Source organism: Ovis canadensis, chromosome 15 (assembly GCF_042477335.2).
Source record: "Ovis canadensis isolate MfBH-ARS-UI-01 breed Bighorn chromosome 15, ARS-UI_OviCan_v2, whole genome shotgun sequence".
NCBI classification, from domain to species: Eukaryota; Metazoa; Chordata; class Mammalia; order Artiodactyla; family Bovidae; genus Ovis; species Ovis canadensis.
Genome location: NC_091259.1, coordinates 61471592 through 61596495, shown reverse-complemented (window position 1 = coordinate 61596495; position 124904 = coordinate 61471592). Strand labels below are relative to the sequence as shown.

At 50.1% G+C, this 124904-nt stretch overlaps 2 protein-coding genes and 1 long non-coding RNA gene across 8 annotated transcripts in view; 1 reads left to right on the top strand and 2 right to left on the bottom strand.

Moving 5' to 3' along the window:
* Window positions 1-19499: 19499 nt before the first annotated feature.
* LOC138420054 (uncharacterized) lies at window positions 19500-34100 on the bottom strand. Its single transcript, XR_011249174.1, has 3 exons — window positions 33051-34100; window positions 32137-32359; window positions 19500-19789 (listed from the first exon to the last, which is right to left on the bottom strand). It is a non-coding gene; the product is annotated as an uncharacterized lncRNA (long non-coding RNA).
* A 999-nt stretch (window positions 34101-35099) lies between these two features.
* On the top strand, window positions 35100-112952 carry ARRB1 (arrestin beta 1). 6 transcript variants are annotated; one of them, XM_069553149.1, is made up of 16 exons: window positions 35147-35812; window positions 86028-86058; window positions 87836-87896; window positions 90896-90940; window positions 91676-91872; window positions 93164-93223; window positions 94030-94097; window positions 96935-97070; window positions 98056-98140; window positions 98569-98641; window positions 99596-99733; window positions 101053-101136; window positions 102352-102375; window positions 104522-104592; window positions 105389-105440; window positions 106744-112952. In XM_069553149.1, the coding sequence occupies exons 1-16, from the start codon at window positions 35793-35795 to the stop codon at window positions 106853-106855; spliced, it is 1257 nt and encodes a 418-aa protein (XP_069409250.1). In that variant the 5' UTR covers window positions 35147-35792; the 3' UTR covers window positions 106856-112952. The 6 variants fall into 6 exon arrangements, with proteins under 6 accessions (XP_069409254.1, XP_069409250.1, XP_069409255.1 ...); XM_069553152.1 differs by lacking the exon at window positions 35147-35812 and adding an exon at window positions 72407-72426; XM_069553150.1 differs by lacking the exon at window positions 35147-35812 and adding an exon at window positions 82908-83174.
* Window positions 112953-123020: 10068 nt separating this feature from the next.
* The window catches only part of TPBGL (trophoblast glycoprotein like), a 3256-nt gene continuing 1372 nt past the window's right edge, over window positions 123021-124904 (bottom strand). Inside the window, exon 1 of the mRNA XM_069553138.1 lies at window positions 123021-124904. This exon is cut by the window's right edge and continues 1372 nt beyond it. Coding sequence (XP_069409239.1) covers window positions 124570-124904 — 335 coding nt within the window. The 3' untranslated portion in view covers window positions 123021-124569.

Genomic DNA, 124904 nt, shown 5'->3' with positions numbered 1-124904 from the left:
TTGGGAGCACAGAGTCTTAACCACTAGACCCTCAGGGAAGTCCCACTGGTAAAATTTTAAATGTATAAAAATGGGAGAAAATGGAAGGGCCACATAAAGCTATGGATTTCTGATCACGTGGCCACTTGTGAGACACTGTGATTGCCCAACCTCCAACGCCAAATCCTATAATCCTTTCTTCTGGAAGCTCAGAATAAAGGAAAGTTTATTCTTCTAATCAGACTATAAATCTATATGGTCCCACCTGGCAGTCACTGGCCTCACAGGGCTATTGAGCACTTGAAATGTGGCTGGTCTAAGTGGAAACGTGCCGTAAGTGTAAACTTACTCCAGATTTCAAAATATGTTTTTAAAAGACCATCTTATTAATAATTTTCATATTAGTTACATGGTGAAGCAGTAATTTTTAGATGATGGTGGTGGTTTAGTCGCTAAGTTGTGTCCAACTCTTGTAACCTCATGGACTGTAGCCTGCCAGGCTCCTCTGTTCATGGGATTCCCAGGCAAGAAGACTGGAGTGGGTTGCCATCCCCTTCTCCAGGGGATCTTCCTGACCCAGGGATTGAACCCAGGTCTCCACTGAGTTAAATAAAATATGCTGTTAAAATTAAGCTCATCTGTTTCTTTTGCTTTTTTTTTTTCAAGTGGCTATTAGAAAATTTAGTTACATATGTGGCTTCCACTCATGATTTATATTTCCTTTGGATAGTGCTGCCCTAATCCCTTCAACCCCAGAAATCAATGACGTCTTACTTCTCTCTTTCCATGAGATTAGGCACAGTGGCAGAGTGTAGGCACTTATTTCCCAGATTTACAGCTGAATTATGTGCCAATCTTGTTTTCCTGTTTGCTTGGGATGCTGGGAAATTCAGAACTGTTTCATGCAAATTCCTGAAATCCTACTCTGACCCAGATCAGCTCTGGACAGGAGCTAGGGTGGAGGAGGCCCTTCAGGCAGAATTCAGCTTTGTTCCTGAAGCTAGAGAAGTGAGACTGTCACAGCGCCCTCTCCCATATCCACAGGACCTTTTTCTTCTATAAAATGAGTCCCCTGGTGGTCTAGTGGTTAAGGCTCGGCACTTCCACTGCAGGAAGTGTGGGTTCAGTGCCTGATCAAGAAACTTAGATCCTACATGCCACACAGGGTGGCCAAAATATAAAAATTAAAATTAAATGGGATGGAAATAATCTCTAACCCACCCATAGGATGGTTGTGAGATTAAATTAATCAACACAGGCAAAGTATTTAATACTTAGTACATAGTAAACATAGTAGTAGAACATAATAGTGTTACTGAAAGTTGGGGTTTGGCTGCTTGACACTCAAAAGCCAACAAAGAGGCAAGTCTGGTGGAAATGAAAGTTTGCTTTACTTTGGAGGCTGGCAACCTATGGGGAGGGCAGCCTCCCATCCAAAGACTTCCCACCACTGACAATCAGTGGGCAAGAACTTTTATAGATGAAGGAAGGGAGCTACATTCAGAAACAGCACAGTCAGCTTTAAAAGTCATCTTGAAATTGGTCTTGCAGGGCCCTGATCAGGGTCATCTTCATTGTTTTAAGTACAGTGAGTCTTTAGTTCCAGGATCTGTTTGTTCCCGTTTCTCTGAGCCCAATTCTCGTGGTCATGGCAGTTTATATCTGGGCTACAGCCTGGTCATCACGTAGTTAACTTCTTCCACCTGGTGGGGGTTTCAGTCGCTGTGAGACAGCTCAAAGGCTCAGAATATTATCTATAGCCCTTGAAGAGGAGCTAAAGATCCTTGACTATGCTTAATGACTCAACTATTACTATTTAGTCTTGTTAGACGATTTTCCTTTGTTTCATCATTTCCTCACTTCTCTGATTAAACTTATTTTTTGGCTAAAGTTTTTCCATAGACAAAAGGCAGGGTGAGGACCTGAGGGGCAAAGGTAATAGGGTCCTGCTCCATTTCAGTAAGTGCTGAAACAGCATTAGTTACTACTACTTGGATCCACTGTCCATATCAGATCATGGGGACATTGAATCTGGCACAGCTCCTGCCCTCCAGAAACTCAGAGTTGGGGCTGGGTGCTGGGGATACAGATAAGTAAGTGTGATAAGCATCATAAGTGTCAAGGTAGGGACAACAGGGCACTGAGGAGGGCGGAGTGTTGGAGACGATGTCACAGAGCTCCAACCCTTGAAGTGAGGTTTACAGGACACCCAACACTTAGGCAGACACGTAAGTCAGAATGAATGAGAGCAAAAGAAGGACTCCCCCAGCATTATGAAAATAGCTTCTGATGTAAAAAAATAAAACACATTCATAAAAAATTGAAAAGATAGAGAAGCAAATAAATTCGCCACTCTTTTGGTGAAGCAGCGTAAACATTTCGGGACATGTGTTTCCCGGTCTCTCTCCAGGCAGTAAGATGCTCTGTGATGAATGATGTACACCTGCAGCGTCACACAGACGGGATCACTGCAATGCATGGGCGCCACTGAAGGATGCTGGCGTCCTGTCAGGAGGGTCCCCAGGAGTGGACAGCTTGGTCAGGGGGCAGGAGGGTGCAGAAATGATGAAGCCAGCTCATTCTGTTTCATGTCCCACTGCTACCACTTACAAGCTTTGTGATCTCAGGCAAGTCACTTAACCTTTCTGAGTCTCGGACTCCTTGCTTTGAAAGGGAAGAAATGACCATTAACCTCCTGGATTTCTGTGACTGAATAAATGGTGTCTTTAAAGCACTCTGCATAGTGCCTAGAATGTGGAAAGTGTTCATTAAGTGGGACAGATTATCACTGCTTTTAGTGTAAATAAACAACTTGGCACTTAGGTTGATGCTAATCTTCAATGTTTTTGGTTAGGGTGAGTCAACTTGCTAACACTAACATGCAGGCCCACACCTCTGCTCTTTGTAGAAGGCCATGACACACCAATTCCTTTCACGCACACCAGGCACAAATATATTTGCTATGGGTAGAAAGACCAGACTATAATGTATGGGGCAGAGAAGTCTTCCTTAAAAGAATGATATGGGAAAAATTGGGTCAGAGATCAGGCAGCGGAAGCAGAAAGACATGGCCAAGGGAGAGAAAAAGGCCAAGGAGTTCCTAACTCATCAGGCTTCTTCCCGGTCTGGGGAGGTGGAGCCCGAGGACGGCGGCAACAGGGACCTGCCCCATGGCCAGTAAGGGATAGGAGGGAGAGGGCAGGGGGTAGGCAGGCAGGTTAAAAAGACCTTTCCTGAGGGGATGCTACCAAACTCAGCTCAAGGACGGCGAACACAGCTGGAGTACGCAGAGACAGTAAGTTTGTCTAGTTTGATTTTGGAAAGTGGAAACCATCATTCCTAAATCGGCTCTCCCAAAGTGCTGCATACTTTGCCCTCTGACGGCCACAACTGACAACTACAGGGCCTTGATCACCTTTCCCAATAAAGGAGAGGGGAGGGGAGGGGAGGGGTGGAGTGGGTGGGGGTGGAGCTGCTGCTCCCCGCCTCAGACACTCTCCACCCTTTTGTCTGGGCAACTGGGCATTTTTGGTTAACCTTGTGCAAGGGGCTGAGAATATGGGACAGTACATAACTGGGAGGTGAGCATTCTCCGCGAAAAAAAAAAAAAAGCGGCCAGAGGCTGGCTTCCCAGGATTTGACTAGTGGAGTTCATACGTTAGGGCTGAATTTACCGTGACTCCACTGAGGTGACTGGAGGATAGGACCAAGATGGTAACAAGTCAGTGCTGCCAACTGCCTAGCTTCCTGCCCAGAGCCAGGCCATATGAACGGGTGACTGGTTAGCTCAGAGATAAAGGGAGTGGGCAGGAGCCAAGGCCTGGCATGAAGCCATCACTGGGATACAATGCTGGGCTGGCTGCCTGTCTATAGCAACAAGTGCTTTGGGCTTTTGTAGAGAGAAGTCATTAGAACTCTTTGATCTAGCTCTCCAGACTCTGATTTCACAGGCTCAGAAGCCCCAGAAAGGGTCCAGGCTCTTGTTACCTCTACTGAGCCTTGTGCTTCCCCAGAGAGACAGTGGCCACGTCTGCTTCATGAACGTTGCAGGCCTCCACACAGCCAGTGAGCTGGGGAGAACTGGGAGTAGTGGAACTCATCTCCACTGCTGGTGGGGGGAATGTAAATTTGCACAGCTGCCTTGGAAAGTTTGGTATCCTGAGGAATGTTGGTTGTGGGCCCCCAGATCCCAGCAATCCCACTGCTGAGTTATACAGCCAGAGTGCTGATCTTCATTTTTCTGTGCTCACGTTCTCTCTACAAGAGTTTGAAGGATGCAGTTTTCCTTTCTCCATTCCAAGTTACGCAGAACTTTTCATCCTAAGTATAGGTAGAACTTTTCATCCTAAGTATAAACAAATTCAGAAAGATTATAATTTCCAGTATCATCATAATGTCAACTCTTAAAAATAAAGCAGTTAGTCATTCTTTTAAATATATCCATAGGAATATAAATGCCACAGTGATTCGAACTCACAATTTTCCATTTTAAAGATAGACACGTTTTTCTTGAACAGAGGCATTTACATATTGTTCCACTTTCTCCTCGATCTTATATATATTTCCATTCGGCACAACCCTGGAAAATCCAGAGTTCCCTGTGGAGTGGATCCACAACCTCATCCCCTTCCATTCTTCTTGCCCTGGTTGGCTGACTTAACTCAGCTCTGACTCAGATGAGTGATTTTCCAGGAAGATCCCAAACCAGCCAGGTGTTTTTCTAGTTCAGTGACCTGTTGAAACTTATAGTTCTTTTCCATTACCCCTTGTTTGCTCATCAGGAAGGGTCTGAACCAGGATCTTAGCATGCAGGGGCTCAAGTGCTTCTAACCACAACACTCTTCAAAGATTGCTGCTTATGTAAACAACAAGGAATTTCACACACTAATAATTACATGTATCAAGAGCTTATAATGTACCAGGCACCATGCTAAGTACTTTATAGGCCATTATTGCCCAATAATCCTTAGCATGCAGGTTAACCTATTTACCACACTATTAATTCATTTTACCAACAAACGAAAGTGTCTTCTAATGCTGAAATCGTATCCCTCTAAATAAAATTACTTATTAATATACAGGAATTTAAAGAATTAGGCAATATCACTTTCCAGACATTACTGATAATTTTCCACCATTAAAAAGCCACAACTGGAGAAATTAAGAGAAGTTGGCGATGCCTCCATTTTAGTGACATTGAGACCTGTTGTGTGTGCTGTGCTTAGACAGTCTTTGTGACCCTATGGATTGTAGCCCGCCAGGCTCCTCTGTCCATGGGGATTCTCCAGGCAAGAATATTGGAGTGGATTGCCATGCCCTCCTCCAGGAGATCTTCCCAATTCAGGGATCGAACCCAGGTCTCCCACATTGCAGGCAAATTCTTTACTGTCTGAGCCACCAGGGAAGCCCTAGGCCTATTGAGAAGACAGTAACTAGGGACCAGAATGGGCTTTCCTGGTGGCTCAGTTGGTATCTGCCTGCCAATGCAGGAGATGTGGGTTCCATCCCAGGGTTAGGAAGAGCCCCTGGAGAAGGAAATGGCAACCCACTCCAGTATTCTTGCCTGAGAAATTCCATGGACCCAGGAGCCTGGGGGGCTACAGTCCAAGGGATCACAAAGAATCGGACAAAACTGAGCAACTAAACAACAAGGGATCAGAATAGTTCTTAAATTACTTCTGTGAAAAGACTTTGAATTAATTAAAATAAAAACAGGATGGTAGGTGAGTGAAATAAATGGGACCACGAAGTGTTTCAGAATACCAAACTCCAGCACAGTATTTCGAAGGATGGCGCTGAAGAGCAGAACAGCTGGGAAAGGAGCCGCTAGAGGGCGGCAGAGCACAGTGAGCCCGGCCGGTCATGGGAAACCCAGCGGCTGCCCAGAAGTGGACGCAAAGACGATTAATTCCTCAGTCTTGTCCTCCTATCTGCGGCCCCATGGACCGCAGGCTCCTCTGTCCATGGCATTTTCCAGGCAAGAATCCTGGAGCGAGTTGCCATTTCCTCTTCCGGGGGAATCTTCCGGACGCAGGGATAGAACCCGTGTCTCTTGTGGTCTCCTGCAGAGCAGGCGGATCCTTTACCCTAAGGATTCTTTACATCGGAGAAGCCCAGATGTGGGGAAAATCCAAATGAAAAAGCCTAGTGGGCAGGCCGAGCACATGAACCACCCAGCCGTCCCCACCCTCACCACTGACCCCACAGCTTCTTCTGCAGGGGAAGGGAGGCAGGGGCCTAAAGGAAGGTTATGGACCAGCACTGTCCAATAGAAACACAATATGCGAGTTTTCCAGTAGCCACTTTACACACGAAAAAAAGGAACAAGTGACGTTGATTTTAACATTTTAAAATTTACCCTCATGTATCCAAAATGTTATCATTTCAACATGTGATTAATATAAAAATTATAGATAGCTTACTTTAAAAATGTTTGCTATACAGCAGAAACCAACACAGCACTGTAAAGCAATAATTTACAAAAATTTTTTGGTATTAAATTTTTAAAATTCGATGTGTATTTTCTAGTTATTATAGCACTTCTCCTTTTGGACTAGCCACATTTCAAGGGTTCAACAGCCACTCATGACTATTGATATTTAATTTCTCCCAGGTACGTATCTTATGCAGGATGAGGGCCTTCTAAGGATTCCAGTAGTGTCCCAGGGTGAGAATCAGACCAAGGACCCCTCCTGGTCCAGTCTACAGCCTTGACCTACAGCGCCCTCCTCCTTCCCTGAAAGCACCTCCCATACAGGTTTCTGCCTGGTGCTCTTTCCTCTGTAAAGCCCTTTCCCCTAGCCCAGCCTCACTCCTTAGCCTGTGTTCCCAGAAGTGTTTGGGTCATACTCTAGTCACCTGTCACGTGACATCACAAGTTATGCTGGAATCTAGTTCCTCATACCAGGGCGTCAGCCTCCTGCCTGGTGACGAGGCCCAGGCCCAGGGTAGGGAGCTGGACAAGTCTGATTTCTGGCTCTGCTGCCTCCTTAGTTGGTGCTGTGCTTGTGCTTCGTTACTCAGTTGTGTCCGACTCTTTGCAACCCCATGGACTGTAGCCCACCACGCTCCTCTGCCCATGGGGATTCTCCAGGCAAGAGTATTGGAGTGGATTGCCATGCCCTCGGTACCTTAAACAAAAATCTTGAATTCACTTGCTTCAGAGGTGTCATGAGTGCTTTTATCAAAAAGGGTTCCTGATATATAGTGGATGTTTTCTGAATGTTGGTTTCTTATCATCAAAGACAATGACTGTGCTATATGTTTCTCTGAATTAAAACATACATTAGTTTCCTTACAAGCATAAAATGGCATAACAGTAAATTGATATGGAAGGCAACTTGGTTACAACCTGAAACTCATCAAATACACTGCCCTTTGACCTAGCAATTCCACTTCTAGGGAATTATATACCAGGTTGGTGTGAAAGTAATTGTGGTTTCAGGTAGTGAATTTTAAATCATTACAACTAGGTTCAAGCACATCTCTATTAATCAAAATAAGAACCATTACAATCAATACATTTGTGACAATGAGAAATGTTTGTTTACTACTGTAGGTTAAAAATCCAAGCTTTGGGATTCAACAAACTCTTGGAAAGAATTTTCTGCCTCCTCCTGGTTGTGAAAGCCTTTTCCCTGCAAAAAGTTGTCAAGATCCTGAAGTGCTAGTCAGTTGGAGGTGCTAGTCAGTGCTAGAGGTCAGGTGAATGTGGTGGATGAGGCAAAAACTTTGTAGCCCAATTCATTCAACTTTTGAGGCATTGGTTGTGTAACATGCCATCGGGTGTTGTCCTGGAGAAAAATTGGCCCCTTGCTATTGACCAATGCTGGCTTGAGGCATTGCAGTTTCCAGTGCATCTCATTGATTTGCTGAGCATACATCTCAGATGTAATGGTTTTGCTGGGATTCAGAAAGCTGCAGTGGATCAGACTGGCGGCAGACTACGAAACAGTGACCATGACTTTTTTTGGTGCAAGTTTGGCTTTGGGAAGCACTTTGGAGCTTCTTCTCGGTTCAGCCACTGAGCTGGTTATGGCTGATTGTGGTATAAAATCCAGCTTTTGTCACATGTCACAACTCGATCAAGAAATAGTTTGTTGCTGCTGCAAAGAATAAGATAAGACGCCTTTCAAAATGACGATTTTTTTGATTTGCAGTCAGCTCATGTCTGAGCGACTTCACTTTCACTTTTCACTTTCATGCATTGGAGAAGGAAATGGCAACCCACTCCAGTGTTCTTGCCTGGAGAATCCCAGGGATGGGGGAGCCTGTGTGGGGTCACACAGAATCGGACACGACTGAAGTGACTTAGCAGCAGCAGCAGCAGCAGCAGCAGCATGAGGCACTCTAGGCTTCCTTAGTGGCTCAGTTGGTAAAGAATCCACCTGCAATACGGGAGACCTGTGTTCAATCCCTGGGTCCGGAAGATCCCCTTGAGAAGGGAAAGGCTGCCCACTCCAGTATTCTGGCCTGGAGAATTCCATGGACTGTATAGTCCACGAGGCTGCAAAGAGTCAGACACAACTGAGTGACTTTATTCTTCACGAGGCACTCACTCATCAAGCGTTTTCACCTTTCCAATTTGCTTCAAATGCTGAATGACCATAGAATGGTTGATGTTGAGTTCTCTGGCATCTTCTTGTGTAGTTGTAAGAGAATCAGCTTCGATAATTGCTTTCAACTGGTCATTGTCAATTTCTGATGGCCAGCCACTGCACTTCTCATCTTCAAGGCTCTCCACTTCTTTGCAAAATTTCTTGAACCACCGCTGCACTGTAGGTTTGTTAGCAGTTACTGGGCCAAATGTGTTGCTGATGTTGTGAGTTGTAACTCAAATTAGAAAATAGTTCAAATCTGCTTTTTGTGTAACATCATTTCCATAGTTTAAAATAAATATAAAATAAACAGCAAGTAATAAATATTCAGCAAAAAAACAAAAAGCGAGAAATGTGCATTAAAATGATGTATAACATAACCACATTTATTTAAGAATGTATTCCAATATCAAACAGCAAATTTTAACAATGCAAAAACAGCGATTACATTCGCACCAACCTACAAATTCGGCAAATTAAGTTCTCCCATATGTGAGAAATTATATATGCACAAGAAAGTCATTGAAGGAAAAGGTTGGGAGCTACCTAATTGTCAAATGCGAGCAAGCTGTTTAAACAAATTGTAATATATCCATCAGAGAGGATATAATACAGTCATGAACAAGAATGACATGGCTCTATGTACAGTTGGAGGAACCACTTTCCAAAAAGAGAGAGAAGTGCAGAAGAATGTGGAAAATGTTCAGAGTGCAGAATGCAAAAACTAAAAGGAAATGTTGTATGTGTGAGTGCTTATATGTGAAATGAGTACCTCTGGGAGGAATTCCAGATAATAAGGCTGCAGGGCTGGGCTTCAGACATGGGAAGTAGGCTGGCTTCTCACTGACTACTCCTTTTTGAATGCTATATGATGTGCATGTATATCAATTAAAATTTTCACTAAAAATAGAAGCTAACACCTGAAGAAATTCAGTCTTGGTGTTAATATTTCTCTAAAAATGATATACAAATGGCAAACATATCAATGAAAAGATGTTCAACATCACTAATCATCAGGGAAATGCAAATCAAAACCACAATGAGATATCACCTCACACCTGTCAAAATGGCTATCAACAAAAAGACAATAAATAATGAGTGTTAGAGAGGATGTGGAAAAAGGGAACTTTTGTGCAAAGCTGGTGAGAATGTAAATTGGTACAGTCATTCTGGAAAACAGTATGGAGGTTCCTCAAATGCTTAAAAATAGAACTACCATATGATTCAGCAATCCACTTTTGGGGATAAATCTGAAGGAAATGAAAACACTCTCTCAAAGAAATATCTGTAAGCCCATGTTCACTGCAGCCTTATTAACAATAGCTAAGACAAGGAAATAACCTAAGTGTCTATCGATGGACGAATAAAGAAGATATGCATACATGCATACATATATTTCAGTCATAAAAAGAAGAAAATTCTGCCATTTGTGACAAAATAAATGAATTTTGAGTGCATTATGCTAAGTGAAATAAGCCAAACAGAGAAAGACCGATATTGTGTGATCTCACTTATCTGTGTGTGCATTTAGTTACTCGGTCGTGTTGGACTCTGCAACCCCATAGACTGTAGCCCACCAGGCTCCTCTGTCCATGGGGATTCTCCAGGCAAGAATACTGGAGTGAGTTGCCATGCCCTTCCCCAGACGGATCTTACTTATATGTGAAATCTAAAAAACAAAAAGTCCAAACTCACAGAAAGGTGGTTGTCAGAAGCTAGGGGGAAGGGGGGAATCGAGGAGAGGTTGGTCAGAGGGTACAAACTTCTGGTCGGAAGATGAAAAAGTGCTGGGGATGTGATGTACAGCGTGATAACTATAGTTAACAATTCTGTATCACATACTTGAAAGTTGCTAAGAGAGTAAGTCCTAGAAGTTCGCTCACACACACAAGGTAACTATGTGGCTGATCTCACTATGGTAACCATTTTGCAATATATACAGTTGCCACGTCATCACCTTCCTTACACAGCGTCATATTTCACCTGTATCTCAGTATAGCTGGAAAAAACCCTTAAAAAAGGGAAATGCAAATTAAAACAAGGCAATCATACTTTTCACCCATCTTCAGTTCAGTTCAGTTCAGTTCAGTTCAGTCGCTCAGTTGTGTCTGACTCTTTGCGACCCCATGAATCACAGCACGCCAGGCCTCCCTGTCCATCACCATCTCCTGGAGTTTACCCAAACTCATGTCCATCGAGTTGGTGATGTCATCCAGCCATCTCATCCTCTGTCGTCCCCTTCTCCTCCTGCCCCCAATCCCTCCCAGCATCAGGGTCTTTTACAATGAGTCAAATCTTCGCATCAGGTGGCCAAAGTACTGGAGTTTCAGCTTCAGCATCAGTCCTTCCAATGAACACCCAGGACTGATCTCCTTTAGAATGGACGGGTTGGATCTCCTTGCAGTCCAAGGGACTCTCAAGAGTCTTCTCCAACACCACAGTTCAAAAGCATCGATTCTTCGGCACTCAGCTTTCTTCACAGTCCAACTCTCACATCCATACATGACCACTGGAAAAACCATAGCCTTGACTAGATGGACCTTTGTTGGACCTTTGTTGGCAAAGTAATGTCTCAGCTTTTGAATATGTGATCTAGGTTGGTCATAACTTTCCTTCCAAGGAGTAAGCATCTTTTAATTTTATGGCTGCAATCACCATCTGCAGTGATTTTAGAGCACAAAAAAATAAAGTCTGACACTGTTTCCATTGCTTCCCCTTCTATTTGCCATGAAGTGATGGGACCAGATGCCATGATCTTCGTTTTCTGAATGTTGAGCTTTAAGCCAACTTTTTCACTCTCCTCTTTCACTTTCATCAAGAGGCTTTTTAGTTCCTCTTCACTTTCTGCCAGAAGGGTGGTGTCATCTGCATATCTGAGGTTATTGATATTTCTCCCAGCAATCTTGATGCCAGCTTGTGCTTCTTCCAGCCCAGCGTTTCTCGTGATGTACTCTGCATAGAAGTTACATAAGCAGGGTGACAATATACAGCCTTGACGTGCTCCTTTCCCTATTTGGAGCCAGGCTTATTGGCAAGCATTTTCAAGTCTGGTCTCAAGTGCTGGCTCATACCAGTCCTGTCACACCTTGTTGGTGGCTGAGTAAAATGAAACAGCCAACTTTAAAACAACTTGGCCGTACCTATTATTTGCCCTATGCGGGCACCATCCTATTTTCCAGGGTCAGTTCAAAGCCAAAGGTGGAGCTGTGTCTCTACCAGAGCTCAGCATCAGCCCCGTGCAGCAGTTACCTCTGCAGGGCACTGGGGCCAGACCGCGGGTGAGAGGAGACTGGCCTCGCTGCACTATCTCCAATTTCTTTTCAATCCAAAAAGAATGTATTCATGCCTTACTTGTATAATTACATAAAAGATTTAAAAGTTTAAAATGTTTTGGGAATTTCCTGGTGGTGATTAGGACTCTGTGCTTTTACTGCTGAGGACATGGATTCAGTCCCTGGTTGGGGAATTAAGATTCTGCAAGCTGTGTGACACAGACCAAAAAAAAAAGTTAAAAATATTTTACAAACATGGTTCTCAGGAAATGAGGGGTGAAAGAGAAAAGAAACAGAGGGGAAGAAACAGCTCTGTTGCCTAAGGTAAACCTCCCGAACGTGTTAGACATTTTCCCTCAATTGTGTTTCTTTCTCCATAGTTCACCCCTGATCTATGTTGAGAAGTTACACAATTTTGTATTCCATTTTCCCCATAACCTTGTAACTTGGCATTGGTTGACATCTGTGGCAGGTCCGTGAGTCCCCCTTCACATCACTTAATGGTCTGAGGGAAGGAAGCCATGTGGGCAAGGGGTATGGGTGGGGGTGGGGTGGGGAGTTCTGTGTGCTCTGGGATCCAGAGGCCAGTTTCTCAGCCTCAACACTGTTGACATTTTGATCTGGATAATTTTTGGTTGTCCTGTGCACTATGGAATATTGAGCAACACCCCACAACACCCCCATCCCTCTGCAGTTGTGACACCCACAATGTCTCCTGGACATGGCCAAATGTCACGTGGGGGTAGGGTTGTTAGATTTAGCTAATAAAAATAGAGGACCACCAGTTAAGTTTGAATTTGTCTTTCAGATAAACAAGTATTTTTTTAGTATAAGTGTGTCCTAGAGGACATAATGAATGGGGACACACTTATACTGAAAAATTATCGTCTATCGGAACCCAGATTTACCCGGGCAGCATGTATTTTATCTGGCAACCTAGGTGTGGGGTGAAGGGATGGTTCTCTGTTGAGCCCCTGCCATGGATGTCAGACATGAAGGAGCTTGCTCCATGGGGCTTAAAATCTCATCTCGGATCTCACTGCTGGAGGCAGTGTTCATAGGTACCACTAAGGCATCTTGGGTGCTAGCTGGGCCCTTCAGCTCCTGATTCTGCTTCTCCCTCCTCCTCTGACTCAAACGGTGCCCCCCCAAGGGTCACCACAGCCTATTCACTCTGTCCCCCAAAAAGCAGAAGTCACTGAGACCCAGAAAACAACACTGAACCTCCAGTGGGCAGGTGTCAAGGGCCTCTTGGGGTTCGAAACTGCTGAGGAGGCACAGCTGGGTCTGCAGTCACTTTGCGGGCAGCTTCACAGGGCCTCCTCCACTCTGGGTTTGGATACCCTGGCGGCGGGCCCACTGGGCCTGGCGGGGGTCACTGAGAGAGGGTGCAGATTCAGAACCTGGAAGCAGTGGGTAAGACTGTCCTGTTATTTGATGAAGTTCATTTATTGAGTGTTCACTTGCGCCAGGAGCCACACTAGGTGCTGGGTAAGTGTCAGCCATCAGGCCGAACTGGTCTCTGCCCAGGTGGGACCAGGTGCAGATATGGAGGGGGCAGGCAGGGGGTGTAGTCAGTGCTGTCAGGAGAGGGCACCCAGAGGACCAGCCTGACTGGTCTGGGAGGGTGCAGGGTGATCAGCGAGTGGTGAATCCAGGTCTGGACATAGGCAGAGTCCAAGATGCTGGGGACATTTGGGGTAGAGGTTCAAGAAGCAGAAGTCATGGGTCTGGGCTGGGGTGAGAAAGGCAAGCAGAAGCCCTGGTGGGGTGTGGTGTGGCAAGAGTCGTAAGAGAGAGAGTAGGGTGAGGACAGAGCCTGGGAGCCTCCGTGTTTAGGGGCAGCAAGGAGGCTTAGAAGAAATGGGCAGAGAGGTAGGTAGGAGTTGACATCACCTGGAGGGCCAGGGGAGAAAACAGTTCCCAAGAAGAAGTGTACCAAGCAACACAGTACCAAGGGGGCCGGTGAGCTGGAGACAAAGATGGGGGACATTGAGGGCACTTGCCAGCACAGTTATGGGCATCATAGTTTATGACGAATATTCACCAGCAGACAAGATCCACAGGGTCAGCATGAGAAAGGCGTCTTCCAGCTTGAGGGTCCCCCACAGACACAGTCCCTCAGACTCAGAGCACCTGGGGTGGCAATGCTGGTTCACCCTCTGCCCCTGGACCACTCTGCTCCAACCCAGCTGGGCTCCTTGCTGTTCCTTGAATGCCAGACAGGTTCAACCTCAGGGCCTTTGCATCTGTGGTTGCCTCTGCCTGGAACACTTTCTCAATACATCCTCATCTCCTTTAAGTTGTTACTCCAACGTTATCTTCTCTGTTAAGCCTTCCCTGACAATCAAAATAGCCACAGCCCTTCCAGCTTTATCTAGTTCTTTCCCTACTTAATTTTTCTCCATAACACATCTGTCATCATCTCATAAAGCCTCTATTGAATTTCTAAAATATTTTGGTTGGAATGGATAATATATTCACATGGTTCAAGATTCAGAGTTGTGCCCAATCTCTTGCTATTGCAAAATATCAGTGCGATGAATAAACTTGTGCCTGCATCATTTCATTGTATAGATGAAGCTCTAGGCTAAAGTTTCAAAAGTGGGCTTGCTGGATCAAGGGGTAAATGCGTTTACATCTCACATTTTTTTTTAAATTGCTCTCATGTCTAGAATAAGCTCCATGACAGGGCAGATATTTTTAAACTTTTGTTCACTGCTATATCCTTAGTGCTTGAAACAAAGCTTGACACCTTGTAGGTGCTCAATAAGCACATTTTGAGCAAACGAATGAACCCATTTCTGGAAACCTGAAGATTCGCTCCTGACGGCCATTCTAGAGTAGGCCTCTTTCCCCAACTCAGGGTTGGAGATTCTTGGAGACCTTTGGACACAGCACATTGTCCCTGCCGGTCCCACATCCCCTCCAGAAAGTGAAAGTCTTTCCCTCAGCAAATACAGAGAGATGCTGTCCTAAGGTTGGTTGTTCTCTCCTCTGCTTCCTCTACTTTACCCAGGAAAGCTTTAAAAAGTATATCTACTAAGTAGCATGCATCATTTCACCTCTAAATTCCCTTTCCTGACTACAGTTTTCTTTTTCTTTTTCTCTTTTTTTGGCGCTGCATGGTTTGTGTGGTCTTAGTTCCCTGACCAGGGATCGAACCTGGCAGTGGAAACATGGCATCCTAACCACTGGACCTCCAGGGAATTTCCAGTTTTCTTTTCTAATAATATACACAATTAGTTTCCAATAATATACACAAACACTTGAAGAATTATCAAGTGGCAGACAGAGTCGGCTAAGGTTCAAAAGTGAAGTTCATTCATGGAGTGAGTGTGTATGTTAAAAACTGTTTATCTTTGGTTGCACTGGGGCTCTGGTTCTGCACTCAGGCCTCCTCTAGTTGTGGCAAGTGGGAGCCACTCTCTAGCTGAGGTGCACAGGCTTCTCATTGAGGTGGCTTCTCTTGTTGTGGAGAATGGACTCTAGGTGCACAGGTTTCAGTACCTGCAGCACCCAGGGTTAGTTGCTCCAAGGCATGTGAAATCTTCCTGGACTAGGGATCAAACCCCTGTACCCTGTACCCTACACTGGCAAAGTGAAGTTTCTCAGTCATGTCCAACTCTCTGCGACCCCATGGACTGTAGCCTACCAGGCTCCTCCGTCCATGGGATTTTTCCAGGCAATAGTACTGGAGTGGGGTGCCATTTCCTTCTCTAGAGGATCTTCCCAACCCAGGGATCGAATCTGGGTCTCCCGCATTGTAGACAGGTGCTTTACTGTCTGAGCCCCCAGGGAAGTCCTCCTACATTGGCAGGCGGGTTCCAACTCATGGTACCACCAGGGAAGTCCGTGAGTGTGTCTTTGGTGCCTGGCTCTGTGCCGGCCATGAGAATAGATGATGAGAGCATGGTGAAAATTGTGGCTGCTGGCAGGTCTCATCATTCTTCGGGAGAGAGCACTCAGCAAGTCTCCTTGCAGGCAGGGACTCAGCTTCTGGCATGTTCAAGATAGCCACTTGCCCTGCCCCCATCCCCCCAATTAGCAGTTAATATTTGAGCACCCAGGGCTCTATGGCAACGGTGAAGAGGTTGACCTGAAAAATTCCCCAATTTCCCTCATCTGTTAAAAGGACCACTTTTGTTAGTTGGTTTCACATTTCTAGGTGTGTCTGTTGATATTAGTCTAAGCTAACTGTTTAACTGCAGGAAACTTGGCCATTCTGATTCCCTTTGGGCCTCTTGGGGAAGCCCCTAGTCCCACGAGGACTTTTCCTATTGGCTCCCAGTTTCCATGGGTGTGGGAAGGAAGAAGGGGTTAAAATATGAAGCCAGACTAACCTGGGTTCACACTCTGGCCTGGCAACTTAGAAGCCGTGAGGTCTTGGGCACCTAAGTTCAAAGCGCCTCCATCTCACGTTCCAGCCCTGCCTGTTCTTCCAGCCCCTCCTATGCCCAACCACCCCAATAAAGAGGAGGGAAGGGGTAAATTCCAGAACTCATGGCCCAGGGTTGGGCCAGAGACAGAAGATTCCATAACACGAATCTGTGTGCCCCAGGGCAGGCCCCACCTTCATCTTCATGGTCAAATGGGCTGTTTGCAACAAAATCTGGGATCCGAGACAGCAGCTCCAAATACCTTTTGTCTTTGAACCTGAACTTTCTGGATTTTCTGAGGAGTTCACTTATAAATTAGAGCATTGTTTGAACATCTTTAATCATATCTGGCACTCGAGTATTCACAGCATGTGTAACCAGGGGCGTTCCTAATAAACTTTGGTAAACAGAAAGGTCCAGAAGATTTCTAGGCTAGACACCTGCCGCAGTGTTTATGCTGGAATGGGGGAGCTCAGATTTCTATATGGACGGGACCACCAACCAAAGGTCCTTTATGGTTGAAAGAAATGTGAGATTCTTTTGACTCTAAAGAAACTGATGATTTGAGAGAGCTTGAAGTAGCCTGAACTTGAAGACTACCCAGTGACTATTTCATAAGATAATAGTGATTAAAACAAGAAATTTGACCTTAAAGCGGGAATAAAACAATCCCTGCACATTTGAGACGGTGACTGGATCGTTAGAGAACCAGGTGTCACTTCAAGTCCCTGAACTGTTGTCGTCCTAAGTGGAGGGTCCCCTGGAGCCTGGGGGAGAGTCAGGAGACACAGAAACTAAATTCCGCAAGTAGTCTGGATGCTGATTCAAGCAAGACAATTATAAAAAAGAAAAGTTACCAGACATTAGGGCTTCCCAGGTGGCGCCAGTGGGAAAGAACTCCCCTGCCCAATGCAGGAGCTGCAGGAGACACAGGTTTGATCCCTGAGTTGGGAAGATCCCCTGGAGGAGGACATGGCAACCCACTCCAGTATTCTTTTTTGAAAATCCCATGGACAGAGGAGCCTGGTGGGCCTCAGGGTCCTAAAGAGTTGGATACGACTCAAGTGACTTAGCATGCACTTAGTATGAGACATTTAGGGAAATTCGAAAACTGACTGAATATTTAAGATGAAGCAGATCTTGTTCATTGTTGACACTGAGTGATGGGTAGATGTTCCTTTTTGCTATTTTTTTCCTTGCTTTTGCATATATTAGAATTATTCCATAAAGGTAAAATAAGGCCTCCAAGTAGACTATTTCGTATCTTCAGTTCAAATACTTCCCTTTCCTTATACATCAATTGCTTAAAATCATGTTACACTTTTTTTTCCTTCATATTTGAATCACAATTTTCTGGTATAGTTTTATGTTTTTCCTGGAGTTTCTTGGCACCTTTCCTGTTCCTTTAGGAGAGAAGAGACAAGTGCCTTCTTTATCATGTGACTCAGAGCTTGTAACTTCTTAATAGTACTATCTATTGACAGGAATTCACTTCATTCTTGAAGACCTTTTGAAGACATTTTCCGAACCTTCTGTTTTCCTGTTCTAATTTTAAGCAAGTACTTCTAGGCAAACAGTTATCATCTGGGATTTCTTTTCAATGTGTGTCTGGATTAGTTTTGTTGTCTCTTGGATACTGAGTGTGTTAGGTCAGGCTCCCCAAAAGCAAAGCCTGATACAAGAATTCCGGTGAAATTGAGACCATTCTCTCAGTTAACCACCATCTCCAGCATAGAGGAAGGGAAGAGAGCTAAGCAAGGAAGTATTCTTGGCTGCAGATGCTGGAGTTCATTCTCCCTTGAGACAAGGAGGCCTTTGTGTAGCAACTCACAGCAGAGGCAATGGGTGTACCAGGCCAGTGGAGGGGATTTGAGAGGACTGTCCACCACTCCAGTGGTTCTCAGTCTTGAGCATGGGCCAGAATCCCCCAGAAGGACTTGTTAAACACAGATCACTGGGACCCGCCCCCAGAATTTCTGATTCAATAGATCAGGGGTGGGTCCTGAGAATTTGCATATCTGACATATTGCCAGAAGCTGCTTCTGGAACTATACTTTGAGAATCAAAGCAGTAAATCATATCTTCCTTTTTCATTTTTCTGAACTACAAACTCAAGTAACTTTTTTCAGCATGAATGCATGGGACGTGAAAGTCTATTTTGCCACTATTGCTGACTTTAAAAAATTTGTTAATTTAGTTTGCTTGCACTGGGTCTTCACTGCTGCACGGGCTTTCCTCTCGCTGTAGGGAGCAGGGGCTGCTCTCTAGCTGGTGGTGCTCAGGCTTCTCACTGCGGCAGCTCCTCTTGCTGCAGAGCGCAGGCTCTAGGGCACCTGGGCTTCAGCCGTTGTGTGGGCTCTGGAGCGCAGGCTTAGTTTCTCCTCAGCATATGGGATTTTCCCGGACCAGGGATCAAACTTGTGTCTCCTGCTTTGGCAGGTGGATTCTTTACCACTGGGCCACCAAGGAAGCCCTCTACGACTGTCTCTTAATGAAGTTAGTTCAAACTCATTTCCCTCAGAACTTTACAGGTCATTTCATAGTTGCTAGCTTCAGAGAAGCCCAATGCCAGCTTGATCTCTACTTCCTTACATAAAACCTGCTTGTTTGTTTTTATGTTTCAGAAGGTATTAGGCTGTTTGAAAACATGATCCCAAAGCTGCGTGTGTTTTTTTCCCTTTGATTCTGTTCAGCACTCGGATTTTTTTTTTTTTTTGGCTGCACAGCATGACTTATAGAATCTGAGTTCCCTGACCAGGGATTGAAGACAGGCCCTGTCAGTGAAAGCACCTAACCAGAGTCTTAACCACTGGACTATCAGAGAATTCCCGTCAACAGGCACTTTTAATCTAAAGGTGGTTTGGGATTTTTTGTTTTCGTCGCTCTGAGAATTTCCCTTCTATTATTTTTCTGATTGTTTTCTTGCTTTGGTCTTCTCGTTTCTCTGTTTTTCTCATTAGAAAAATATCAGGCCTCTTGAAATGATCTATGATTCGATTTTCCCCCCTTAGTTAAAAAAAATTCTTTTTTGTGTTTATATTCTTAGAGAACCCTGTGGCTTTTGCTTCTAAGCATTTTTAAAATAAACTTTTTACTTTGGAGTAATTTTAGATTCATACAGAAGTCGCAAAGATAATACAGAGAGTTCCCATTACCCTTCACCCAGCTTCCTCTAAAATTAGCATCTTGCAGCAACTAAGACACAGCACAGTCAAATAAATAAATATTAAAAAAATAAAATCAGCATCTTACATTACCATAGTACATCAAAATAAACATATTAACATTCATTTATTACTATTACCTAAACTTCAGGTTTTTTTAAAGAATATATCAAGATTAACTCATTTTCATTAACTGAAATAAAATGCAATTCCAATTGCAAATCATGTTTCTGACACCATAAATATGTCATTTGATTAATTTACATAGAAAGAAAACTCTCAAATGATGATTAAAAACAAGAACATTCCAAGATTTCCAGGTGGCGGGAAAGCAGCATCTTTTGCCCTTGATACCTTTGATAGTCTAAGATACCATGGGCTTAACAGTGGGAAGAAACCTGAAAAAAATATAAAATAATCCTTAGCAAAAACAAATAGAAATATAAAACCTATGGCCATGATATTATCCTCTGCTTTCAATTTTTTTTCCTTCTGTTTTACTGAAATATAATTGACATGTAGCATTGCATAAGTTGAAGATGTTCAGCATAATGATTTAACTTACATATATCATGAAATGATTGCCACAGTAAGTTTAGTGAACTTCTATCATCTCATACAGAGGCAAGATTAAAGAAGTAGAAAATAATTTTTTCCTTGTGATGAAAACTCCTAGAATTTGCTCTCTTAACAACTTTCATATGAAACATACAGCAGTGTTAACTATATGTATTATGTTTTACATTATATCCCTATTAATTATTTATAACTGGAAGTTTGTACCTTTTGGTAACCTTCATCTAATTCTCCCTCCTCTAACCCTCCACCTCTGGTAACCACAAACCTGATCTCTTTTATTTATTTAATAATCTGTTTATGGCTGTGCTGTGTCTTCTTTGCTATATGCGGGCTTTCTCTAGTTGCGGAGAGCAGGGGCTACTCTCCAGTTGCGGTACACAGACTTAATCTTGTGGCTTCACTTGTTGTAGAGCACGGGCTCCAGGGCGCACAGGCCTCAGTAGTTGCTGCACGTGGGCTCAATAGTTGTGATGCACTGGCTTAACTGCCCAGACCAGACCAGGGATCACACCTGTGTTCCTCGCATTGGCAGGTGGATTCTTAACCACTGCACCACGAGGGAAGTCTTGGTCTCTTTTTATATGAAGTATAACTGACCTACAACACTATGTTAGTTCTTGTTATGCAACATAGCGATTCAGAATTTCTATACGTTTTGAAATGTTCAGCATAATAAGTCTAGCTACTGTCTGTCATCATACAAAGATATTGCATAATTCTTGACTTATTTATTTGGCAAATAGAAGTGTGTGGCCCTAAATCTCCCCTCACCAGTTTCCCTTCTCTTACCACTCTCCTCCCTTCTGGCAACAATCCATTTGTTTTCTGTATCTACAACTCTGCTTCTGTTTAGTTATGTTTGCGCATTTGCTTTGCTTTTTAGATTCCACATATACGTGAAATCATACAGTATTTGCCTTTGGCTGTCTGACTGATTTCACTTAGCATAATACCCTCCAAGTCCATTCATGGCATCCTCGATGGCAAGATTTCATTCATTTTTATGGCTGGGTTTCCATTCTATGTGTGTGACATCTTTTTTATCCATTCATCTATCGATGGACACTTGGATTGCATCCATATCTTGGTTATTATAAATAAAGAGGCATTGAACACAAGGGTGTGTATATTTTTTCAAATTAGTATTTCCATTTTATTTGGATAAACACCCAGGAGTGGAATTGCTGGATCAAATGGTAATTCTATTTTTAATTTGGTGGGGGGAGGGGCGAATCGCCATACTGTTTTGCATAGTGGCTGCACCAATTTACATTCCCACCAACAGTGCACAGAGGAGTCTCCTTTCTCCACATCCTCGAAAAATTTGTTATTTGTTGTCTTTCTGATAACTGCCATTCTGATAGTTGTGAGATGATATTTCATTGTGGTTTTGATTTGCATTTCCATGATTAGCGACAATCACCTTTTCATGTATTTGTTGACCATCTGTATGTCTTCTTTGGAAAAACATCTGTTCCGATCCTCTGCTCATTTTCAATTGGGTTGCTTGTTTTTCTGATGTTGAGTTCTAGGCATTTGTGTTTTTTGGATATTAACACCTTATCGAATATACCATTTGCAAATGTCTTCTCCCATCTGGCAGTCTGTTCTTTTTTTTGTTGATAGTTGCTTTTGCTGTGCAAAAGCCTTTTAGTTCATGTAGTTTCATTTATTTATTTTTGTTCTTGTTTCTCCAAATCTTTGTTAGATCTTATTAGAATTCCAACAGCTTTTCCGCTATCCTTTTTCTGTTCTAGGACTCAATCCAACATACCACTGTACTTAGTTATCCTGTCTCCTGAGTCTCCTCTGGGATACTTTCTCAGTCTTTCCTTGCTTTTCATCTCTGTTAGTTTGTTTTGTTGTTGTGTTACTTTGAAAGTATTAAAGAGTATTTGTCAGATATTTTGTAGAATGTCCCTCAATTTGGATTTTTTTCTCATGATGACTGGGATGAGTTGCCCCTCTCACCACATGCAATCAGCTGGTGATGGTACCCTTGATCACTTGATTAGTTTGTCAGATTTGTCCAGTGTGAACTTACTAATTTTTCCTTTTCCACGCTTTCTTCTTTGGCAGTGAGTCACTAAGTCCAGAGGCAGAGAGCCAATTAAGCTCTGTCTGGAGGGGAGGGTCCACATACATTATTTGGAATTTTTCCGTAAGGAAGATTTGTCCCTTCTCTCCACGTATTTATTTATTCAATCACTTATTTAGACCAGCATGGGCTTTGTGTATTTATGTTTTTTTGTGTGTGTGTGTGTGTGTGTATTTATGTTATACTCTGGATTACACTCTAGTACTCCACTATTTTGTTGCTCAAATTATCCCAGCTCTGGCTATTGAGAGCTCTTTCAGGCTGGTTCCTATGTCCCTTTGACACACCCCATCCTATTTATTTAAGCACTTCCTTACTTTCCGGCACTAGTTTCTAGATTTCTAAATCATATTTTTTATCTTGGCAATCATATATTTCATTTCCCAGAACTCTTTCCTGTTTTCTGATTCTTTTTACTAACAGCCTTTTCTTGTTTAATAGATCCAACATAATGCCAAATTAGAGTTTCTTTCTTTCTTTCTTTTGGCCATGACACAGAGCTTGTGGGATCTTAGTTCCCTGACCAGACTGAACCCAGTCCCTTGGCAGTGAAAGTGCTGAATCTTAACCACTGGACTGCCAGAGAATTCCCTAGAATTTATTTCTAATCATAAGGTTGTAAATGCTGTTTATTGGATTTAAATGATCAGAATTACTCTCTAGGTAAAGCACAGAAGAGTTAATTATGGTTAAGGAGAAGGCAATGGCACCCCACTCCAGTACTCTTGCTTGGTAAATTCCATGGACGGAGGAGCCTGGTAGGCTGCAGTCCGTGGGGTCGCGAAAAGTCGGACACGACTGAGCAACTTCACTTTCACTTTTCACTTTAATGCATTGGATAAGGAAATGGCAACCCACTCCAGTGTTCTTGCCTGGAGAATCCCAGGGACGGGGGAGCCTCGTAGGCTGCCGTCTCTGGGGTCGCACAGAGTCGGACATGACTGAAGCGACTTAGCAGCAGCAGCATGGTAGTTTTAACTCTTGGGAATGTCAAAGTAATAGCTATAGTCAGAATCAGAAGCTGGGGGTTGAAGAGAGGTGGAGCAGAGTACAGGGGCTAATTTCTTCATTTTACATAGTAGAAATCATAGGATATAGCCAAATTAGATGAAAGTGGAAATAAAGATTCATTGAGCTTAAAGCAGTAATGAACAGAATAAACTAGCCCTATAACTAACACAACATGGAAAAAACTGGAAGATAGCAGTAGTGTAAGTGAGCAAATGTCTTCTTTTTTTTTTTCATGACGGAGGGGTCAATGAATATTAATCCAGTTGATAAATCAAGAAATAGAAGTATATGCACATTAATTAGATTTGATGAATTCAGTGATGGTAAAGCCACCACATCTCAAATAAAAAAAATCTTGCTGGTTTCATTTTTATTTTTTAGTTTTATTTTTTGGTCACATGGACATGGCAATGAAAGCAGAGTCCTGACCACTGGACCTGCCAGGGAATTCCCACTGGTTTCCTCTAAAGAGGAGGCCTACAGCTGGGTGGGATGGTGTGGAGTAAGATGGAGACTTTTCTTAGTAACATTCTGTATTAAAGTATTAAAAATATATGTTGCTTTTATAAAACAATGCTTCATAAACATAATATAAATGTATGTAAATGTTGAACACTGGTTCAAAAGCTGGGTCTCTGATGGAATGTGCAGGGTGGGAAGGGAAATGATAGGTCTGGATGAGGCTGGTCCTGTGCAAACTATGGCTACAGAACACAGCCCAGCTTGGGTAGACGTGTTCCCAGAGGCAGGGTCCCTTTCCTCTGCTTTTCTAGTATGTTCGTCCATCCAACAGCTTACCTAGCACTTGCTGAGCTTCAGGCTCTGCTTTGGAGCTGGGGACATGCCTCCATATTTGTTCTTGAAATGTAAATCGATCCTTACAGTAGACTGCTGGCCCTAGAGGGGTATTCCCCACCATGGGAAGGGTATAGTCCATTTGACTTCCCTTTTCAGGATGAGGAAGGTTGAGGCAGGAATCCTGGGAGGTATGGTGACCAACTCTTCTTGTTTGCCCACCAGTGTCCTGGACTACGAAGACCCCAGTCATTAGAAAAGACCCTAATGCTGGGAGAGATTGAAGGCAGGAGAGAAGGGGATGACAGAAAATGAGACGGTTGTATGCATCACTGACTCAATGGACATGAGTTTGAGCAAGCTCCAGGAGATGGTGAAGGACAGGGAAGCCTGGTGTGCTGCAGTCCATGAGATCATAAAGAGTTGGACACCACTGAGTGATTGAATAACAACAAAATCTTGGACTACCAATAAGGCAGAGTGCCAAAGAAGTGATGCTTTTAAACTGTGGTGCTGGAGAAGACTCTTGAGAGTCCCTTGGAAAGCAAACAGATCAAATCAGTCAATCTTAAAGGAAATCAACACTGAACACTCTTTGAAAGGACTGATGCTAAAGCTGAAGCTCCAATACTTTGGCCATCTAATGTGAACAGTTGACTCATTGGAAAAGACTCCAATGCTGGGCAAGATTGAAGGCAGAAGGAGAAGAGGGCAACAGAAGGTAAGACGGTTGGATGGCATCACTGATTCATTGGAGATGAACTCGGGCAAACTCTGGGAGATGGTGAAGGACACAGAAGCCTGGTGTGCTGCAGTCAATGGGGTCACATGAGTTGGACATTCCTTGGCGACTGAACAACACATCCTGGTTTTAATAGTGGTAAAGAACCCACCTGCCAATGCAGGAAACACAAGAGATGTGGGTTCAATCCCTGGGTCAGAAAGATCCCCTGAAGGAGGGCATGGCAACCCATTCCAGGGTTCTTGCCTGGAGAATCCCATGGACAGAGGAGCCTGACAGGCAACAGTCCATGGGGTTGCAAAGAATCGCACACGACTGAAGCAACTTAGCATACACACAAGCACATCCTGGTTTTAAAATGGAAAGTCCTTTGTCTCAGGAAAACTCTCTGTCCTGGGCAAACCTAGACATTTGGTCACCCTTTCTAAGGGGGTGATTTCTAGCTTCACCTGTCACTTCTTCTGAGTCTGTGTTCTACTGGAGGAGACCAAGGAGTCCAGGACTTGTGGGTGTCACCTCTAGAGCTGACAGCATGATCTGCTTCCTGAACTTTGGAGGGTCTGTGGCAGTAGAGTAGGCAGGGTGGAGCTCCAGGAGCTGGTGATTCTGATTTCTGGATGGCTAAGGTGAAGAAATACAATTCCATTCTCCAAGGAATGGAGCTAGGAGAGGTGGTGTGGAGTAGATTAAGGTACAGTAGTTTCTTTGCCTCCAAAACTGCATGTCTGACGGAGAACAGTTTGACCTTGGAAGGAGACCAGATTGCTACTCCCACTTCATTCCCTAAAATGCACTTATTTAATAATTATTTATTGGGCATCTACTATGTACTACAATCTGGCTGTTGTTACATTACAATCATTAACTCTGCCCTATTTAGACTCTGAAGACAAATCAAGGGACCAAACAAATTCAGATACAAATATGAAGTTTACAATCCATAAGGGGATGTCGACAATTGATTTGTGGCCTTATTTCCCTTCCCTTAATTTATTTGTCTGTCCTTGTACCAGGACTGTTACATGTTCATGATTATAGCTTTATATTAGGTTTTGAAGTCATGGGTGTGGGTCTCCAACTTTGTCTCTTTTTTCCCCCAAGATGGATTTAGTTTTTTCCATATAAACTTCTCACATAAAGGCCTATTAAAAAAGAAAAGCTTATTGGGATTTTGATTTGGATTACATGGAATTATAGATTGATTTTTTTGGGGACAATAACAGCCTAGCAATGTCTTCTAAGCCATCAATTTGGTATGTTTCTTCCTTTATTTCAGTTCAGTTCAGTTGCTCAGTCATGTCTGACTGAGAGTAAGTCCTAGAAGTTCACTCACACACACACTCACACACACACACACTCACACACACACACACACACTCACACACACACACGGTAACTATGTGGCTGATCTCACTATGGTAACCATTTTGCAATATATACAGTTGCCACATCATCACCTTCCTTACACAGCGTCATATTTCACCTGTATCTCAGTATAGCTGGAAAAAAAAACCCTTAAAAAAGGGAAATGCAAATTAAAGCAATCATACTTTTCACCCACCTTCAGTTCAGTTCAGCTCAGTCGCTCAGTCATGTCCGACTCTTTGCGACCCCATGAATCACAGCACGCCAGGCCTCCCTGTCCATCACCAACTCCCGGAGTTCACCCAAACTCATGTCCATTGAGTCGGTGATGCCATCCAGCCATCTCATCCTCTGTTGTCCCCTTCTCCTCTTGCCCCTAATCCCTCCCAGCATCAGGATCTTTTCCAATGAGTCAACTCTTCACATCAGGTGGCCAAAGTACTGGAGTTTCAGCTTCAGCATCAGTCCTTCCAATGAACACCCAGGACTGATCTCCTTTAGAATGGACGGGTTGGATCTCCTTGCAGTCCAAGGGACTCTCAAGAGTCTTCTCCAACACCACAGTTCAAAAGCATCGATTCTTCGGCTCAGCTTTCTTCACAGTCCAACTCTCACATCCATACATGACCACTGGAAAAACCATAGCCTTGACTAGACGGACCTTTGTTGGCAAAGCAATGTCTCTGCTTTTCAATATGCGATCTAGGTTGGTCATAATTTTCCTTCCAAGGAGTAAGCGTCTTTTAATTTCATGGCTGCAATCACCATCTGGAGTGATTTTGGAGCACAAAAAAATAAAGTCTGACGCTGTTTTCACTGTTTCCCCATCTATTTCCCATGAAGTGATGGACCAGACGCCATGATCTTAGTTTTCTGAATGTTGAGCTTCAAGCCAACTTTTTCACTCTCCTCTTTCACTTTCATCAAGAGGTTCTTTAGTTCCTCTTCACTTTCTGCCATAAGGGTGGTGTCATCTGCATATCTGAGGTTATTGATATTTCCCCCAGCAATCTTGATGCCAGCTTGTGCTTCTTCCAGCCCAGCGTTTCTCATGATGTACTCTGCATAGAAGTTAGATAAGCAGGGTGATAATATACAGCCTTCATGTGCTCCTTTCCTATTTGGAACCAGTCTGTTGTTCCATGTCCAGTTCTAACTGTTGCTTCCTGACCTGCATACAGATTTCTCAAGAGGCAGGTCAGGTGGTCGGTATTCCCATCTCTTTCAGAATTCTCCACAGTTTATTGTGATCCACACAGTCAAAGGCTTTGGCATAGTCAATAAAACAGAAATAGGTGTTTTTCTAGAACTCTCTTGCTTTTTCCATGATCCAGCAGATGTTGGCAATTTGATCTCTGGTTTCTCTGCCTTTTCTAAAGCCAGCTTGAACATCTGGAAGTTCACAGTGCACGTATTGCTGAAGCCTGGCTTGGAGAATTTTGAGCATTACTTTACTAGCATGTGAGACGAGTGCAATTGTGCAGTAGTTTGAGCATTCTTTGGCATTGCCTTTCTTTGGGATTGGCAGGAAAACTCACCTTTTCCAGTCCTGTGGCCACTGCTGAACTTTCCCAATTTGCTGGCATATTGAGTGCAGCACTTTCACAGTATCATCTTTCAGGATTTGAAATAGCTCAACTGGAATTCCATTACTTCCACTAGCTTTGTTTGTAGTGATGCTTCCTAAGACCCACTTGACTTCACATTCCAGGATGTCTGGCTCTAGATTAGTGATCACACCATCGTGATTAACCAGGTCATGAAAATCTTTTTTGTACAGTTCTTCTGTGTATTCTTGCCACCTCTTCTTAATATCTTCTGCTTCTGTTCGGTCTATACCATTTCTGCCCTTGATCGAGCCCATCTTTGCATGAAATGTTCCCTTGGTATCTCTAATTTTCTTGAAGAGATCTCTAGTCTTTCCCATTCTGTTGTTTTCCTCTATTTCTTTACATTGATCGCTAAGGAAGGCTTTCTTATCTCTCCTTGCTGTTCTTTGGAACTCTGCATTGAGATGCTTATATCTTTCCTTTTCTCCTTTGCTTTTCACTTCTCTTCTTTACACAGCTATTTGTAAGGCCTCCTCAGAAAGCCATTTTGCTTTTTTGCATTTCTTTTTCTTGAGGATGGTCTTGATCCCTGTCTCCTGTACAATGTCATGAACCTCTGTCCATCAGGCACTCTGTCTATCAGATCTAGTCCTTTAAATCTATTTCTCACTTCCACTGTATAATCATAATGGATTTGATTTAGGTCATACCCGAATGGTCTAGAGGTTTTCCCTACTTTCTCCAATTTAAGTCTGAATTTGGCAATAAGGAGTTCATGATCTGAGTCACAGTCAGCTCCCAGTCTTGTTTTTGCTGACTGTATAGAGCTTCTTCATCTTTGGCTGAAAAGAATATAATCAATCTGATTTCGGTGTTGACCATCTGGTGATATCCATGTGTAGACTCTACTCTTGCGTTGTTGGAAGAGGATGTTTGCTATGACCAGTATATTCTCTTTGCAAAATTCTATTAGCCTTTGCCCTGCTTCATTCTGTACTCCAAGGCCAAATTTGCCTGTTACTCCAGGTGTTTCCTGACTTCCTACTTTTGCATTCCAGTCCCCTATAATGAAAAGGACATCTCTTTTGGGTGTTAGTTCTAAAAGGTCTTGTAGATCTTCATAGAACAGTTCAACTTCAGCTTCTTCAGCATTATTGGTCAGGGCATAGACTTGGATTACCATGATATTGAATGGTTTGCCTTGGAAACAAACAGAGATCATTCTGTCGTTTTTGAGATTGCATCTAAGTACTGCATTTCAGCCTCTTTTGTTGATCATGATGGCTACTCCATTTCTTCTAAGGGATTCTTGCCCACAATAGTAGATATAATGGTCATGGTTAAATTCACCCATTCCAGTCCATTTTAGTTCACTGATTCCTACAATATCAATGTTCACTCTTGCCATCTCCTGTTTGACCACTTCTGATTTGCCTTGATTCATGGACCTAACATTCCAGGTTCCTATGCAATATTGCTCTTTATAGCATTGGACCTTGCTTCTATCACCAGTCACATCCACAATTGGGTATTGTTTTTGCTTTGGCCCCATCCCTTCATTCTTTCTGGAGTTATTTCTCCACTGATCTCCAGTAGCATATTGGGCACCTACTGACCTGGGGAGTTCCTCTTTCAGTATCCTATCATTTTGCCTGTTCATATTGTTCATGGGGTTCTCAAGGCAAGAATACTGAAGTGGTTTGCCATTCCCTTCTCCAGTGGACCACATTCTGTCAGACCTCTCCACCATGACCTGTCTGTCTTAGTGGCTCCACACAGCATGGCTTAGTTTCACTGAGTTAGACAAGGCTGTGGTCCATGTGATCAGATTGGCTAGTTTTCTGTGATTATAGTTTCAATGTGTCTGCCCTCTGATGCCCTCTTGCAACACCTACTGTCTTACTTGGGTTTCTCTTACCTTGGTCGTGGGGTATCTCTTCACGGATGCTCCAGCAAAGCACAACCGCTGCTCCTTAACTTGGACGAGGGCTGTTTCCTCACTGCCGCCCCTCCTGACCTTGAATGTGGAGTAGCTCCCCTAGGCCCTCCTGCACCCGCACAGCCACCGCTCTTTGGACGTTCAGGCATGTGGTAGCTCATCACGGCCTCTGCCCCTGATTATTTAGATCTCTTTTAATTTCTCTAGACAATGTTTTATGCTTTTCAGTGAAAGGTAAAGATCTAGAATGTCTTTTGTTATATTTATGCATAAGGATTTTATGTTTTTCAATACTCTTGTAAACAGAATTCTTAATTCCATTTCCAGTTCTTTCCGGCTAGTATATGGAAACACAACTGATTTTTATATATTGACTTCATTTATTAATTCCAGTAGCTGTTTGTACATTCCGTAGTATTTTTATGCTAACAACCATATCATCTGAAAATATAGACAGCTCCACTTACTTCTTCCCAATCTCTGTGCCTTTTATTTCTTTTTATTCCTATTGTGATAGATAGGATCTCTTGTATCGAATTTAATAGAAGTGAGGACTGAAAGCCTTGCCTTATTCCTGATCTTACAGGGAAAGCATTCAGTAAGTATTTCAACTTTAGTGTCATGTTAATTGTAAGCTCTTCAAAGTTTTTCTTTATTAAGTTGAGGAAGTTCCTTCTACTGTATTTCACAGTAAAGCAGATATTTGTATTTTTTTGGCTACTCAGCTTCGAAACTCCTTACTCCTGTTTGGGGAATCCTCCCCTTTTTGGGTACTGGAGTAAGGGAAATCCTGCCTTGCAGTATGGAATCACAAATGCCAACTGCACAGTTTCTCAGTGTCCTTATAGCAAGGGGGGATCACATGACTTAAGGCAAGGGCACATGACTAGGCTCAGCCAATCAGATGCATGGGGGACTTTGACTCAAAGAAGCAGAGCCAGCTAAGAATCCATCTAGAGACAGAGGTGGAAGTAGCCATATTTTGTTTCTAAGGCAGCAAGAGGGCTAGATGTGGCTGTGGCAATAGTGGGGATATAAGTTGTGGAATCCATCATTCAGCAGTGGGCGCTACATGACTGTCTCGCCAATAAGCTCACTGTATAAGTAAGTCAATAAGAATTGGTTTCTATGATCATAAGTAAGAACCTTGAGGACTTCCATGGTGGTCCAGTGGTTGGAAATCTGCCTGCCAGTGAAGGAGACACAGGGCCTATCTCTGTTCCAGGAAGACTCCACATGCCAAGAGGGCAACTATGCTCGTGTACCACAACTACTGAGCCAGCGCCCTGCAGCCCGTGCTCTGAAACAAGAGAAGCCACTGCACTGAAGCCTAGCACCACAAGTAGAGAGCAGCCCCCACTTGCTGCAACTAAAGAAAGCCTGTGCACAGCAATGCAGACCCAGAGCAGCCAAAAATAAAATATCTTTAAATTTTAAAAAAAGGAAGTTTGAATTGTCCTCCATCATAATCTCACCACAAAGCAATCTTGTTGGACAATCTGCAGATCTTGTTAGACAAATGTAACAGCCCCTGCTGTTTTATTGGGGAGCTGACCCATCTGTAAGCCTGCTTCCTCAGGATATGGCCCCCATCCTCCTTTGCAGCTCCTCCTCTCCCTTCTCTGTGTTTTGGCCAGAGATCCATCTGAATCCTTCCAGTGTCATGCCCTTTCCTTCCTCCCTTCTGGCTTTGCAGCTGTTGCGTGTCCTCTCCCTGGAATGCAGTTATCATTCCTCCCTAAATGGCTGACACTGCCTCCTAATTGATCTCCCCCTCCACATCCCTCTGGCCCATGTCCAATCCACATTTCATACAGCACCCAGAGCCATCTCCTCAAAACACATGTCTGAGCATGTCACTGCTCTGTTTAAAATCTTTCAAAGCTTCCTTATTGATCTTTGGATAAAGACCAAATTCCTTAACACAACCCTCGAGGATCAGCATGGTCTTGCTCCTGCCTACATCTCAGGCTTACTGGGAGACACTTAGGAGGCAGAAGTAGAGGACTAGCTTGACATGGATTGAGTGGGGGAAATAGAGGTGTCAAAGATGAGATGCAGATTTCTGCTCGGGGCAGAGGTAGGGAAGCTCCTTAGGTGAAAAGTTTATTCACCTTTAAGACCTCAAAGGTGTGTACCAGTCAGCCTCACATCCTTTGTTGAGGAGGGGGCTGAAAACTCATCCACCCACCGACCCACTCACACTTCATTCAGTCTGACCTTCAGCTACATGACCAGCTAAGCAGAGGTTTTAGGTGTGAGCTGCAGCTATTTTATTTGTTATGTCCTTGGCTTAGACGCTTTTCCTCCCAGAGCATTTGTTTTCTCATCTATAAACCAAGAATAGTTCTTTTCTCTCTTCTCATCCCTTCCCTTCTCTCCCTCCTTCCATCTCTCCCTCCCTCTCTCCTTGATAAAAAAAAAAAATTATTGTGAGTAATAAATTTCAGGGATGTGACTGGCCCAAGTTGGGACATACCTGGAGATGACCACCTCAGTTACCGAATCTATCTACCCTTTAGAAAACTCACTCTGGTTTTCAAGCAGAAGATATATTACAAATAAACTAAAAGAGAAAGGGGGCCTCCAGTCCTCTCAAGCATCAGCGCCCTTGGAGAAATGTGTGGGGAGGTGGGCTGCATGGAGTGTGGAACAAGCAGACCCACCTCAAATCTCAGCGCATTCCTGGACCATCCACTGTCCACAGTCCATCCTGCAGCAGGAGCTGTTGACTTTACCTCCAAACATAGATGAACCCCTTTACTTCTCTTCATTTCTGCTGCGTCACCTTAGGCCAACCAGCAGTTCTCTCTGACCTGGTCCAATAATGGGATGCCCCACCTCTGCTCCTGTCTTGCTCCAAAACATCTCCATGCAACAGCCAGTGACCTTTAAGAATGTAAATCAGACACAGTCATTCATCTCCTAAGTCCTCCACTGGCTCCGCAGACTCCTCAGCCTCGGAGACAAGCCCTGCACAATCCCCACCACTCTTCCCTGTTCACAGAAACCCAGGTACCCTGTCCTTGCTCCTGTGCTTCAGGAAAGCCCAGCTTCTGTACTTGCTGCTCCCTCTGCCTGGGTGGCTCTTCTCCTGGCTCTCCCCGTACGATACACACGGCTGAGTCCTCAGCTACAGATCTCCTTCCAGAGGTCCTCTCCTTGAAGAACCTTTTTCTTAGGACAGTTGCCTTCATCACTCTTTGTTTTATCACTTTTATTTCCTTTATAACACCTATCACTGCCTGAAATCAGACTTTTTATATTTATAGAGGTCTCCTCCACATCACTACTTCTACATTTTTATTAATTTTAATTCTGCTAGGAATAACTATATTATCCAAAGGTCCTGACAAGTAAACTCTTCTCTCAGTAGGAACCCTCACTGAAATGACAGTTTCATTTGTCTTACTGACCATGATTTGTAGATTCCTAGAACCATGCATGGCACATTCAATAAACAGTTACTGAATCAAGAGTGAATCAAGGGCCAGATTCTGACTCTACCAATATTAGTTTCACTTTAGGGAGGGCTAGGAGCAGAGGGTTTCCCAGGTAGTGCTAGTGGTAAAGAACTCACCTGCCAATGCAGGAGACGCGGGTTCAATCCCTGGTTCGGGAAGATCCCCTGGAGCAGGCCACAACAGCCCACTCCAGTATTCTAGCTGGAGAATCCCATGGACAGAGGAGCCTGGTGGCTACAGTCCACAGGGTCACAAAGAGGCGGACATGACTGAAGTGACTGAAGATGCACTCACACAGTGGCGAGGAGGAATCAGAGGCCAAGGTTCAGAGGAGGCAATGGATTTGGCGAAAATACTTAGTTTTTCCAAGTATCAGTTTGCTCATATCATTTTTTTAAAAAAGGAAAAGAATGTCGATCTCATAGAAATGTGAGCATCAAGTAGTCCCAGGTACCCATACACCCGCCTCATGATGTTTATAGGTTAGTGGAGAGGGGGATGTACTTGAAACCCTGTAACGTTCAATGTCCCTAGAACGTTAGAGCCATGTTTTCTATACTGAGCTCGGAAGAGCTATGTGGGAGCTCTTTCAGGAGTTACCTGAAACCATCTGATACATCTTTCTGGACTGTTTTACTTGGAAGTAATTTAGAACATTATCTTTTTAAATGCATATATATATATGTGTTTATTTTTGGCTGTGCTTAGTCTTTACGCTGGGCATGGGCTTTCTCTAGCTGCAGAGAGTAGGGGCTACTCTCTAGTTGGGGCGCACTGGCTTCCCATTGCAATGGCTTCTCTTGCTGTGGAGCGTGGGCTCTCGGTGCACAGGCTTCCGTAGTTGTGGTGCAAGGGCTTAGTTACCCTATGGCAAGTGGGATCGTCCCAGACCGGGCATCACATTGGTGTCCCCTGCATTGCAAGGTGGATTCTTAAACTCTGGACCACCAGCGAAGCCCCATGTAACATTATGATCTTATGCTTCATAGTTAACTAAACACAAAGACTTATTGCGTCAAATGCAGACTTTGGCTGAATTTTAAAATCCAGGTGCCTTAGGCATCATCATGAGGAGAGGCCCTGGAAATCATTTGGTAGGGCTGAACCGATGTTTTCTAGGTGGGGAAATGGATGCAGAGAATGGGTGGACCTGGCCCCTCCAAAGTGGTTAAAGTCCCCTCTGGCTCACTTGATAAGCCTCCTGTCATCATGCTGGACTCTGGCATGCTTCTCTCAAGTCCCCAACCTCAGCAGAAACAGCAGGTGGCTTCCTCTCCTTCCCCTGTGGGAGTGAGGGCGAAGCCCAGAGGCCAAGGCCAGGAGGGAGGTTCTGGGCCTTAATCCAACTCTCCCAATTCCTAACATTGCCCAGATTCTGGACCACGCTGTCTGCCCATCAACGGGGCCCCTCCTCAACCATCTGCCCATCTGAACACAATTATAGTGATTGTACTGGGATATCCTTTCCCAATTATGTATAAACAGCATAGGTAACTGCTTCTGAGCATAATTACAGGAGATGTTTACAGACCCACAATCACATCAGAGTAAATGATAGCTTCCTTTCCTCCCATTAATATACCAATATTAGGGCTCTAACAAGGTCAATTAGCCAAATCCCAGCAGTGAGGGGGTGGGAAGGACCTCACACGCTTCCACCACCTGCAAAGGGGGAATGGATCTCAGACAAAGCAGGGTCCCAGGCAGGATTTTGCAGAACACCAGAGAAGCCTGCAAAGGGACATGCTTACATTCACTGGATGCCTACTGTGCGTCAGGCATTCAGGGTAGGCCAGCGAACTTCTAGGGACGATTCCGCAAGCTGGTGTTAATATCCCATTTCACATGTTTGTAGACTGGCTCTGAGAGGGCTGGGGTCCAGGGTCACCCACAACAGGCCATGAAGCTAGCTAGGTAGGGACTCTTCCCTTATGCAACTCAGCCAGGTCAGCCTCCCAGGCCACAGCCGGCCAGGCCTAGGCCCCCTTCCTTATCTCCTCTTTTCACCATGCTTCCTCTTCGGGCCGTCACCACAGCTACCCCGGCTCGCCTCGGGTCCCCTCCCACCCTCATCAGTTCCCCACCGCAGACACTGCCTGCGCCAGCCCCCTGAGCCCCTTCTTCCTGTCACTGTGGTGTGGTAGGGGTTCTCGCTCCAGAAGGGCGGGGAGGTGGGGTGCGGGTAGGGTGGGGCGTCGGGCGAACGCCACCGCGGCCTCCTGTTTCCCACCGACCCCCCCACCCGACCCGGGGAGCCGCCTGGAGCTCCGCCCTGGGGTTGCAGGCGCACCTTCGGCGTCCACGCCCCCGCACACGCCAAGGCTGCCCCCCAGCCGCCCCGCGGCGTGCGCAGGGGAGCGCGCCTGCACACACGCACGCTGCACAAAGACGAGCACCCCTCTCCAGCCAGGCGAACGCACCCCATTCGGCAGCGCACACAGCGGTGCACACGCACCCGCACCCTCGCGTTCATACACGCGCACGTATACCCATCCAGCGTGCGCCCTCACGTACACACACACACGCGGGGCAGCACCCGTGTGGACCTTGAACGCCGACCTCCGGGCCCTGACGCGCCTGAGCCCTGCCCAGCGGCTGGCTGGGCGGCGCGCACACACGCGCACACCGGCCCCGCGGGCCCTCCCCGCTCGGGTGCTGGGCTCCCCGGCTCCCCGGCTCCCCGCCCCTGCCGCGGCGGGCGCTGTGCGGCGCGGCGGGACCGGGCGGGGGCGGCGGCCCGGAGCGCGGAGGAGGCGGAGCAGGAGCCGGGAACCGGCTGGCCCGCGCCCCTCCTGTCGGCCGGGGATTTTCCAGCCTGGGCGCTGACGCCGCGGACCTCCCCGCGGCCGCCTCGGACCATGGGCGACAAAGGGACGCGGTGAGTGCGGGCGGCGGCCGGTCCGGCGCGCGTGGGGGCGAGCCGGGCGAGGGCGCGGGAGGGGGTCCTAGTCCGTGTCCCGGCTGTGCGTGCGCAGCCACCCCGCCGCCTCTGGCTCCGCGGCTCTCGGCTCTGCTCCACCCGAGGTCTCCCGTGTGGTCGCCGGCAGGGCTGGGGGCGCGGGGACCTGGCCGCGGAGACACACGCGCACGCACTCATTCGCTGACACCCAGCACTGGCTACCCGGCTCAGGCACGCAGGGGGCAGGCTGACACACAATGGCACACGCTCCTGGACACACAGGCACGCTCATCCACGGGCGCTCTGTTTTGGCACGCACTGACATTCACTGCCACATGTCAGCACATCCAGTGACACTGTCAACACACTCACTGGTACACACTCATCAATACATTCTTGCTGACACGTTCTTGTGTGTGGGGGCACACACAGGTCACACTCCAACACATACCAGCGCTAACACACCTTCATGCTCGTGTACACATGTTGACCTACCCTGATACATACACTTAGGCAAATGGTAACAAACACTGTCACTGAGACACCCTGCTGTCTCCCTTACCAACAGGAACACTTATGTTGGCGTGTCTGTCACCAGCAAAGCGTTCAAAAGACCACACTAGAGCGGACCCCCGCAGACACACATCAGACTAATGCCCAGACAGACACCCTGAATCGCATGCCAACAGCCCAGTGGGCCTCTGACACACTCACTCCAGTCCCCACAAGTGGAGAAGTGGAAATGCACACACCACACCTCGTGGGAGGCCCCCTGGAGCCTGGGAAAAATGCTTCTCTTCCCTCTGACCTCCCCAAGGGCTGCAGATCTCCTCTGGCAGGAGGGTGGGGAGAGGGGGCTTGGGTCTCCCTAGGAGCCTGCCCTGGCGCAGAAAGGGAGAGGTCTGCCTCTGAAATGGGAAACTGGGACAGAAAAGGGAGGGGCGCTGGGGCCCAGGACAAGCCCCTGTCAGGCAGGCATCTTTGTCACCCTAGATCCGCCCTTTCGCTCCACCAGCTCCCTTCAGTTCAGATAGACGTTTCTCCCGTATCTCCTCTTACCCCTTCGACATGAACCCTCTTATTCATTCTCTTCTTCCTTTACCCCTTCTGTCTTTGTACCCCACTTCTCCCCAGTCTGTTCTTTGTCTATGCCCTGCCCTACTCTCTCCTTACTTCCAATAACTATTTACAGAGCACCTGACATGTATGAGGCATAAGGTGGGGTACAAAGGTGGGCAAGACCCATTCCTTCCCCACAGAGCTCATAGAGAGAAAGAGCCCCCGTGCCCATCATATTTTGGGACCACTGATAAAGCAGTGTAACACTCACTGCTGTCTGACACTCGCAGAGATTAGCTCCATTTTCTAGAAGAAGAAACCGAGGCTCAGAGATAACTTGTGCTCTGAAGGTTTAAAAACTGCCTCCTGCCCGCTCTGCGAGGAGGTTAACTTTGCTCTTCCTGTTTTCCCGAGAAGGAACCAGAGCTTAGAGAGGTTACCCTGACTTGCTTAAGGTCAAGAGGGGCCAGAAGCTGGAGTCTACTTGATCCATTTCTCTGGAGCTCACGGTTGGGCACTGTCAAGCCCCTTGTGGACCCTGGTTTGAGGTCCGGGTTTGATGGCTGGCTCTGTGGGTGGAGGCCCAGCTGGTGGTGGAGGCTGCAGAAGATGGCGAGGCATCTGCATTCACCTTGATGGCTAGCCCGCTTGCAGTCGGCTGACCCGGGACCCAGGTCTTTGTCCTCAGAGGAGCATGTGTGAATCTCTTCCACAACGTCCAGGTACCCCAGTGACAGTATCTTCCTGATCATGGAGGTGGGACTTCTCTCCCTGCAGGGAGCCAGAAGCCCTTCCCCCTCCCCGTCGTCCCTCTTGTGCTGCTTCGCCATCAGGGTGACTCAGCCCCTCCTGGGCCTTGGTTGGCCTCTCTGTGACTGGGGGGAAGTGTCATTGCTCTCCTGCTGGCATAGGTTGTCAGCAGGGTGGGCACCTGTTGGAGATCCTATCTCTGGAGCTAGGTATTTTCCATGACTTCCCTGCTGTGTCTCTAAGTCACTGGGAGCTTGAGGACCTTAGCTTTCCCACCTGTAAATCGTAGCTATCCATACCTAACATTTTCAGGACCCTCCCTGTGTTTTCTGAATACACCTGGCAGGGGAGGAAGTGCTGCTGGAAGCCTGGTGCTTAGACCTGGCTGTAGTCCATGGGATGGTGGCCCCATTCTCTCTCCCGGGCTCCCCTGTAGTCCCAGGAGGCCTCCCTCTCCCTTCCAGACAGATTTCCTGAGTAATTTGAAAGCGAAAGACACAATCAATAATAGGCCGTGCCTTGCCTTTTTCTGTAAAGCATGGGATTCTACTTTGTCTCTGACTTAGATGAGGAGACGGCAAATGTCTAATACTTGAAGGGTCAGGAGTCGTGCGTCCATTCTGCACATAGATTCGCCACCCCCACGTGAAAGTGACAACGAGAATGAATCAGAAACAGTCACTGGGCCTGAGGAAGTTCCAGGGTCGGGGGGAAAGAGGAGAGGAGAGAATATCTGGATAGGATAGGATACAGGTAGTGTGATGACTCTTCTAACAAGCGCTCACGGAGCGATCAGACAGCCATTCTGCAAACACTGACTGAGTGCTGGGGCTGGTGGTTCAGAGATGAATGGCTCTACTCGGTTTCCAAAAGACTGAGAGCAGAGCGAGTGATTATCTCACAGGGTGACATGTGCTGTGGGAGGCCAAAGGAGGAGCCCCCAACACAGTTTTGGCAGGGGGGCATGGTGAGGGATGCTTTCCTGAGAAGGAGATGGCATTGGAGCAAGAAGGTGGGGCTGGGGACGTCATTCCTGACGTGGGGTGAGGAATGTGACAGGGTTTGGAGACAAGAGGCAACATGTGCCGCCTACGGGTTGGGCTAGGGTGACGGGTGAGAGTGAACACAGGCTGGTTACCAACAGCCTGGGATGTCAAGCTAAGGAGACGTTTTCTCCTGAAGACCCTGGTGATTCAGAGAGGAGTGTGGGGAGGGCAAGGATGGGAGCAGATTTGTGTTGCAGAGGGATGCCGCTGGCAGTGGCAAGGGGCCTTTGGCTACCTGATGTGAAAAACTGACTTATTGGAAAAGACCCTGATTCTTGGAAAGATTGAAGGCAGGAGAAGGGGATGACAGAGGACGAGATGGTTGGATGGCATCACCGACTCGATGGACATGAGTTTGAGCGAGCTCTGGGAGTTGGTGATGGACAGGGAAGCCTGATGTGCTGCAGTCCATGAGGTCGCAAAGAGTCAGACAAGACTGAGCGACTGAACTGAACTGAAAGAGGGGCAGGCCTGGATGCAGGGAGCCCAGTGGGGAGGCTGAGGAGGAGCCTGGGAGAAAGTGAGATTTGAATTAAGGCTGTGGCAAGAATGGAGCTGAGAAAGATGAACAAGGAGATAGAGTCCATTAGCCGTACTCATCTGGTGCCTGATGTGTGCCAGGTTTACATGCGTGATCTCATGGTCCTCCCTCTGATTCTATTAGTGCAAGGACATTTTCTCTACCAGGAAACAGACTAGGAGAGATTAAGTAGTTTGTGCACTGCCATTCATTCAATGAGCTTTTGAACCCAGGCCTATCTGCCTTGCAGCTCTGTGCTTTCACCCAGAAGGAGGGGATTGTCTGGCTCACAGGTGACCTCCCCAACCTCACTGGCAGCCCCATTCTCAAGTCAAGCATCCCTTCTGTTTCTCCCTATTCCTACCAACTCAACTGGCAATGTAAAGGATCAAAGTTAGACAATAAGAAGGACTTCCCGAGAGACAATGGGATGGAGTGACATTTCCTTTTCTACAGATGTTTATGAACTCTTCTTTTTTGGCAAGGAAGGAGGGTGGGTGTGATGGGGACACGTAATCACCAGCTGTCTGTGAAACTTGGCTGTGGTCTCGGTGGTTAAGCTCTGTGTGACCCATCTTGGCTGGAACATGGGGGAAGTCCTGTGGCTTTGGCCAGGGTCACTTATGGGACTGCTGGGAGTGGAAGCATTGAGCCTGACCCATCGTCTGATCCCTGGCTCTAGGCTCGCCTCTGGACTTCAGACCTCTCCACAGCTGTGTTCCTTCTGAGCTTGGGCCTCCTTGCCCAGGGTTGAAGCCTCCCACTGGCATGGGTTCAGGGGTCCTGAGTTGAGGGTGTGCCATACACTGGGGATGCAGCAATGGAAGAATAACAGGCCGGGAGTCAGCACACCCTGAGTGGCCTCTGGCTTCTGCCAGGCCATCCTCTGCAGTGACCATGCTGGCCATCTAATGAGACCTGCAGTAGGTGGCAGCTTGACAGGCAGCCAGGCTGGAAGTTGAAGATATCGGGGGTCTTCTGCATAGATGGGTCCAGATCTCAGGGTAGGGATGGACATGGGAGGCAAGCATTATGAGAGTCTTCAGTTTAGAGATGGTATTTGACTTGGCAGTTGTGGATGACATGGCACAGGGAGAAGGATATAGAGTTTGAAGAGAGGGTGGCTGGGGGCATTTGAGGCTTTGGAGAGCACGTGTGTGTAAGGGTGGAGGGAGGAGAAGGAAAGGAACAGGGGAGGCTGTGTCCTGGGAGCCACGGGGCAGGGAGGGACCAGGAGAGGGTGGAACTGGGAAAGACCCCTGGCATTTAGGCAGAAGGCAGTGGCTGGTACCTTGTTGAGAGGGGTTTTGATGGAGCTATGAGGGCAGAGCTGGGCCACAATGGGCAGAGGAGAGTAGGGAAGGACCTTGTTTTTCTCTGCTTGGAGCTGGTAGGGAGCCTCTTGGAAGAAGGGTGTGAGGCCCTGGGCCGGGGGCACTGGGGGCTCTGGGTGTGGGGACCTGGGGGGTGAGGCTCAGCTGAGGACTGGGAGGGACATTGCAGAGGTGTGAGATGGTCACAGCAGGGAATGTCTGTGCTGGCTCCAGAGAGAGGGGCCATGCTGAACTGGGCAAAGGGCCTTGAGAAAGGCTTCCTGGGAGAAGATGCCCCCTGAACTGGGTCCTGGGGCATGTGGAAGGCTTAGGTATTCTGAACAAAAGGAAGCGCCTAGGTCCACGTGCAGGTGAGGAGGGAGGCAGCAGCCATAGCGAGTGGGGTCTGGGTGCTGAAGTGGGTAGGTTTCAAGGCACTTTCTACTCAGGTTTTCATACCTCACGTGTCTTTGTTCCCCAGTTGGTGAGCTCCTTGTGATTTGGGGCTATTTCTGTTTTCTGTTGGCTCATTCATTGTCCAGCTCTGGATCTGGTACATAGGAGATGCCTGGCGGGGATGTGTTGGTTGGACTGAATTGCTTCCTCCCTTCTTGCCTCTGCTGTCAGCCCAGGGGCTCCCTAGGTCTTTCCCATTAGGGAATGCTGAGGATGGAAGCCATATTTCCTAGATGAGACCTGGTGCTGGGGAATCGCCTCCATCAGATTGAGAAGTCCTGAAGGAGAAGAGTACCACTCCTATCAGAATGGGCTTCCTGCAAGTGAAGCCTGGTTCTCCCCCATTGGACAGGCTTCTGCAGGTGGGAGCCTTGACTCCAACATCAGGCAGGGGACTTCTGGGGGTGGGACATGTCTTCAAGATAAGCCCTGCTGGGATTAGAACAGGGACCCTAATGGGTCCTGAGCATCATCCTTCCCTCCTATGTGCAGGATGGGTCCTACCCTGGGGGTGGCTTGAGTCCTAGTAGGGGGATATAGAACAGAGGGGGTGGGACAAGACAGGGTGGCTGCTTTAGCGAGGGGAACAAAGGACACTGTTGTCCCAGCCCCCTCCCCCCTCCCTCCCAAGGGGCCCTGGCAGGGCCATCTCTCTGGAGACGCACCCCCCACCCCCTTCCTGGACCTGGCCCCGTCTTTAGTCCCACTTGAGAGGAACTGCTTGTTCCTTTCCAAGAGACCCAGTGCCAGATGAGGCCCCTGGGAGGCCCGGCCCCAGGGATCAGACCAGACAGGTCCTGGAGTTCTGTGTGATCGAATCCACCACAGCCCTGGAGTTGCTGTTCCCCTGCCTGGGGCTGGGTCTGGCCTGGCTGAGACCATAGCCAGGGGGTCCTCCTGTAACCCGAGAGGGATCTGGAGCAGGGGTGGGGGTGGGGGTGCTGGGGTCCTGTCTGGGCAGCAGGAGGCAGGACTCCTTACTCAAGGTCTGAGTGGTTTGGTGGTGATGCTGGCTCCAGCCTCTCTCTGCAGGTGCGCTCCGAGGCCCAGAAGGTGAATGAATGTGGCCCCACACAAGGCAGGTGCTCCCTTCATCCTGGCCCTGAGACTCTGGCCCCAAACTGGTCATCCTCATCGTTTTGCAGCCTCGCCCTCTTCCCTCCCAGCCATTATAATCAGTGGGCGTGGATGCTTTTTGGCAGAGGACCACAGAAGGGGTGGGGAGTGGACTGCTAGGCTGTGCCATCCCAGGAGGGTCAGAGATTCGCTCTAATGCTTTCTCAGTGCAGTGTGACCTTGGGCACAACATTCACCCTCTCTGAAACTTGTTGTCCCTATGGAAGTCAGATCAGCCAGAGGGTATGAAGCTCTTCTCCTGGAGTCAGTGTTTCCTGTGTGCTGGTTGTGGGTTTGGGGGTGACCTTCCTTCTGGAGGACAGAAATGGGGGAGTGGGCAGTTCAGGCCTCTGTCACACAGCAGTGGGACTGAGATCACTGGGGAGCTGGGCCTAGATGGCTGTGGGTTGCGTTCTTCCCTGTGGGACCAGGTCGTTGCCTCAGCAGCCTTCCACCCCTCAAAGCACCTGCAGGAACTGGCAGGCAGGCAGGTCCTGGGACATTTCATTTTCTCTGCCCAGGCCATGCCCTCCTCAGGTGCCCACAGCCTCCTCTGTGATCTGATTAGCATATATTAAAGGCTTATTAGCATAGTGGTTAGGCTCTAGGAAGAACCAGATTTCCTGGTTTCAAATGCCAGCTTGCCACTTCCCAGCCTGGCAACCTCTGGTGGCTATTTAACCTCTTCTCTGCTGAAACTCCCTCACTTATAAAATGGGGTAGTAATGATGTTTGCCTTATAGGTTGTCTTAAGGATTAAATGAGTTAAAATAGGTACAGCTAGGAGATATGCCCCTGGCACAAGTGAGGTTGGTTCACAATGCCCTTCCTGTCCTTCAAAGCCTGGATCACTCATGGATCACTCATGACCTCCTCCTTTAGGAAGCCCTCACTGATCTCCAAGTGCCTTGTGACTTTTTTTTTTTAACTGTATATTAATTCTCTCTCTCTTTCTTTTGGCATTCATGCCTCTGTCTCTTTGTAGGTCCTGGTTATTTGCACACTCATGATGTCCTTTGTGTGAGACCAAGGGCACTTGGCCCAAGTCTGTTGTCCCTTTGCACCTGTGTAGACCTGGAGCTCCATAAATATTTGTTCAGTGAAGGAGGCTAATGTAGGTGTTCCACCGAGAAAAGATACACTTGGGGAGGGCAGTGTGGTGGGTGAGGACAGAAGGACACCATTGCTGATTCTGAAATGTCTAACGATGGCCCAGAGTCACAGGCATTCAATTATTCTCTGTAATCCAAAGGACGGAAGGCACAGGATGACGGCTTTACCTTTGCTAGGAGAATGTGTGTTCAGGCAACCTGGCGAAGGGGTCGGTGGCTCATTCCAACCTCTGGGCCCTTTGCTCCTCCTGCTCCCACCATCAAGAATGTTATCCTTTCTTCTCTCTGCTTGTCCAAATTCTACTTCCTCAACACGTGCCCAGCCATCACTTCCTGGCCGGTTGGAGAGGGTGGGCTCTGTTCCCCACACCCATCCTCAGACATTGATGGAGCCTCTCCTGGGTCTGGGTAGTCCATCACCCTTTAGGATGGACATCTGAATCTGGCTACAGTATGTCCAGTGTGGTTTGACCTGACATGAGGAGGGGACCATGCTTCTGATGACCCAGCGGTGGTCAAGGAGCTGTTTATGCACCTGGAGAGCCCTCCCTCGGCCTGCTGGCAGAGCACAGTTCTCCCCCACGGCTTCCCACTGGGCAAGTACTCAGAACCCACCTAATTACTGAGGACAGAGTTCTGGGCACCGGATCCAGCAGGCTGCGGTCATAATCAGCTAATTAAACCACCCGAACACTGCTTCTCGGTCCAGCGGACAGGAGAAAGAGGGGTGGTGAAGAGTCGTGGGAAGCAGAGGGATGCTCCACGCAGGGAGAGTTCAGACACCCGGCCTGCTGAGCTGAGCTGGGAAAAGAAGCAGGCAATGGGGAGAGAGGGTGGGGGGCAGGCAGGGAGAGGGACAGCCAGATGAGAGAGGGTGCTGTCTGGGGGCCTGACTCGAATGAGATGAATCAGAGCAGCCATCTGGTCTGGGAGGCAGGGATCCCACTTGGTCACTGTTGCTGTGACATCATGGACGAACTGCTTTTCCTCTTTGGACCTCAGTTTCTCCGTGTGTCAAGCAGCAAAAGGGTTGGCTTGGAAGGTCCCTGGAACCCTTTGATTCGGTTCAACAGCTTGCAGGGGAGGAGGCGTCAACAGCAGACTGTGTTTCTGCCCAGTAGCTTGGCCTCTTGCAGTCCTGTCTTCTGAAAGCGGCTGCTTGGGACTGACCCAGCCTGAGACTGAGGCTCTGTAGGTTAATCACGAGGGAAGGACGTAGATGGCATTGGGCAAGTCCTCGGCCTCTGTCATGCCCTCGTCCCTGCTCTGTTCTCCCGACTGTCCCGTGGCTCCCAAACTAGTGTCCTCGGCGAGTGACCATTGAAGGTTGTGCAGTGTCTTTTCCAACAGTCTAGAAATGTCCCAAGAAGCACCCTACGAGTGTAGGAATGGGGTTCCCTGAAGGTAAAGCCACAGGTCTGGACTATGGATCTCAGAATCACAGAGACTTGGCTTTGTTTTCTAGCAGTATTGCTCCGTGACCTTTGGTGAGGGTCTTAAACTCTCTGGGTGTCAGTTTTCTCATTTATGAAATAAAGATAATAATATCCTCTATTGCAAGTAGTTGCTATGGGTAGAGAGGGTAGGGATTTGATAAAAGTCATTGTGACTCTTAACACTGGCAGTGGACTCAAGCTTTTCTTTCTGCCTCCTCTCTCCTGCATCCCCTCCCCCTTCCTGTCCTGCCCAGGACTGTGTGCTCTGCTGGGTGTGCGGGGGCGGGGGGGCTGTGCTGGGCAGGAGGAGAAGGTCAGATGATGGCTGGAAAGGGAAGTGAGATTGCCCAAGGGAGGGGAGGGTGGAGCAGTTGGTGCTGGGGCAGATGGGGCCCCCCTCCCTTTTGGCCCCTCATTTATGGTGGGTTCTCTATGGGGAAGTGGGGAGAGCTTGGGGGTCAGGAAGCTGGGGGCAGGAGAGGGCGTCACAGAGGGTCCCAGGCTTCTCTCCTTTATCCCCACCCCCAGGGGCCGGGTATAGAGCCAAGGCCCTGATTTTCTGCCAGGGAAGCCAGCAGACCTCTGTTTCACACACTCAGACAACAGCCCTTCCTGGTTCTCAACCCCTAGCGGGAGGTGCCTGCTTGAAGCCGGGGCACTTGGAAGGCAGTGCCTGCCTTGGAGGTCTGTGAGGTCTGGAGGAGAGGCAGCAAAGGAGGGGACCAAAGCCGCCTCGGCCTCCCCACACCCCTCCCCGCAGTGCTGGGCTGTGACAAGCCAGGGCCTCTGACTCCAAGGAAGCTGGTTACATAACTCAGCCGGACTCCCTGCTTCCTTCTTCCATTCTCCCGAGAGAGGCCTCGGGAGCTGCTGCTTTGCTGCTTTGCTTTGATTCCCCGGGCCCAAGAGGTCATTGAGACCGTGCCCCTGCCGAGGGCAGTGATAGGCGCTGCCCACACCATCTCGGGAGGAGAGCTGCATGCGCTGCCCGCCTGCAGGCTCCGGGTCGGCTCTGCACACTGCTCCCCTTCCCATGCTCCTGGGGGAAGAGCTGCAAAGGGGAGAAGCCTCATTAGAGGAAACAGGCTGTGTCCTGAGATAATTTGCCTGCAAAGTGCCCCGGAGGGAAGCTGACCTCTCTGCAGCTAGAGGAACGGATAATCAGCATTTTCCAGTTTGTTCAACTCAGTTCCACAAACATTTCCCCAGCACTTACTGGGTGCCAGGCCCAGACCTCCACTCAAGGCATGTTCCTGAAGCCGTCTGCCCACCCACTCTGCCCCTGGCCCCGCTGTGGCGTGTCTCTCCCAGTGGGCAGCTGACTTACGAGGCGGCTCTGCTCCTATCTCGCTGCTAAGACCATGCCCTTTCTCACAGACTGGGGCCTGGCTGTCCTGGGTTCTGGGGTGTCAGGGACCTCATGACAGGAAGCATGGGGATTCCTCTGGGCTAAGCTTTTTTACAGTTGGTAAAAAAGGGCTTTATGCCCTTGGTTTATGCCCTTCCTGGTCAGTGCCCCCGCCCCCAACCCTGCCCTCCCAAGCAGGTTCCTGTGGACAGACACCCTGTGAGTACCTGCCACACTGCAGGCCCGCGCTGGGCCCTTGAGGTATGAGGAGGAAACAGACAGGTCTCCACCCTCGTGCTGCTCCTATCACTGGGGAAGAGGGAAGAGATCATACCGGAATGCTGTCAGAAGTGGGGTGATGGGAATTCGATTATACCAGGGGCAGAGCAAGCCCATTCATTTACAGCCAGGGCAGAGCAAGCCCAGTGGATAAGAGTTAAAGGCAGCTCCACAGAAGCAGGGAGGTCAGAGCAGCCAGCTTAGGAGGGTGAGTTTGACTTGAACCAGAAGTGACGCTTGTCTTGGCGGTGCCTGTGACTGATGTTCTCAGTGGGGACTGACTTCCTTCATCAGAACTTGAGCACCCACTATGCGCCAGGCACCTGAGTCAGACACTTACTTCCTCTGCTGTCAGTAAGGGTGTGGTGGTACTGCTGGAGGACACAAAATCTGGGGTGAAAAATGAAAGTTCTGCCACGTGACATCAGAGTGAGTGTTCGGGCCTGAACAGAAGAAATGGGGCAGGTGTAAGAGGAGACACCAGGCTCAGCAAGCCCTCCATGGAAACCAGGAGCTACCTGGGTCTCCTCTGGTGGTGGGCGGGGGTTGGGGGGGCAAAGGCTTCACTCCAGCTGAGAAGACCCTGCAGAGGTCTGATGACTGTTCCCAGAGGAGGATGGACATGAAAGAGCAGAGAAACCATGTCTTATGAGAAACAGCTCTACCCTTGGGGGGTCATAGGGTGGGGATGGGGCACGTGTCTGCAGCTCCAAGGGCCGTATCTGGGAACACGGAGGCCAAGTAGTGGCGTGGTAGAGAGATGAAGCTCTTGGGGTTCTCACCTTCCCTCCATATCAGTAGTTTTGTGTCTGTGTGCTGAGTTTTTCCGCCTCTGGGCATAAAGTTTCCATCCTTTCTGTATCTATGCTAATGAAAGCACCCAGCACATTAGGAGGTTGATTTTATTATGGGTCTCTATAGCTCCAGGGCAGTGGAAGAAACCTGGAAGCATTTTTAAACTCAGTAAGGAGAACATTCTCTTTTTGAAACAGATTTTAATATCCTAAAAATGACAGAGATGATCACAACGGCATAATGGAATGGTTAATATGCACATATTCATTTTTCATATTATTTAGAGTGTTCACTTTGGCAGCAGCGACTCCCTCAGTTCAGTTCAGTTGCTAGGCATACCTGAAACATTTCGGCCATCTCTGATGCTCACAACTTTGCAGGGTCAACTTTGCCAAAAAAATTAATAATAAAGTTTTTTAGTAGAACTTTCGAACGAAGAGCCATGACCCAGTCCTAAACTGAGCCCTGGCACAGATGAGTTTTCATCGGATGGTAGAGGTGGGGTGGTGGTGGGGAAGGTTCCGAACTCCATGGAGAAGAGAAACCCTCTCCTAACCCTGAGGGCACTCAGCCTGATGGTGATGGATAGCTACATGGTTCCATCACCAAAGTGCCCTTCTTCTCCCCATTCCACAGCCACCAGCTCAGTCCAACCCCCACATCTGGCATGGACTATTGCAGTGGTCTTCTGCTTGGTCTAAACCCCTCAAACCCTCCTCTTATTCTGAAATTCGCATCTGACCCGGTCCTTCCCCAGCTTAAAAACCAATCAGAGACTTCCATGGTGGTTCAGCGGTTAAGATTTCCACACTCCCAATGCAGGGGGCGCAGGTTTGATCCTCAGTCAGGGAAGATCCTGCATGCTGCATGGCACGGCCAAAGAAAACACTGATCTGTTTCCTCTGTTTCCTGTGAGAAGGTCGTATTCTTCCAATGGCACTGGAGGCCTTTTCCTCTCAGGCTGCTATCCTGATTCTCCCCACCACACAGCTAGCTTTCTGGCTACACTGACTTTTTTGGATCTTTCCCCACAGCCTTTGTACTTTTTCTACACATACGTGTCTGTTCAAGCCAGTCTCTTATGCATTCCTCTCCTGCCTGGTGAAATCTCCCTTGTATCTTAAGGTTGAACCTGAGCTCAGTGCAGTTCAGCTAAATGCAGTGCAGTTGAGCTGCATTGAGTACCTACTGTGTGCTTGGACACGACACCTTCCCTTCACTCTGTGTTCACTGCCCAGGCAGAGTCAGTGCGCTCCTCCATGCTCCCTTGGAGCCTTATAGGTTTCCAAGACAGAGCATTGTGTTGTAATTGGCTACTGGCATGTCAATTGCCAGTGCTAGAGGGCAGGCATGTGTCTGGTACCTAGTGGACCTCCAGTTCCTGATGTGCGTGAGACCAACCTGGGTAAGGTCTGGGTTTGCAGAAGTGCATTGAAACGGAGTACAAGCAGCACACTCACACACACGCACACACACACACACACACACACAGCTGTTATACTCAAAGAAATGGGGGCCAAAATTGGGTATTGGGTAAGGAGTGAGTCAAGGAAAATTCTCTGGAGGAAGTGAACCCTGGGCTGCTGACCTGAAGGAGAAGCACTCTTTCCTTCTTCTCACTTCCCTCCTGAGCCTGACTGAAAGCAAACAGCTGAAACTGTGGAAAGGGAAATGCATACATTTTCTACTAAGGGTTGAGATCTCCTAGCCTAGAGATGATTAAATAGGTATATACCTCCTTCCTCCCTTCCTTCCATATACATTTTCTGAACCTCGAGGAGATGCCAAACACTAGGGCTACAAAAACTGATGAAATAAAACATGTCTTTGTATTTTTCTGTCTTAATGTTCATGCTGGAGCCTGTCCTTCCCTTTATCTGTCTTGTTGGAGTCCAAGTCTTGGCACGTCACTTATAGCTCCAGGACTTGAGGACTGGTCACATCATTTTTCTAAACCTTAGTTTTCCTATGCATGCGTGCATGTGAAGTTGCCTTAGTTGTGTCTGACTCTTTGCAACCACATGGACTGTAGCCTTCCAGGCTCCTCTGTCCATGGGATTCTCCAGACAAGAATTCTGGAGTGGGTTGCCATGCTGTTCTGCAGGGGGTCTTGCTGACCCAGGGATCAAACCTGTGTCTCCTGGGTCTGCTACCCTGCAGGCATATTCTTTACCACTGAGCCAACAGGGAAGCCCTTCCTATGCACACCATGGAGGTAATAACACACTCCCGGTAAGGTTGCACTTTGTAATGTGTATGAGGAGCTGCACAAGTGCCTTTGACAGTGGTCCATCATGGAGCGAGCACTGCTCTCAGACTGCAGGCTTCCTGAGGGTGGGGAACGTGTCCAGTGTGTCCTCTCTGCCCAGCACAGGACCAGGCACACAGTACATTAGAGTGATCAACTATCCCAGTTTTCTTGCTCTGTCTCAGTCCCACAGCTAGGGAAAACTCTCAGTCCTGGGTGAATGGAGACCGTTAGTTGGTCACCCTATACCATGGTCTTCATAAGGGTTTGTAGAATATGGATATGCTGCTGCTAAGTCGCTTCAGTCGTGTCCGACTCTGTGCGACCCCATAGACGGCAGCCCACTAGGCTCCCCCGTCCCTGGGATTCTCCAGACAAGAACACTGGAGTGGGTTGCCATTTCCTTCTCCAATGCATGAAAGTGAAAAGTGAAAGTGAAGTCGCTCACTCAGGTCCGACTCTTAGGGACCCCATGGACTGCAGCCTACCAGGCTCCTCCCTCCATGGGATTTTCCAGGCAAGAGTACTGGAGTCGGGTGCCATTGCCTTCTCCAAGAATATGGGTATATGGATGAATAAATCATGAGGGACAGAGTCAGGACTTGGAGAGCAAAAGCCTGCATTAAGTGGCTGGCTTGTGGCACGAGAAGTGATCTTGTGAAGGGTCTAGAAGGCCCAGCAGGTAGAAGGTGGGAGGCGGGCACAGGGCCCTCTACTGCTCTGCAGGGAACACAGAAGCCCTGAGTCTGTAGCTGTTGCTCTCAAGTGGGTTTCCGGCTTCCAAGGCCCACGTGCTCTTCGTCAGACTCATCCAGGGAGAAGGCAGTCATTGAAGCCACTTTCACTCGGCGAGTCTGTCATGAGCTCCTAGTTTCTCCATTGCCTTTGAAGCTGGAGGCCGTGGCTCCTCCACCTGCCCTGTTTGACCAGTCTGTCCACTGCCTTCTGAAATGTCCACTCCAGATGAAGTGGAGGCCTGGGCCTGGAGGTGGGAGAGCAGGGCTGCAGCCCCATTCGCCAGCTCAGGCCCAGAGAGAGTGGGGCCTCCACTTCCCCACCTGTTCCTTGGGGAGGCAGCCGCTCCTGCCAGGGCGTTTGAGGGATGTCACTTGTGGAAGTCTCTGTGGTGTGTCTAACACTACTATGCACATGTGCTACGCTGTGCTTAGATGCTTCAGTTGTGTCCGACTCATTGCAACCCTATGGACTGTAGCCTGCCAGGCTCCTCTGTCCATGGAATTCTCCAGGCAAGGATACTGGAGTGGGTTGCCACGCCCTCCTCCACGGAATCTTCCTGACTCAGGGATCAAACTCGTGTCCCTTGTGTCTCCTGCATTGGCAGGTGGGTTCTTAACCTCTAGCGCCACCTGGGAAGCCCAGTATGTGCATAACTGGTGGTGTTGGTTGTCCACGTCTATAAATGGGGACAATAAAACTGGCTCTGTAACTTGCAGGACTGCCGTGTGGGCCCAGTGGGATGTAGGAGGTGGGAACACTTGTCAGCCATGTCATAGCCTTTAAGTATTTGGGGAGGAGGGGGTCTCAGAAGAGCTGCTCCTGCCGGCCCCGGGGTTCCAGCTGCAGGTGGAGGCAGGCCCTGCCCACCCTCTGGGGTGTGCCTTGGCACTGCTGTCCATGTGACCACACAAACCCTGTGCCAGCCCCTGTGCTCGGGTGGCTCTGCTCCTTCTGAACCATGGCAGGAGAGAGATGGCTAGACAGACACGGCAGGGTTTAGTAGCAGCAGGACGCGGGACAAGAAGAAGGAATGTTCCGGAGCCTCGTCTGTCTGTTGGGCTGGAGGCAGGGCCTTTGTGAAGGCGGGTTGTGCTCAGATCGCCTCTGGGCCCTTCCTCCAGCCCAGAGGCGGATTCACCGTGAGGCTGGTGCCGCTTCAACTTCAGGCCTTCACGCTCCAGGGCCGTTTCCAAGGCCCAGCAATGTGTCCACGGGCTCAGAGGGCTTGAGAAATGTGCAAAAGGAAGAAGATATTTTTGTTTTTTATAAGAGAGCTTCCAAACTACATGAGCTTCAGTCTCTTTCAAGCCTGGATCTGCCCCTGCTCTGACCAGGAGTCCTTTGTGCCAGGAGGTTGGTGTCACGTCACTGCACGTCCTCAGGGAGTTCTCATCCCACTGTGGACCTGGTCATCACTTAAAGCCCTCTCTGCTGAGGCAGGACCTGAAAGACGTCTGGGAGAGCCAGTTCTGGGCCAGGCCAAGCTCATAGGAGAAGGAGAAGGGGGCGGCAGAGGATGAGATGGTTAGATAGCATCACTGACTCAATGGACATGAATTTGAGCAAACTCTGGGAGACAGCGGAGGACAGAGGAGCCTGGTGTGCTGCAGTCCATCCAGGCTTTGCGGAGAGTCGGACATGACTTAGTGACTGAACAACAACAACAAGCTCATAGCTCTTGCTTGCTGTCAGTAACAGACTGGAAAGGTCTCTCTGCCCTCAACCTTACTCATCTGTGAAATGGGCATAGCTCTTACCAGAAAGGGCTGCGGAAAGGTTGTCATGGGAGCTCAGTAAATGTTGGCAGAAGCTGGATGGACATGATGCAGGGAGCCCATCCCTTCTGTTGGGATAGCGTTGCTAGCTGTCAGATTCACCTGCACTGTACGATGCCTGGTGCTGGGCTCTGGGGATGCAGGCTGTGGGGGCAGGGGGTGGTGGTTAGATGAGCTAAGAGGGGCTAAAGGGTTTATAAGCTGTGAAGTACAGCTCTCTTTGTCAACTGAGTGGCCCTTTTGTGTGGGAGGGCAGGGTGGAAGTCTGGACTGTCCTTTCCCACAGGTGCAGGGGAGGTGGTGGTGGTGAGGTGCCTAGCTGAGTTTGTGCCTGAGAAAAGCTGCCTGTGTGGGCTGAGCTGACCTTTCCTGCTCAGAAAGGAAGGTAGGCCGGCAGGGTGCATTGCTTCCCCCTGCAGATTTGGGGAAAGGTGGCTGAGTGGTGGTTGCATCCTTTCCCTTCCAACTTCCAACCTCAGTGCCCCTTTCAGGGAGTGGGGGAAGGAGGAGCTCAGGCGGGAGCTATGAGGAAAGAACATGGGTTTTGGTGTCAGGCCAGGCTTCAGATCCCACCCTTACTGCTTGTTATGTCTGTGACCTTGAGACAGTTATGTATAATTTTTATGAACCTCAGTTTTCTCATCTTCAAAATAGGGTTGATAAGGGAATTTCCTCACAGTCCGCTGGTTCGGGCTTGGCACTTTCATTACCAGGGGCCGGGTTTGATCCCTGGTCGGGGAACTAAGATCCTGCAAGAGGCAAGCCATAATGCTTCCCCCACCCTCTGCCCAAATGGAGGTGATAATATCCTCCCCCAACAGCCCGGGGTTGCTGTAAGGCCTAAATGAGATAATGTAGGCTAAGCACAGTGCCTGGCACACAGTAGGTACTCAATAAATGCAGATTGTCCCTCTCTTCTGCCCCGTGAACCTCATCATCCTATCTTGCACTCCATCCTTTACCCTTTTGAGAGTGCCCTCAGTTGGGCTGCGAACTCCCTGGGGGCATCTGTTGTGTTTAGTTCATCCACCTTTATGCTCCAGCCCTGGCACAGCACCTTCAATGCACTTTGAAATGGTTGGCAAGAAGCTGCACTGGCCGCAAGAAAAGAGGGCTAAGTTTTAGCCGGAAACTCAGTGCACATCCACTGTGTGCTCCTGCCGAGGCCTACTGTGTGGAATCTGCTCTGCAGAGCTTGAGTGGCTGCTTGTAACTTGCTGGACTCCTCTGCTCTGGAGGCTTTGTCTTCTTTTCTCCCAAGCACTTAGCACTCATGTAATCAAACCAGTCTTTGGTCAGCCTTTAAGATCCATCTCTCCCCACTGGAATGCAAGGGGCCACGGGAGCTGTGTCCCCAGGTCCTAGTGCCTGGCACAGGGGACACACATACATTTTTGTTGGCTGTCCTTTTCTTTCCCTTCTCTGAGCTCAGGCTTGGTATCCCTCCCAGCCCAACCCCTTTCCAGCTGGGGCAAGTCTTCCTGCTTCTTTCAGCTTCAATTTCCTCATCTCTAACGTGAGCATAATGGTGGTCCCAGATAATCAAGTGATCAGCTGGGCCTGGAGCAAGGGAAGGACTCCATCACATCAGTTCCTGTTTCTAAAATGATCTCCAAGGGTCCTCCCATTTCTGACCTTCAGTGACCTCACTGCCTCTGGCTGGGAGGAGACTGGGGAGAACATTCCATTCCTCACAGACCCTCTGCACTGGTCTCACAATGGATTTGGAGCTCTGTGCAAACTGTTTATATTTCCCCAGTAGAGTTTATTACCCAACTGGGCCTTCTGCAATTAATTACTAGCCAAGCAAATAACTTGTCCCTGGGAGGCTGGGCTTGGCATAAACATTTACATCCAGCCAGGGGCCGGCCCAGGGGCTAGGCTCCTTCTTCCAGCCTCAAGAGCAGAGAATGGTTAGAGGATTAGGGTTGGGAGGGCTGGGATGGGGTGAGGGGTGGGGCTAAAGAGAAACAGCTTTCCTTCAGCAGCTTTTCCTGGGCCCCTACCTTAGCCTTTGAGGTGCTGGGCATCTGCCTTCTCTTTTAATCGTCCTCAGGATCCCACAAGTAGAGTCCCTGTTTGCAGATGAAGAAATATGGAAGAAATTGAGGCTCATGTAAATTAAGGAATTTGACCAAGGACACACAGCGTGCAGGAGGGGCAGGATCTGAGGGTGCCCATAGCAGCTGTGTAGAGCAATAGACTAGAGACGAGAGGACAACAGTGGGAAAGCACTGAGGGAATGAATATTCATTTGATCGATTGGTCATTCATTCATCGTGTTTGTGTCGGCCCCTGTCGCGCGTGAAGGGGCCATGAAGAGGCGGTGGTGACTCTTAGTGACTGGGCTGAGACTGTTGGTCCCCAGTGAATGCTGGAAACTCCCTCAGGATGTCCCATTAACAGACCAGCTTTGGCTGAAGGAGGTTTCTTGGAGGGCTAGGAAGGGGGCGGCCTCTCTGAGTCTCTAGTGGTCATAACCACCTCATCTTATGCCAAGAGATGGCTCCAATGGAAGTAGCCTCTAAGGTCAGCCTCCTTATCCCAACCTGGAATGTGGAATCCCAGAACCTTGGCCCCCTGCCTTTGGGCTGAGAAACCTCAGAAAAGGTTTATCTCCAGGAATAGCAGGGTCCCTTGTTTATGTCTGAGAGGGAAATGGCTGATTGGCAAGGGAAGCCCTCCTTGCTCTCCTGATCCCCCGGCCCTGCCCCATGGAGGGACTGTGAGTTCTATATTTTCTAAAGGCCCCTCTTCCAGCCCAGCAGTTCCTGCTCCCCTCCACAGCCCCACCATGCAGCTCTCTGGAGCCTTCTGCCGGGGGCCATCTTTTGTCTTTGCAGAGAGGAGAGCTGAGACCAGGGAGGAAAGGGTACCTGTTTTGGATATAGCGTGCCTGGATCCTGGAACCCCTTGGCTTCAGGTCACGGTGGAGACTAGGGCCCAGGCTGAGCCATCCATTGCATGTTGCCTGATCCTGGCCCAGAGCCTGATGCGTGGTAACCAATGCCCAGGAAACGTGTGACCTGGGGGAGAAGTGACCAGCTGATGGGACACGTAGGAAGGACACTGTGATCTGGGAGGCAGGGGGCTTCAGCCCATGGCACTATCTCTCCCAGGAATGGACCTTCTGGGAACTGAGGTGAAACAATAGTCCTCACCCTCAGGGCTGTGGTGAGGCTCAAAAGGCAGCGAGTGACTATTCACAGTGGACAAAAAGTGGAAACCAGTGGCCCTAATGTTCATCAGTGTATGCGTGGGTAAACAAATTGAGGTCTGTCTATACCACGGAGCATCATTCAGTCAAAAAAAGGAATGAAGTACTGATGCATGCTGCAACATGAACCTTGGAAACATTGTGCTATGTGAAAGAAGCCAGACACAAAGGTCACATATTGTGTGATTTCATTTATATGAAATGTCCAGAATAGATACATCCATAGACCCAGAAAGCCAACATTGGTGGTTGCTGGGGCCTGGGAGGAGGGGCGGCTGGGAGAAGAAACCACTTGAGAGTGACGGATTTTAGTGTGGAGTGATGGAAGTGTTTTGGATCTGGAGTAGAGGTGGTAGTTCTGCACAGCGTTGTGACTGCAGTAAATACTGCTAATTGTTGACTTCAAGCTGGTAAATTTTGTTATGTGAATTTCACCTCAATAAATTATTGTTTTAATTGCTAATAATAAAAACAGCATTGTGAGGAGGAGGCCCTGGAGATGAGATATGGGTGTTCAGGGGTGAGGCTGCCGGAGAAAGGATGGGTAGAGGGGGGGGCTGTGACGGGAAAGGTGTCCAGTGGGCGGCACTTTGGGAGCCTGATTAGGACCCAAGGTTCCAGAATAAGAATGGTTGGGGGCAAAGATGTGTCCTTGGGCGGGTTATTCAACCCCTCTTTGTTTCAGTCTCCCCTCTGGAAAACGGGAATCATTAAGTTTTTATTATGGCAATCTAAATCTTTTATGATCAGTCCTGAATATTCATTGGAAGGACTGATGCTGAAGCTGAAGCTCCAATACTTTGGCCACTTGATGAGAAGAACTGACTCCTTGGAAAAGACCCTGATGCTGGGAAAGATTGAAGGCAGGAGGAGAAGGGGACGACAGAGGATGAGATAGTTGGATGGCATCACTGACTTGATGGACATGAGTTTGAGCAAGCTCTGGGAGTTGGTGATGGACAGGGAATCCTGGTGTGCTGCAGTCCATGGGGTCGCAAAGAGTCGGACATGACTGAGCCACTGAACTGAACTGAAATCTTTTATGATGGAAAGCTTAGCAGTTTTCTTGAGCATTAAACTAGTTAATATTTGTGAAGCGCTTAGAATAGTGCTTGGCACAAAGTAAGGTCTGCATAAGTGTTAGCTACGTTTATTATGGCTCATTCACATTTTTATTTATTTGTTCATTTACTGAGCACCCCTGCTGAGCCAGGCTCCGGGGCTGCATTCTGGGGACACAGCTGTGAGCGTGACTCAGGGTCGACTCTCAGGAGCTCCCTCCCGTCCGGCCGAGCCTGCAGCTTCAGCTGTTAATGAAAATTGTTCATCACTTCCCACTTCTCCGGAGCTGCCTAAGCAGGCACTGTCTCCCCTGGGATCAGACAGGTCTCCTCCTGAAAACTCCCCCTGGGTTTGGGGGCTCGCGCCTTGGACTTGGAGGGAGGGCTTGCCGGGGCCTCAGTTCCTCTACCTGTCAAAGAGGAGGACAGGCTGGCCGTGCCCTGGGATTGCTCTCAGCCTCTTGTGGCCTCCAAACCTCTGAGTCACATAGTTCACCAGCCTGTCTTTGGGATGGGCCTAAGGTGTCACATCTGCTGAGATTTAATTTATAAAAAATAGACAGCCTTTTTTTGGGCTGCCCTCTGGGGCAGTAGGGGTTGGCAGGGAGTGGGGGGACAGGTGGTCCTTCCTGAGCGTCAACCTTCAAGGACTGGGCTCCTGCCCACTTTTGGGTATGACCAGCCCCCATCAGTATTCCCTACCCCCCAGTAATCACTCAGGCAGAGTCTGACCAGAGCTCTCCTAGACTCAAACCATCTGATTCTCGCTGCCACCCTGTGGGCACCTCTTCTGTTGCCATCCACAGTCTATCACCTCTGCACGGTCATATGCCCTACCCCCTCACTGGGACAACCAACACGCACACACACACACACACACACACAATCACCTGGCCACTTGCACTCCCATTCACCCCCAGCAAAATCTTGCTGAGTGCTTGTTCCCCCTTCTCATCCTCCAACATCTGGATCCCTCCCCACCCCCCCCACCCCCACCCCCCACCCCCACCCCCCCACCCCCTACCGTCCCTGGCTCTCCAGCCACCTGCCCTCTGCCCCCCATCCCAGCCCGGTCTCCACTGTTGTTTTCCCTTCCCAGATGCTTGTCACTGAGGTTGTCTCAGGGCAGAAGGACAGAAAAGTCCTTCCAGGAAGGAGCTTGCTGTCTCAGTTTCCTTTTAAAAACAAAGCTATGTCTTGAGTATCTTGAGTCGGGCCTTCCAGAACTGCCCCCCTGGTGGTGGAAGGAGGTACCAAGCAGGCAGCTGAACTAGGAGAGGAGGGGAGGGGCAGAGCCAGGCCAAGCCAGGCTCTCTGGGTCTTGGAAAGCCCCGATGTATTCGTATTCCCCTTATTTCTCACAGACACAGGCATCTCATTCTCATAGACACGGTTGCCGGCCCTGCAGAGCTCGGCACATTGTGATCAGGGAGGGTTTCTTTGCCAGAAGGTTCGTTTTATTCAGCCCTTCGTTCATTCATCGGTCTTTGCTCTGTGCCAGGCCCTGTGCTGAACCCTGGGGACAGAGTGGGGTGGGACCTGGTTCCTGCCCGAGGGCTGATGAGAGAGGCTGCTTTGTGCTCACAGAGACGCCTTGCCTCTGATATGTGCCATTCATTCACTCCCTCATTCAGCAAATGCTGGCTGAGTGCCTGCCACGTCCCTGGCACTGTTCTAACACTGGGACACCAGCATGACCAAAGCAGGTGACAGTCCTTACCCTCACCAGCCTCACCAGGCTGCCATCCTAGAGACGGGAGTGACCAGAGTTTTGAGGGGTCATTTAAAAGAGCTGACATTTATCGTTCGGGAATTATTTTAAAAACACAAAATGCTTCACATTTGGACAAGAAGATCACAAGCATCCGTAATCTTGTGACTTAGAACTTTACAAAACAATTTGTTTTTGGTCTTTGCGATCCTCGCTATTATGTGTGTATCCTCGTGTGCATGCATGAACCTGTGTTCAGACACAGTTGTGCTTAAGCTATGTATGACATTTGGATTACTGCTTTTTTCCTTCAGCATTTCCCGTGTCATTAACTTATCCTAATATCCGTGTTTGTTAATGACACATAAGAGTTCCTCATGTGACTGCTCAGCAGTTTATTGAACCATCGCCTTATTTGGCATTTACGTTATTTCCGGTTTTTTGCTATGGTAAATAATGTCGGAATGATTAGCTTTAGAGTCATCCGACCGCTTCTGGAGGGCAGAATGCTGGAGGCCTCAGAGGCCCCAGGCTCACGCCACCACCTCTTCCTTCCCTGCCCCTAAGTGCCACCTTCTTCCCTTTGGGGGAAAGGAGTTTCCCTCTAGGTAACTCTCAACAGGAGGTGTTCCTATTATCGTTAGCTACATAACTAATCACCCGATAACTTAGCTCAAGCAACAACATTCATCTCTTTATCTCCCGGTTTCCATGGGTCATGAAGATGGGGAGAGTTCAGCTGGCCAGTTCTAGCTCAGGGCCTCTCCTGTGGTTGCAGCTGGCATGGGGCTGTGGCCACTGAGTGCTTCCAGCGAGACCTGGTGATCTTATCCCTCGCATCTGGCCTTGTCCCACTCTTTCTCTCTCATGGCTGCCTCTCTAATCTAGGCCACCTTCATTTCTCACCTGGATGAATAATATCAACTATCAATTCACCTGGATGAATAATATCAACTATAGATGAATAATACCAACTATAGCACTCTCCATGAGCCAGGTATTGTCCAAAGCTCTTTACACACACGAAATCGCTTGTATCGTCCTTACAACAGGGACTTCCTTGGTGCTCCAGTGGTTAAGAAGCCTCTTTCCAAGGCAAGGAACTCTGGTTCAATCCCTGGTTATGGAACTAAGATCTTATGTACTGCATGGCCAAAAGGTATATTAAAAATACTTAATCCTCACAACAACCCAAGGAAGCAGATGCTGTTGCGATCTCTCTTGTAGCAAATAAATGGCAGATCCGGGACCTGAACCTGGGGCAGCCTCCTTATTAATTCCGCCCCTTTACTAGTCTCCCTGTGTGCGTTATGGCCTCTCTGCCCTCCAGTCTCCAGCCAGTGACCGAAGCAAGCTCATTAAAGTACAGCTGCAGAACATCTGTTCCTCACTGAAACCCTGCCACTGTCTGATCACTACGACAGTGAAATCCACCTCCTGACCGAGGCCACCTGCTGCCCTGCCCCTGCTGGCCTCACCTACCGGTCTCCCTCAGCGCCTTCCTCCCCCAGAGCCTTCCCACTGAAGGTTTTTTTGTTTCATTTTGGTTCAGTGCAGCATCCCACCCTGGCCCCCTTCAGAATTACATCACTGCTTCTTTTTCAGCTCCTAAATCACCTGTCACTTGCTAGGGAAGCCTTGACTTTCTCAGGCTGATGGGCGTGTATCCTACACTGGTGGAAGCCTGCCCCTGACAGCATGGAGCCCGAGAGTCAGTGTGTACTATTGGCCCCTTTGTTTGCTGTCTTTCTTGCGGGCTGTTGTGTTGCACACGTACAGGGGATGCCGTAGGCACCATGGCCTGTGCTGTGCACCCTCCCAGAGTTGGGCAACACAAGGCCCCGCTGCCTTTCCCACCAGAGGGAAACTTCATACAGGTGGGGGCCGTTGCGTGGATCTGCCCTAGTCACTGTGGCCAGTAGCATCTTACACACAACAGGGGGTTTGCTGAATATCTGTAGATTACGAGGATTAATACTGAGAGCTGACATGCACTAGGGTTTCCCTCGTGGCTCAGTGGTAAAGAACTCACCTGTAGTGTAGGAGATGGGGGTGGGTTCGATCACTGGGTGGGGAAGAGCCCCTGGAGAAGGAAATGGCAACCCATTCCAGTATTCTTGTCTGGGAAATCCCAGGGACAGAGGAGCCTGGTGGGCTACAGTCCATGGGATTACAAAAGAGTCAGACACGACTGAGCAACTTAACAACACCAACAAAATATGTATTACTGGGAAGCAGGTGCTAAGCACACTTATTCCTCAGAACAATCCTATGGGATAAGCCCTATTGTCCCCTCTTTTTAGAAGAGGAAATAGGCTGAGGGAGGGGGAGTCGTTTGACTGATGTCCTCTAGTGAGTGAAGGTTTCAGCTGAGGCGGATTAGTTCGCTGTGATAAAAAAGTGAATGAGGGACTGCCCTGGTGGCCCAGTGGTTAAGACTCCTTCTTCCAATGCAGGGGGCTCTGGTTCAGTCACTAGTTGGGGACCTGAAACCCCACATGCTGTTCAGTGTGGCCAAATAAATAAATAAATAAATAAAAGAAACATGAATGAAAGAAAACCCCTGCATTCCAGCAGCTTAGAGTCAGTCAGATGAGGGGAAACCCAGATGCAGATCATCGCATTGCTGGCGAGGGTGTGTGGGGAGGCGGGGCTTTCCTCCAGCAGAGAGAGAGGAAGGAGAGAAGGGCCCCCAGACGGAAGGTGGACCTGCTCTGGGGCCACTCTTCCCCTTGGGCGCCAGGGCACCTCCTCTTCTGTCTGCAGCCTCTGTCTCCCAGGCTCTGTACCACGGGTGGAGGCCTGAGGAAGGAGGGTGCCGGCAGGGATGGGGTGGAGTGGGGTGGGGGTAAGGTTCTCTCCTAAGTGCTGAAGCCATACCAGAGGCCTCAGTTCTCACCCACTTGGAGGTCTATCCTTCCCTGGGAGGAAGGGGTGGGGGACAGGCGCCCCCATGGTACAGGTGAGGGAGTGGAGAGACCTGGAGACATCAGGGGATTGATTTGTCCAAGGCCCAGAGCCCAGGTCCCTGGAAACCCCTCAGCTCTTGGTGCTGAGCGTGTGTGTGTGTGTGTGTGTGTGTGTGTGTGTGCCCGCGCGTGTCATGGGGCTGTGTGTTAGAGATGATGCCTCCCTCTTCCTCCGTCCTGACTCCCATCCCAGCCATGTGTCCTGTTAGAGGAAAAGACCTCCCTTAGGTTCTGTGGACTGGCCCCAGGTGCTTGCCAGGTCCTGGTCGTCTGGGAGTCCAGAGCCGCCCCACGGCCTGGGACTGTTCCCTCCTTTGAATTCCCTGGGTTTCCCACCAGGCTGTGGGCCTTCTAAGGACTGGGCCTGGACTCCCCCATCAGATCAGTTTTGCAGCACAGTACTTTCTGAGTTTGTGTTCTGTCTGGGGTTGGAGCCCAGCCTAGCCCAGGGAGGTGGGGTGGAGCACAGGGGCTTTGGGAAAAGTTGGTACCTGAGTGGTCCTTGAAGGAGCAATAGAAGTGACCAGGTCGAGTCCCCATCCCCTTCCTCCCTGAGCCTTGGCTCCTGCGGCACAGAGCTGGGTGGGCTCTGGTGATGGAGGGGGCTTCCCCCGCCCCTACCCCGTGCTTCACAGGGCTACTGAACTTCCAGAGGCTCCAGCCCCTGGGCGCCTTCCCAGCCACCCGCCCCTCTGAGGCCCCAGCTTCATTTCTTGTCTCCTTCCCCACAGGTCTCAGTCTGCTGGGGATTCTGTTTTGGTTGGAAAGAGGAGGCGGAGGTGTTTGCATGTCTGGCTCTTTCCTCCTTTCTCATTCCTCCTCCCTTCCTCCCTCCTGCCTCTCAAGATGTTTCCTCTGCCAGCCTGGCTCCACTCCAGCCTCTCCCCTCCCTGGGCAGGCCGCAGCCATCCCTCTCCTGCCTGGGGCTTCTGCGGGCTGTGGCTTTCCAGAGTGTGCCCTTAATACCTTCCTCCCCCAGAGGAGGGGTCCACAGGGCAAGGACATCAGAGGGAGGGCACCCTTGCCTCCTCCTCCCTCCACTGTTGAAAGCCCACATCTCCTGGTGGAGGAGGCAGAGGGGCCCAACAGGGCTGCCTCCTGCTTGGGGTTCATCCCTTCTCCCTCTCTTTGATTTCCTGGGGAGCCCACAGCCAGCACAGCCCCTTGGCACAGAGGCTCATAGCATGTCTTACGTTCATTTGGTAGTAGTTTTGTGCTGCTTTGCCAAGGGCATTGGGGAGCTGCTCCCCACAACTTGGCAGGGGCCTGGAGTGTAGAGTTTGTACTACTTCTCATGTCCTCACGTTTCCAAATCTCCGGCTGCGCTGACATCACTCCCTGGAGAACCCTCTCTGCTCACCCAGCCCCTGCCCTGTCTGCCCCCCTGGCAGAGGCTCATGGGGTAAAGCAGACCTGTATCCTGACCTCATGGAGCGTGGTCTGGCCTTTGCCTCCTAGCACCTTGCACTGTGCCTGCAGCAGGGCAGATGCTCAGTAAATATTTGTAGAATGAATGTTTGGCAAGCAGCTAGGGAAGCAGAAGGTGGCAGGATGGTGCTTAGGGAGGACTTCTCAGAGGAGGCAGAGATGACCTGGGGTTTTGAAGGATGGATAGGAGTTGGACACACCGGCAGGCACATTCCAGGAAGAAGGAACACAGCCTGTGCAAATCCTAGGACAGGTGGTGTGTGATCTAGGGCTTAGAGTGTGCGTAAGTGACCAGAGAGGAGACTGGGGAAAAGGGCCTGGATATGGGAGGAACCTTCAGTCTGGGAGTGGGCACCCTGACCTGCTGAAATGCTGTTAGAAGTTGGCCCCTTCGGCTGGGTCCCAGGTCTGTGCTTTATTCCTGGCCTTGAAGGGCACCATGTGTGGAGGGCCCTGGGGGTTGCCAGGGCTTGTCAGAGTTATTCAGCGGTTGGGACTGTATGACTCTAACCAAGGCTACTGGCTCTGCTCCCTTGGGCCAAGTTGGTCGTGAGATTAGAACACATCAGGGCCAGCTGATTGAAGCAGGCTTTGTGACAACTCGTAAGCTAGAACTAGGTTCAGTCGTGGTGTCCATAACTTCCTGGCTATGACCCTGGGCAAATTGTTGATTTCTTTACGCTGCCGTTTCCTCTACAATAAAGATAATAGATGCTACCTCTCAAGATTGTTACAACAATTAACAAAGTAACCTGTGCAAAGCTTTCCTTTTTTCCTCCTTGCTTCTCCCTGTCCTCCCCATCCTCTTCTCCTTCTTAGCAGAGCTGGGCCTTTAGACTGAGGCCTGAGGATGATTTGAAGGATACTGGACACCCTCAGCCCTGATAACTCACCTGAAACCTCTCCTTTCTGGAGGCCCTGGATTCAAAACGCCCCAGTTATGTATGCATTCCTTAGGGTAGTGGTTTTGTGCTCAGGCCACAGCACCAGCTTTGGCAACATCACCTCTAGAAAGGCAGTGGTTAGAAATGCAGATTCCCAGGCCCACCTCTCACCTACTGAATGGGAATCCTGGAGGTGGAGCTCAGCAAGCTGGTTTTCAGCAAGCTTCCCAGGTGATTCTGACGTATATTCAAGTGTAAGAACCACTGTCTGATGCCCAAGGGCCTTTCAGTGGGAGGACCCTGGCTTTGGGCCTGGAGTCAGAGCACATGGGTGCCCGAGGGGCCAGCTTCCGGGGTGTGTAGCCTGTGCCTTCACTCAGGGCCCTGAATTCAGGAGGACCTCTGATTGGTTTCATGCGCTTCTGTCTCTGTCTTGAAATCTGAACAAGGGGCCCTGCGTTTTCACTTTGCACTTTGGACCACAGATTATTAAAGCTGGACCTAGCACGTTCCAGGTTAGCAGGGTGTCCTTGGGGAAGTCACTTCCTTCTTGAGCGTCCTTGTCCTCATCTGTACAGGGGAGTGATAATCTCCACTGCCTAGAGTGATGGTGAGGATTAAGTGTGACTGGCGTGGGGCCTGGCCCAGGCTAGTATGGGGTAACTTCCAGAGGCCACGTGGCCCGCACCTCTGGAGATACCATGATAGCAAACATACACTGTCTTTGGCTCAATGGGGCTTCCGGGCTGGAGCAGGGACCCAGACGCAAGAGATGAACGCTGTGAGAGTGCTCTGGGGGTGCTGGGGGGGATCCGCCCTAGTTGGGGGTCCCCAAAGGCTTTCCATGTGCATGTGTGATAAGTTGCTTCAGCCGTGTCTGACTCTTTGGGCCCCATGCACTGTGGCCTGCCAGGCTCCTCCGTCTGTGGGATTCTCCAGGCAGGAATGCTGGAGTGGGTTGCCATGCCCTCCTCCAGGGGATCTTCCTGATCCAGGGATCAAACCCATGCCTCTTACGTCTCCTGCATTGGCAGGCGGGTTCTTTACCACTAACATCACCTGGGAAGCTGAGGAAGTGCCAGATGAGCAAAAATCTGAGCTGGATTGGATGAGAACTTGGTGTGGGGCTGGACAGTGTTGTGGTATTTTCACAGTTTTTAACCACAGGTCTCTGGGGAGGCTGAGGTGAGGTGAGAGGGCTGCAGGGTGGACATGGGCCGCAGAGGCTGTGGGTGGAGCAGGAGGCTGCTGTGGGGCCGCATCTCCCAGTCTGGGTCTCTTCCCTTCACAGAGGCCCTAGAACCTCAATAATTTGTAGTAGAGATGGACCCTTGCCCAGAGGCCTCCTGGAGCAGAGTGGGAACGTGGCTTTGCCGGCTGGTGCCACAGGCCAGGTTCTTCACCCTTTGGAAACCTCTGCTCCCTCTTCAGTAGACGGGCCTCCTAATCCCCTCTGGGTGGGCAGTGGTGATGGTCTAGTGAGATGAACACACATAAGCCCCACCGCAGCACCACCGGCAGGAAGCACTCAGTACAGAGTTGATTCCTGTTTCCCTCTGCCCGTGTGCAAGTGGGAGCCCTGGTTTTGCTGTTTGTTTTGTTTTTTAATCTTTTGACGGAGCTGCATGGCATGTGGGATGCTTGTTCCTTGACCAGGGATTGAACACGTGCTCCCTGCATTGGCAATGTGGAGTCCCAACTACTGGACCACAGGGAAGCCCAGGTTTTTAATTAGGAGCCCCTCTAGCCTAAGCTAGCTCACCTGGGGGAGCCTTTCTTTAACTGTAAGACAGATGAGGCTGACAAGCCCATTTCTGGAGATGATCAAGGACTGACCAGCATTGGGGGCCCAGAAGCAGTGGCTTTGGAGCCAGCTGAGCGCCCACCTCTCCAGTGCTCTCCCAGGTTAAATCAGACCCACCAGCTGTGTCACAGAGAGGGAGTGAGCTCCCCTATGGGCATCCTGAGTTCAGGTCCTGCTCTGTCAGCAGTGAACACAGCTTTCATTTATCGCCGTCCTCACAGGACCAGGCGCTTCCTGTGCGCTCAGGGAGAAAGGCACTGTCATTCGTGTTTCAGAGGGGAGGACCAGAGCGACTCTCTCCTTGGCCAGGCTCACCCAGCTAGTGAGTGGCAGACCCCAAAGCTTTGCCTCCTACTTCATAGTGACACACTGTGAAACTGGGGTCAAGTCCAGACTTTTCTGTGCCCTGAAGGATGGGACCCGCCATTCTTAGAGGCTCCTTCAGCTGCAGTGGCCTATGGTCTGTGTCTCTGGGAGGGCCTGTCCCCAGGGGAGTTCTGCCACACACTTCCAGGCTGCTGTTTCTTTACTGTGTGGAATAATACCAGCTTACCCATGCCCTCTAAGCTGTAGCCTCCCAGGCCTGTCATCCTGACCCCTGGCCCTGTTCTCTGTCTCTTACCCACAGGGAGGAGTAGGAATGGCCAGGACCCGTGGTTTCTCTACCACAAGTGGCCTGGAGCAGAGGGGGCAGGGGTGCCGAACCCTGTGGGACTGGGAAAAAGTTTGATGGCTCCAGAGGACTGACCGACAGTGTGGTTGCAAGATATGGGGGTGCAAGGGAGTGTGGTGGAGTAAGGGTTGGAGGGCTGAGCAGGGGCCAGATTGTGAAGGGCTTGTGGGGAGCAGTTAAGGGGTTTGAGGCAGAGAAAGGACTTGATCAAGTCTGTGTCTAGCATGACTGAGAAAAATGCCAATGATAGTTAACACAGTGTCAGGCATGCAGCATTCAAAGCCGTTCATCATGGTTTGATGCTTTTTGTTATATGGGACATTATGAACACCCAGATTCTACTCTTAGCCGCTGTGAGAACTTGGGCCAGTCACGAAACCCTAGGACCTCCTTTTTCACACCAGTAATGTAGGAAGAAGGATATGGAACCTTCTCCTAAGGATTTTTTCAAGATCAAAGAGAGATAATGGGGGGATTTCATCTCATCTCTGTTAATCCTGAAGACACTTAGCTCCCCGAGCCCAGCTTTATAGCCAGGGCCCTTCCTCTGTGTCACATGCCTGCCTGCTTCCCAGTTTGGGGCAGGGTAGGACTCGTCCACCGGCCCCAGAAGCCCCCAGTCACAATGCAGCCCCTTTCAGGCAGGGCTTTACCTTCCCCAGATCTCTCCTCTGTCCTTGGTCTTGACGCTACAAGCAACAGACCTCTGCCTCCTCCTCAAACTCTCTCCTAGCCTTGGTGCCCTGGCCAGGGGGCTCCCAGCCTTAAGAGCTCATGAGATGCTCGGTAACCCAGTGTGGTATGGAGGGAAGCATGCAGAACCTGGGAACATTACGTGCCTTCTCTGAGCCTCAGTTTCCTCATCTGCAAAATGGGAATGGGGTTACCTATTTTGTTAGTCTTCTTTTGCTCCTGTAACAAATTACCATAAATTTTACCTAATACAACATACATTTATCCTCTTATAGTTCTGGATGTCAGAGTCCTATCACAGGGCTGCGTTCCTTCTGGAGGCTCCAGGGGAGCATCCATTCTTTTGCCTCTTCTAGCTTCTGGAAGCTGCCTGCATTTCTTGGCTTCTGGCCCCATCTTCCATCTTAAAGCCATTAGCACAGCATCTTCCAGTTTCTCTCACTGCTTCCATCATCCTCACCTTGCCTTTTCTCCCTCTGACCCTCCTGCCTCCTGCTTACAAGGACCTTTGTGATTACACTGGGTCCACCCAGATAAAGCAGGGTTGTCTCCCCATCTCCAGATCCTTAACTAACATCATGTCTGCACAGTTTCTTTTACCATGTAGGGTAACAGCTTCACAGCTCCAGGGATTGAGATGTGAGCATCTCAGGGGGCCATGATCCAGCCTGTCACTTCCTTGCAGGGTAGCTATGAGGATTAAATGAGACGAGAAATGTGAAAGGATCAAACAGTACCTGGGACATGGCAGTCAGTCCCTAGACACATTTTCTTCAGTCCTCTCTCTGGGCCTCTGGCTCCCGAGCTGTAAAAAGAGACCCATTGTAGCTGTTGGATCCCACCTTCTACCGAGCGTGTTTTATGGTCAGGCTGACTGCACCCTTAGCCCAGGATTCATAGGAAGCAGCAGAATTGAGGATGCTCCCCGACAGCCCTCAGAAAAGCCTCCCTTCTCCCCTCCCTCTCGGAGGCAGGCCTCCTTTCAGTTCCTGGCCTGCTGAGCATTTCCCATCATTCCCAGGGATGGCTGATGGGAAAGGCTGAGCTCACTGCTCCCTGGGGAGGGCGATGGGTGGAGGGAGGGGAGGGAGAGGCTGGCGGCAGCTGCTTGGAGAGAAGGGCAGAGATCTACAGAGGGAGAGCTGAGGTTATCAGCGCTCAGGGGGAGTGGGAGAGGGTGAGGCCGGGCCTCCTGGCCGAGCCTTGGAGAACTGCCAGCCCTTCCTCAGCCTCCTCCGCTGAAGCCCCGGCCCGTGCTGCTCCGTGTGTCTACCAGCTGCCCCTTCTGAGAGGCCCTGGGGTCCGGGGGAGTGTGTATGTATGCTGGCGATGGGAGGGGGATGCCACAGGCCAGCAGGAACTGCAAGTGAGAGATTGCTGCCAGAGAGGAATACCTTCTCCTTCCTGAGAAGAGGGCCATTTCAGCCAGCATACATCCCGCCCCTTCCCTCTGCCCAGAAATTGGTCACCTTTTGGTTCATCATCTGCCTTCACTGCACTTCTCTTTTCTTATTTGCATGTGTGGGTGTGGGTGTGTGTGTGTGTGTCAGGGGGGTAATAACACCATTAGGGGATTTGAGAGACTCAAATGAGATGGTGATTTTTGAAATGTACACTCTGCTATATAAGGATGTGTGACTCCGTGCATACGCACATCACTTTGACGTTCTCTCTTCTGCACCTTGACGACCTGGCAAATGCTTAATTACCCTTCAAGTCCTAGCTCCAGTGTCACCTGCTCTTTGTAGCTCTCTCAGCAGCCCCCTGTCCCCCTGGGGAAAACGAAGCTGCTCCCTGCCCTGAGTTACCGTCTCTCTAACCCTCTGTGGGTGCCTTATGCAAGGATAGTTGTTCACAGTGGGCCTCCCCCACTGTTTGCAGGAAGTGCATTCGCCACGGCCCCTCCAGTTCTCAAGGCCACAGTGGCTGTGGTAGAGCAGAGGCAGGATGGTGAAGGCGCTGGGGAGCTGACCTCCTGGAGTCTGGCCTTGGCAAAGTCCCCACGCGACAGTCCAGTCCTTAGAATCAAGCAGATTGCCACGATGGACTCAAGTCAGATTCAGGGACTCTGCTCAAAGCAGGTGGCCATTCATCCATGCATAAGAGCCCTTCACTTTCTGTGATGCACATACTCATGCCTGCTGCCCAGGACCTCCTAGACATAATCAGGATACCAAAGGGCCATGTTGGCCATGACGTTTCCGGAAGAGAGTGAAACCTGAGCCAACGGAGGGGGAGAGGCTGTTTAGGCCCTAAGGAGCGTATTCCATAAGCTCACCTACCACACTCTAGGCTGCCCTCATAGGTCAGTTGGTAAACAGTCCGCCTGCAATACAGGAGACCCCAGTTCAATTCCTAGGTCGGGAAGATCTGCTGGAGAAGGAATAGGCTACCCACTCCAGTATTCTTGGGCTTCCCTTGTGGCTCAGCTGGTAAAGAATCTGCTTGCAATGTGGGAGACCTGGGTTTGATCCCTGGGTTGGGAAGATCCCATGGAGAAGGGGAAGACTACCCATTCCAGTATTCTGGCCTGGAGAATTCCGTGGACTGTATAGTCCATGGGGTCACAAACAGCTGGACATGACTGAGCAGCTTTCACTCACACTCCAGGATCCCCAGCAGGCTCATATCCCAGTGCCTCAGGCCCACCAGATACACAGAGAGGGCGGATACATGTTGGGAGATGCGGCATGGTGGCCAAAGGTGCCTCCACCTCCTTTCTGTCTTCCGCCGTCTCCCCAGAGCCCTGGACAGCCTTGTTCATCCTGGCACTTCTGGTGCCTCTCAGTGCCCTAGTCCTACCATGCGGTGAACTTGGCTTATGTTCCAGGCATAGGCAGACATCAGCCCATTCATTCCCCTCCACACCCTGGAGGTGGTCTTACCTAGGTGAGGATAGGTGAGGTGAGGAGCCATGAAGTGCCATGGTAGAGATCTGTTCCCAATTACTCTCTTCTTGGAAATAATGGAAATGCATGTCTTAAAAATGCTCAGTAATACCAGGCCTTGGTCTCTGCCCAGCACTCTGGCCTCCCAGAAACTCTTCATACCCATCACCTCCTCTCTGCTGCCCAGACCCATACGAGGTAATGTGACCCTCACTGAGAGCCAGTGATCCAGCTGAACCCTGTCCATCAGGGACCTGTCCAGGGCCTCCCAGCGAGTGTGTTTCTTGTGGGGGATAGTGATGATGGTAAGTATCATCACCACTGACAGAGCTCTAACTGTGTGCCAGCGCCTCACTGAACACTAGATGGCTGAAGCACAGGCTGATGAGGCAGCAGGCCTGCCTAACCCCAGCCCATAACTCCTTTATGTTGCCCCTTGTTTGCGCACAGTCCTCCCTGCCCTGGAGCAGCTCCCATCCTGGGGGGCAAACTCCCACTGGATCACGCCCGCACAGGAGGTGTATGAGATAGTGCACTCAGCCTGGAGGCTTGGTAAAGGGCCCCTAGAAGGAATAATGCTTTTTCCCTACTTGAGTTGTCCTCAAGATTAAACAGGAGGAATAGATCAAATACTTAGCATATGACAAAAAATACATGATAAATCTTAAAATATTGTTATTGTGGTTTTTGGGGTTTGTTTTCTCAAGTTTAATAAAACTACTCAGTTAAAAGTTTCAAAAGAAGGGTAACTTCTTCATGATTTTGAGATGACAGGTGCACATTTTATATCTGTAATACAGCTATTTCAGAGAACCTCTTACATTGGAACTATACCGCAGGATGACCAATAATGAAAGTATTTGGTTTGGAGCACACTTAGGATAAATTGTTTCTTTCAACAGTATCTAATTCTTTTAAAACCCAGAAGTGTTGTTACTCTATTTTTACTTCCTCATATATCAAGTAGATGGTTTGAACTGCTTATATTTCTTATTTCTGCTCTGTGACTTTGAGAAAGTAATTTAATTTCTCTGTGTTTCATCATATATAGAGTGGGGAATGAGAGTACCTACCTTACAGGGTGCTTGTGAGGATTAAATGAGTTAAATATAATATTTAGAATAGCACCTGACCAGGTGGGTCAGTGGTAAAAAAAAATCTGCCTGTAATGCAGGAGACATGGGTTTGATCCCTGGTTGGGGAAGATCCCCTGGGGAGGGAAATGGCAGTCCACTCCAGTATTGCCTGGGAAATCATGGGGTTGCAGAAGTTATTTAGTTGCTAAGTCAGCCACGACTTAGCAACTAAATAACGATAACAATATGTTATATTGAAAATACTACTATTTCTTTATAAGAAAATATACCCAGATACAGTTACTAAATCCAGTCAGGTTGCTTTTCAGCCAATACTCTTCAGCTAACAGTCACTAAGTACTGGCTGGTCCTGGGCTTGTCTGGGTCTTGATCTTGGGGCTCAGCTGCTCCTGGCTCTGCCCAGGGACTTGGGCTTCCTGTTCGGTTTCTGCCTTTTGCTTCTAGCCCCCAGGGCTCCGGGTGAGGCTGAGCTCATAAAAAGTGTCGGCAAAGCACTTTGTGGATCGATGCTAACTAATAGCAGCTCCCTGGAGCTGGCACGCATAGGGAAGATGATCACAGAGGCAACTTGCACTAGGCTCAGGGGCGGCCCTTGGGGAAGGGCAGTGATATCCATCGCTCCTCCCTGTTGCCTCCTGCCACTTTAGCCAGCAGTGGGTGCCGACAGAGTTTGGAAATGGATGGGGAGTGTTAGTGGCCACATAGGGAAAAGATTTGCCCGTTTCATGGCAGAGTCAGGAGCATAGATCTATCCAGCCCACACATCTGGTCACTTCCACCCAGATCTGGGGGCACAGCCTGTCTTGGGCATCCTCTTGTCAAGGCTCTCCCAGTCGGCTCCATCACCATCTCTCAAGAAGTCAACATTCCTGACCGAAACAGACAGATGCTGGCCTTTGCCCAGACACACAGCTGTCTTAAGGATGGCAGAACGGTTTCCTTTCAGTCATGGGCATGAATGGGAAGTTGGCATGGGGTCTTGCGCAAGAGAAGATGTGGGCGAGACTTCCCCCAATTCTGCCCTAGGGGGAAGTCCTTCTCTGTGTCTCAGACTGAAATGAAGTCTGTTTTGAAAACTGCTGAGGAGGCAGCAGACAGGGCGTTCTCTGCCCTCTGGGGTTTATAGTCAGATGGAGGAGGCATGGTCTTATTCAGGAGAGGCACCAGTCTGATGGAGGGCGGGGCTGGTGGGGAGGTGAATGTGGCTTCTGTTTCCTGGGACTTCTTATCTTACTGAAGGGACATAGCCCTTTTGCCTTCCGGCAGCACCTTATCTGAGGGTGGAGGCATTAACTTTGTCTGCAGGGGCCTCCTATCTGATGGAGGAGTCGGAGCTACTTTCTTCCCCAGGGAATTCTTATCTGATAGAGGAGATACGACCTCTGTCCTCAGGAAGGCCCCTTGTCTCTCTGATGGGGGAGGTTCATCTTGTTCTCTCACTCAAGAAGCCCCATTTGACGGCTTCTGCCTTTGCTCCCTGCCTTCCTGGCCTGATTCATGGGGAGCCCTGGTCGACAGGCAAGAGCCACAGAGAGAGCTGGGCAGAATACTGGGCTAGGCTGCTGTGGGGCAGGGAAGAAGGGGGTGCTTCTTCCCAGAGGGGCTCCCCTAGCAAGTACAGGTGACAAGCAGTTCCCTTGGTGACTACCCACCCGCCACTTCAGCTGCCACCGGAGGCTTCCCATGTGACAGTCTGATGGAAGGAGGTGGCTAGCTGTGATGAGTACTTACTGGGGGTAAGCGGGCACCCTCCTCCCGGCTGGAAAGCAAAACTCGAGGGTCACTCGGGAGCCCCTGTCTGCCTGCAGGCTAAACTGCTGGGGTGGGAAGGGCCTGGGAGACTCTCACCTTCTGCCTGTCTGTGGGCCGGCTGAGCGCTCTGAGCCCAGAGACATCCGCCCTCCAAGACCTGAGAAGCCCAGAGAAGAGGAAACAGGACGCGTATCAGGAACGCCTTTTCCTTTTCTTTGTACCTAACCCACTCACTCGGGGCTGGGGAGAGCCTATCCTGGATCCTGCTGGGCCTGCTCTGGCCTGCTGCGGCTGCCTGCAGCCCCCTGCGCTGGGTCTTCCACGACCTCCCTCCTCCCCACACAGCCCCCAGCCTGCCTCAGCTTCTGCTCCTGGGCTGGTCCCTTAATTCCACCGAGACTCAGTGCTCTCTTCTGTAAAATGGGGTAAGACTTCCTATCTGCCTCATGAGGAAGTTTGTTTTGTCATCTCTTTATAGGATTTACATAGTGCATTCCCTTATCTCTGGGATTCACCTTGAGCACTTCCTGTGTGCTGACCTCTGGGGTGGGCGGGGACAGTGTAGGCGAGGAACAGGTGTGGGCAGATAGGAAGTCTGTTTGGGACTTGTCTGAGGAATCTGGGGACATTGGAGTACGCATGTCCCAAGGCTAGTGGCTGTGGGGTCAGAGTGGGTCTGGCTGGAGACGGAGGTTTGGCTTAACAGCATCCGGTGGCAGCTAAAGTGGGCGGGTGGGTAGAGTCACCAAGGGAACTGCTTGTCATGGGTCCTGGGAGGGGGCGGAAGCCAGGCCCCAGAGGCTGCAGCAGAGAGCTCCGTACAGGGCTGGGATGGGCGACCGCTCAGCCAGGGCTCCAGTGGCCAAGAGAGATGGGCCTGGGATGGGGTCACTGCATGGTGCTCGTGGGGGGTGTCGAGACCTTTGCTTTGGCAGGCTAGGTGTAGGGGTCTGTGGGAAAGACGGGCCACTGGATGAGGAGGCAGTAATTACTGCAGAGGTGCTAGACATCAAAGAAGGTGGTCAGTCAGACTGGCATCCTCTTTTCTTTTTGGCCTCACGGTGAGGTATGCGGGATCTTTGTTTCCTGACCAGGGATCGAACCCACGGCCTCTACGGTGGCAGTGTGGAGTCTTAACCGCTGGATCGCCGTGGAAGTTCCAGCTTGGCCTTCTCTCGTTCTCATGGTTTCAGTTAGTCCCCTGCTGGCTAGAGGGCTGCCAGGGGAGCGCTTGTGTTTTTGTGTGGTGCGTATGTGGTTTATGTTGCGAGAGCTGTAGATGACGTGTGTATGGGGCGGGTGATGCCGGTGTGCACATGGAGTGTGCTTAGTATTGGTGTGTGTGGGATGTACAGGTGGTATGAGGTGTGAAGCGTACATGGTGTGTGTGTGGTGCAGGTGTGCATGGCGTGTGAGCATAATGTGGTGTGCTTTACATAGGTGTGTTGTCTGTAGATGTGTGTGGGCTATGTGTGTCTTTGTGTGTGTGTGGTGGGCATAGTGTGCGTGGTGTGTGTGTGTGTGTGATGTGTAGAGTTTGTCCATGTGGCCACATTCAGATCCTTGTTCCGCAGTGCATATGGGAGGCTGGTGCTGAGTCATCTGCTTGGACTGAAAACTCAGAAGCGTCCACCAGACCTGTGGATTTCCCTTCTCTACTCAGGTCGCCCCCAGCGGTGCACTGGTAACAACTGGCCGTCCAGAAAAAGGGGGGTGAGGGGCTTATGGCGTTTGCCAGTTTCCGTGGTGTAGATTCTCCCACCAAGGCCTTCACCCTACTAATGTGATGATCCTGAACATGGAGTTGGGAGGAGATGCACAGTGGGACTCCATCTTTATAGTAAAATTCAGTAAAATAACAGATAGTAAGTGGTAAGTTTTGAGTATGTCTTCCCTTGATTTTTAAAATATTTTTCATATTTATTTATTGTTTTTGGCTGCACTGGGTCTCTGTTGCTGGGCAAGTGCTTCCTCTAGTTACGGCGAGCAGGGGCTTCTCTTTGTTGTGGTGGCTTCTCTCGTTGCCAAGCACAGGCTGTGGGCACCGGGGCTGCAGTAGTTGCAGCTCCTGGGCCGTAGAGCACAGGCTCAGTAGCTCTGGCCCCTGGGCTTCGTTGCCCCGTGGCATGTGGGATCTTCCCAGACCAGGGGTGGAACCCGTGTCCCCTGCGTTGGCAGGCGGATTCTTAACCACCAGACCACCAGGGAAGCCTCCCCCTCTCTGTTTTTAATATAGTTTATTTAATTGTAATCTTGATTCAGGCTGTCTCGCCATCAGCACGGTTAACATTTGGCCTTGAGGTTCTTTGTTGGGGGCAGGGAGGGGGCTGGGCTTCATTACACGCACAGCATCCCTAACCTCCACCCGCTAGACACCAGTAGCACCCCTCCCCCAAGTCATGACCATCCAGATGTCTCCAGGCACAGCCATATGTCCCCTGGGGGAGCAAATTTAACCCAGTGGACAGTTATATAAACCCCAGTAGACAGCCATTGGCAGTGGCTGTGTTTAACAACTAGATGACAGAATTCCTACAAGTGTGACAGTTGGCTCTGAATGAGCCTGTACCAGCCAGTTTCAGCACATCATGACCACTGTGTCTGGCTAAATATAAGGCCTAGGTTTTTCTCTCCGCAATTCTTTCTCTGGAAAGAGCCGCTACCCTAAGCTGTAGCTGTCAGTCTGGACAGAGGGCTCTCTGACTGCGGAGGGCTCTCAGCCCCTGACTGGTCCCCAGAGTGGTTGATGAAGCGTTGGAGATCCACCACTGTGCTGAATTGTTCTGATGTTCCATGAAATGTGAGAATGGTGAGGAAAGTAATACTTCTGAATTAATATTTAGTTTTAATATAATATGCTCTTTCCCAAAAGTTCATATGTTCAAATTGGAAAAGCAAGCAAACAGACAAACAGCTCTGTCCCCCCAAAAGCCTCAAGCAAATAAAATTTTGGGTAAAGTCTTCCCACAGGGAAGATCATGGCTGCTGCATGTCTGGGGCCGCCCTGCATGGAAGGTGCTCCTGTTAAGGTCGCGCACACCCATGTCTCATTCTGGTGGCCAGGCTGTCCGCCTCTGATTCGCCTCTAGGCTCAGGTACTGCTTTTACCCATCTTCAAGCTCAGCAGTCGGCTTTTGTTTATTTGTTTATTCATTCATTCAAAATATTTACTCAGCACCAATTATATACCAAGGAAGATGATGGAGAAAGGGGTTTCTGCTCTCTGGAGTTTGTCAGTATATCAGCTCCATGCTGTCCAGTGGGGAGCGGAGATGTGCAGGCTTGTGTGGGTGCTGAGGGGACACGGACAGAGTGGAGGAGGGGAAGGGAGACTCTGTTTGTGTGTGTGTGTGTGTAGGATGGAAGTTGTGTGCCTGGAGTGTGTGTGTGTGTGTGTGTGTGTGTGTAGGACGGAAGTTGTGTGCCTGGAGCCGAGCTGGGCACACCATACACTGAATCATCCCACTCCCCTGCTGTGCTTCTAACAGAGGGTTCTGTTTCTTGGTGGAGGATCTCTCTGTCTCTCCCCCTGCTCCAGAGTGTAGATGCCCTGGAGACAGGACACAGGGGCCTATATCTCCTGGAGGTAAGAACAGTGTCAGGCTCAAAGATTGGAAAAACAAAAAGAATCAAAAAGCAAGGAGGGGAGTAGCCAAGATAAGTGGCAAGAGGGAAGGAGGAAGGGGTCAGGGCAAGGCCACTTTAAGCTGAAGCAGTCAGGGAAGGCTTCTTGAATGAGGTGGTATTTAGCAGGAAGGATGGGAGGGACTGCAGTGGGGGAACCGGTGGAAAGGCTGTTGCAGAGAGAGGGAATAGCAGGGTGTGTCCCTGGAGATTTCTGGAATGTGAGGGTCTAAACTAGGAAAAGAATATCATAAACTGCTGTTTTCTATCTGAGACAGGAAGGGAGACAGCCAACTAAAAAATCTTCTCTCTCTCCAATGGAGGTAACATAACCATCCTGACCCACCTAAGGGACATCTGGGCAAGAACTCTCCACTGGGCTCTGGAGGGAAGGCAGAGTGATAATAACAATAGTTATCACCGTACCAACGACATCTGCTTCCCTTTATCATTCCCTACTAGGTCCCAAGGCTTTCTATACGCCTTCACCTGTGGGGTAGACATCAACCCCATTTTCCAGACAACTGAAAGCATGCTTCAGAGAGGGAGCGAAAGTCAAGGTCACGCAGGACCCAGGCGGGGTCTGCTTGCTTCAGCGTCCACACTGTTTCCTCTGCCAGCACCCTTCCCTTCCTGCCTCTTGACCCCCGAGAAGGCGGGACAGCATTCAGGTGTGGTCTGTGGGCTCTCTGGGATCCAGCTGTCGGCCTGCTTGGTGAAATTTTTATTAGCCTTTGATTTTCGGACCTCTGGTTTTATGGATTACTAGAAAATGGGCCAGGCTTCTTTAAGAAGCTTACCCCCCGACCCCACCTCCGTGGCCACCTGGTGGCTCTTCTCCTCCCTCACTCTGCAGCTCCTGAAAGTATTCACAAATACGGATCATGGCTAGAAAAGTGGACACATGAATGTGGGCAGGAGGCTGAAGCAATAGCTATATGCCTCGGAGCCTGTGAGAAGTCTGACTTGGCCAGACCCCCATCCACTGCCCGTCATCCCTCGGGCCTGTGCCCAGAGAACCAGCAGCCTGGGGCTCTCCTCCTGGTCTGCGACTCTGGGCACACCAGTCTCTCTGGGCCTTAGTCTCCTGGCCTGGGTGCAAGATTCTTCTCGCCCTTGGGCTTCAGTTTCTCCATCTGGGAAATAAAGCGGGCTGCACGCTCCCCAAATCTGTGAAACAGGGGTGACCTTTCCTATCTTCCTGCCTCCTGCCCCTCTCCTGGGCTGTCCTGAGAAGCAGGTGCACTGATGGTGGGTAAACAGGAAGGCAGTGTTCTGAAGCAGGGAGGGCTGTTCAGTCCTGGAAGAGCAGAGCAGCCTGTACACAAATAACCCCACTACCAGGGAGTGTGATAAGGGCCCTAGAAACCTCTTTGCTGCCACAGCCACCTGCTCCTCACACCTCCCTGCTCCCTGATGGCTGTTCTCACACCCAGGAAAGTGGGTCAGAATGTAGGGCGGGTGTACCTGAGGGCGAACGCCCCCTTGCAGGCCCCCACCCTGCCCAGCTGACCATGACTGCCATCAGGGGCAGGGATAGGGAAAGGGGTGGGGTTATGGCATCTCTGCGTCCAAGAGACAGCCCCAGCCATTCTCCCCACTAGGTGTCTATGGCTCTTTTTGCTTTCTGGATATGGTCTGAGTTCCTTAGTCTGGCATTCGAGACCCTGCACACCTAGCCCGGGGCCTGGGGTCTGGAGGTGCTCTGTGACTAGCAGGGAGGGGAGTGGACCTTTCTCAGGCCCGTACTCCTCCCTGGTACCCTTCCTAGGCACTTGGGACGTACTTCAGATTGCCCACTATCTCCCAAACACTGAGTGGACTCAGCTGCCCTCCCCAGGCCTCCATGAGCAGTGCCGTCACCTCTTCCATACCTGTGTGTGTTCTTGAAGATCCCCCTCATTGATACTGCCTTCCTCGAAGCCTTTCCTGGTCCCCCAGACAGAACCACACAATCCCATCTATAGCGTAGTATTGTGAGTGCTGAAAAGTGTCATCTCTGGAGTGAGACTGCCTGGGTTTCAGTATCTAGCTGTGCCCCTTACTAGCTCTGTGGCCTTGAGTAAATGACTTAGACTCTCTGTGTCTCAGTTTCCTCATCTGAGAAATGGGATTACAACCATACCTTCTCAAATGTTGTCGGAAAAACAAGTGAGTTCATATTTAAGACACACTTAGAGCAGTGACTGGCACCTGATTCCTCTCCTGGAAGAGATTTCTGTTGCCGATTGAGATTACTATCTGAAGTTTTCCCCACATTCACTGTACTCGTAGCATGAATTTTCGGATGCTCACAAAGGCTTGAATTGTTGCCAGTGCTCTCTCAATTCTCTGGCAGTGAATCCGCATTCGTGGATAATCTCCTTCGGATGAGTTTTCTGATGTTGTGTAAGACATGTTTGGCTAAATGATTTCCCATAGGTGGCCCATTCATAGGGTTTCTCTCCTGTATGAGTTTTCTGGTACTGGCTTTGAGACTTTAAGCTATTTAGGGTTTCTGAATCTCAGGTTTCTCCTTTGAAAAATGGGAATGTTTAGATGGAATAATATCTTAATATGCTGAAGTTCTTAGCAAAGCACCTGGCTTACAGTGAAAGCTTAATGCGTGGTGGCCGTTGTGGTTGATGGGTTTGTCTCACTTGGCTATACCACAGTTTTTTGTCAGCAGTGACCATGAATTATTCATCTTGGTGCCTGCAGAGCCTGGCAGTGGTAGGAGTGTGTGACTGTTTACTGGGTAAGGGAATGATAAATGGAAGAGCCATTGGTCAGAGCTGAGCAGAGGCCCATTTGGGTGTATCAGTTGTCTTCCTGGCTCACCCTGATGCTGGCTGAGACCCTGCCCCTGTGAAGTATTTTCTAAACCCAGTGCCTGTTGATCTGACAGCCAAAGAGAAGCATAGAGAAATCTGTGGAGTCCACTCACCCCGGGCAAAGGATCCTTACCACCATCTTTTGAAACTTCATTCATCCTCATTCGTGACTAATTCCCTCTTAGGGCATTCACTGGACAGCATTCCACCTGTATTTATTTACTGAGCACTTCCTGTGGCTCAGGCATCGTGCTGTGCCCCCAGGGATCCAGTTGTAAGGGAAGCACAGGGCTAGTAAACAGACTTTTACAGTGTGTAAATGCTGTGATGGGGACGCACCGAGTGTGGGAGTCAGGGTACATCTAATCCCAATTTAGGGAAGTCAGAGAAGGCTTCCTGGAGAAGGAGAACACTGAGGAGAAGGCACGGCACACAGTTGTAACAGCTGACACAGCAGGTCTGGGGAAGGGTCTGAGGAATCAGAGACATGGACTCTGGATTGCAAAGTTGCAATATCAGAGATTCTAACATCCATTCAGAATGCTAGGATCCGTATTTTCTCTACTTCACTTGCGATATTTTTTCATTAAGACTGGAGACGTATCTTGTTAGGGAAGCCGTGCATCTTTATGAAGTAATTGGTGCTCACTGTACAACATGGAAAAATAAGGGATATAAAGGAGTGAGTGGGTGGACGGATGGAATATCCTTTAACCCCTGTTAATATTTGGGCATATTTCCTTTCCTTATACTCATTTATTGGGTTTGTTTTTAAAACTGAGATATAACTTACATACCATAGTATTTGCAGTTTTAGTGGTTTTTAGTATTTTCACAAGGTTGTATAACCATCACCACTAATTCCAGAGTTTTCAGCACCCCAAAAAGAAACTCCTACCCATTGGCAATCACTTCCCATCCCACCTCCCACCAGCCTCTGGCAACCACCAAACTGCTTTCTGTCTCTGTGTAGTTGCCCGTTCTGGACATTTCAAATAAATGGGATCAAACAACATATGGCTTTCTGTGTCTGGCTTCTTTCACTTAAAATATAATGTTGATCCTTTCAAGGTTCATCCATGTTGTAGCATGAATCAGTGCTTCATCCCTTCCTGTTTATGGTTGAATAATATTCCATTGAATATATATGCCACAGATAAAAAACACATTCAGCAGTTGGTGGCATATGACTGTTATGCATAATGCCACTATGAACATTTTTGTGTGTGTGGACATCATTTTCAGTTCTCTTGAGTCTCTACCTAGGAATGGAATTGATGGGTCATATGTTAGCTCAGTGTTGTTGAGCGGAACTGCCAGACTGTTTGCCACAGTGACTGCACCCCTTTGCTAACCACCAGCAAAGCGTGAGGGTTCCTGTTTCTCCACATCCTTGATAACACAGGCTTATTGTCCTTTATTATTATTATTATTATTATAGGTCTCCTACTGGGTGTGAAATATCTCATTGTGGCTTTTTTGTTTGTTTGGCCACGCTTCATAGCTTGTGGGATCTGAGTTCCCTGACCAGGGATCGAACTGGGGTCCTTGACAGTGGAAACGCAGAATCCTAACCACTGGACCACCAGGGAATACCCTTGTTGTGGCTTCAATTTGCATTTCCCCAGTAACTAATCATCTTTTTATGTGCTTACTGGCCACTTGTATACCTTCTTTGAAGAAATGACTATTCAAACTCATTGCTTGATTTTAATCAAGTTATTCGCCTGTTTGTTGTTGAATCATAATAGGATCTTTATATATCCTGGATACTAGACTCTTACTAGATACATGATTGGAAAATATTTGCTCCATTCTGTGGATTGTTTTTTCACTTTCTTGATAGTGACCTCTGAAACTCCAAAATTTTTTATTTTGATAAAGATCAATTATCTACTCTTTTTAGTTGCCTGTGCTTTTGATGTCATGTCTAAGAGACCATTGCCTTATCCAAGGTCATGTAGATTTATATATATGTGTTCTTCTAAGAGTTTTATAGCTTTTCCCTTTTCTCTCTTTCTTTCTTTTGCTGGGCCTCGCATCATGTGAGATCTTAGTTCCCCATTCAGGGACGGAACTGGTGTGAGGTTGTGGGGTTTATTTTTTTGCATATGGTTATCCAGTTGTCCAGGAATCATTCATTGAAAAGACTATTTTATCTCCTTTGTCTTCTCTTTGTTCCCTTGTTAAAAATCAATTGACTGTAAATATATGGGCTTAATTCTGGACTCTCAATTTTGTTCCATTGATTTCTATGTCTGTCTTTATGCCAAGATCACACAGTCTTGGTTACTGTAGCTTTGTAGTAAATTTTGAATTTGGAAGTCTGAGTCTTCCAACTTTGTTGTTTTTTTTTTCCCCCCAAGATTGTCTTGGGACTTCCCTGGTGGTTCAGTAGTTAGGATTCTGCTCTTCCGCTGCGGGGGACACGGGTTGGATCCTTGGTCAGGGAACTAAGATCCACAATGCCTCAAGAAATCGCCAGAACAAAACAGACGAAAAAAGAGGGCAAAGTGAGAGAGACACTCAAGCAAATAATTACAATAAAAATTATATTTAAAAAAGATTGTCTTCACTATTATATTTCCATATGAATTTTAGGATCAGCCTGTCAATTAATGCAAAAAATCCAGCTGGAATTTTTATAGGTATTGCATTGAATTCATAGATAAGTTTGAGGAGTGTAGCCATCTTAACAACCTCCAGTCTTCTCCTTCTTTCTTTTGGATATTTATTGAGTATAAATTTGAGCTCATGCCAAACATATTGTTTTGATTGCTGATTTCTGCTTAATATTCTATCATAAGCATTTCCCCGTGTTATGAAAGATGCAAGCATAATTTCAGTGCTATGCAATATCCCATTGTTTAGCTGTACTGTACAAAATGATAAACTCTTGAATGTTGGGTAATCTATCCAGGAAGGTACTTTGTTCTAGGTCCCTCATGATGCAGGCTTCTCCCTACAGGCACAAGTAGATATTTGGGAGGACTGGTAGCTCACAGAAAAGCAGCAGAATCAGAAAATAGGATCTAACAGGCTGCACAGACACTGATAGAGCATGTTTGTTTTAGGCATGCTTTTTAAACATTTAAAAATTTGTACCATGGTGTTCATTTTACATTGTAACTCAGTTCACCTGAAACAGAAATTTTACTAAATGATACTTAAATTTTTAAAACATTAGGAGAAGCTGGTCTGCTGTAGTTACAAATAACCCCCAAACCTTAGTGGCTCAAGAAGTTTCTCTCATGCTGTCTGTCATTTAGCAGGAGAGCCCTGGAATTTAGTCTCTAAAGGCTTCCCCATCCAGATCATTGCTGGTTTCAATGACAGAGGAAAGAGGCCACGGTAGGCAGAAGAACCCCCCCACCGCCCACCCCGCCAACAATGTTTACATCCTAATCCTTGGAACCTTTGAATATGTTATATCATTTGGCAAAGGGGAATTATAGGTGCAGATGGAATTGAGTTTCCTAAAATCAGTGGATCTTAAAGTAGGGAGCTGCATGTATTCATGCAGTGGATCTCTAAATGTGGAAGAGGGAGGCAGAAGAGGAGGTCAAAGTGATGCAATGTGATAAGAACCTAACCTGGTGTTGCTGACTTTGAAGATGGAGGAAGAGGCCTTGAGACATGGAATGATGATGGAAAGGGCAAGAAAACACATTTACTCCTAGAGCTTCTGGAAAGGAATGCAGCCCTGCCAACACCTTGATTTTAACCTGTGCGTGCATGCTCAGTTGCTCAGTCATAGAGGAATACTGGAGGGGGTTGCCATTTCCTCCTCCAGGGGATCTTCCCCACCCCGAGTCAAATCACCATCTCCTGCATTTCCTGCATTGGCAGGCAGATTTTTTTTAACCCCTGAGCTACCTGGGAAGCCCCGTGATTTTAACCTAGTGAACTTCTGAACTTAACACTGTAGGGTACTAAGGTTATGCTGTTGTAGGCCACTAAGTTTGTGATAATTTATTGTAGCTTCCATAGAAAATGAATATAAACAGCATGGGGTCATCATGCACCAGCCCTTAAATACTTCTGGCTGGAAGTGACATATGGCATTTCTGTTCCTATTTCGTTGGCCAGAGCAAGCTGTATGGGCATATCTAACTTCACAAGAGAAATTTGATCCACACATATGCCCAGCCTTAGAAGGGATGGAATATTGGTAAATACAATAATATCTACTACTTGCCATCTGCACCTTATTCTTATATCTTCTATTTCATTCAACAACAGCAAAAGTGCTAGTGACAGTTCTATAAGTTGATTTCAGTGTCAACAAATGGATTGTGGCCCCTGGTTTGAAACACATTGCTCTACCGACCCTACTCTGACCATGCCTGAAGAGCTACATGACACACCCTTCACCTAGCTGATTGGCCCAGGCGTGGGACACGTGACCAAAACTGACCAATCAAATTCCTCTCCTGGGAATTTGGAATTGGGCCATTCAGCCAGTTAACAGTGGGAAGCAGATCAGAGGCAGAGTAGAAACAGGGTCAGAGTGAGAGCCACATGGAAGCCAAAATGATGGAGGGGCAGAAAAGCCCTGAGTAAGCAGAGAGAGTTGGTCCACAGAGACAATGGAGCAGCCGCAAGGAGAGCAGCGCAGGCAGGAGAACGTGCGTCTCCAGGGGGAAAGGTGGAGACAGAGAGGCGCTGCCTGAGGGGCGGATGGCTTCCCCGTTCCTGGCTCCAGCCCCCGCGCGTCCTGCCTGCATATCCTTCCCGTGAGGTTTTTTTCTTTACTGTCTCCTTTTCTTGAGTTCTGCGTGGTGGGTTTCTATTCCTTGTCTCCAGGGAGCCTTACTCAGCTAGAACGCTGCTGGCATTTCTTGTAGGAGACCCAGCTTTGGCTCTGAGGATCAGGCTTGCGGGGCACTGATGGGACTTGGGGATGAACCAAACCCAGGCATCCCACAGTCCCAAGTTTGCCTTTGGCTTCAGTCTTGCATGTTTGTGTTTGTTCTCCCAAGAGGACAGGCAGAAGCCATCTGTGAGGTGCTGCACAGGTGGGGTCCTGGTGAGCTGGAAGCACCCCTACACGGGCCTTTTTCTCTGACAGTGTTGGGGTCAGGAAGCCAGTGGAGTTGTTTCAGGGATGGTTTGGCTGTGGGATAGAGTGGAAAGGACACAGGCTTTGGAGACAAGCAGCCATCATTCACCTCTTTGAGCCTTGGTTTTCTCATCTCTGAAATGGGATTGTGGAAGGATCCACAGCAGTGTTCTGGGGAAAATACTCAGAGAAATGACCATGACAAGGGTGTACAAGCCTAGAGGGCACGGGCAGCTGCTGCTTTTGTTGCCTGAGGAAGCCATCAGCATCCTGATCCCAGAGAGTGTGGCCTGGGACTGAGTTAGCAGTGGTACGTCCCCCAGTGCTGGGCCAGCCGGGCTTCCTGCCTTCACTCGCCTCCTTGCCCCTTACTCACTCTTTCATTGTGTCCCCCTCCTCCTGTCCTCAATTCCTCTCTTTTTTGTTATTCTTGATGCTGATGAAAACACCTGCTTTAGGAAAGCAGCGGGGTTGAACATAAAATTACCTATCTCCTTGTATACTGTCAGAAGGCAGCCAGGCAGAACTGGGTCTGAATCCTGACTTGTTAGCCCTTTGCTTGCTGTGTGCTTCTGGGAAAATTCCTACATCTCTCTGAACCTTAAGTGTATCATCCGTAAAATGAGAATTATAATGCTCACTTCACAGTGCTGTAATGAGAAGTAATTAATTGGGCACGCAACTAATGCTAGTTCCCTCTTCTTTTAAGTGTTAATTCCTTCTTGCTTTCTTCTTACCCGCCTCCCCTGTTTCTCTATCACTCCTCCTAGCTGCCCCCTCCCCCCCCCCCACCGGCCTCTTGTCACCAGGGTGCCCCTAGTCCCTCTCAGGGGTCACTGGGATGGCTTCTCCTGACTCAGTTCTTTGTGGCCTCAGGCGTTTGTGGCCTCTCCTTTCCCTCTGACCCGGGGCTCCCAAGGGATGGACTGAGGCTTCTGGAAGCAGCAGGGATTTCGGTGGCATGTCACTTCCCTGGTCTCCTCTGCAGGTCCAGCCTTAGTTTGGGAGTTGTTGGTTCAAATCATGTCATCTGTATTGTTTTTCTCACTTTGGTAGTTATTATGCCCCAGTGTGGCATCTTCACACTCCAAACAATGATAAATATTTACGAGGAGGAGAAAACCCAGAACTCCTAGGGGAAGTGGGGGAGGGATATGCTAGGCTCCTATTTGCAAGCCAAGCTCAGACCCATCAGTGACCCCTTGGGCCCCAGAAGTAAGGGGTGGGAGTGATGGGGGACAGTGCTATGGAGGCAGCACAGAGCCACAACCTCAGTCTCCTTCTGGGAGGACTTGCTGACACTTGGGGCCTCACCCCGCCTTGCCCTGGAGGCCTGCTGGACCTCCTGCCCCTGTTAGTGGCTGCTTTGTGGCTCTGTGTCTGCTCTCTCTCTCCGTGACTATCTCTTCCTCTCTTGTTTGTTTGTTTTATGATCTCTCATTCCGTCTTTTACTGTCACACTCCAGGGCCAGCATCCCTTTCCTCTCCCTCCTTCCCTCCCTGCCCTCCTCTAACACCCTCTGTCTCTGCCTTTATTCTTTCCCCTCTCAACATTCCTCAGAGCAGTTCTGGGGCTGGATGATGGGGGACAGGCGAGGGACTCCCAGACCAGGCTCAGGGAGAGACCAGGAGGAGCTGCAGGGGACCACCTCTGCCTGACTCCGAGTCCTGTGCTCTGCTGTGCCATCCCAGGCACATCCGCTCCCTTCCTGGCTTCGTGCTTCAGTTGCTTCCTCCCCTAAGTCATTCATTCGTATTCTCGACTAATATTTACTGGCTACTGGCTTCCTGCCATTCATGAACACAGGTGTATCGAATACCTACCAGATGTGCCATTCTAGGGGCTTGGGATGCAACACAGGACGAGAGACAAAGACTCCTGCCCTTGTGGAGCTAGTAGACGGGTACATGTAACCCCAGAGTCAGCTGTGCAGTGGTTTAGGGGGCGGTGAGTGCTGTGGGAGAAGGGCAAGTACAGCGAGAGCTCTGGCATTCCTGGGGTGCAGGGTGAAGCTTCATCACATAAGGTGCGGGGCTGGGCCAGCGGATGCAGGCGGATCTATGCAGGGAGAGCATCCCAGGGAAAAGGGACTGACTGCTGAGGCAAGGAGTGCCTTGCTGTGTTGGAGGAAAGGCAAGCAGGCTTGTGGCTGGAGGGGACGGGAGGGGAGTGGGAGAGGTGATGCTGAGAGGTAAAGGAGGCGGGCAGACACACAAGGCTGTGCCTCTGCGTGAGCTGGGGTGGTCTGACCTGTCTTTGAAGACTCCCTCCACCTGCTGGGTGAGGAATAGACCAAGGGAGCTGTCAAGGGCACCCAGGGGAGCTATGAAGGCAGGCGCAGTGTCTCAGAATGGTGGAGATGGGGAGACCCAATGGTGCTGGGCACTGTTCCGGCTCTCAGCGCTTGTATGGAGCCTGCAAGTCACTCCAGGCCCCTTGTTCTGGTCCTGCTGAGAGATGCCCTGCAGGCACCTTCCCCCAGGGCGGAATATGCTAACCTGACCTTCCCACTCTTTCTCTCCCCAGGGTGTTCAAGAAGGCAAGCCCCAATGGAAAGGTGAGTCTGTGGCAGCCCCACCCCGGCTCCTCTCTGTCCCCCAAACTCTCCTTCTTTCTTGGGCATCTTTACTGCCGTGAAAGACTGGCACATCCTTTCTGAGGAGGAGACACAGCCCTGTCCTCCCTCAGCTACAGTGACAGGGACACTCTCAGCAAACTGAGGGGGGCCACTATAACCCCCCTGGACTTTAGGGCACCCCTACTCTGGTATGGGGAAACACAGCCTATCCCAGAGAGGCTGCCTTGCCTTGTGAGTGCAATAATTAGAGCCAGTGCCAAGGGCCTCAGGGAAACCTAGTCCTTTGGCATGAGCGGCCCCTGGAGCCTCTACTGAGCCCTATTATCTGGGGCAGCTCCCAGGGCCCACCCCACTCTCTTTCTTAACACAGCCTCAGGCCCTATCCTGATTTCCTCGCAGGTCAGCAAATGGGTATGACTGACATCATTCCATGTCAGGTCTGGGCTGAGCCTGTGGGAATTGGAGTAGGGTGTACTGAGATAAAAATAAGGCACAGCCAGATGGGGAAGGCAGACATAGAAAAACTGATCAATATAAAGTGCAAGTGTGCGATAGGGGGGTGCATGGGGGCTGTAGACCCAGCCTGGGTGGTCAGGGATGGTTTTCCTGGGGAGAGATGCACTCCCAGGCAAGGTAGGGAGGAAAAGAGCATACGAGGCATGAAGATAAATCACAGGGCATCTGGGTGCCAAGCAGGAGCAGAGGGAGCAGGAGCTGAGGTGGGGGGCTGGCCGAGCTGGGTCCTGGAGCCTTGGAGTTGGGCTCAGAAGATTGGACTCCTGGCCCAGGCTGGCAGATGACATCCTTGTGTGTGCTCACATCCCCCTTCTGTGCCTACAGCAGACATCACCAATCACTGGCCACCTTTTCCTGTTGAGGTGATATTCCATCTTGGGTTCTTCTCAGCCCAGGGCCCCAGGCAGCCCCTACCAATCAATCAGAGTTGACATTTGGAATGGAATGTGGTTGTCTTCTTGCTTCTGGACACTGAGGAACCATCAGAGTGTTTTCAGACCAGACTTCCATGGTTAGATTTGCGTTTTAGGGTGACCAGTCTGGCTACGGTGGGGAGAAAGGTCCCAGCTGTGGGAGCTCCAGGCAGTAGATAACCAAGGAGCTGGTGCATAATCCTGTCAGGCGTGGCTGTGGAGACAGAAATCTGATGGAGGGTCAGTTGTCAGCGTGGAGGCATTGTGGAGGAGCACAGACCATCTGGAATGACGCCCTGGATTCTAGCTCTGGGGTTCTCCCCTGAAGGCTGGCAACCAGCAGGGCACAGGCTCACAGCCTTGGAGAACAAGTCCTTGTTTGCGTGGATCCCTGCAGGCTGCACAGAGGCGGGGAACACTCAGAGCTCAGTGTTCAGAGCCCCCTCACCTCCCGGTGCCACTGGCCCTGCTCAGGGTCACCCCTCCTCTCAGGGATGCGCCCAGCACTCCCGCTCAGCAAGCACCTTTGCTGCTGCCACTCCACACTCAGTGGTGCTTGATGTGAAGGTCCCTGCAGGCCTCAGTGTCCTCATCTGCAAAATGGGAGCAAGAGCTGCTTTGCAGGGTTTTGGGATAAACAGGTGCTTTAAAATTTACACAAGGCCTTGTTATTCCTAGTATTAGGACTGGGGATCAGGTCCACATCCAGTTAGGATTTCGATGATGAGGGTTAGGGTTGGGTCCAGGGAGTTCAGGGGCAGCTTCCAGGGTCTCCTCCAGGGCAGGGGCCCACAGCTGCTAACGCCTTCTGTACCTTTCTTCCCCAGCTCACCGTCTATCTGGGAAAGCGGGACTTTGTGGACCACATCGACCTCGTGGAGCCCGTGGGTGAGTCCCTGGAGGCCGGGGGGCAGGGAGCGGTGGCCTGACCCCTCCCAGAAAAGGGCAGGTTGAAGTGGCCCAGGAATATCCTGCAGGTCTCCAGAGGGGCCTGGTGCCAAGAATAGGATGTGTGTGGCTTTTGGCTCTAGTCAGCAAAGACTAACCAAGCAGCTGCTTTCCTCTTCAGCCGAGGGGCCTGTGAAAGGACGTTGTGGGAAGGGCAGAGGTAGGAAGTGGGGCAAGCATCCTGACGATAAGGACGATGAGGATGTTGATGACCGCAGCCGCCACTTAGCATGAGGCTTAACTGTGTACCCAACACTGGGGGAACTACTATTATTACCATCCCAAGCACAGAGAGGTTAAGTGACTTCCTCCAGGTCCCAGAGCTAGTAGATTGAGGAGCCTGGATTCAAACCTGGGCAGTCTGGCTCCACAGATACTTCGTTCTGCTCCCTTCTGATGGCAAAGGGTGGGGAGATGGAGAGAAAACCTAGGGGCTTGTGAAATGGAGGCTGTCTTCACTGACATGGGGTTCTTACCAGGAGGCTGGGCTGTGGCTGAAGGCACCTTCCAAGGACTTTTTCCACTTCAGGGCTTCTCTCAGCCTCAGCACTCCTGAGGTTTTGGATTGGATCATTTGCTGGCAGGGCCATCCCATGTGTTGAAAGATGCTTGGCAGCATTCCTGGCCTCTACCCATCAGACACTGGGAGGCCCCCCATCCCAGCATGGCAATCAGAAATGTTTTCAGACATTGCCAGATATCCCTTTGGGGGGCAAAATCACCTCCGGTTAGGATTCTAAAAACTGTAGCTTTCCTTAAAGAACCTCAATCTCGTTGTCTCTTCCTACAATTTGTTTGAGGGAGGGAGGCCTAGGATTAACCCTAATTTACCGATGTGGACAGTGAGACCCAGAGAGGTTAAATGATTGAAGAGGGACATGAACAAACCCAGGTGAGACCAAAGAAGGTGACAGGTTGGGAGGCTGGGTCCTGGAAACCGCAGGAGGCTAAGTCCAGATGAAGAAAGTGGGATGTGTTGCTTGGGGGAAAAGTTCACAGGAAATGTGGCCTGGGAGCTGTCCTGGGGCCAAGAGGGCAGGACAGACGTGTGGTTCCAGAGCCCAGGTGGGAGCAGATGGAGCAGAGAGCCAGGTGTCAGCTCGCTAGGAGGAAGGTCTTTGTGACCTTGGGGCGGGAGGCCTGGCAAGTCCCTGGGGTCGCTCTGCAGGCTGTGGGCTGCAGTGTCCAGCTCTACTCTGAGTCCTTCCCTTCCTGGCCTGAAGCCAGACAGCCCTACTTTTCCTCCCAGCCTGTCGGGTGCTCTCTGAAGCTCACCAGCCTCTCTGCCATTTCCATCTCCCCCATGAATTTGGAGGTGGGGAGCAAACATCCCCGTGTTCACCTGTGGCCTGCTCACCTGTGGCCAAGGCAGTTTCCTATGGGCTGTCTGAGGCCAGGGCTGTTCACACCCATTAGCCTTTAAGAATAGTAACGGGGTCACGGGGGCTGGGCATCACGGGGTCTGGGGAGAAGGGCAGGAGGGATCTGGCTCCCCTAGTACACGTGGGCACCCTGAGCACCATTCAGCCAGTGTTCACAGAGCACCTACTTCATGCCAGGCCCTGTGCTAGACCCTGTAGATCCCAGTGAGTCCTGGGGCGTCATACCAAGTTGATCAAATGACCCACAGTGAGAAAAACTTCTCCCTTACATCATTGAGCAGAGAGAGCATCCTTTGTCTTCAACTGGACTCTGTACTCTCAAGGTCAGGCCTTGGGACATTCTCCATGGTCGCATGTGCCAGGTACCGGCTAATACTTTAAACGTGTTAATTCATTTAGTCCTCGCAGGAGCCCTATGAGGTGGGTACTGCAGGTCTGCAAATCCTGAATCCAGAAGCCCTGAGAGCACCTAATTGTTCATGAGTTTGACACAGAATTCATTTAGTGGCAGCCTGGCCTGGACTGATGGGAGGTGACTGATGCCTTAGTTAACCTCTTGGTGCAAATAGTTTCCCTGCAGAGATTTTAATGGGCTAGGCAAGGGATGCTGCCCCAGAGCTGGCAGAAGGCATTAGAGAAGATACAGAAGAGGGACCACATGGCCTGTCTATAATTCAAAACTTCTGAATTCCACAGTATACCTGATACTGGGGTTTTGAACTCATCTTCTTATTCTGACTAACAGATGAAGAAAGAGAAGTTAAATAACCTGCCTATAGTCGTGAGCTGGGTTTATCAGGCCAGCCTGGGTCAATGGGTGGAGGGGGCATGGTGGTAACATTCACTGGCTGCTGGCCTTCCCATTTCTCTCATGATGCTTTTGTTTTGTTTATAATGATTTTATTTATTTTTGGCTGTGCTGGGTCTTCGTTGCCGTTTGGCCTTTTCTCTAGCTGCAGGGAGCTTGGGCCGCTCTGCAGCTGCGATGCTCGGACTTCTCGTGGTGGTGGTTTTCTTGTTGCAGAGCACGGGCTCTGGGGTGCTCGGGTTTTAGTATGTCCAGTGTGAGGGCGCAGTAGTTGCGGCTCCCAGGCTCTGGAGCGTAGGCTTAGTAGCTGTGGCACACAGGCTTAGAAGCGCTGCAGCATGTAGGGTCTTCCCGGATTAGGGGTCTAACCCGTGTCTCCTGCCTTGGCATGTGGATTCTTCGCCACTGTGCCACCGGGGAAGCCCTCGTGATGCTTGTGAACAGACAAATGGTTGGGTTTGAATTTAACATGGTGTTTGGGGCTCAGACTTCCCTGGCGACTCAGATGGCAAAGCATCTGCCTATAGTGCGGGAGACCTGGGTTCGATCCCTGGGTCAGGAAGATCCCCTGGAGAAGGAAATGGCAACGCACTCCAGTATTCTTGCCTGGAAAATCCCATGGATGGAAGAGCGTGGGGGCTACAGTCCTTGGGATCACAAAGAGTCGGACATGACTGAGCGACTTCACTTCACTTTTTGGGGCTCAGAAGTTTGAGGTCATGTCTGCTCATTCCCTGTCCTTCCTCCAGATGGAGTGGTTCTTGTGGATCCGGAGTATCTCAAGGAGAGGAGAGGTGAGCTGTGGCCCCTGCCCCCAGCCTGACCTCCAGCCTGGGGCCTTTGTGACTCTCTGGCAGAACACTGGCAATAAGAGAGGCAACAAGCCCATCCCTGCCCCTCCCCACTGGTTCTTCCCGTGACGGCTCCAGTCGGCATCAGAGCAGGTGCTCCGGCCCCCTGGGGCAGCCCCACCTGTACCCACTTTGGGAGACCCTTTCCATGTCTGAGCCCTTTTACATCAACGCATCGTGACTGTTGCAAGGCTTGGGGATGCAAACGGAGCAGGAGGCAGGGTCTTATTGTACAGAAGAGAAGACTTATTCCTGAGGCAGTCAAGGGGTTGTCTAAGGTCAGCAGGAAGACGGGAGATGGGGGTTGGGTGGAACAAGACACTGGGCCTTCCAGACACCACCTAGCACTGGTTTCCCTGCCCTCTAATCTTCCCCAGCGTGCTTCTTCCAGGCCCCCATTGACCCTGTCAGGCCCTCTGCACACACGCCGTGGACTGCAGTGGGGATAGAGAAGGAAGGAACCCATCCAGCAGTCAGCCCTCGCCTCCTCCCTGGGCCAGGCACCTGACACCCTTGTCCCAAGGGCAGCACCGCCCTCCCCGCAGGAGCTCTGGGACAGATGTGTACCTCCGAGAGACTGGCAAGGGAGCCAGTTCCCAGGCTGCAGCTGGCACTCTGGGTGGGGGGCATGTTTGCTACCCTTCTTGGCCCCTCCTCAGCACCCCCTTGCTCCCACAGTCTATGTGACGCTGACCTGCGCCTTCCGCTACGGCCGGGAGGACCTGGATGTCCTGGGCTTGACCTTTCGCAAGGACCTGTTTGTGGCCAACGTGCAGTCTTTCCCGCCGGCCCCGGAGGACAAGAAGCCCCTGACCCGGCTGCAGGAGCGCCTCATCAAGAAGCTGGGCGAGCATGCCTACCCTTTCACCTTTGAGGTCAGGGACTGCCAGCCCCCGGGGCCCCATTCCAGAAGCATCACCTCTAGCAAGCCCTCTGGGCAGGCACACGGGGGCAGCTGGGGCAGCAGCTCCAGGCCATGCAGTTTCCCCAGTGTACCCTGGGGCCAGGGCACTGGCGCTTATGCTGCCTGGTAAGTGTCTCTTCTCTGGCCGCTGCCAGAGGTGTCACCCTTACCTCTGCACTGCTACCCAGACCCTCCCAAGTCCAGGTTATCAGTGGGAGAAGGTGGGGTCGAGGGGGATGCTGCAGAGAAAGGAGAAGTCCTTTCTGGCCCCCGGGTCACTGCAAGGCTGTCTCCTCCTTCATACTGGCTGCCCACTAACCCTGCTTCAACCCAACTCCCAAACAAGAACGGCAAGTACTGGATTTCCCTGCGCAGCCGCCTTTCCACTCCAGGATTCTGGATTTTCAGACCTCCTGTTTCTCAGACTGATTCTGTGATTCAGTGAAATCCCCTGACTGTGCAAGTCAGAGGAGAGAGGATAAGGAGTCATCCTCTCTGTTATAGACATATGATGGCTGCTGTAATGAACCCTTGCAAACCTAGCAGTAATTAAACCTGCCAATTAGAATACAAATGTGTTATTTTACAGTTCTGAAGGTCGGAAGTCAAAAACAGCTTTCATGGGCTAAAATCAAGTGTCAGCAGGGCTGCATTCTCTCTGGAGCTCTGGGATAGAAACTGCTTCCTTGCCTTTTCCTGCTGCTAGAAACTGCTCACATTCTTTGGCCCCTGACCCAGCCCTTTTCCATCTTCAAAGCCAGCAATGGCCGGTCCAGTCTTTCTCGAATCCCATCACTGTGATGCTGCTTTCGCTGCTAAAACACTGTGATTATGGTGGGCCCACCTGGCTAATCCAGGGTAATCTCCCCATCTCAGGATGCTTCACCAAATTACACTGTAAGACCCTTTTGCCCTTTTAGGTAACATTATCACAGGTTTTGGAGATTAGAATGTGAACATCTTCAGGGGGCCATTATTCTACCTACAACAGTGCACATCATAGAAAGACCTTTTCAGCTCTTGTTCTGGTGGGGCTGCGATGCACTGAAATCCTTGGCTTTATTGCAGGGGCCTCTAGTGTAACATGAGGCATAGCTTAGCATGTTCTGATGGGGTAAACATGGTCTGTCCTGTGAATTGCCTAGTCTGATGGAAGGGACGTGGTCAGTCCTTAGGGGCCCAGGTCTGATGAATGTGTGTGGGGGTGGGAGGCATGGGGAGGTCAGCGGTGAATGTGACAGGTGTCTCTGTCCTCTTAACAGATCCCTCCGAACCTCCCATGCTCTGTGACGTTGCAGCCGGGACCTGAAGATACAGGGAAGGTGGGTCATCCCCGAGGGAGCATCTCTCTGGGTTCAGGACACTGTGTCCCCAGGTCCCCAGCTCTCTCTCTGTCTGGAGGGTGCTGGAATGCTCCCTATAGAAGCCTCCTTGTGTGTAAGCTAGGCTGATCCCACCTCAGATAAGCAGTCTTTTCAGACAGGGCGGCACATAATGGCATCACCCTCATCCCCTACACTCAGTTATGTGCCCAGGGCCTCTCCCAAGTCACTCTCGCTGGCCTCGGCGTTGGCTGCAGAATGTTCTCTGGCAAACCGTCTGGCCTCACAAACCCTGTGTGGAGGTGCAGTCATCACTGTCTCACAGGTGGGGAAACTGAGGCTCGGACATAGGTGACCCCACGAGTGTTCCAGGCCTCGGAGCTCGGAGCCTGTTTCCTCATCTGTGAAATGGATGTGGTGGGATGTACCTCATCATCTGGTCCAAAGGGTAGGGCAAGATGCTGAAGGGGTGCCCAGGGCAGGGTCTATATGGTTGGGGGTGGGGGTGGTCCTATATAGGGCTGCTGAAAGGCTTGTTGTTATTTCTGGGCAACTGCCTTATTGAGGACAGTGCCCCCCAGACAGCCAGGACTCTGGAGCCCAGCTGGTCAGGGAGCTGCTCTGTGGGAGGGTCAGATGAGGGAGGCAGCTCCGCACAGGCTGAGTGCAGGGCTCCTACTCAGACGAGGGCATCAGGCCTAGGGACCTGATATTCGCATCCAGCGGCCTTCTTAAATGAGAGGGTGGGTAGGCCATGCTCATCGGAGCCGGCCCTCTCCACTGAGGTCAGCGACCCTCCCCTGCAGGCCTGCGGTGTGGACTACGAAGTGAAAGCCTTCTGTGCGGAGAACCTGGAGGAGAAGATCCACAAGCGGTGAGGAGGGTGCAGCTTCTATCCGTGTGGGTGCGGGCTGCCTGCTGGCAGAGGGAGGGAGACAGGACAGGCACGGTTCAGTTGGAGGAAGACAGAAGTAACAATGCCTGGAAGTGGGAGAGGAGGGGCCTTGCATTCCAGCCTTGGAAACTCCAAGGGCACTGGGGAAGGCTGGCAGGTGGGGAGGGCTTCCTGGGGGAGGTGGCTACATTACCCTGACTCAGGCCTCAGCACTTTTTCCTTTGCATCACTGTACCCGCTTCCCTTATCGCCCTGCTTCTAATCTCTTCCTCTCCAGACTGCATGTCCTTTAATTTTGTTTTGGAAAAAAATCTGAAATTCAGATTGTTTTAAACAGTGAGCAAGATGTTTCCCGGCCAGCTTGGACCCCCATTTCCCAGTTCTCCTGGGAGGTCATCAGCAGGAGGTTGTGGGGGTGGGGTAAGGGGTGTCAATGGAAGGGAAGGGAAGGGAAGTGGAGAAAGTGAACCCACCCAGGGCAGACAGAGGAGGTCTGCCATGTCTCAAAGAGGGAAGCATTTTCCTGGAGAGACACAGCCCTGGGCAGACAGACAGACCAGGCTAGCAGCCAGAAATAGCTGGCCCTGATTTATAGGGTGAGCTGCCCAACCCTGCTCTCATACCTGCCCCTCTCGGGGTCGGGTTTTTGCTTTGCCTCCTGGCAAGGCTGACCAGGGTCCCCAACTCTGCGTCCCGCTGCAGGCTTCCAGAGGACGCAGCATCCTCTTAGGGAGTGGGCTGAGTTTGCCACCTGGTGGTCATATGATGCATTGCACCTCTCCAACTCCAGTTGGACAACTTACAGCGTGTAGGGAGATGGGACCTTTGTCCCTTGCTTCTCTGTTCCCCGTTTCTTCTTAAGACTTGCGACCAAGAGAAAGGAAGAGGGGTGTAGGTTGTGCTAAGTAGCCTACCTAGAGCAAGGAAGGGGAGGCAACATTGAGAGCCAGCACTCTCAACCTATTGCCAATTTGACATTTTAAGTCCACACCAGAATTTGCTAATAATGATAGAGCAACTCACACTTACCAGTTTATTAGGCATCAGACACAGTTCAATGTGATGAACATGTACAAACTAATTTAATCCTCACAGCAACCCTAAGAAGTCAGTCCTGCTATCATCACCATTTTACAGATGAGGAGACTGAGGCACAGAGGTTCATTTACTCAAGGTCATATAATCAGTATGGGGAGAATTAGGGCTTTTAAAAAAAATGATTTCTTTTTTATGTAGATCATCTCTAAAGACTTTATTGAATTTGTTACAATATTGCCTGTGTTTTATGTTTTGGTTTTTTGGCCGTGAAACATGTAGGATCTTAGCTCCCCAACTAGGCATCAAACCTACACCTCCTGCGTTGGAAGGCAAAGTCTTAACCACTGCACTGCCAGGGAAGTCCAAGAGCAAGGACTTCAACATTGGTTATCCAGCTGTGGGAAATGGAGGTGGCTTATTTGAGAGATGGGAATGCTGGGACACCACCTGACTGAGTCCCCATCCCCTCACCAAATCTTCCTGGCCCGTTTCCTCCCTGAGCCCATCATGTTCATTGAGCCCCACCTCATCTCTGAGGGTCCATCCTCTCACTGCGTCTTTATTCTCTGTACTGGCCTCCCTTCCCCTAATGGAATCCACACGCCCGTCACTGAATTCCATCACCTCTCCATGCCCTTGTATCTTCCTGGGGCCCTTGTCCCCTGTGTATATTTTTATTTTATAGCTATTTGGTAAATATTTATTATACGGTAGCCAGCACTGTCTTAGATACTGAGAATACAGTAATGAACAATTTAGACAAAAACTTCTGTCCTTAAAACAGGAGTCCCCAACCTTTGTGGAGCCAGGAACTGGTTTCTGGCTGAACAGGTTTCTGAACAGGAAGACAATTTTTCCATGGACCACGGTGGGTGGGTGGGTGGGGGATGGTTTGGGGATGATTCAAGTACGTTGCATTTATTGTGCACTATTTTCCCATTACTTTTACATAAGCTCCTCCTTTGATCATCAGGCATTAGATACCAGAGGTTGGGAACCCCTCCCTTAAAGGGCTCATACCATTAGCGACATAAGGGATGCGGAAAGTACTCTTTCTTAGCATCCTGCTGGTGGTGGTTTAGTTGCTAAGTCATGTCCGAGTCTTTGTGACGCCATAGACTGTAGCCCGCCAGGCTCCTCTGTCCATGGAATTTTCCAGGCAAGAGTACTGGAATCTTCCAGGCAAGAATACATGGAATCTTCCAGGCAAGATCCTTCTGCAGGGGAATCTTCCTGACCCAGGAATCGAACCCAGGTCTCCTGCATTGCAGGTGGATTCTTTATCAACTAGCCACCCGGGAAGCATCCTGCTGGCTACCAAAACACAGATCCACACACAGTACTGCCATGGGATGGCTTGGCCTCTGATGTGGTGGGAGTTCAGACCAGGAAAAGATCAGAGTGGATGGATCCAGGAAGTTTCCTGGAAGAACAGGTGTTTGGCTGAGCCTTGCAGAAGGAAGCAAATGAGGGCAGAAGCCAGAAGAGAGTGTTATAGGTTGTGACCCAAGGTATGCAAAGCTTCAGAAATAGTGCTAGAGGGACCATCAAGCATGAGAGTGAGGATCTAGAGGATGCTAGGGACTCCCAGGATGGAGGAGATTGGAGTGGGACCAGCTGGTAACAGGGCGCTATGCCAACGTCTGCAGTTTGGACTGGAGTCCAAGGAGATGAGAACCATGGCGATCTCCTGAGCAAGAGAAAGATGTGAGGGTCACAAGGGAAGGGGATGGAGGCGGGGGACTCTGGTCATCGTTTGCTCTGCCCACGTCCACTAGGAATTCTGTGCGCCTGGTCATCCGGAAGGTTCAGTATGCCCCAGAGAGGCCTGGCCCCCAGCCCACGGCGGAGACCACCAGGCAGTTCCTCATGTCGGACAAGCCCTTGCATCTGGAGGCCTCCCTGGACAAGGAGGTAGGAGGTTGGGGCTTGGCATGGGTGGGGCTGCCCTCCCAGGACTGGAGCCTTAGATCCCAGCTCTCTCACACCCTCTGGGATTCCCCAGGTGGGAGCTTCTGGCTCTAGCCCGAGGACCACAGCACTCAGGGAAGCTGAGACCTCCTTGGGAGATTTGGGGAAGCCTCTGGGGACTGAAGGGGTGACAGAGGAGGGGCATGAGCCTGAAGGATGCGGTTGACTTCAGAAGTCAGTGTGCCTTCTGAAGAGTCCTGGGTCCTGGCCGTCTCCCTGCATCCCCATCCCCCTTTGAAGTGTGAGCACCCCCTCTCCCTCTTGGGGGCACAGTGAAGGCAAGTGCTTGGGCCGAGATACAAATTGAGGCTTCAGTGAGGTTTCAGAGCCAGGGACTTGATGTATCACTTACTCCAGCCCCTCCAATGGACAGCGGGGGAAACCGAGGCTTAGATAGCCTGTCCAAGGCCTTACCACTCTCATCTTTATTATTGTTAGTATTACTGTTATCATTACTTTTGGTGACCAACCCAGGACTGGAACCCAGGATTGTAGTGTGCTTAGTCACTCAGTCATGTCCAACTCTTTGCGACCCCGTGGACTGTAGCCCACCAGGCTCCTCTGTCCATGGGGATTCTCCAGGCAAGAATACTGGAGTGGGTTTCCATGCCCTCCTCCAGGGGATCTTCCCAACCCAGGTCTCCCGCATTGCAGATGGATTCTTTACCATCTGAGCCACCAGGGAAGCCCAGAGCCTAGAATTATTACCTTCTAATTCAATTATCTTTCAAGGTCCACAGAGGAACTTAAGTCTAACATGCCTGGTGGCTTAGCATCAGTGGGAAGTGACTGATGAGCTTGGGGCCAATGTCAGAGTGGCCAAGGCCTGGGGAACCCCAGGAAATGTGTGTGGGGCCTCATTTCCCTCCCCTTCATCTAAAGCTTTGGAATCTTTCCCCTCTCCCTGGCTACTTCTTCCACCTCCCAGATCTACTACCATGGAGAACCCATCAGCGTCAACGTCCATGTCACCAACAACACCAACAAGACAGTGAAGAAGATCAAGATCTCGGGTACCCAGGCAGAGGGCCAGTCCAGGGGACGGGCAAGGGGACTCCTTCCAGAGGTTGGGGGCAGCCGAAGGCTCTCTCTTTGCTAACAGCCCTGTAAATAACTACTAGCCTGAAGGGAAGACTAAGGCCTGCTCTACGCTGAAGGGTAAGGCTTTTGAGGCTGGTAACGCAGGCTGCTTACTGGCCAGGTAATGAGTTTACTGTTGAAGCCCTTCTTCTAAGTTCCCTCGACAGAGCTGTCCTTGAGGGGGAGATTTTTGGTTATGGAAGGAAGTGGGCCTGTTCAGGCTGCCCTTTGGGTGGAGGATGGGGTCCATCTCCTGCAGAAACTCCTGGTGGCCTCTGGCTGTTAGCTGGGGCTGAACATCCTAACTCAGAGAGCCTGGGACCCCTGGACTCACCCACCTCGTTTCCTTCTTTCTCTGCAGTGCGCCAGTATGCAGACATCTGTCTGTTCAACACAGCCCAGTACAAGTGCCCTGTGGCCATGGAAGAGGCTGAGTAAGTGAGCACAAGCCCAGCCTTGGACGGGTGGAAACAGCTGGGGAAAAGAGAAGCCCTGGGTCCAGTTACAGGTCCAGTAGCTCTTCTCCACCTCGCAGAGGGTCTGGCCTTAGACTTGCTGCTCAGCGTAGTTGGCCCTGAATAGCTTTTTTAAAAACCACCCAGCCACTTGGTTTAGCTACAAGGAAATACATGCTTCAGTCAGGGTAAAGACCCACTAAAACTAGAATGCAAAATAAGAGCTAGTGAATCTGCGAGGAGTGGGGCTGTGGAAACCTAGATTGCCTGGAGCCTTCTGAATTGGGGTTGCCGCTGCCCCCAGTGTGCAGAGAAGGAAGTGGGGGCAGAGAGATGTGACTTGCTCAACCTCACAGGGCTGGCCAGTGGCAGCTGGGGCTCCAAGGCTTGCTGCACCCCAGCTCTCTTATTGTTGAAAAGGGGTTGCGGGGTGGAGCAAAAGTAGGTAAAAACTGAACAACCCAAACACCTTACACACGATGGACAGAGATGAGATACAGCAAGTAAGGTCTTCACTGTAGAACTTAGGAGGTGAGTGATCACTGCACAATTCTTTCAGTTTTCCTATATGTTTGAAATTTTTTCATAGTAATACGTTAGGGGAAAAACAGGCCACACTCTCTCCACTAAAAAAAATTATCCTAGTCATACAGCACAGGGCCAAACAGTACAATGAATTTTTAAAAACTTGCAGCTGCTTAGAAACCACGAATGAAGCTGATGGATCACCCCAGAGTCCCTGTTGTTTGCATGTGGAGCAGAGATGTCCCCTTTTGGGTGGCAGTGGTCTCCCTGCCAGAGCTGGTCCTAAAGGTGGGCCCTTCACAGGGGAGGGAGGCTTAGAGCAGGGCTGGGCTCTGTGTCCTGGGTGGGCCGGGGGTGAGGCTGGGGGTGGCTCTGGGGGCATCTCCACACTAGTCCCCTTCTTTCCAGTGACACAGTGGCACCCAGCTCTACGTTCTGCAAAGTCTACACGCTGACCCCCTTCCTGGCCAACAATCGAGAGAAGCGGGGCCTCGCCCTGGATGGGAAGCTCAAACACGAGGACACAAACCTGGCCTCCAGCACCCTGTGAGGACCCACCCTCCCTAGTCCCAGGCTCCCCACTGTGTGTTAGTCGCTCAGTCGTGTCTGACTCTTTGTGACCCCATGGACTGCAGCCTGCCAGGCTCCTCTGTCTGTGGGATTTTCCAGGCAAGAACACTGGAGTGGGTTGTCGTGCCCTCCTCCAGGGGATCTTCCCCACCCAGGGATCAAAGCCGGGTCTTCTGAATTGGAGGCAGATTCTTTACCATCCTCCCCCAAATGGATCCACACCCACCTTGGTCCCAGCAGGGCCAGCACAGGCTCAGGCTACCCTCTCCCTGACCATTGGCCAGGGCCCGTCCTCATGAGCTTGAACTGCCAGGGAAGCTGTCGCCCAATCCCACCCCTCTCCAGGGGCACCCAGAGAACACGATGGACCACTCCACCCGGCACCCTTAGTCAGTGCCTTGCCCTGGGGAGGGTGACATGGAGAGGCTTTGTGCAGGAGGCAGCTGCTCCTGACCTGGTCGTGTCTTCAGCTGGATAGAGTGCGTCCCTGAGGCAGAGCAAGGCTGGAAGGAAGGATGGAAAGAAGGAAGGATGGAAAGAAGGAAGGAAGGGCAGGAGGGGCTTCTGGAAGGGTCCTGGGAGGAGAGGATGAATGAGGACAGGGTCTGGGAGTCCAGAGAGATGAGGGTGGTGAGCTGGGCTCAACCACATGTGGAGGTGTCTTGGAAGGAAGGGATCCCAGGGATCTTACCCCAAGATCACCACTGCCTCTCTGAGGCCACCCTGCTCTAATGGACACCGGGGGTTATGAGGACCCCTCTTGCCCTGCCTGCTGAGGTCTGGCCCTTCTTGGGGCCTGACCCACCTCTGCAGCACTTCTGCTCCCGATTCTAGTCCATACGCTGTCTCACCCGCCCTTGCATGTGCTACCCACTTCCCTTTTCTTCCCTGACTCAAATCCTAGTTGCCTTCAACACCTAGTGAGCGCACCACCTCCTGCAGGGTCTTTCCCTGTGCAGGCTCCCCTCCCTTCGTCTGCCCACTGCCCTCTCCTCTCTGCCAGCAGCAAGAGAAAGGGAAGCCACCCTTCAGGAAGAGCCCACCCCTCACCTCCTTGCTGGGACTCGGCTCTGGGAGGGAAGGAGCTGGTTCCCAGCGCAGCACAGCCAGACTTGGGGCCCAGCGCTCTGAGTTCTTGCTCCCCAAGGGCAGGCCTCGCCTTTCTCACACACCGGGCTCCGCCTGCACCTGGTGGCTGAGTGGTCAGGAGAGGGACCTGTGGTGCTGCCCTGGCTCACCCCATCCTGCCGTGTCTCACAAGACCCATGAACCGGCTTCCCTACTTCGCCTTGCAGGTTGAGGGAAGGAGCCAACCGGGAGATCCTGGGCATCATTGTTTCCTACAAAGTGAAGGTGAAGCTGGTGGTGTCTCGTGGTGGGTGAGTGCTCCAGCCCAGCCCAGCCCAGCCCCCAAATGGTGGGCGGGAAGGTCCCTGACGGCCACACCCAGTGCCCCATTCTGCCTGCTTGCCGGATCTTGCCTTGTTCCTCTTCCTTCTCCTCCACCCTTTTCCCTTTCTGCTTCAGAGGCTTTCAGCCCCTCTCTTTCCCTCCCCTCTTTCTCTCCTCCCCCTTTTCTTCTTCCTCCTCTTTTAACTCCTCCTCCTCTTCCCCGTCCCTGGTCTGGGCACATGGGAGGTGGCGGGAACTTCCTGAGTCTGTGCTGTGGGGTTTCCAAGGGGTGCTGTGCCCCTCATCACATCTCAGGGCACAGCACCCACCATACCCCCACTTATGCCCAGGCTGATCTGCTGGGGAAGCGGCTCAATGAGCTCAGAATCCCAGAGCTGGGTTGAGGGTGCTCTGACTGTCCCATTTTACAGACAGGGAAACAGAGGCCAAAACAGTTCCCCACACATTTCCCAAAATCTCCTTCTCTAACCTCAGGTCACAGGCTGGGTGCTGGGGTAACGACAGTAAACCAAACATATTCCCTGATCAGAGCAGAGCCGGGTGGAAGCCCAGAAAGAACTCGCGCTTTTCCCCATATACTGAGCCAATAGGTTGCTGTCAACCTAGAATTAGGATTTCTAATTTGTCAGAGGGATTTTTTTAAATTCATAAATTTCTTTGAAAAGATTGGAAAGCTAGTAGCATTAGATATCAGGTCTCCTTTATTTTTAGAAAATGCCTCCTGTGGTGGTGGTGTATAATACTGGCCATGTATTACAGGACATCTCAGAATTGCAGATCTCAAATCCTGTGTCCTCTGACTCTTGCAAGACCCTGGGGTCTTGTGCCTCAGGCTCCTTCTTGAGGCATCCTCAGGGCATCCTAAAGTACTTCCTTCTGCCATTGGATAGCCCCAGCTTCCCCAGAGCTGGCAGCACAGGGCTGAACTTGTGTGTCTCCTTTACAGATGAGGACCGTGGGGCTGCCCTCGCAGGGAGTTTGGCTGAACCGGGCCTGTTCAGTCCCCCTGGCAGGGCTCACACCACTTCTGTATATCCCTGATGAGCGGTTATACCTGGGGTGGGTGGAGTGTGTCCCTGGGTCTAATCTACCCCAAAGTGTGGTGAATGAACTTGCTTTCTGTTTTCTTCCTCTCTGAACTCTCTCCTGACCACTTCTTCCGCCTCCTCTGACCCACCCAGCCTGTTGGGAGATCTTGCATCCAGGTAAAGCCCCTCCCTTCAACCTGATCAACCCACCTTCCTGAAGGGCCCAGAGAGCATTGTCCTGACTGTCCAGAGCCATGGGCCCTGGGTAGGAAGGACGCTTAGCACTCAGTTTTTTGATTGCCAGGCTCAGGCACGTGTGGGGACTAGGACTCTCTCCGGAGGGGCTGGGGGGGTGCGGTTTCTCCTTTCAAACCTTGCCCTGCTCTTCCATCCCATCCAAGTGACAAGGACCTTTGCAGACAGCAAAGTGGGCTTCGGTGATCTGGGAGTGGCCCCCAGTCAGTCTGTTTTACAGGATGTTTTGGATAAACTCGGGCTTCGTGGCTTTCAAACCCTTCTACATGAATGAGAACTAACTGCTGGCTGAGTGTTGCTAAGAAGTCCTGAGGAGCTCTGCTTCTGTAGACAAGACTCCTTGGAACCAGCTGGATCCACATGCATTTTCCACAAATTCATGTGCCCCAAACCCAGTGGCTTTGCTTCCTCCTGTCCCAGGAAGCTAATATTGCTCATCCCAAGAAACCTTAGTCTGTTAGGAGAAGTGAAATTAATTCAATTCAACTTGATTCACTCTAATTCAGTAAGGAGTTCTTGAACCCGGACTTGAGCCTAGCCTTATGAGGGAGACTGAGGTCCCAGAGAGGAATCAGACACACTCCCTGCCCATGATTGCTTGTCACCTGGTGGAAGGAAGGTTAAGGTCCACATTCTTCCATCCATATTCCGAATGGCAGTCTCAATCTTCCACCAGCTTCCATTCTGATAGCTCACTTTTCCAAGTGAACTGAAGAAGCTGTCCTCTATGGAAGCAAAAAACAAAACCAAAGTCAAACAAAAAAGCCACATTGTTTCAATAGCTTTATGAAACCTCCATGTCCCTGTTGAGGGGAAGTCATGACTCTGGCAGGCACAAGCCTCACAGTTTAACCAAGCCTTTTACCTACCTTACCTCCTGGAAGTGGTTCTAGAAGGTGAGTAGAGTTAGCACTGTTTTCTAGGTGAGCTCAGTGAGACTTAAAGATGTAAACTGCTCCTCAGTGAATAGAGGGGCTAGGGGAACATCCCTTCCTGGTTGTATGGTTGGTTCCCCTGACCACTTCATCCCTTGCCCCATCCTCCCCTCAACCCGGCCCTGGCAGCAAAGTCAGCAAGGTGATGTGCCTGGAGGTGCTCAGGTTGACAGGGCCTCGTAGGGTGACACTTCCCTGCAGAGTAGAGGAGGTTTCCAGACTGCTCTTGTCCAGAGTGGAGAGAGAGGGTGGGTGGAATCACCTTCTCAGTTCTGAGTTGTTATCACGCAGGGTTAAGGGTGTGAATTAGGGAGTCAGAATCCTCAGCCTGTCACTTTCTTTTAATAGCTGTAGAGCCTTGGACAAGGTATGTTTTCTCCTTGGTCTCAGTTTCCCAATCTGTACATTGGGTATAATAGTAGGGTTGTTGTGAAGATTAAAAAGAGTGACTCTAGAGTACTGCTTGGTGTAAAGTCAGCACCCTGTCAGTATCTGTTCTTGTTATTATTCTGTCAATCAGGGCCAAGGGCGGAGAAGCCTGGTCAGAAGCACTAGCCAGTAGCACCACCTCTTCCACCCTTCCACCCCCATAGGGCTTCAAGGCTCTGAGCACAGTGTAGACAACTCTGTGTAGACAACTGAGACCTGGGTCCCATCCAGCTTGAATTTGATTAAACTGCCCTCAGCAGTACATCATCTAGGTTGCAGGGGGCACTGTCATAGGCCCCCCTGGAGATGCTGAGAGATAGGAGAGTGAGGGTGGGAGGAGTTTCAATCAGGAAATTGAGAAGGGCAGTGGCAGGGGAGGCTGGGCTGTGACCATTGGAGGATCTTGGGGCCCCTCTGGAGCCACCCGGTAAGCATGCTCACTGCCCCGTGCCACCTCCCAGCTCATGGGAATTCAAGGAGCCTTCTCGGGAAAGGGGAACTTTCCACTTCTTTCAGGAGCCAGAAGAGGTATCCCAGATAGGCTGATGCTCAGAGACTGGTGGGACCGGGGCTTGGGGCCAGATTTCCTGCCACTTGGTCCAGAGCTACCTCCTCTGATCACAAAACCTTTCCCAGTCCTCAGACTGATGGGGCATTGAGTCTGGGATTGGACTCAAGGTTCAACCTGTCTGGGTCTCTTCCAGCGATGTGGCCGTGGAACTGCCTTTCACCCTAATGCACCCCAAGCCCAAAGAGGAACCCTCACATCGGGAAGGTAAGCAGAATCTGTGGGTTCTTGGGATAGGGTTTCCCTGTCACCCCGCCTCTCACTGAGTCAGCCTTCAGCCCAGGGTCACCCCTCTTCCCCAGTTCACAGGATCTTTTGTGAGGCCCACACTCCTATTTGTATCTGACTCCCCAGTAGACAGAAAGGTCTGGCTCTGTTCTCTGTGGGCTGGGGGTGGTGAGGGTGGTGGGAAGGGCCATGTCAGGAGCCCTTGTCTCGCGCATCCAGGGACAGTTGAATGGTCTGCATGGATAGGATGATATATGGGCACACCATCCCGGTGATATTTCCAAGTGATACCAGATTGGTCATATTTCATTAAACCTAAGACTGTTTCAGTCAAAAGAGACATTGTAGCACGTACTACAAAGAAAGAAAAATGTCCCCATAATTAAACTATGACATGCCAATGACTGTAAAACAAACCGCAAGTTCAGAGATGTGAAAATGTGAGTAAATAGTTATATTAGAGTTAGTGAGTCAGGCATGCAACAAAGGAATCTCAGTTGTGTTGGAGACATGCCAAAAAGAGCAGGGTCCAGAGATTTTCCCTTCCCCTGGTGCTGCTCCCTGGCCCTCCTTGGCTCTCCCTGGACCCTCCTCCCTGCATTTAAGCTGATTTGAGGTGTTTCTGAGACCAGGGACCAGCCCTGGCTTCCTCACTCCCGCTTTTTCCTTTCCCTCCCCTACCTTAGCTTAGTTGTCCCGGGGTGAGGACCTGTGCCCACCTGCCCCCTCACTCACTCGCCAGTAACCCGTGGGCGGTCATCTGCCCTGTGTTTAGTTCCAGAGCACGAGACGCCAGTAGATACCAATCTCATAGAACTTGACACCAAGTAAGCAGAACCCTGCCTGCAGACATGGGCGGGGTGGGCCTTGGGAGGTGGGCGGGGCTGCCTGGTTATATGCATTTATGCTAATTAACCCCGAGGAGCAGTGGTCTAACCCATCTGCTGAGAGCTGCCTCTGCTCGCCTCTTCAGCAACCCGCTTGCCTGCATGTGACTTGAAGGACCCTCGGTGCCTGTTCCTCTTCCTCCTGCCTTGGTGGGGTCTGTCTTCCTCCCTCGTCCTTGCACGTCCGTCAGTCCGTCAGTCCATTCGTCCATCCACAGCACCTGCTCGGCTGTCACAGGGCTGGTTTGTGGCCCTGGGCTGGGACCCTCCTACTTGGCTGGTGTCCAGCCAGTGGAATCAGGCTGTGGGGTGGGGAAGGTTCTGGGGATCTTCTTGTTTCTGACTCGTGAGGACCAGTATGGATGGCCCTGTGGTCAAAGGCTGTCACCTCACAGGACAGTGGCCAGAGGGGAGGACCTGGGCAAACATGAACCACCTCCAGGTCCAAGCAGCTTTCTCGCTACAGCTCCAAATCTATGCTTCCTTTGTCCTCTAGGAGATGTGTCGGGTCTTAAGTCAGCCCATGGAGGATACCCCGTGCAGTTGGCTGAATTCTGTGGGGCTGGGGCCTGGAGAGTGGGCCCATGTGGACATGTTTTATTAGTAGAAGGGAGCTCACTGTTCTTAGAGGCAGCCCCTCTGGAACCCCTCTCAGGCACCCTCTTTCTCCACTCATATTTTTTCTGCTCCCCACCCTTATTGGGCTTTGCCTAGCCCCCACCCCAGCCCCCACAGACCCTGTGTATCCAATATCCCTCAGGGTAGAATGTGAGCTGACATTTCCTTGGAGAAAGGGCCTTTGGGGTTTTCTCAGAAAACAGGAATGCTTCCTGAGGGTAGTTCTTGGGTGGGGGCGTGTTCTTGGGGGACTCAGAATATGCTGTGAAACTGCTGTCGGCCTGGCCTCTTTGTGGAAATAAGTTCCTCCTCTGGCCCTAACCCTGCCTCACTCCCCGCCCCCACCCACAATTTGATGTGTGCCTGAACCCCAGCTTCTCAAGAGCTGGGTCAATTTCCAGCCCTTAGCAAACTCAGGCCTCCCTCTGGTATTTCTGCAACTGGCTGGTCCCACTGTCATTGATGGGCATCCAGATGTGCTGGCCTGGCAGGCCTTTCTATCCAAGACCAGTCCCAGAGGCCGGCCTCTGGGTCCTGCTGGGCTGTGCAGGCCCTCCGACCCCTCTGAGTAAGCCTCCTCTCCCTGCCCTGCAAACACGCCTGTTTTCCTTGTCTTTCCCACCAGCGATGACGACATTGTGTTTGAGGACTTTGCCCGCCAGAGACTAAAAGGCATGAAGGATGACAAGGAGGAAGAGGAGGATGGTACCGGCTCTCCGCGGCTCAACGACAGATAGACTGGAGCCGCCCTCCCTCCGGGCAGCTCCAGGTCCACTCTCATGCGCTAGGATGCTTGTTCGTCTTCTTCCTGTCCTGGCTCCCCCTCCCCTTTGTTCTTCCAGTTTCTACCAGGGGGCCCAGCGGTCTTCCAGGTCACGATGGGAACCCCTGGCCTCAGGATTGGCCCCCATCACCATGCCAGCTGGGCCACAGGCAACACCCTCACCCTCTCACCGCATCACTTCTCCATCCCTCCTCTTTTCCTGTTGACCCCTAGACAGGCCAGCACGGCTCTGGCCTTAGAATTTGACTTGGGATGGGGAGCAGAAAGGGGAAGATGGGGCACAAGGGCTTGGCGGGGTGGGGATGGAGGCTCAAGACACGTGAGAGGATGAGGCCACTGTCCCGGGTGATGAATACAGTTCTGGCAGCTAAAACATGACCGCTTTGAAGGCCACCCTCCTCTGGTTGGGAGGGGACAGGCCCATGGATAGATTTTCCACACAGTTTTGCTCGAAGTTCGGACCCACCAAACACCTGTCTTCTTCCTCCCTCGTCCCTGCCCCCGTCCCTCTGTGACTGACAGTGACCTTGGTGAAGGTTTGTAGACCCCAGGAATGGAGCAAAGCAGTTGGGCTGACTTTCTTACCTGCAGTTACCTAGTCTAGGGCAAGTCGTGTGAAGTAGCCCGAGTCTATGTCAGTATCATCAGGATGTAATATCCTAGCTGCCTGTATCTTGCCTGTGTGTCATCCGCAGATATGCACAGAGTGCGACAGAGAGAAGGGAGGGGCCTTCGGAAAGCACCAAGGTCTTGAGGAGGTGTCCTGAAGGGTGACTCTGAGATGGGGGTGGGGTGAGAAGATGAGAGTCTGCCCAGCTCCCTTCCTTAAGAGGGATCAGCGATCTGGTGGGAAGCAAGGCTGAAGGGCCAGAACGATTGAGGCCACCAATGTCTTCCTGCCCTTGCAGGTCTCCAGGGCTGGACTGGAAGAGAGCCCCTGAGACCACCGTGCCCACAGTCAAAGGGGGTCCTTCCATAGAAGGTAGCAAGGTCCACTGAGTTGTCCTTACCTAAAAGGAAGAGGGACTCTTTTGTTTCCTTGGGGAGCTGATGACCACCCCCCGCCAATACACACACACTCACACACACACACACAGTGGTTCCCACTGTCATGGGTGTACAGTACCCATGGGCTGATGTTGGTGTGATTAGGACATGGGGCATACTTCCAGGGCAACGGGGCAGGCAGACGATGAGGCAGAAAGTGTTAAAAGTTAACTGTTTTTCTCTGACCTTTGATGCTCACTGCTGTGTGACTTTGGGCAAGTTCCTTTCCGTCTCTGGGCCTCAGTACTTCACCTAGAAAACCAAGGGGTTCGAGCAAATGATCACAAGGGGCCCTCCCAGCTCTGCCTCCAAGAATTTGTGAGCATTAGAGTTTCTGGTCTGGTGGGTGGAGCCAGAACCACTGATTCTGGTCTGTCTGCCACCAGTGAGGATCACTGAACCCGAGGGGTGGTGGGGCAATAGACAGCACCTAGCACCACCACCCTACACCCACTCCAGGCCGAAGAAGGGCCCTTCTAAGGTCCCTAGACTGGGCCAGGGTGAAGGGTTGCCTGATGTCAAGCTGTGGCTGTAGTTAGCATGAGCCGCTTGGCCCTAGGGACCAAGTATTACAGAAGGTATTGTATTTGCTTGTATTTGCTGAGGCGTGGCAGGGGGAGGGGAGGAGAGCTTGCGATAGACACGGTACTACTTCACACCCTCTTTGGATGTCCTGAAGTTTGCCTCATATCCAAGCAGATGTATTGATTAGCAGGGCAAGGGGATCTCTTGCTCCTTTCTGTCTGTGTCCCATACTTGTGAAAAGGCAGATGGCCAAGTTTTATTATATAAGCTGGATCTCAGCTCTTCAGTTCAGCCCCTCCTGGGATGGACTTTGCAACCCTTTTCCATGGTGAAATTACCCAGTTCATATGCCTGGCACTGCACCCCCGCCCTTCCCTGCTGAATCTCACTCCAGGGACCCCCACACTAGGTCAGAAACAAGCCAGCTTGGGACAGTCGCACTCCCCCAGTCAATCCTAGGGTCCCAGCTGCATCCAGTCCCTCCCAGAGCTTGCTGGACAGTTTGTACCTCATTGGGCAGCTGGAGAGTTAATGAACTGTTGGAACAAGGTGTGGCAAGCATACGCTCTTCAGGGTTGCCTTCTGGAACCTTTGGGGCTGGTACAAGACCCTTTAGGATATGTGGTGATCACTTACCTACAAATAGACCTTTCTCCATGTCCCTAACGCAGTCACACAAAAGCTTTGTCAGGCTGGTTTCTTAATCTCCTTCCACCTCAAAATCACACTGACCATTTTGGGTTTATCACAGTGCTGAACTGAAATTTTCCAGCTGCAAAAAGCATCATGGGCCTATTTAACCTTTTATTTCCTCTTTGGGCCCAGGACTACAGAAGAGCAGTGGTCAAGTTCACTTGGCTTAACCATGCTTGGTTGACAACTTCTCCACTTGGTGCTAAGCACTGGAGACGCAGTTGGGTCAGTCCCAGCCCCTGGCCTCAGAAAGTGGTCAAGGGGAAGTTACAGGGGAGGTAATGAGGGGCCATTGCCTTCAGGGCTCCATGGTTGCTGCTAGCCCGTACGGTGCCTTGATGTGAGTTAGAAACAGTGCCTCTTCCAGGTGGATTCAACCCCCTTAGGAATGCGCAGCTTCCCAAGTGGTCACAGGCTGGAGTTCAGCCCCACATGTCCCTGAGCTGAGTGCCCTCCTGCATACCCATGCATGGCAGCACAGTGAACACACAGGCTGCTTCCTGAGAAAGGCCCAGATTATCTTTCCAAGCCTCTGGTTGTCTCCATACCCCACCCAATCCTGCAGCCCCTTCTCTGCAGGGCTCCTCTCCATCTGGAGTCAGCCTGTCCCGGTGAACCCCTGGAATGAAACGGGGTGGGGAGCCCCACTCAGCTCCAGGCACCAGCCCACAGTCCTGGCGCTCTCTGTCCACACATTTGTGACCTGTGCTGATCACATCTCTGCACACTGAGATTTTGCAGTGGGTGGCATGTAGATAGCAGTCTGGGCAGGAAGAAAGAGCATGACCTGAGTGAAAGTCTACAGGCAGAGAGTCAGCTGGACTTCCTCACCTTCCCAACCAAGAGAGGAGTGCAGTCCTTGTGAAGATAAGGACTGAGTTCTTTGGCTGGACTCCACCGGCCTCCTCGGTCTCAGAGCCCAGACCGGCAAGGTGAGCTCACCTGGGTCTTGGTTCGCTGGGGGATTACTGACAAGCTGGTACCATATGGTGCAGTGAAGAGCACCCTGGCCCACAAGTCCACGATGCCTCTCCCCACTGGCTGTCGCTACGCAGCCGAGGAGCCTTGAATGTCTCATTCAACCCCCTGGGCTTGGTTTCTGTAACTGTAAAATGGGACTGTCATTTCTTTCCCACCCAACTCAAGGGACTTGTGAGGCCCAAAGGAGATGAAAATCAGCTCTGTAATCTGCAAATGGCTGCTCAGGCCGTGGGTCACACAAGAAGTGTGGTGCCAGTTGAGCCCTCCCACCCACCCCCTCCATCTCTTGCTCCCGTCTCACTTAGGCAGAGGTCAACCAGAATGAGAGGAGGCCAGTTTGGCTTTGATGACCCAGCTGAGAAAGAAATTCAGACACTGTTCAGGAATGCCTGCCCCCCCAGGCTGTGATCCCAGCAACCAAAACAGAGAGACATGGATAGTGTCAGTGATTGGGGAGCTGGGTACATCTTGGTTTCAGAGGCCAAGAAGGCTTGGATCAGATCCCAGGTTAGGAAGAGCCTCCAGCCCCCAGGCTTAGAGGGGCTGAACCCCCAACTACCCTGCTGAAGAACCCCAAGGGTGAGGTGGAATAGAAATTGCCTGCCCCTTCAAAGTGTCAGGCTCCCTCCAGGATCAACCAGAGCTGCCAATTGTCACTTCTTGGTGACACATGGGAGGGATTTGGGCTCGAGGAAAGCCCAGGCCTCTTAACTCTTGAGATCTGAGTCCCAGCTGACTCATCCCTGGTGGTTTCAGCAGCCCACAGAGGCAGCTTCCCTCCTGCCAGTGACTGGGGACTGAGCATCCTCCACCCATCCTGGAGGAAGGCATTAGGCCCCAGTCTTGAACTCTCCTAGGGTCCTTTGGACATAGGCCTATAATCGTTCTGATGTTTTTAAAGTCAACATGGACCAAACCAGACTCTCCCCACCCTCACACGGAAGCCTGCCTTGGGCCTGGCAGTTTGTTCTCCTGGCCCAGGCAGCTCCACCACTTGTCCTCCTTCCAGGACTGCAGGGGCCTAACTGTGGAGCAGGATCCCCACCTCTACCACTCCCCTGCAGGCCCACTGCACAGTGGCTCCAGGGAGAGGCCCATTGAAGGGGGAGCATCCTCTCCCTCCACCACCCATCACTCTCTACCAACTCTTCACCCCAAAAGGGAAGTCAAAGCACAGGTCCCCGGGACCCATGATCCATAGACTCTGAAGCACTTGTTTTCTAACCAAGTGCTGTGGAACCCCTGTATTCCACAGAGCTCTGTCAGGGGCTGCTAAGGTGGGAAGATGGGGTGGAGGCAAAGGCTATGTCTCCAGCCCTCCCCACCCCCTCATTCCTACTTCCACCAGAACAACTCTTCTTTTATCTGTCTTGCCTATCAAGGTTTCACCTTCAAACTTCTCTTGAAAAAAAAAAACTTCAAACCACCATTCTGAGGTTTGATCCTAGACCAGCAAGCACAGGTTCCATTCTTGCTTTTCAAAGTATCTTCGTATTGGAACTTGCATCACAGACCCAGGCCCAAGCATTTGCTTATTCACACACACAGACATACACGTACACACATGTAATAAACATGCAAACATTTGATGGTTTTGTAGCTCACCCCCACTGAAGCTCTGGCCTGGGTTTGACTTGGGCAGGGGCCTGGTGCTGTGAGGATGGGTCTTGTCCCTGATATTTTCCCAGGCAGTGTGGGGGACCGTGAATGAAGCAAAGAGGCCCAGTCCCACCCCAGGACTTGTGTCTGTGCCCCAGTGTGACACCTGACTTTCCTGACCTGGGCCCATGAGATGAGAGAGGAGCAGTGTGATAGGAAGAGAAAATAGAGTTGGGGTCCTCTTTAATATACAGCCAGGTGGAGGAAAGTCCAGATTTCAAAAAAGAAATGCTGCGGGACGACTTTATGACCAAAGTCCCTCCTATGAAGGCAGGATTCCTCCAGATGCCCTTTAAGCAGCAAATCTCCCTGAAGCAATTCTAATAGGATTTGTTCCCACATTTGCAATCAACTGAGTGTGTGGGCTACAGGCGGGTCCCTGAAGAGAGGCTGGTCCCCCTACCTGCCATCCCCTGAATTCTCTTCTTGCTGGCCTGCCCCTCTGCCCAGGTCCCTCACCAGGGCTGACTGAGAGGGGGGCACTTTAGGGAGACCTGGACCAGCCCTTGACACAGAATCCTGCCTGGCCCCCACCCAGGGAATCCCAGGTGAAAATGTGAGACTTAGGACACAGCAAGCCACGTGGCATGGGAGGAAAAGTGCCAAGTGCTATTCTGTGTTCAGTCCAAGTGTGCTCTTGAGGTCCTGACGTCAGTTCCCGCTTGTGTAAGGTGGAGATAGTGTCAGGCTTTGCCCGCCTCAAAGGGATTACTGCAAGGGTCATGGGAGAGGTGGGTATGGAGGGGGACTCACAAACTCAGGATGCATCATGGCCTGCTCTGCAGATCCAAGAGCACTTGGGATCCGTGTAGGATGACCATCTTCCTGGAGCATTTCTGCTCAGTGTTGGGGTCTAGCCACAGTTGCTGGGGGAGGGGGCTGCCTCTTCCTTCCCAGTGGGAGCCGGTGCTCAGCCGGGGCGTGGGGAGTGACAAGTGACTGAGACTGGTCTCCAGGTCTGTGGTCCTTCTGCTGAGTGATTCTTTCGTGATACCCTTATTTCTGGGCCATCTTCCAGGTTCATCTGTTGTACCTGTGGCATTCCTTATTATGTCAGATAAGTTATTACAGTTTATCGACTCTTAACAGGACAAACGAACAAAAGAACCATAAGTAGGAGACCATTAAAGGTCTTTTGTGACAGATGCCGACTGTGCTTTTATTTCTGTCTCATAAGCCCACGGCAGGACATAGGCCAGAAAATGCTGTCCGGCTGCCCTGGACTGGCTGGGTCTGGTGTTAGCTCCCACTCCAACCGGGCTCCTCACGGCTTCTCCTCCCCTCACTGCCACATAGCAGCCTTAGGGCCTGGTGAGCTGACCCGTCTCAGACACCACTGGATCCCGTGACTCCTGCTTTGCTCCTAGGATAAAGCCATCCCATCTTCTCTTCGGCATTTCTGGCCTCTTCAGCTGGAGTCCTGCCCCAGTCCCAGCCTGGTTCTCGTTGAGGTCTTTTCTGCTCTGTTGGATCTCCCCAAAGTCACTTGGATTTTTTATGACTTACCCACTGCCTGTTTCAAAAGAACTCCTGGAGGAGTGGTGGTACAGGTGAGGAAGATTCAGAGTCCTAAATGACAGGATAGTGTATTCATACGAAAGGAAGGTGCTGCTGGATTACAAGATGATAATTCTAGGAAATTGGTCATATATGTGAAACAATTTTTTTTGTACACTCCTGTAAAATAATGTGTAGTTTAGATCAGTGCATTGCCCTCCTGGTTGGCCAGAAGCTGGTCTATTTCCTCTGACTCTCTCTTCCAGCTAGAGAAGGGTGGTGGAAAGGCTGACGTGTGAGTCAGGAGACAGGAGCTAGAGCTTTGATTCTGCCCTCCCTCATGGACTGTGTCAGTCCAAGTCCAGATAAACAAAGTCTATGCCAGTATTTACAAAGAAACTGGTTATAAAAATGTTGCAAGAGTTGAAAAGGGCAACCCAGGTGCAATAGGAAATGACTACCGCCTGTAGGGTGGAAGGACAGGGAGAGGAGGTGGTGTTACTGAGCCAAGGACCAGGGAAGCCCAGCAGGGATGTGGAGGGAGAGGGTATCTGGTGAATCCAGACCATAGAAGAAAGACCTCTGTTCCTTGGGGCGGGGGGGGGGGGGGGGGCGGGGGGCGGGGGGAGGAGGGGGACGGGGGATGCTTCCAAAGCAGAGAGAGTGGGAGAAATACTCTGATTTCTTCTCTCCTGCACTCCTATTGGCAGACTCTTAATTAGAAGCTAATATTCACAGAATTGGGGAAATGTTGCCTGCAATGGTCAATGCCTTGCAATATAGAACAGGGGAAAATCAGGAGATTAGACCTGAGACCAAATAGACAAATGACCAGCTCTTTAAATCTCTCATCGAAAAAACAGAAATAAGCCTATTGGCCTGGATACGACCATTTAGGAGCCCTGACATCTGAACAGGAAGAGGGGTTTACTACTGTCTCTTTAGTTTTGAGCTTTTCTCCTTCTGTCACTGTCTTCATGGTATTTTGAGACTTCATTTCTCTTAGCTTTTTAAAAATTTCAGCATAGGTGTTTCAAATTCTGATGGAGACAAAGTCCACTAGAAACTGTCTCTCCTACCGATTACATAAAAACTCTGGACAAAAATACAAAACACAACTACCTAATGACTCTGAAAATCAAACAAAAGCAGGCAGGTGGTCCAGAGGAGCAAAACTTTGGAAAAGTAATCTGCATGGTTTAAATTTCCCTTTTATTTCTCTCTTCTTTTGTGGATTTGTGTTGAAATTAGAACCACCACCAACAGAAGGTGAGACACAACTTTGGGTCTGAAACTAAATTAGTTGATTTCTTCTTAAAACAACAGCAACAACAAAACCCAACATTAACCCAGAGTCTACACCATATAACATTCACAGAATCCAAGATACAATCTGAAATTAACCTACAAAGAACCAGAAAAAGAGGAAGAATGATCAATGAGGACATGCTGTGCTCAGTAGCTCAGTCGTGTTTGACTCTTTGCAACCCCCTGGACTATAGCCCACCAGACTCATCTACCCATGGGATTTTCCAGGCAAGAATACTCGAACAGGTTGCTATTTCCTCTTCCAGGGGATCTTCCCAACCCAGGGATCGAACCCGCATCTCTTGAGTCTCCTGCATTGGCAGGCAAATTCTTTACCACTGCACTGCCCGGGAAGCCTTCAGTGAGGATTCATGCTCAATATACAAAAATCAATTGTACTTCTGTATAGTAACATTAAACAACTGGATCTTGAAATTTAAAAGACGATGCCAAATAAAAAGATAATACCACCTACAATAGCACCAAAATGGAAATACTTAGGTGTAAGTATAGCAAAATATGTGCACAGACTATGTACATTTCTAAACCAGCAAATATTGATGAAAGAAGACTGAAACAGATTGAGGCATGTACTAATGTTCATGGATTAGAAAACTCAATATTGTTAAGGTAGCAATTCTTTCCAAACTGACTATAGATTCAGTGCAATCCAAGATCTCTGCAGGATCTTTTTTTACAGATATAGACAAGGTAATCCTAAAATTTATATGGAAAAAATAAAGGAACTAGACTAGCCAGGCAATTTTTAAAAGGAAGAACAATTAGAGTTGTTTACTCCCTGATCTCAAGACTTAACTGTGAAGCTACAGTAATTAAGACAGGGTGGTTCTGGTGAAAAAACAGACACATTAATGAAATGAACTCCAGAATCCAGAAATAGGCCAGCACATATCAACTGATTTTCCAAAAAGGTGCAAAGGCTATCTAATTGTTCTTTCCCATAAATAGAGCTGGTGAGGCTGTGAAGGAACTGGAACACTGCTGGTAGGGATACAGAATGGTACAGATGCTTTGGAGAACAATTTGGCAGTTATAATCTTATATGTCTGCTTGTGTGCTAAGTTGCTTCAGTTGTGTTGAACTCTGCGATCTAATGGACTGTCACCCGCCAGGCTCCTCTTTCTATGGGACTCTCCAGGCAAGAATACTGGAGTAAATTGTCATTTCCTCCTCCAGGGGATCTTCCTAACCCAGGAACTGAACCTGTGACTCTTAGGTCTTCTGCACTGGCACGCAGGTTCTTTACCACTATTAAAGATACTTATTATAAGACTTAGAAGTTCCACTCCCAGAATAAAAAGTTCTGTCCCTGCAAAAACCTGTATGTGAACATAAATAATGGATGTACACATAGCTTAAAACATCCCAAATGCTCAAGCTAGTGTGAATGGATAAACTATTGTATAGTTACACAATGGAATACTACTCAGCAATAAAAATGAAAAATGAGTGATACATACAATAAGGATGAGTCTCAAAAGCATCATGCTAGTGAAAGAAGCTAGACTTAAAAGGACAAATATATATGCATCTATTTATATGACATTCTGGAAAAGGCAAAACTATGGGGATGGAAAACAGCCCACTAGTAGCCAGTGGCTGGACTTGATCTGAAGGGTTGGCTACATAGGGGTAGCAGGAAGTACTTTGGAGGGTGATGGAACTGTTTTATATTTTGATTGTCAAAATCAACTGTATGCCAGAAAAGAGTGTATTTTTACTCTATGCAAATATGTATCTCAATAAAAAGCAAAAAAAAAAAGTAAACTAAACAATTTATAGCTCACAAACTACAAACAATATTTATAGGGCTTGTACCATTTGCTGGGGCTAATGCTGGATCCTGAGGACAAAAAGATAAGTAAGATAATCCTTTCCTTCAAGGAGCTCACAAATTCACAAGAATATAAGGCATGACGACAAAGATTTGGACTTGATGTTGAGGGATATTGGGGATGGGGGCTGACACGCACTCATGTCATGCCATGGAGCACTAAGGAGGGGTGAGTAGGGTAGGAAATAAGGCAAGCTTCCTAGAGAAGGCATTCCTTCAACTGACTTTTGAAGGATGAGAAGCAGTTAAGCAAGTGAGGAGAAGCTACAGGCATTCCCATAGAAGAGGTGGCACACGGGAAGCCTCAGGGATGAGAAAAACAGACCTTCAGGGAATTGTAAGGACTTCGATGTGGCTAGAATGAAGGGAACCAGAAGAGCTAAAGAGAGATGGGACCAAACACAGCCATGGAGAGGAAGGTTACAGATAATTAGCCCAAAGGGCTTGTTGTTGTTTTTATTCAGAAGGTGGGTAGTGGGACAGGTTTTAAGCAGGACAGTGTGATGGATCAGATTTATGCATTTTTAGGGTCACTTTGGCTGTATTGCAGAGGATGGGAAGGCCAGAGGCAGAGGGATCAGGGAGGAAGCTGGGAAAGGGATCTGGCTTAGAGATGCAGAGGCTGTGACCAGGTAGGGAAGAACTGATTGGCAAGGTATTTAGGGGTAGAATGGCCAGAACCGGCTTCCCACTCAATATTTAATATTCAGTCTCAGCACCTTTGCACTCGGTTTCTCCTGCCTGGATTCATCTTTCCCAGGCTCTTTGCAGAGCTCCTTCCCTCCCGTTCTTCAGGGTAAGTAAGACCTTCTCAGAGAAGCCTGCCTGACTACCCCATTCAAAGGACAGCCTTGCCCATCACTCTATTTTCCTCATAAAAAGTATCTTGTTTGTTTACTTGTTTATGGTCCAAGCACATGGGCTCTGAGTTCTTAACCTACCTTGACCCCTATCAACACTGTGACCTTTAGCAAATTCTCCTTCAGTTGCCATAGTTTCTTCATTTGTGAAGTAGGAATAATAATAATTCATAGGGACTTCCCTGGTGGTCTAGTGGTTAAGAAGCAGTCTGCCAATGCAGGAGACATAGTTCAGTCCCTGGTCTGGAGGATTCCATGCTGCAGGATGACCAAGCCCACGTGCCGCAACTACTGAAGCCCGAGTGCATAGAGCATGTGCTGTGCAACCAGAGAAGCCACCGCGATGAGGAGCCACACGCTGCAACAAAGAGCAGCCCCCCCTCCCCGCAGCTAGAGAAAGCTGGCACAGCCAAAAACAAATAATGTCTACTTCATAGGACTGTCATCAGGCTAAAATGGGGTAATATACGTAAAGTGCCTAGGAAAACTCCTACTAGCTTCTGTCGAACATAGTGCTTGGCACATAGTAGGCACTTTATAAAATAGTTGCTGAACTGCTGCTGCAGCAAAGTCGCTTCAGTCGTGTCCGACTCTGTGCCCAACAGGCTCCCCCTGGGATTCTCCAGGCAAGACTTTACTAAATGAAAGAAGGCATATTCCCATGTCCACCAGCAGATGGCACATGTATGGAAAACATTTTTTAAAACTGGTTCGGCTCTTACACAAATCAGCCAATAGATGTCACTGTTGCTCCCTGGGTCAAGGAACCAAGCCAGAGCCAGAGGCAGATGTTGCCCAGATAGGACGCTCAAGAATCCCAAACGGAGGACCAGAAAGCGATAATCGTATTAAAAAGTCAAAGTCTAGAAACTAAAGCTAAATCATGTTTTACATATAGATTCTAAAGCCCCGTTTTCTGTTTTCTCACTTTATTGACTAGTAACAGGAGCTGGCCACACAGGCATCTTCTGTAACTGTAGCCCCAGTTCAATGAGGTGAGAGGTTGTGGGAGTTAGAGGGTGTGGACATCTGACACGCAGCAGAGGGAGGCCACGAGTCCCATGTAATGGCTTTTCCTCCGTGCTTCGGATTTCTGTGGTGCAGAGGCAGTGCTCACGTATTTCGGCGCACCAGGATCAGGCACCCAAAAGGGAACCGAGCCCAGCCCCTGGGGCAGGGGCGTCTAGTCTGGTGCAGACAATGGGCCAGAAAGCAAATCAGCCCACACGGAGGTCTGGGGGTCTGTCGACAAGAGGAAGACAGGTCAGGAAAGCAGAGGGGACTCTTGAAACATCCTGCTGCTCTCTGCTGGGGGTAAGGATCCTGGGCAAAGGGTACTGTGCGAGCAAAGGTGTGGGGGCCCTGGAATAGCTAGATTCTTGTACTAAAAATCGGAGTAGCCTGGTATGGCTGGAGAATGGCATTCAAGAAGTCATCTAGCATGGCTGGAGGACAGGGTCAAGGACAGGGAGTGAGTCCGATGCTGCAGACTGGCAGTCTAGCACTTCTTATTTACCCCTCCAGGTCTTAGCCACTGGAGTCCAGGGCCAGCAGCCTGGTACTGTCTTAACTTCTTGTCCCAGCATAATTATTAATAGAGGTCCCTTGTGCTCTCCAAGATTTCCTAGTTTGGACAGTCACCTCAGTTAGGACTTATCCCCCCCTTGCCTCCACTATCCCAGTGACCCCATCTTTACTAAGCACAGGATGTGGCCCATCTCAGCAGGTGCTAGCAGAGATGAGAGGCTCAGAAAGGATGATTTTCAGGCAGGGGGACCTCGGAGCCTGGGGGTCCAGAGCAAACCCCTTTTCCCTCTCAGAGATGGGAAGAGATGTCCCTTCTTTTGAGAGGGAGCCCTCAGGAGGGTTTCTGCTGGTAGGGGGCTGGAGGGGGTTTCTGAGGCCTGCAGGAAGCTGCTGATAGAGGTTAAAGAGAGCTCCCCACCCCTTCTTTGTTGGCTTTTTATCTCCAGGTCGCCACAGGCCTGGCCACAGGAAGCAATGACCTCAGAGGCACAGATACAGAGTCAGGAGTTTGGGAAGCCCTGCCAGGTACTCAGACCCAGAGCAGGGCAAGGGAAGACCCCAGGGGGCGTCCGGAGCTGTGGGTCTGCTCTGCTCCTAGCACCCGGCGTGAGCTGGACGGGCTCCTGCACTCGCTGAGCCTCAACTTCCCCATCAGGACACAGGAGGGTTAGCTGAGGTGGTCTCCAGAGGAGCGGCCACCCCCGAGCAAGTCACACGAAGCAGTGCTGAAGGAAGAGGGTAGAGGCGGCAAGAGAGGGGTGAGGGAGCCAAGAAGGGACTCTGGAGGCAGCCAAGCACATTACCCCAGGAATAATAACTGCCCTGGTCACCTCTCCCAGTCTGGGAAAGGCCATGCCTATAAATTAGGGCCATGAGTCTGCCAGGCAGACTTAATGAAGAAGGAGATGGGCCTCAGTGAGAGCAGACAGTGCCTCTGGAGGTCACAGGTCCAGCCCCAGTCTGGACAGAAGGAACCTGGAGCCAGGGAAGGGCAGGGGGTGTCCATGGTCAGGGGTGGAACAAACCAAATAGGTAAAAGCTGGCTCTTAGGTGTTCATTGCTGAATCCCCAGCACCCAAGCACACAATGGGGCCTAACCTCTGTTTCTGACTGACCAGGGAACCAGATGACATGGCAAATCATGCTGAGCTCAGACTGAACCCCAGCCCTCTGGACTCCAGCTGGGCCCTCATCCCAGAACTGAGGGGCCTGGAGAGGAATGGGGGCGCAGAAGTAAATGCCTTCTCACGGAGACGGTGATCGTGGCTCTCCTCTGTTTTTGAGAGGAAATTTCAGGTTTTACAGGGTCACCGAACCCCAGGAAGTCTGACAGGTTTCTTGCCTCAGAGCCACCTCATGTCTGTCACATTTCTGACAGTCACACATCTTTTTTCTCCCTTTCTCCCTGCTCTCTATCCTACCTGCTCTTTAAAAAAAAAAGAAAATTATTTGGCTGTGCTGAGTTTTAGTTGCAGAACTAGTGGGACCTAGTTCCCCGACCAGGGATGGATGCTCCCAACATCATTGGGAGCATGAAATCTTATGCAGTGGACCACCAGGGAAGGCTTTACCCTACCTGCTGTTTAAGGGCACATCCTGGATGAAGCTTACCCCCAGGACTTGGGCCCTGTAGTCCCCCGCCTACTTCAAACTTCCAGCAGCATTCGCAGCATCTGATTAGAGGGGGAGGCTAGCCATTCAGGGGGTCCTTGGTGCTGCTGAGAGAGTTTGCAGTGAGGGGGTGCATCAGGGTGTCAGGGGAGAACTAGCCAGACCCCTCCATCTCACCTTTTCCTGCAAGGACTCTTTGCAGCCCCTTCCCTTACCCCCATGCCCATCTAGCCTCCTGTGGGCACAGCTTAGCTGATTCCTATGTCTCCTGTGCTCAGCATGAGGCTTGCCACAAAAAGGATGGGCACAAAAAGAAGGAAGGAACAAGCGAGAAAAGCATGCAGTTCTCTTGGCCCGCATATCGCATCTCCCTGCTTCCCTGAGTTCTCCTCTGAGGGCGGAAGTCCCTCTAGTGCAGTGGAGAGTGAGGGGAACACAGAACCATCTTACCCACAAACATCTTCCTATCTATCCCAGCCATAAACATTTTTTTTTTTGAATTCTCAGACTCATAGATCTTTCTGCCTCTGCACCCTTGCAGAAGCTGATTCTTTTGATCTGTCTTTGTTCAGCAAACTCCTATTCATCCTTCAAAACCCTGTTCCAATGTGACTTTAAGAAGTTTCCTTAGGCTGGGTACAGGGGCCTCTACTCTGAGCACACAGTTTCCTGTGACTTCGTTTCTCTAGAATTTGATTGAATATAATTTCTCCCCTGGGTCATTAGCTTTTCTAGGACTGCAAAGTTGTATTCAGTAGAGAGTTAGCAAATGGCTGGATCTGCAGAAGAGGCTGGGGCCCCTGGGGACCTGCTGATTGTCCCATAAAGCCCAAGGCCAGTGCAAGACTGCAAGAAGGGAAGCAGCTCAGAGACAACATTTAATGGGAATCAGTGAATGACACTAAGGTTAAACATCAACTGGCATAACTTAGGTGCTCAATTTGTTGATTTTTGACAACTATTGATTTGATGTTTAGCTTAGCAACAGCTCTCATCTAAAACCCTCCAAGATTTTTGCTGACAGTGAGCCACAGCTAGTAGCATGTTTTATATGCCAGGATTTACTGCAGTCTTAGGTTACAGTGCCAGAGGACATGTCTTTGGAACTGAGGGTAGGGGTGACCTGTAAGAGACATAGCTCTCTAACCTTGTTAGAGACCCGTTACTATTTTGTCCTGCGGGACTGGCAGAGCATTCTTTGAAGGCCACTGACAGATGGATGGAAATGCTTCCAAATAATTTAACCCTTTCTCAAGAGGGATGATTGAGAAGAGGGGTAGGAAATTTGCTGGGAGAATATAAGGAGACTCATGACTCTTTTCACTTGGTGAAAAGCCAGCTGGGGTGGGGAGTGTTCCTGGCCTCACAGCAAAGCTGGGACTGTCAAGGAGTCCCAGGCTGCTTTCTCTGGCCCTAAAGTGGAAGGGAGGGATTGGGCTCTTCCCAGAGAGAGGGTGCTCCTTGCTGACACAGTTTACCAGGTTTCCCACATCAACTTGGAGGTCCCTTTCAATGTTTAGAAGACACATATTCTAGAACTTCAAGATTCTAAAATGCCAGAATTCTGGATATTCGCCATGCAGTTCCAGGGTTCTGAGACCCTGAATGTAAAATAATCCAGCCTGGGGAACTTGAGGAGGCGACAGCTTCTTGCCCTAACCCCACTGGCCTAGAACCCACCTATCTTCTCGTCCACATATTTCAAGGGGCTATTTTACACACACACACACACACACACACACACACACACACTGCTAGGCTGCCTCCCCTCAGCCTCTCATATACTCAAGGTGCAGGTCTTAGCCCTGTAGCCACGAGAGCATGGCATGACACAGGACATAAGGGAGGATCAAGTAATTCAACAGAAGTGCTGTGTTTAGTCGCTCAGTTGTGTCCGACTCTTTGAGACTCCATGGACTGTAGCCTGCCATGCTCCACTGGCAAGAATACTGGAATGGGTTGCTATGCCCTCCTCCAAGGGATCTGTCCAACCCAGGGATCCAACCCAGGTCTCCTGCATTGCAGGCTGATTCTTTACTGTCTGAGCCACCAGGGAAGCCCAAATCAACAAAGGAGATGATGCCAAAGCAGCAGATCACGCATCCTCCTCTTGCCTGCCTGAATCAACTGCTTCTGATTCTCTGTAGCTGGACTTCCTCCCTTGACAGACTCATCTGATGCTAGTTAATTTGTCAGTCTAACGACACCACCCCCATAACCCCCCATTCCACCGAGTGTTGAGGAGTCGAAGGGTAAGAGAATGAAGAGGAAGCATAGGGTCCCACCCTGGCTGTGGATAACTCTACCTCAGGATGAAAAGCAAAACTGGTTTGGAGAGCCATGCCATCCCAGTGGGAAGTCCCTCCATATGTCTAGCCCCAATCCTACGATGTGCCGTCAGAGCCCGCTTCCCCCCAGCCCCCAGTCTGAGAAAAGACATCAAGAGTCACTGCTTCATCTCAGGAAGGTTCAAAATGCTCTGAGTGTCCCCTCCCCGCCTTCAGTGACCAAGGTCAGCAAGAATGACACGGCACCACTTCCAAGAGCAGAGTATCTGAGGTTATTGCAGACTTTATAGAAAACTGCCCAAAGGAGATCCAGATTTCTAGGGGGAGAGGCCTCAAGCCAGTATGTTGGAGGAGGGTGACTTCCTGTGTGCAGAGGCAGCACAGGCCAGCCTTTCTGCTTGACCTAGGGGTGGGAGTCAGGGAGAGGCAGCCCCCTCCCACTCCCAATTGTGCTTTGGGATCATGCAGAAGGCAGGGTGCTGAGGCTCTGACCCTGGACAGGAGGGCTTGTGCCTGAGACAGGAAGAGAGGCCCCCTTCCTCTTCCAGAAGTCATATGGGGCAGGGGATGGGCAAGGATGGTGAGGTGGCAGCAAGGAAACTTCAGGGGAGAAGAGTCACATGGGTGGGAAAGAGGATGTGGCCAACAGCTCCCAGCCCTTCAGAGCCTCCTCTTCCACCCCTCTCTGTGGGCACAAAGGTGAGCTGACCCAGGTTCTAAGGCCAGCCCATCTACTTTGCACCCCCAGGACTCTCTCCTCCAGGATCTCTCATGAGGATCTGCTAGCATGGTTGGGGGGGAGCGGTGCTTGGCACCTGCCTGTTTTTCAAGGCTAGAGAGCTCATCCTAAGAGGAAAGGGGGGTGGGCATCTCCCAGGGATGGAGTCCTCACTGGACCTGACCCAGTGAGTGGCAGGTGTGGGTACTGAGTGCAAGCGATGGGTGTAGAGAGAACTGAGAGCCCAAAACTTGGGTAAAGGGATTTAACTCAGACCAGGGTAAAGAGCTGAGAGTCTCAAATTGGGAACAAGGACTGAGTATTAGGGTATGAGAACCCAAAGTGGGAAACGCTGAGGATCAGCTCCACACTAAGGGTTTAACGAGGTGTCCTTGTCCCTGTGACGGCAGAGTTAGGAGCTGAGTGCCAAGCCTGGGCCAAGGAGGGGCTTGAGCTCGAGCTGAGGCGGTGGGTGGTATGAAATACATCTTCAGATAGGGGGAGGGTGCCCAGCCCTCAGAGCCCCCAGATGTAGGTCTGTATGCAGGATGAGCGGGTAAAAGAAAAAAGGCTCAAAGTCCACAAAAACCTTCTGAAGGGGGTGCTCTGATTCTGAGACTAGAATGGGATGTGAGGGCCCCTGAGCACTAGAAGGGAGCTGAGGGCTGCAAGCTGGAGTGTAGTTTAGGGGGGGGTGTTTCCTGCTGAGAGGTCTGGGTTCAACGCACAGGGTGGTGGAAGCAGTCTCAGGGGCTTGGGATAGAAGGACAGGGTCTCCGAGTGAGTCCTAAAAGGGGGAAGGGGCTTCGGGTGGTTCAGGAGGGCTTTCAGAGCCTGGGATGAGTGGATGGGGGTGGTTCTGGAATCAGAAGAGGGTGTCTCTGGGTCTTCGATGGTGACAGCTCTCAGAAGCTGGGGAGAAGGGGTACAGCTCCAGGCCTCTGGGTGGGGGAGATGCCATAATCCAAAGGTCTCAGGGCAGGGGCAGGTCTCAAAGCCTCAAGCTCGCGGGTGCCCCATACCCACGGTCTCGGGCGAGGTGGCCTCAGTAAGGTCATCAGCTGGCAGGGGCAGTCCCCAAGTCAGAACAGCCGAAGCTCAGAGGCCCGAACCCGGGGAAGTGGCGCGTGAGCCGGTGGGCGCGGCCGGGGCGGGCGCGCGGCGCGGGTCGGCGTCCTGCTCGTAGCGGTAGTGGTAGCCCTCCATCTGGTCCCGGCACGCCTCGCGCAAGTTGCGCATCCAGCGCTGTATGCCGCGGCGGTTTAGGTAGAGCACCATAAGGAAGATGAGACCGATGAGCGCCAGAACCAGCCCGAAGAAGACGTAGGAGGCTTCCAGCTCCGGGCCGGCGACTTCCACTTCATCCCCGCGACCGTCGGCATCGCCGTCGGCGCAGCGCAGCTGCGTCTCGTCCAAGTCCAGGAAAGGCCGGT

Excerpts from the sequence above, each read along its gene's own strand:
- ARRB1 (XM_069553150.1), top strand. The coding sequence starts at position 83,119 with ATGGCTTCCCCGTTCCTGGCTCCAGCCCCCGCGCGTCCTGCCTGCATA. Across the intron at positions 98,642-99,595 it reads GTGGCCATGGAAGAGGCTGA|TGACACAGTGGCACCCAGCT; the intron begins GTAAGTGAGCAC and ends CCTTCTTTCCAG. Across the intron at positions 102,376-104,521 it reads TTGGGAGATCTTGCATCCAG|CGATGTGGCCGTGGAACTGC; the intron begins GTAAAGCCCCTC and ends GGTCTCTTCCAG.